This window comes from Pituophis catenifer, unplaced genomic scaffold (assembly GCF_029215685.1).
Source record: "Pituophis catenifer annectens isolate HBS135680 unplaced genomic scaffold, rPitCat1.0.hap2 SCAF_1, whole genome shotgun sequence".
In the NCBI taxonomy this organism is placed as follows: domain Eukaryota; kingdom Metazoa; phylum Chordata; class Lepidosauria; order Squamata; family Colubridae; genus Pituophis; species Pituophis catenifer.
This window is the reverse complement of record NW_027256881.1, coordinates 190,137,568-190,281,746: the sequence shown is the minus strand read 5'-3', so window position 1 is coordinate 190,281,746 and position 144,179 is coordinate 190,137,568.

The following is a 144,179-nucleotide window of genomic DNA, read 5'->3' as shown; positions in this document are numbered from 1 at the left end:
CCAGGAATGTCCCCCCTCCCATCTCATCTCCTAGGGGATATTATCTTCAGAGAAAATAAGTAGGTGAAGAGTCAAGCGTCCTCTTGCCAGCTGCCCCCTCTTCTCCTTCTTATGTCAGCACTAGAGTAAATGCAGGTTGAAGTGCTGACACCTTGATCATGAATTAATGATTATATTAGCCAACCAGAATATTTTTTACACTTTGATTCAGGAACACATCCAGGGAATATTTGTTAACAAGGAGCCATCAATTTGATTCCTAGTGGTTCTTTTATTATTGTCCTATAATGTCCTAGGAATATCCTTAAACACCATGAAACTGTCATTTCATTCTTCCTCAGGATTAATATCTTCTTTACTACTCTAGAAGATTTTCACTTTGAGCCAAACAAAACAAAATGATCTACCTACCTAATATTGTCACCATCATAAATTCACAAAACATACTGGTTGGCAGTACCCTTTGCTTTCTTTATATTTAACATTATACTAGATTTGTCACTTTCCATGTTTATTCTGATAATGACCCAAGTCATCTTTACTTTTGGCTAATAACGTACTGTTGTCTGCATATCTCACATTGTCACTGTTTGGGCTCCTGTTTTGATTCCAGCTGCCATCTCTTCCAGTCCAGCTATTCTGACAATATATTTGGTAATCATGCATGGAGCAAACTTCAACAATGCCAAAATGGTGCCATCAAATATTGTCATTATGTATTTGCCTCCTGCTGTAAGAAGACAAGTTTTGGCATCTGTGTGAGGAAGTCATCACTTGTCTTCGTCAGGCCCCTGTTGCTTCTCTCTGCAGGCAGCCATGATATTCAGAATGCTATTTGCGCTGATATGGTGACAAAATGCATCTTTGACTCTTTCTTGTATTCTAAATCTTTCAAATTCTCCAAACTCAGTTCTTATAACCACTTCTTGTTCATTGTAAGGTTCCTCAGAGGAATATTCAGGAATTAGCTATCTCACCTCCTGTTCCTCTACCTTTTCTGAAAACTGCCAATTCCCTCAGCATTTCTTTTTCCATCCATGACTATCCTTCCCAAGACCACCTTAAATAAAACATTGCTTACCTGAAGAATCAGTACAATAGTTTGGTAATTTGCACATTCTCTTCCATCTCTTTCTCTAGTATAGGTATATACACCTATTTTTCCCCCCAATCTGTGAGCCACACAGTCTTGTTTGATATTTGTTAAGTAGAGATGTTAGCACTTTAAGTGCCTCTTCTCCTGCAGCTTCAAACAATTTAGCCTGTATTTCATCTGCACCTGGTGCCTTCTTATTTGTCAGATGGTCTATTGCCTGCTGTGCCTCAATTTCTGCTGGAAAAGATTCATGAATGTATTCACTCTATGCAAATGTTCCTGTAATGCTATAATTCTGTTTATACAGGATTTCAGCAGGGTTTTTTTGCCATTTTCATTTGCCTCTATTAGATCTCTTGTATGATTATTCTTGAGTACTTCTACTTTAGCTATAAATTTCCCAATGACTTTTTTTGTTGTTCTTCTTAATCTTTCTTTCATGTTATTTTCCTTTATGTGTTGATTTTCTTGACTTGCAATATTTTTTTTCTTATCCTTTCTTGTTAGAGGCTGGAAGTCGGCATTCTGTCATTGTATTTCTTTTTTGTTACCTAAGAATTTAATTTTCAACTTTCTTTTGGCTACCGTGATAGCTTGTTCTGAAAACCACTTGTTTGAAATTTCAGGAATATGCATTTCTGCTGCTTGGTGTCCACAATATATCTTACCTATGCTCGTAGCTCTTCAAGTTGCTTAATGGCCATTAATATTCATGAACATTGAATATTCATGAATGAAAAATTGAAAAGTTGAGAGCTGCTCAGAATTCAGCATAAGACGGACAGCTATATGTTTTAAATGAATAAATAAAAGAAATATTTTGTGTACATTTTTATGTCTGATTGTATGTCCTCCATGTCAAATCTGACATATCTATGTTCAATTCACATTTTTGATACAAATAATTCATTGTCTGCTTTACAGGCAGCACATGAAATAACAACATGGGGTTTTTTGGACTGTATAACTTTATTTTTTTTTACAATACATCTGACTTGTCTCTGAAGTTGTACAACTGGTGATATTTAGATGGAGAGTCTCTACATTTATGTTGATCAAAGTAGGGAATGGCAACAAAATAATTCCCTTCAGAAAATTCACTTAAGCTATCCTCTGCACTGTTGCAAATCCAAATCTGTCTGTAATCCTAGATTCTTCCATTTCTCCAAGTGTTTTTTTTTTAATTCAAAAGGTCAATTAATATATTGTGTCTCTTCCTGTTGCATTTAGTGTTTGTGTGTGTGTATACACACAGAGTACATAATCAATTTCCCATAAAAAGTATGATGGCTATGCCCTCCTTTTCAAATGCTCTAAATCCCCAAAGACTGCTCTTTCATGAATTCCTCATGAGATGCACCTATCTGGAGCATTTATGGGCAATCTCAAGTCTTCTCCTTATCCAGAGAGTTATTACAAAGAGCTGGTCCATTCACCAGATCTCCATTCAGCTATAGTTGTTGGCTCTGCTTTTAGTAGAGCCATCGTCAATTTGCCATATTTTCCCCAAAGTCCATTGAATCTTTCTACATGTCTGTTAAAGTGAAGTGTTCACTTCCCTTTTCTCCTTCTGAGGGAATCACCTAACCCTGGGAGAGTTTAGTGGAAAAAGACATGCAAAGAAACCAATTGATATCTTTATAATTAAAAGGGATATAGTGATAACAAACCAAGTCAGTGACCTGGACAATTTTCCTATACTGTATTGACAAAAGAGGCTTGTTACAGATTTGAAGAATCTTGTGAAAATGTAGAAAGGAAAGTGAAAAGAAATCAAGTTCTATGACATTATTTGAAGGGATTAAAGATCAAAATTGTTAAAAATAAAAGGAAGGAATATTAAATTGGTTTATTTGTTCAAGGTTTTCTTTTTATCTTTTTTCTTTTCTGCAGCTATTACAGTAATTGTAGCCTTTAATAAAAGATACTATTAAAAAACATATATTCACATCCCAGTTTAAGGAAAAGAATAGCATTCAATTTTTTACAGCTGCCTTTGTAACTGAAAGAATATTTAGTATTAAACACACTATGCAATCCAGAAATGACACTGGAAATGATCAAGTTCTTGTATTTGGATGTTCACACCCAGCTTTTCAGGCAGATGAACAGACAGAATGGCAATCATTGTAATGAAAATATAAATTCATTCTCTTTCTGGACAGCAATATCTTTAATAATCCATTTCAGATCCCCCCCCTGCCTCTTTTATTAAAATGATGGTGCAAAATGGATTATCAATCTTTATCACTGCTTTTTTAATCTAGCATTATTCAGGAGAATATGGGATCAGTCATATATAATCTTAGAAGATGGTTAGGTACCTGGGAGACTGGAAGTTATATATTGAGTTTATTTATAATGTTTGCTGTGGGAAAAATCTATATTGCAGTATAACAGATATTCATTATATCTGCTTTTACATCTGGTAGGATCCATAATGCATACACAGCACATTGTATTCATGTTCTTCCTATTTATGTGGCAGCATTATAGCTTTTATATTAGAAAATCAGAGATCCAAATTTCATTATATTTCATCTTCCAACTATCTTATTAATGTATGTTAGCCTAGGTAATTTACTGCAGGGCTCAGATTAGCTGTATTGTGCCTGCATTATTGGAATGACCAAATGTGGGTGTTGCTCAGGGACTATAACCAAGTGTTTTTGGAGGAGTCTGTTACCTACTACAAATAGGAAAGTTACTAAACACATAATAGTTCTTCTGTTGTCATTTGTCTCTCAGTTCAGTTGTTGTAAAAAGCCTGGTTGTTAACTTGATCTGATGTTTCTTTATGTTCTAAGCAGCTCAGAGTTACACGATGGTGAGATCAGTGGCATATAAATTTAATGAAAGATATTAGATGACTATTGTAACAAATTATTCATTTCAAATGGCAAAGGAAGTAACCGGGAGATTTTCAGAGTCCAATTCCAAACCAAAATAAGATCATTGGATGACTGGGCCAATCATTCTCTCTTAACCTTACTTCACAGGATTGTTATTGTGGAGAAGAAAAAGCAGAAGGAGCGCTATCAGGGGTGACATTCAAATTTTTTCCCTACCGGTTCTGTGGACGTGGCTTGGTGGTGGTGGGGTCATGTGACTGATTGGGCATGGCCAACTTGACATCACTCATGGCAAGGTGGGGTGGCACCACCCCACCAAGCCACACCCATCAAGCCACACCCACAGAACCGACAGAAAAGTTCGGCCAAGTCTTCTAGCATTCAACCTGGCTGCTTCTCATTGCCTTCTCGTGTTTGCTCTGTGTGTATGAGCCCGAGAAGGAGGAGAGAAACAGCCATGTTGAATGCTGCTGCAGAGAGAAGCCGAACTTTTCTCCCTCTATTCACAGCAGAGCAGCTCAGAAGGCAGCCGCTGCAGTCTGTCCCTTTATGATCCCCCCTCCCTCCCTCCCAGGTGTCGAAGTATCTTAAAGGGACAGGTAGGCTGCCACAGGTCCCTTCCAAGCAGGCTCCCTTCCCTTCATTGTGAAGGGAGGAAGAAAAGTTCAGTCAGGTCTTCTCCTCCTTCTCGGGCATACACACAGAGCAGAAGGGGCAAGCGGTGAGCCACACCCACAGAACCGACAGAAAAGTTCGGCCAAGTCTTCTAGCATTCAACCTGGCTGCTTCTCATTGCCTTCTCGTGTTTGCTCTATGTGTATGAGGGAGTGGGAGGGGCCAACCAGGAGTGGTTTTTACTGATTCAGCAAACCGCTTCAAATTGGACGCCGTATGCACAATCGGGTCCAAACTGGTTGAATTCCACCCCTGAGCACCATATATTGCCTTGAAGATCTTGAAGGAAATGCGGAATATAAAATAGTTTATTTATTTAATTTTATTTAGTTGTTAAATAAACTCTTCCCTAGGATGGCCAGGTGGAGCTGTGAGTCACCTGACTGCTACTCTCCTTCCTCTTCTTCCCATCCTGTTATTTTATGAAGAAATAGAAATAATGTTTGCATTTTTTTGCAGACACATTACCTGCCTTTCTATACAGCACTCCAAAGTGCTGAATCACTTGGAAATTTTCTCTGCTTACTGGAGTCTCCATCATTTCATTCTGATAAACAGATCGTTTTCCCTCATATACTGGGGTCAACTGAATCTGGTGAAGAAGGGGAAGGCAATCAATGACATTTGCAACCCTACAATGCCCTGAGACTGCACTGCTGGAATTTGGCAGCAAAATCAGTAGAGATTGACAGTGCCATATTCCACTCAGCTTTTTGTTCTTCAAACTTAATGATGGGAATTGGACTGGGATGTCTCCCAATCCCATCTCTACTCAATAGCACCAGAAATAAAAATGGCATTTCATTGCTGCTTTTCTTGCCAAGTTTGATAACATTCTTCAGTAGTGGAGCTATTTAATGTAGTGGGTCAAAAATTAGGTGAAATTATTGCCCCCCAGTTTGTGGGGGCAATAAGCTGACTTTGTATAAATATACAAAAGGATGAAGGCTATTGCTTAACGCATTGTAAGCCGCCCTGAGTCTCCGGAGAAGGGCGGCATATAAATCAAATTAAAAAAAAAAATTGAATAAAAAATAGATTTCAGATTTATTTTTGCATGTGGGCAGTTTATTGTTGGGATACAATCAATTGACTTGCCATTGGCTTCATGCTCTTATTCCTGACCATAAAGTTACAAAAAAGTGAAGGGTAGAATTTCAATCCCACCCCTTACATCACAGTTAGATGCATTCTGCAGAATCCAAGAATGTCAGGAACTTGGCCTCTGACACTTAAATATCCTACCCTTCCCCTAAGACTAATTTACTTTAACTCTGAATCTTAACTGCCAAGAAGGCATTCAGTGAAATTACATGTGGTAACTTTGGTCTGATCAATTTGTCCAGCAGAAAAAAACTAATTTATGTATATTTGGGAATATCAGTACCAATGGCTATTTGCCCACTTCTGTATCATTGGCAGGCTATTCTGAATGCCAACAGCTTGAGTCTGACAATGAGAAAGGGTATTCTAGTTCAACTCTTGGCAACTTTGAGAAGCATGAAATTCTTAACAACCACCATGATGACTAAGGAATTCTGGGAGATAAAGTCCACTTATGTTAAAGTTGCCTAGGTTGAGAAACACTGCTCTAATCCATTCTTGGGGCTTCTCAATTGTACCTGATTGGCCAGTGGTAGCTGAAAATGCTCAATTTGAGGAGCCTATGGCTTCTTCTAAAAGAGATCTTTCTCTAATGAAGTGGTGGGTTTCTACTGGTTCGCCCTGGTTCCCGTGAACCAGTAGTGGTGGCGGTGGGAGGCTCTGCCCACCTGTTCAGACATCATCACGGACACTCTGCGCATGTGCAGAAGCGCTGCGCGTGAGTGCTCCTGGTTCTGAACCGGTAGTGAAGGTAAGAGGAACTCACTATTGCTCTAATGTTTAAGGGTACATGCATAGTGAAGCAGGGAAAAGCCAAGAAATATGTCAACAATGAATAGCAGTCAATAGCATAGGAAGAAGAACACCATTGTTAGAAGAGGATTTTGAGAGTGTGCAGTGTTTCCAGAAAAACACATCCTTGCACAATTAATTTCTACAATTTTCGCTTTAAAGAATGATCATGTAGCAAAATGAACCCCTCCATCTTTACAAAAATAAAAACTATGATTCTATGACTTGAATTTGAGGACAAATTCATATAAAAAGGATTATATTTACAAGAACAAAATTAATTAAATGTGAACAGTTATAGTTAGGAAAGCCTAGAGTTTGAAAAATTAAAGGGAATTTTACTGAAAAGCCAGTTACTAAAAAGGGAGAATTAGGTTAGGATTTTAAGGGTGGCCCTCAAAAAATTGTTAGCAGTGTGACACATTCATGTTCAAGAATGGTTGGGAGAGAAGGAGATTTTTCTTTAAAAAAAAAAATACTGTGGTGTTTGAGAAGTTAATTGTGCAAGTTTATACGTTCAAATTTATACAAAATATACAACTAAAGGGAATTTAAAAAAAAATCTGAAAATATGTATATAGCTGCTTTTTTCAGTGTTCGAATCCACCAAGTATGTCACCCACATATCTCTTTCCAACAGGTCAATGGGTAGAATCATCAACATTCTCAGAGGAGCAGAATTTTTAGAGATACATGAAAAACAAGTGGAAGGAGACACAAAATGGAGTATCCTGAAAAAGGATATGGCTTGGCCGAAACAGGAGTATTCTTCCTGACTGTGCTTTACAGGTAGTCCTTGACTTATGATCACAATTGGAACAGGAATCTTGATAGTTGATTGAAGCTGTCATTAGGCAAGACATCATGTGACCCGGCCCTCTCAATTGCAGTTGTGAAACCATCTCATGAGTTCTTAAGCAGAGTCCCAGGTAAGGAGCATAAGATGCCTCAAGGGGATGAAGAAACCTTGAGAGGCTTGGCATAGGCTGTGCATGAGATGGGGACTGCTGCAGTACAAAGCCATTGTGGCTTGGGAAGCCTTGGCCTGCTCCCTGGTCCACCAGTGCATGCAAAGCACTCTACTTACCTTTGCCGTTTTTCTCCAGCTACTGACAGACACACCCAGCCTATGCACGCTGCAGTCTTATAACTGAGACTGTCTCATGCCTTTCTCCAAACCTTTGGAAACCTCCTTCCCCAAATTGTGCAATTTGGCAGCCCGGAGAGCCTCCTGAGGTTTTCCAAGCCACAGCAACTTGGCATGTGCTGAGTGTGTAACTGATATGAAAAGAGAGATAAGTGGGTGAGGAGAGTTGTAGCATTCCTATGGTCTTAAGTGCGGGTGGATTGCAAAGCACCTGAATCTTCATCTTGTGACCACTGGGGCTCTGCAATTTGGGGTCTAGGTCATAAATCCCTTCGTTCAGCACCATCATAATTTCACATGGCTATTGAATGAATGGTTATGAATTGTAGATTATTTGCATATTAACAATTAAAATATTGACTTGGCCTGAATGTTTCTAAGTAGTGTATAGTTAAAGCAAAGATATGCAAAAATATTATTTAAAACAGTACATTAAATGCAATGGTTTTATATAAAAACCATCGCAATCATTGCTAACACCAGTCAAGTTCTATTTTGTGACTGTCTACTTGGCTTCTCCAGTCCAGGCACTCACCAGGCATGCATAGCTCCTCCTGATATGATCTGTTATTTCATATGGCAAATACAAAAGGTGCCTTAGGATCTTTGCCTCATTTCCGATATTTTTGTACTACAGTAGAGATGGCAAGGGTGATATTTAAGATATTTAGAGTTAAATCTATCTGTGCGAGGGGATTAGCTCTTATTAAAATGATGAATCCACACAGTGTGATTCCTTTGTTTCCCTTTGGGGAACCTTGCAAATTTCTGCTTAGCAATGGCTAATTGCATTTATCTTTTACCTACCTTGACAAATCCCGCAGTGAATATTTTATCACATTGTTTCTATAAGGCAAACTGGATTGACATGGGCTAGAGTGATAAATTGAGTCTCTCTCCCTCTCTCTCTCTCATACATACACACACACACACACACACACACACACACACACACACACACACTCTGGGAGAAACGGGTAGGGAGGGAGGGAGGGAGGGAGGGAGGGAGGGAGAGAGAGAGAGAACTCTGACTCTGAATGAATTCTCTCTGTGTGAAAATTCTATTTTGGATCTAGGCTTATTCTGATGTGTTCTTTTTTGATGCTCAGATGTTGGTGAATCTGCAACCCAGGTGGCTGGAAATGTTTCAACGCCCTGTATAGTGTGTATTTTCTTGAAACAATTCCTGTAAAGGAGGATGGTGTTGGGAGACAAAATATTTTATCAAAGTATTTCACATCTTGTCTCTTTTTCAATCTCGTATATGTGGAGTCACTTTTAACTTTCCATGGCAACTTTGTAACCTGCACCCATAAACACTATCAGATTCCCCATGTGCTCTAAAAACTCAATAGTTTATTTTGATATATCTTAATCCAGGATCAGTGCATCGAGATGTCACTAAACAATCTAGTTCAGCATCTTCTCCAATAGCAAAGGAAATAACTCCAACAGAGTTTATAATGTATAAAACACCGTAGCCACGGTAAATCTTGCTATCTTCCATACCCATTCGCGTTTACTGCAAATATTTGTACTGCCTGTTTTCCCAGACACTTTTCTGCAATTGCCCTTCAAAAGGTGTGAAACATTGTTCCTGGTGCTGTCTCTATATTTCAGATCTGTAGGAAGCCTTTGGCTGATGCTGTATATGAATGGAAGGTGAGGGAGATAGCAAATATCTTAGTAACACCTTTAAAAAAAAACAGTGCTGTTACTGCTACTAATTGCAGAGTGTTGTTCAGTCATTCCATCACTTCCAACTGCTTGCAACCTAATGGACATAATATCACCCAGTTGTCTGCCAGTAACTGCTTCTTTGAGTTGTTGCAAGCTCATTCCTCAGTGGAAACGTTTAACCATCTTGCATTTGATTGTCTTTGTAAGCATCAGAGTCTTCCCCAATGGTTCTTATCTTTTATTACATGTCCCAAATGTCTTGGCTTTAGCTTTGTTATTGGCATATCTAGTGAGTAATTTGGTTTTATTTCAGTAATAGTGAATGATTTGTTTTTCTTGTGTTCCACGCTATTCTCAACAATCTTCTTCAGTAACACAACTCAAAGTCATCCATTTTTCATTGTTCATCCTTTCTGATGGTCCAGCTTCCACAGCGATATGTTACAACTGGGAAAACCATAATGTTGAGAAATATAAATCTATTGTCAGTGTAGTGTCTCTGCAGTTCAATATTTTGTCTAAATTTGTCACAGCCTTTCCCCTCAAGTAGCAGATGTATCATTATTTCATGGATACAGTCATTTGAACATTTGAGCCCAGAAAGATAAAATCTGTTTTTACTTCATCTTCTCCATCTAGTTCAGTGATAGTGAACTTACGACATGTGGGTGACCCTCCACAACATTTTGGGCGATATGCCAATGTTCACCAACATGCTATGCTGGTCCTAAATGGGGGATGAGAAATTTTGTTGTTTCTCTTTTGTGTGTGTGTGTGAGAATGAGAGAGAGAAGGAGGGGAGAGTGGAAGGGTTAGGCATTTTCTGAATTTTTGACATGCTGAGCCCAGCCCATTTTTCATTGTTCATCCTTTCTGATGGTCCAGCTTCCATCAGTGAACTGATAGCTACACTATCACTAAACTAGTTGCATTGGGTTGGCATTGTCTGTTAACGTATCTTAGAGTTTTTAAAATATTCATCAGCAGGTTATATTTTGTACTCTCTTTCATTTTCAGCAAGATACTCCTTAAGTCTTTCAGACATCCAGGCAATGAAATAATACTGTCAGCATTTCTGAGTTTGTTTACATTATATGAGTCAATTTTAATTTTGATTTCTATTTCCTCTAGTCCAGCATTTTTCATGATATATTCTGCATATAACATAAATAAATAAAGTGGCAGTATTCAGCCTTGAAACACTGCCAGTTCTGGTCCATTTATTTGCTCTACATTTCATCTGAATTTGCATCTTGATCATTGCCTAACTTCTTCAAAAGGCAGGTATGGTAGTCTGGTATACTTTAAAAAGCTATCCATAATGTGTTGTAATCTACACAGCCAAGAGCCTTACATGATCAATAAAGCAAATTCTATTGTATTTTTGAATTTTTTTCCCTTTCCCAATTATCCATTGGAATAAACAAAATGAATGCCTCTGTCTCTTCTGGATTCTACTCATACACCTAGCAATCCTTGTTCCATCTATTGTTGAAATGTGGGTTGCAAAATCTTGAGTATTATTCTTCTAGCATGGGAGATAAGCATAACTGTTGTTTAGAATTGCCCTTTTTGATATTAGAATATACCTTGACTGTGTTTTTCACAAGTGCCAACAAGGTGCAAACACTACTTTAACTACAACCTTTTGCAAGCTTTTAACAATTTTTGTGACTGCATGACTGTAACTTTGTTGCTTGTATCCTTGCGATTTATATTGATATTGATTGTTTCCTAGTATGATTTGATTGCTTATTGTACCATATGACTGTCACTGGGTGTTGTGCCTTGTCATTCTTGACGAATGTATCTTTTATTTTTATGTACACTGAGAGCGTATGCACCAAAGACAAATTCCTTGTGTGTCCAATCACACTTGGCCAATAATGAATTCTATTCTATTATGCTGGTATTCCACATACTCTTGCAATTTTGCTAGACCACTATTTCCTAAGGCTTATTTAACTTCACTTTCTAAAATGTCTGGATCACCATCTATTTTGGGATCATTGTTGTCCATTTCCTCCATTTAAGCATGACTCAGTTTCTTTATATTGCCTTTCTCTAGTACAATTTGTCTTTTCTGATATTGATTGTGCACATATTTGCATTTTAAAAAAAATCCCTTGATTTTTGTAATGTTCTTAAAGAAAACTCATGCCTTTTCCATTCAATTGTTGTCCTCAGTTTCTTTGCACTGAAATTCAACTATTCAGGTTCAACTAGAATGGCTAATGCTGGATCCTCAATAGAAGTACACACTTCAGCACATGTTTTGAAAATCCCTAAAGTTTTGTCAGCCATTTCCCATCTTTTTTTTTCAGCTTGAGGTTTCAGAGAATATGATTCTGGGTTTGCAGTAAAAGTCGGTATAAAATGCGAATCTTACTTTCTCCAAAGCTTGCATGTTCTGCTGTGAAGGAAGACTGTTCTTCAATACAGGGCCCTTTAGCAACTGAGTCTGCTATCCCATAACTCTTCACTGACTCGAAACCTCAGTGAACCCAAACTACTGACTTCCGAAGGAAGTGGCTTGAATTATTCTTTAAGACTACAACAGAGGCTGCCTTCCTATATCACCGGGAAAGACCCGTCTGCTTCTATATTTTTAAGCCTTTTGATTCTAGCAGAGATCACCCACTTACCCAGGAAGAATTGCCTCGGGGAGGACTCAGAACACTGTTTCTATATATGTATAATAATCTCCAGCATCAGGATTGCTACGTAGGAGGAAAGTGTTAAAAAAAAATAAATACATTCAAGTTATTAATCTGCAGTCTTGAAAAGAAAAGCAACCCGCTTTGGTACCTTAAGGGAGGAGGCCAATAGCACAACAGTTAATTAAAACTCAGGCAAATGGAAGCTTTTTATAGCTACCTCCTTCCATAAATCACCTGCTTCCTGTATTTGGGAGGCTGCCAGTTTCAAATCCAAGAAATTGTTGGCATTGTGGAAATCAGAAAAGGCATATTTTATAACTACCTGGAACTTTACTGGCAATACCATTTTAATTACTATGCCAATGCAGTTGAATGGCTGGGGGTGGGAGTGGAGAAGCATTATTGTAGCATATAACAATTTCAAAACATTATAGTGGCAATTCTTGAATTTTGAGCCTATACAAGAACACTTCTATGACTCATTCTATTGTTTAGAAAAGAACAAAGCAATCTTTTTACTTGTCTATTTTGAGGGGAAAAATGGAAGATTGTATCTTTACGTATGGAAATTGCTGCTTGATTTGTTGATTGATTCATTTCTATATTTTTTTCTGAATTTGTACATCACCAATTCTTTCCAGATTCATTGTGGCTTACAGAAATAACTGTAAAGACAGCCATAGTACAACAAACAATACGAAACTATAAAATCTTAAGGTAAGATTTATAAACAATAAAACACAGTAAACAATGTAGCACTAACAAGTCCACAATAACCAACAATAATGAATCCATGGAAACAGCCTAATTGTATACATTAGATTAATAAATATCCCCCAACTATAAACAGCACCATGATAAAATTACACAACCACAACAGCAATCTTCCAATTATCTACAAGACAGCCCTGTCCTATCAAAGGATCCATTTTCACTGCTTTCCAGCAAGCCATTGCGGTGACCTGACATCCAAAGGGAGGCTGGGCCATTGGGTCAGGGTCATGATGGAGAACATCATTTTCTGGTTTTTCCATCTCTTTATGTCACAGAAATGGCTGATCTGAAACCTCTATAGATTATATTCACTAGTTATCTCCTATCCTGGGTAGACTCACCACTCATTAAGCTGGAGAAAGAGATGAAGAAAAAAAAATGGTTGAGGTGGGGAGGAAAGCAAATAGGGCTACCCAAAATAATGTAATGACCTGGACACTAATCATAGATTTAGTTTTGAATATTTACAGAGCAGTCCAGTTTTATTTTGTTGTTAAAGAAGTAGCAAGCAGATTAGTCATAGCTGTTTTTTCCTGCTCAAATACTGTTGGGAAGCACCCATCCTTACAATGAGGAAGGATTAAGCATGGAGACAGCCTGAAGTCATTGTGCAGCCTCAAAAGGGCTAGGACCAGCCTTCCCTCCCAAGTTCATTTTAGCCTTATCTAATTGTTCCCAAGAGCAAACTGTCAGACTGGGGACATTCCTGTATTATAAGCAGAACATAATGAAGTAGTTAGCTTGAATTCTGTATGTGTGGGTCTGGTTGTTTGTGCCTGACAAGTACTACCGGTACAGTCTCCAAGTCTCTACAGTTCCTGATACCACATGAAGTAAGAGACGACAGACTTAAAAACAACAACAAAATCCATAAAACCAGGCCTATTTTTTATTTTGTTTTAGATAGTGGTTAGGGAATGGTTGGGGTGTAATGTAAAATGGGGATCATCATTATTCAATTATCATGCAATGTGTGCCCAAAATACTCAACCCTGGAGAAGGACTTTGGCCAGCACTGAGGATTCAGCATCATAGTCCAAAGTGGTTTGTCTCTGAATCATATCTGTAGCTCTGATATCCTCACTGAAGTAATTGTAGGTCCATTTATACAGGCCAGCTGAGGAACCTGTTCAATTTTAGTAATGAAATATTGTCTTGGTTGCTAGGGATTGCATTGAAATAGGTTCTGTACAACAGAAATATTTTAGGTTTTCAGGTATTTTATGTTTCATGGTCAAATTCAAAACAATAATAGAATGGAAAACTTGTACACATGTATGCATGTAGCACATTATATGGAGGGATATAGGATTATAAAACAGGTAGAGGATGGATGGATGGATACATAGGTAGGTAGGTAGATAGATGATAGATAGATATACAGTATTAGTATTGTGTTTTCTAGTTGAAAAACCCTAATAAAATTTATGAACATCATAATGATGATTAATGGGAGGCATTTACTCCTTCATAATTTTTACCATTTCTATTCTCTATACAGGTGAATGCATGTCACAAATCTTTCCTTCCATTTTCCTCTCTATTGACACCAGAGCTTCAACTTCAGGGAAGTTTGGATTAGAATCCTTTAACAAAAGAGGAAGGGCGACAAAATTGACTTTCCTTGTGTTATAAAGTGCCAAGCTATGCATGACTTCATAGCTCTGGCACACTCTTAATATTTTTGCACAACCAGTACACGGGTAGTAAAGCCTAGTTATCCACTTCTTTAATAGACCAGAACAGATGAGATGCATGACAAAAAAGTGCAGTGTGGAATGCTCTTTTTCTCCCTCCTGATTGACTCTGTTTCTTGCTGACACAGCTGGTGCAGTTATTTAATTATCAGAAGAGCCAAATACTATATTTATATCTCTTCTGTGTTGTTGCTTTTTTAGTGCTGTTCAATGATATTCTCTAATTATCAAACTATGTGAACAGCTTTCCAAGGTCTCAAGGACCTTCTGATTAACAAGATGGCACTTTCCTCCTTGCCTCAGCAAAATTCATTTTGATTCTCTTTCAGCAAAATGTCATAATGTCACACTTACAGGAAGAATTCCCAGAAATCATCTGTTTTGGCCAACATCCTCAAAAAGGCTGCTTCATGCTCAGGTTAAAATGGGAGTGAAACTGAGTGAATAAAAGCATTGATTTATTCTGTTGAAGGGCAAAAAAAAACAAAAAAACAACCACCCACATGTCAATTACTTTTGTTCACATAGTTATCAATGTGAGCTTGATGACTATAATGACAAGCAATGACTTTGCATGTGTGAAGGTGGTAATTATTAACCATATTGAATTTATTGGTCACATTTTATCCCCAGGGAACTGATCAGTTTCCTGAAATCAGAGATACTGTAGTTTAGACATTTTTTCTCCCTTCTACAAAATATTATATGGATAAGAGAGATATGGCAGATGATTCTGCATTATTAGTGTCACTGGTAGGACATGGGTCAGTAATATCCTTGTTATATATTATATGGTTAGGGAATGACACTTACCTTCATTTTGATTATATTCACTGATTCACTACTATACAGAAAACCATAAATTAGTTCTTTGTTAAACTCTTTGACCTGTATAGGAAGAACTCAAAGCCATAAAATAGCCTTTAGGAACCAACTCCTATAGTTTCTGACACTTGACCATGGCCATGCCAGCTGGAGAAGATAAGGCCCAAAGGCTGGGAAAGGTTGGAATTTAGTCATGTTTGTGTGTTACTTTGGCTGCTTAATTTATCAAAGCCAGTTACTGCACATCTGAGAAAGTAAAGAAGGGCCTTCTCAATACAAAGCAAATTGCGTACATCATTCCATTAGATTTAACCATCACATCTTCTTTCCAGGAAACAGCTACTCGGACATATTTAAGATACAGACAGAATATCTCAAATTACAGATATCTCTCAGATTCTTTGAGAGCTGGTTGGACTTTCAAAACAATGTGCCAGGGTGGGTTCTACTTACCTTTACTACTGGTTCACAACGGAAGCACGCTTGCTTGCTTCTGCGCATGGGCAGATTGTCCATTATGACATCTGTGCGGATGGGCGGAGCCTCCTGCTGCTTTTACTACCGGTTCGCAAGAACCGGACAGAACCAGAAGCAACCCACCACTGCAGGGGTGGGTTCTACTTTCTTTATTACCGGTTCACAAGGGAGCGTGTGTGTGCACTTGCCTTGCTTATGCATGCGCATGCGCACTTATTTATTTATTTATTTATTTATTTATTTATTTATTTATTTATTTATTTATTAATCAAATTTCTATACCGCCCTACTCCCGAAGGACTCAGGGTGGTGAACAGCCAAGATAAAATACAGATAATACAAATATTAAAAAAAATCCCTTAAAATTATTAAATATTTCGGCCGAAACACAGATTAAAACACCCAATTTATAAAATCACGAATTAAAAAATTTAAAAATTTAAAAGATGGGAGTTAGGCCAGGCCAGCTTGCTGAAATAGAAAATGCATGTGCGCAGATCATCCATCATGACATCTGGGTGGGTGGGCGGAACCTCTCATCGCTTTTACTACTGGTTTGCAAGAACTGGGAGCAACCCACCACTACAATGTGCCCTTTATATTATAGGAAGGACTTACCGATTGTTCTGAGGCTTGGCATTTTCCATTTTAGAAATTAACCTTAATTGTCTTAGACAATACTTATTTTTCATTGTCAGCAGCAACATCACAAAGGGTTTCCATGAAGTTCCATGTAGTTTTTTTTCTTTTTCCTTTTTCCCCTAAGCTAAATGTTTACATTAGATAGCAAACTTCTTTCTTGGAAGAGAAAACCACTAAAATCAGATTTTAGATCAGTTACATGCTTAAAGACTACCATCTGAAATCAATTCATATTGATGAGCAGCGCGGGTAGTGATGGGAGCAACATGGCGCTCCCATGTAACACCACTCCTGCGCGAGCTGCACTGGCTCCCGGTGGTCTTCAGGGTGCGCTTCAAGGTGTTGGTTATCACCTTTAAAGCGCTCCATGGCATAGGGCCTAGTTATCTCCGAGACCGCCTGCTGCTACCGATGACCTCCCATCGACCCGTGCGCTCCCACAGAGAGGGCCTCCTCAGGGTGCCATCAGCCAAACAATGTAGGCTGGTGGCCCCCAGGGGGAGGGCCTTCTCTGTGGTGGCTCCCACCCTCTGGAATCAGTTGCCCCCGGAGATAAGAAGAATCCAGGACCTCAATGCCTTCCGTCGTTCCCTGAAAACCTATCTTTTTCAGCAAGCCGGGTTGGCTTAAGAAGAAATTTTTAAAATTTTTAAATTCTTTTAATTAGTCTGTGATTTTTAATTTTTTGGGCCAAATTTTATATATATTTTTAAATGTTTTAATATTTGTATTCTATGTTTTTTATCTTGGCTGTACACCGCCCTGAGTCCTCAGGGAGAAGGGCGGTATATAAATTCGAAATTAAATTAAATTAAATTAAATATGTTTCATGCTGGGAGCTTGGTGTTTGCTTGGTGTTACTAAGCAAGATACCATCGGCAGCACTTTGACAGAAGAGAGTGGGGTTTGTTGTGATAATGTTATTAAACAGTAGTAAGAAAACCAGGTATAACAAATTCCTAATATTCCAAGCTTGAATTCATGTATTCTCCACTACTGCTATCATCTCATTCAGTTCAGGCAATAGATAGGTCAGTTCATGTGGTTTATAGGGCTTGGTTTTTCATTTTTATTTATTTATTTACATCCCATGTTTATTATTTTTCTAAATAATAGCACTCAAAGCACTGAGAGTACCTAATATTCCTTCTTCCTCCTATTATCCCCACAACAACAACCCTGTGAGGTGGGCTGGGCTGGGTAAGAGTGATTGGCCCAAAGTTTTCATACCTAAGGCAGAACTAGAACTCACCAGTTCCTGGTTTCTAATCTGGTGCCTTAACCATTAGACCAAACTGACTCTTTCTTATATCTGGAAAACTAGTAAAATGAAAGATAATTTATTCTAATTCTGGATGCTTGTTTTCTTCATTATTAAACCAAGTGGTTTGTATTTTAAAAAAGGATTGCATTTTACTCCTTTGACAAGTGATAAAGTGAAAAAAATGACCCAACAATTTAAATTAGCAGTAAAGCCAATTTTAAAAAATGCTAATTTTTGCACTTCGTAACTATCCATTGATTCTTATTCAGGTCATTTTGGTTCTCTAAATATATTCTCTATTAGTTATTATTGTTTCTCTGCTGGCTTCTGAAACCATAATACTTTCAGTCCAATAGCAGCAGAGTTTCTATTTACACAGAGTTAAATCTTAATTATTTAGCATAGTATTAATATCCCCTCTCAGCCCACTAACCCCAGAAGCTGATATTATCACAGATGGAACTGAAATGATGAATCTGTATGAATAACTACAGGACAATTTTACAATTAAAAGTTTTGAAGAATGAGGAAAGGATACACTCTTTCCATAACATCTATTTTTCAAGGTGTCAATTTATTTTATTTTCAGTAAGAAAAGCAAATAGGAATTGTAGAAATGTAGAACTGAACATTCCCACAAACTCAGCAATAGGATGAAAGCATAAATCTGTTTTCTGAGCCAAAATACATCCCTCCATTCTTAGATACCCATTCTACTATTTTCTTTTAGGAAAATCAAATTTATGTAAAATGTAGAAAAGGCAAAATAAATAGTCAGCCAAAGAAATTAAGGACATGAATTGGGAAAGGGAAACGATGCTTACTTCCATTAATTTTACTATATACAGTTCTTTCATTCATTGCCTTTTAAAACTTCTCATGTTCCTCTTTTTGAGAATTCACATGAGCTTCATCCCACCTGTGTTTCCCCAAAAATAAGACTTGATCTTATATTAATATTAATACGCTCCAAAAGATGCATTAGGGCTTATTTTCTGGTTAGGTCTTATTTTTAGGGAAATACGACTGGCTGACGATCTCTTAACTGGGGCTTATTTTTGGGGTAGGTCTTACATTACGAGCTTCCTGAAAAATCATGCTAGGGTATGTTTTTCTGGTTGGGTCTTATTTTGGGGAAAACATGGTACTAAGAATCTCTTTCCCTTCCATTTAGCCCATTCACACTTATGTTTTGTGACTTGATCCACATTCCTTGACCAAACCACTTCAAAGTACTTTCATAATGATCATTCATTTTTGTATTCAAGCCACTTCATGAAACCTTATTCACCTTTGACTTGACCTTTTCTTGTTTTCTCACACATCTGTTTTAAGTATAGGTAGTCCTTGACTTACAGCAGTTCATTTAGTGACCACCACTGGAGATAGTGAACACATTTTCTCTCACAGCTTGGGTAAATATATTTTATTTGGAATTATTTGGGTCATATGATTTGGTGTGGCAGGTCACATCCGACCTGCAGGCCACAGGTGGCTGACTCCTGCTTTAATTGAACAAATATAAATGAACTTTCTTTCTCACATTTATACATGCTTAATGATCCTCAGTTTCTCTAGATGTCCCGAACTAAAAGATCGTGAAGCAAATAATTTCACCACTTTTATTTTTAATTATGTTCATTTTGCTGGAGGCTCCTTGCTTAGCCTTCTTTACTCACTTCCTAATCAATATTTTCTTTACCAATAAATTAATATTTTATTCTTTATCAAAATTGTTCTGCATTTTCACTGCATCTTTTGACCTTAACCCTTCTTTGTTCCCTTAGAAAAATATACATGCAAAGAACGTAGTCAGTTTATAAACACTGTACATTTTTCTCACCTTCATTTATTTTCTTAACACTTAATTATTTTCCTCTACCCATTTGTCTTTATTTACAACCTGCTCCACTTCATAACTCCAATTATCCTTTTTCATCCTTATAATAACTTTTTCCCACTCTGTTTCAAGCATATTCCACATCTTCTCTCCTTATATCCATTTTCCCTTCATTCCGGTGGGAGATTAATATCTTTTCTTAGACTTTCTCTTCCCTATTTTGATTCTATTTTTTCCCCCGGTTGTTTTCATTTTCTCTCCAAATACTACACTTGATATAACAAGAAAAAAAAATATCTTTCACATATAGCACCTTTCATCATCTTAGATTACTTCCCTCATTCTGCTAAACCAGAGGTCAGCAACCTGCGGCTCTGGAGCTGCATGCAGCCCTTTGGGCCCTCTGCTGTGGCTCCCTGTCAGGTGATCCTACCACTGCTGGCCCTGCCCCTTGTCCTCCTCTCTCCTCACCTTGCCTGAGAAAGTAAGGGCAACGGCGGGGGATGGACAAGCAGCCAGGGCAGAGACAGAGAGATACAGAGAGAGGGGGAGAGGGGGGGAGAGAGGAAGGGAGGGGAGAGAGAGATATGTCAAAAGGATTTTGTGGTTCCCAGTGTTTTTTAACAACTAGTTCCCTGCCCTAATGACTGGCTGGGTAGGCATGGCTAGGGGGCAGTGATGGGTTGCTCCTGGTTTGCACCGGTTCGCAAGAACAGGTAGTAGAAATTTGTAATAGTTTGGAGAACTGGTAATAACATTGGCTGGCCACGCCCCCGAAGTGGTCCCCAGCATGGTCGCTGCTCGCTTATCCCGCCCATCTCATCAGAGGCTCTTTTTTTTTTACTTTTGAAAGCATTTTTTCTACAACCTCTTCAGCTGAAAAAAAGCTTTTAAAAGTAAAAAAAAAAAAGCCTCTGATGATCGTGTGGTTCAGCTGGGATCGTCAGAGGCTTTTAAAAGCATTTTTTTTCTGCAACCTCTTAAGGTTGTAGAAAAAATGCTTTTAAAAGTAAAAAAAAAAGGTTGGCCACGCCCACCCAGTCATATTACCCCCCACCAAGCCATGCCCACAAAAAAGCCACGCCCACAGAACCGGTAGTAAAAAAATTTAGAACCCACCCCTACTAGGGGGTCATGTGACTGGTGGAAGTGAGTGACATTGAGTTGGCCACACCCACCCAGGTTTTGTGGCTCCCAGTGTTTTCTTTTTTGTGGGAAATGGGTCCAAATGGCTCTTTGAGTATTTAAGGTTGCAGACCCCTGTGCTAAACTTTCATCATAAGCACTCAAATCAGTTATGCTTTTAGGATTATATTAATTTGCCTGTCATGTATACATATGAACAGATTTATGCTTAAACCATGTCTTTGTAAACAGTAGTCCTTTTTCTAAGCAGATAAGATTTTCTCACCAAGGCTTTACCATTGTCATTCATTCTTGTATCTCTGAAAAACCCAAGTTTATTTGGTCAGGTTCATGAAAATTCCTCCCTCACTTTGGGTGTATTTACATATGACTATGGTTCAAAAGGACTTTGGGCACAAAACTATATTATACCAATCCAGTTCTAAGAAGATACATGGTCAATGAATTTAGGATTGTAACAGATGCCTTTTACCTAGGAATGCCGTTAAGACTATTTTGATTGTTTTAACATGGAACATATTGCCTTGAATTGTGAGATAGGCAGCATATAAATTTAATATAGTATATTTACATTGCTTCACACATTACAGCTAAGCTGCAAATTCATGTTTTTCTTACTCTGGAACAACTAGGCAGAGAAGGAAAGCAGGGGGATTTCTTCCAGGGATCAAACTTCCAATCGCCAAGCAAAGCCAGATCCCAAAGAAGCAGAACGAGGACAATGAGAGTTCTTGTTTTGGCTCAAGTTCTACTGAAGATTCTACTTAATGAAGATTCATTCTTAATGAAGAATTTAAATTCTATGGATTCCTTTTTAAATAAAACTTGACGTACATAAGATAAATAAACATTCATCCCACATTTTTTTGTGTGTAGCTATGACTATGGTTCAGAAGGACTTTGCGCACAAAACTGTATTATACCAATTCACTTCTAAGAAGATAAGTGGTCAATGAATTTAGGATTGTAATAGATGCCTTTTTACTGAAAATAGTTTAACATGGAACATATTGCCTTGAGTTGTGAGATGGGCAGCATATGAATTTAATAAATAATATACATGTATATCAGTCATATTAAATATGGAAAAAATACTCTCCATCTACACCCAAATGTAGTATCCAGCTATTTCTCTTTATCACTTCAGTTCTCTGAGTAAAGCAACAAGGACCCAATTTTCTAACCCTTCATTTTCAAGAAATGTTGTCCAGCTCAAAGTGAATTCTATATATAATATGTCAGTTTTACATTCCCAAATGACTGCATTTCTCAAGTTAATCTGAGAATTAATCTAAAGAAAAATTGCATTATAAAAACAGGTTTCTGAATTTGTGGTATCAAGAGAATGAGAACGGCCAAACCTATTGGAAATGTTAGTGGTTTATAGTGCCACAAATTTTAAACCCCATGTTTTATTGGCATTGTCGTGAGACTCTATCCCTTTTATTTTTCTTGAAACAGCTTTTTAAAAACAATGTGTTGGTATTTTCTAGTTTGACCATTCACATTTTGAAGGGCTAAAGTTATGAATTATTATTGGAACTGATTAGAAAGCAAAGTGCAATCACTTTTATTTCAGTCTCATCTTGTTTCCTTCCATCCATCCATCCATCCATCCATCCATCCATCCATCCATCCATACACACACACACATACACACACATATATACATACACATACACATACACATACACACACACACACCTATACATATACATATATAAACATACATACATACATAAAAAACACTTATGAAGTTCAATATATACAGTATGTGTGTACGCACACATACATTGTATATATTGAACTCCATAAATTCAAGCAACATTTATTTAAATCTCTTACAATCTTCCATGTTCTTAGTTTCACAGACACAGAACATTTTTCTTCCTTCCTTCCCTACCGTTCCCTTCCCCTCCCTTCTTAATTATACATAAATTGACATAATTATGCACAAGGTGGAGAATATACTGCTTCCTTCTTTTCCCCACAACAATCACCCTGTGAGGTGGGTTGGGTTGAGAGAAACTGACTGGCCCAAAGTCTTCCAGCTGCCTTTCATGTCTAAGACAGGACTAGAACTCACAGTCTCCTGGTTTTGTAGGCCAGCACTTTAATTTAATTTAATTTAATTTAATATTTAAATTTATATACTGCCCTTCTCCCGAAGGACTCAGGGTGGTGAACAGCCTGAAGTAAAAAACATCAAATACAAAATATAAAAACAATTTAAAAATGAATTAAACAATTTGGCCCAACAGTTAAAATCCCCCATTAAAAATCCAAATTAAAATACACAATTGGAGAGATTAGGCCAGCCCGACTTGATGAAATAAAAAAGTTTTGAGGGCCCGACAGAAAGTACGTAAGTACTTTCAACACTATACCCAACTGGCTTTTTACCATTTATTCTGCTTATATTCTAAATTGCAATTTTGCAAATTTCATGATTGTCTCCAGATTGACCCATAGATATTAAGCACCACTGCTCATCTTGGTTTTAGACAGTTAAGCCTTTTCTATCTAAACATTGTTTTAAAAATGTTTTTTTTTTTTTAAATAAGACACATAAGACATTATCCTAACCTCGGTATACAGCAGGATCCTGTTAGCCTTAGTCTCATCTGTGCCATATACTGTATTCTCTGGAATTGTAAGGACAATACCTGTCACAATTTGGCCATTTAGACCTAAGAGCAGCCAACATTTGCTTTTACACCAAACATACTCACACTCTGCTATGCAACTTGAAGCTCTCATCTAAAGACTTGCTTACTATTGCTTGTATCCCCATAACTCAGAGGTTTATGCTGTGTACTGACATTCTCAGGATACAGGAGTCAATGCCAACTTTAAATAGAATTTAAAATAAATCCAATATTATTATAGAAAGATGAATGAAATATTAGATAATGAAGGTAAAGGTTCCTGCCTATTTACTTCCAAAGTGAATAAATTTAACAACGACAACAAAAATTTAAATATTATCAAGAACTAACAAACATGGAAGGAATAGACATAAACGTAGAGTATAAGACAGCAAGCACTGGGTGAAGACAACAGCCAATCACAAAATAGTAATAGAGAATGTCAGCAACTCAGCACAATGCAATACCTATTTCTCTAGCATTATTAGAGAAGGAATAAAAATGGATAATTATCCATAACTTAAAAAGGAGGAAATCAGAGGTGGTATTCAGCCAGTTTGTACCAGTTCAGGTGAACCGGTAGCGGTGACTACGGGTGGGCCCGCCCACCCACCGCCCACCCAACCCAACCCGACGTAATGCCGCCTTATTTAGCCACATTTTTGAGGCTGGATGCATGCTTGGAAGGCGTGTGTGCAAGGAAAGAGCATGCACGGAAGGCCAGGCGCATGTGTGGAAGGCGCGCACAGACGTGAAGCAAGCATGGTGAACCAGTGGTAAGAATATGTGGAACCCACTGCTGGAGGAAAGATTATCAACTGACCTCCACTTGGAGGTTAGCCATTGCCTAGATATTCATCACCTTGAACACCATCTGATTATAAGTTGTGATATTTCTTGGCAAGTTGTGCTTGAGATCAGTTCTGGGAAAATAAGTAACATGGCTGGCACAACCTCAGCGCATATTCATTATCTCAAACTGTATTACCTGAAAGTCATTTCATCCATAAAGAGCAGCTGTGAAAGCCTACACTTTATGATTAGTTGATATTGTTCAGACCTTAGTTTACCATTGGCTTTAATAACCTCAGGTGATGGGTTTACAAAAATGATCATTTGATCAACTTGGGGGGAGTTGCAATATGTTTATGAGCTTTCCAGCTTTCTAGAGTAAGGGCTAGAAAAAGATGAACGGAAAAGGGAGGGAGGAAGCAGCCCATGAGATCAGCCAATCTAACTTGATGAATGGTGAGAACATACATGGGTGGGAAAAGAGCAAGAAATGAAAATACAAATAGAGAATACATACTGGTAGGTATTGCAAAGGGACAGTTTGATCATTAATGTGTGGTTATACCCAGGGGTGGGTTCTACTTACCTTTACTACCAGTTTGCAATGGGGCCATGTGTTCTTCTGCGCATGTGCAGAAGCGTTTTGATGACATCAGGGTCGGTGGGCAGAGCCTCCTCCTGGTTTTACTACCAGTTCTATAGAACAGGTGCGAACCGGGGGCAACCCACCACTGGTTATACCTCTGCAGTATTTTACATGTGATTGTGTATATGAAGGCCAATTGCTACTGAGAATATTTTTGAATCAAGGATGGAGAAAGGCAGTGTTAGTTAAATTAATGATCTAGGCATTATTATTATTTTCTATTCCTGATAAGTGAAAACATAGGTTCATTTTAAGTTTATTTAAGAACGTTGATTTTCAACATCCAGCCAAAACAATTCACACATGCCTGTTCATGCCATCACCCACATAACAGTTTACTAATGTGAAAAAGGTTGCATTAAAAATAAATAAAAACTGCTAAAAATGCATAGTTTTATGCAGAGCCAAACGGAATCTGATTTGCCATCCCAGTGAAAGGGAAATTGTTCTGCTTATAAAACAGATGCAACAACTGGATGAAAATGAAAATGTGAGCCAGCTTTCAGAACCAGAAACAGACAAAAGATATTTGGAATTCTACAAGTATAGAAAATTTAACAGCAATCTGCAAAGTTTTGCATAGTAGAATCATATTCATCTTTCTCTGTTTCGTTAAAGTAGTGTTCCATATATTTTAAAAAACAACAAGGTAAAGGTATCATGCCAAATTAAATATTGGAGTTTTGCAAAATGTTGAAGGAGTGTTTTGATTCAACAAAGCTAAAAATGAATTATAGCAATGAAGCAAATTTGTGAATCTTGAACCAACCAGCTGAATCGGGTGATCCCAAAGTATTTCATATCTCTGACGATCTGATGGCTTTTTTTGTTTCTTTTTGGCAATTTCTGGGGTGATGGCATCTGAAATGCAATGTTGCATTTTCTCTCCCATATATGAAGAATGCTGACTGCAGAGGTGAATGATGTGAATGTTACACTGACAGGAGTAATTGGCCAATGATTTTTATCCCCTCTTTAGACTGTCTGCCTGTCTGAACTTCTCAAGGGTGGTAAGGATGCCATTGATGTGGGCTTCATTTACCTTCTCTGCTTTCACTTCTTTCTCTAATAATAGTTTCTTAACTGTGGATAGCCATAAGCTTTAACTTTAAGAGTTGTGATGGGGAGGCTTTGACTCAACCTTGGCATGAACTTTTTGACTGTCCAGGACCAATGACCCTTTAACTTTGATTTTGGACAGGGTGACTATTCCCTGGATTGAGCTGGTGTGCAATTTGGGGGTTCTCCTGGACTCACAGCTTCTGCTCAAGAAGCAGGTGACAGCAGTAACTGGGGTGGGGTGGGGTGGAAACAACTTTGCACAGATTCACCAAGTCAGCCAGTTGTGCCCTTTGCTGAACTGGGAGGCCTTGCTCACTCATACCTTGGTCACCTCCTTTCTGGATTACTTCAATGTGGTCTACATGGGGCTGACCGTGAAGACCACCTGGAAACTTCAACTGGTTCAGAATGCAGCAGCATGCACAGTAATGGGGCTCCCTAAGGTTTGTCCCTGTAACACTTCTGCTGTCATGGAGGCTTTGGATTCTGAATCTTATGATGATGGGGAACCAACTCCTGAGATGTCTTTGGAAGATGAGCAGTTGGTGCCAGTTGAACAGCCAATTGAGCAGGCAAAGGAGGTAGGGATGGGAGGGTAAGGAGAGAAAAAGGTGGCCACAATTACACAATGAGGAAGATGACCTGCTACTCTCTCCCTGTGCAAGGGCACAGAGCAGAGCATAGGGAAGAGCAGTGTAGGTCAGCAAGGCTTCTCGTGAGGAGGCAGCCCCACCTTCCCAAATGAGACACACCAGGCTGTTCTTTCTTAAGAGGAGCTTGGAGTTAGGACTGATGTCAGAAATAGCCATCAGTTACTCTGACTCTTTGTGCCTTGCCTTGCCTCATTTCGCTTTGCCTTGTCTCACTTCATCTCACCTTGTCTGTTTGCCTCATGCTTTTGGAAACTGAACGGTCAACAATCTCATGCCTTGGACTCCAGAACTGTTTGGCCTCTCATGTGTCTGACTCTGTGGACTTGGAATTCTTTATGCAAAATGCTAGACTGTGGGAGTTTGTTACTTTACGTGCATTGCCATATGGCTTTTTGTTACCTGTTACGTAAAAGTTTGCAGCTGCCATTTGGATGTGCATAAGTGCTTGGCCTGAAACAGGACAGACACACTGGCTTCCAGTTTCTTCCATTGCCATTTTAAAGCCCTATATGCGGGACTACTTTCCCTAAGGACATCTACCTGTTCTACCAGGTCAGATAGGCTGGATATACTCCCTTTTTTAATTTTCAAAAAACCTTTATTAAAATTAAAAATATTAAAATACTAATACAAATACATCTGTAACAAAAATACGTCCATGATAGTTGTACAATTCAACGTCATTCCAACAGTACACAAATCTTAACTCTATTCATATATTCTCAGATATTCCTTCTTGATCAAATATATGTAAACACAATTTATGTCTTATTTTGATCTATATATTTCCTATTTTTATTTTCTATCCATTGATACCAGCCTGAACTGTTTCTTCTGGGGATCATTAAGGGAAAATATCCTAAAAAGATTAAATATTTGATCATTCATATTATTACAGCAGTGAGAATTATACTCGCACAAGCCTGGAAAATGTCCACTACACTGACAGATTGTGTAATAATCTGGAAAATTTTTGAGTGTGCAGAAATGGACAAACTTACTATAGAATTAAATAACAAGGAAGACTCGGAATATTACTCAACCTGGGAAAACTGGTATCAAAGGCTGGATACACTCCTAATCCCTTCCCCTAAATGTTGCCATTTGATGGGAGCTAGGAAATGTGCATTTTCTGTGGCAAGCCCTGCCCTATGAACACTCTTCCTTATGAAATTTGACAGGCCTCCATTGTTTCAGCCTTCTGTAAGGCTTTGAAGACCTGGTTCCCCCCCGCCCCCAATGCTGTTGGAAAGAGACTTGCCTAGGCAGGGGAAGGAGTCAGGTAGGGAATTAGTCTGGAATCATTACATTACAAGAGGGCAAGGTCTGATCCTTAAATGCTGATAAGCCTTATCTAGTGTGGCCCAGATAAAAACTGCAAGTCTGGGAAGATTCCTGTGAAATAGGCATGAGCAATAAAGTATCTAATTGAACTGTTCACATGTAGATCTGGTTCGTTGTGCCTGGTAAGTTCTGGGAGAACACTGGATAACTGCATTTTAAAAGTTTGATTTGGGGCCATATATATATAATTTTATAAGTCTTTTGGGAGCCATCCAGAGTTGATTAAAAGATGGGTGGCTATATAAATTTTATTTATTCATTTATTTTATTAAATTTCTATACCGCCCTTCTCCCGAAGGACTCAGGGCGGTGAACAGCCAGAAGATAAAACACAGAGATACAAAAATTTAAAATGTTTTAAATAAATGAATAAACAAACAAACAAGCTTGAATCTCTCTTTTGCTAATGGACAATTAAACTTCTGGACTGATCAGTTCCCAATTCAACAGAGTTCAGTTGAGGTCTCAGTGTTGGGAATATACTGTGACGATACAATATGTGAAGCACATTTATTCCTCCACTCACTGTGTACTGCATCCAGCTACTCTGCCGAAGGTTACTTATTTCCTCTCTCTATCTGCATTTTGTATAGGAGCTACTATTGAATCGTTTTTGAAGGGTTCCCTCCTCCCTCCAGAACACCTGGCCTCCCAAGATATAGAGTGCCCTTAACTTCTTGGCATTTAATATCTTATTTTGCCAGGCTTTGGGCACTGATGTTGAAAGAGCCTTAGTTAATTAGTATTTGGGAGGGGAGGTAGGTTGTTGGGTTTTTTCCTTGTTGTAGTTGTAAATCCAGGAAGCAGGCAGTATATAGAATAATGTATACATGTATAAATGTCCTGCCAGAAGAGATCAGAATTTGCCAATGTACTCTGTTTATCCTGGCATCCTATTGATACAGGGAGGGAGGGGTCCTTTGCAGGAGGGATAAAACTTGCCATACAACTTTCTCAACTCTCCTAGCATTTGGGAGGTCTTCTGATGTGAGACAGCAAAGCCCATCTTCCCACAAAAGTTATCTATTGTTATTGCCTTGCCAAGCTGGAACCCCTCAAATAGAAAAGTCTGATAGTTTTTGAATTATGTTTGAAAATTGTTATTTTAAAATATGGGATGGACAATTCCTTCATTAATTTTGAACAACACAACTCTTCTTGGGACAGTTTAAAGGCTGCCATGCTGTGTTTTGCATGCTATCTCTGCTTTAAAAGAGTTGCGGGGGGGGGGGGGCATTTAAAAATGCATTGCACTGAAGCTTTTGAGGGTATTTAACCGAAACTTGCCAGAATTAATGTCCTCTAAAGAACCTACTATTCTGCTGTTCTCATCAGGGCTGTCAAAAACTGAAACTGCTGCAGGCGTTTTGACATTTCCTCATTATAGCTGATGGACTTTTATTTAACTGACTCTTGAAGCTTGAAGCAGCTTGGATCAAACTGATTTGCCCTTAAATCTCAAATCATAAACTTGAATCAATGTATGTATTCTTTAAACTTCAGAATTTGAATTCAAGCTGAAGAAAAGGTCTTTAAGTCGTGAAAGATTTTCATTAGCTTTGGTCCAGCAACATGAAACGAATCCATTTTATAGTTGTATAATATGACTTTTCTTGCAAAGTTCTAGTTACATTAACACCCCCCTGCACCCTGCGGGAATAATGCTATGAAGAAGAAGAAGAAGAAGAGAAGACGAAGAGGAGGAGGAAGAGGAAGAAGAAGAAGAGAAGGAGGAGGAGGAAGAAGAAAAAGAAGAAGAAACAGAAAAAAAGAAAGAAAAGAAAAGAAAAGAAAAGAAAAGAAAAGAAAAGAAAAGAAAAGAAAAGAAAAGAAAAGAAAAGTCTTTTATTCTAGGCCTCTTCCTGGCTGCTTTTGCCCAAGTGGGAATGCTTGAACATCATCTGCCAAACTGTAAGTAGAATTTACAGCAAGTATATATATACAATACACTCACACACACACACACACATTCTTAAGGTCAAAGGAATTCTCAGACAGGTTATAATGCATAAACATATTCCATCAAATAATCAATTAAGAAATCATCATTATTTTTAGTGGGGCACTACCTTCATGTGGTTTGTGGGGCTCCAAGGAGGATGAGAGCTATGCCAGAGGTTCACATATATTGGGCAGATCTCATCAAATGAGCCAGAAAGAGTGTCTCTCCCATAAACAATATGGCAGGATATAACTTACAGAAATCCATACCAGTTTTTTTTTTATTTGATTTATATGCCGCCCTTCTCCGGAGACTCAGGGCGGCTTACAATGTGCTAAGCAATAGCCTTCATCCTTTTGTATATTTATACAAAGTCAGCTTATTGCCCCCACAACTGGGTCCTCAATTTACCTACCTTAGAAAGGATGGAAGGCTGAGTCAACCTTGAGCCTGGCGAGATTCGAACCTGCAGTAATTGCAGGCAGCTGGTCTTAATAACAGGGTGCTTTAAACCACTGTACTACCAAGGCTTCAGCCGAGGTTTGGTCTTCACCCGAGTCAACAAGGACCATGCTAGATGTTAGAATTTATGGACATCTGATGCAGTGGTGGGTTGCTCCCGGTTTAGTTTGGTTCTATAGAACCGGTAGTAAAACTGATGGGAGGCTCCGCCCACCCGCCACAATGTCATCATTGGTGATCTGCGCATGCTGATCAGGATTGCTAATTCAGCAACCATGGCCAGCAGCTGCAAGACTACGGTGATAAAAGTTGCTTATCTGCCACAAATGTACAAAGTTTGAAAACAAAGAAATAATGATCCCTTATTAAGCAAGGAAAGATAAAATCAATAGTTATAGATGCCTTGGGTTCAATCCCAAAACAACAGTTACACTTAAACACCATCCACATTGACAAAAACACCATCACTCAATTTCAAAAGGCAGCTTTACTTGGAACAGCTTACATCCTGCAATATACCTTTAGCACCATCAAACAACATTTGCCTGTCCCTTGAGAAGGTGGATACAAATGCCAAATCCAGTATAAACATCTGTCTCACCGTGTGACCAACCACAATAATAATCAGAAACAATAGTGAAAAGCCTGCCCAAACACTACTAAAATGTACATTAAAACCAAACTTATGTTTAAATTATGACAGGATGAGAATGTAGAGAAACACAACACCACTATGATCATCATCAATATGTTGCAATGGTCAACATATAATTCAATGGTGAGTTTCAAATTTTTTTACTACCAGTTCTGTGGGCATGGTTTGGTGGGTGTGGCATGGTTTGGTGGGTGTGGCTTGATGGGCATGGCAGGGGAAGGATACTGCAAAATCTCCATTCCCACCCCAATCCAGGGGAAGGTTACTGCAAAATTCCCATTTTCTTCTGATCAGCTGGGACTCGGGAGGCAGAGAATAGATGTGGGTGGGGCCAGTCAGAGGTGGTATTTACCATTCTCCAAACTACTCAAAATTTCTGCTACCAGTTCTCCAGAACTAGTCAAAACCTGCTGAATACCACCTCTGATATAATTGGAATTGCTATGTATGGATCCAAAATCTGAGTATTTTTCTTTCTTTCCTTACTATTTCCCTGTTCACTGGGCTGTAACTCGGCAGATACAAGAAGATAAAGAAATCAACACTGCTGCATGCCTTCGTCTGCCCAACTATAACAGTCCCAAATGTAGAAGCCTTGGAGGCAGCTATAGAAAGGTGTGCCATTTGTGTATTGAAGCATTTTCTTTAATCTCTCAGCAGGATACATACTAAATCAAATTCCCAGACTCTTACCAGTCAAAGGCTGAGAATCAGGAAGAAAATATCCTGACATCACATGACACGACCTGGAAGGATTTACAATACATAAAATATTTTGACTCAGAAACTTTTTATTCTAGAAAAGGCCTTTCTGGGCAATTGTGAAACAAAACTCTTGAATGGTACTGTTTTGAGTATTTTGGCTGTAGAGTTCTGCTGGGTGTTTCCATTCTTCTCTTCCTCCTCCTCCTCCTCCTCCTCCTCCTCCTCCTCCTCCTCCTCCTCCTCCTCCTCCTCCTCCTCCTCCTCCTCCTCCTCCTCATCCCAGAGAACATTTCATTAGGGGCTCCTAAACACAGTGCTTTGAGGGAGCAAACATTCATGGGCCGTCACTTCCCAGCAGCCCTGTGGCAGATCACCCCCTTTTTACTTTTCCTAACCATGTTTGACCTACAGTCACCCTGATATGTGTCTCTGTTTGCATCTTCCATTTCCTCATTCCCTCCTTTCTCCCCCAACCTGCTTCACTTCAGACAGTATGAAAGGCGATTTAAAAAAAAATCATTTTAAAGATGATTTATAGAAAAATAGCAGCTGCTATTACAGGAATTGCCCCCAAAGTCCTGCTGCTGCATTGCACGAAGCTCTGTTCTCTGCTCTAGTCAGCACTGCTGTCAGTCAACAAGAGAAAGTGCCATGTGTGGCAGAGGGCCAGGTCCGCACAGCCATTTAGCCAGAAAACTGACATCAGCAAGAGCTGCTTACTGAGGAATAGTCTGTTCTTTTCAGCCAGCTCTATCCAGGGAGTAGGAATAAAATTGATCTCTCAGTCAAGCTTCTGCTATTTTAAAGAACATGGAGAGAAAGACAGCATTAGCCCAGAGCTCCTACTGAGGACTGCAGCACATTTTCTGCAAGTTCTTCTTCACTTTCCAAACTGGTACATTTGGTCATTGTTGTTCAAGAATGTCTGTCCCACATGGGAAAAAGCTAGCCACCTGACTCAGTAAAATATTGCATTGTTCAGTGCTGTGACTGAGATGTGTGACTGAGATTTAAAGAACAATGTCCATCTCACTACCTTTAGGACAAGGAAGACACCATTCTTCAGCCAAAGAGAAGAAAAGGATGAACCCATTATGGGAATTAACTATGGGTGTAGGTAGAAGGTCTCATCTCAAATGCCTATTCAAGAAACTTTGGAGATTCACTGTCAACCAGTGAGTCAAAAGGTGGGCTAGATCAGAGGTCCTCAAACTCTGGTTTGTGGACCCACAGCATGGCATGGCATGGCAGAAACCTGGGCGTGCAAACAAGCAAATCCCCATCTGTGGGATGCAGGCAGCACATGAAACCCACACCCCCTCCGGTCTGCGGAAAAACCTCTTTCCATGGAACTGGTCTCCGGTGCCCAAAAGGGTGGGTGCCGCTGGCCTAGATGGATGCGCAGCTTTGGGCAAGAGACATTGTTGCCTGAAGCATGTACCAAATGATCTTCTTCCTGTACCATTCAAAATCTTGTTGAATTATTTCATCTCCCTCATGATGGTACCGTATTGACAAATTGCTCCCTCTTGCTGCATGACATGGATTGCTCTGAAGCTATACTAAAAATACCCAATGATCCACATAGAATAAAACAGAAACATGCATAATATTATCCATATAATTCAGCATGTGAAGCAATCCTAGAGATGGTAATGGGGAAGTACTCATTGGGGCATATTACTAAGGGAAATCTTGCTGGATCAAACTAAAGGGCAGTCTAGTCTTGCACAACAGACTAGAGATCAAGCATATCAAACATGTGGCCTTCACAGGCCACGCCCACCTGGCCCCGCAAGGGCAAAAACAGTCACGATACATCACGATACGGCCTGCTATGCAATTGGGTTTGACACCCCTGAACTAGATCATTAAAGGAAGCCAACAAGCAGACTATGGTTGCAAAATACTCAACATGTGAAATTGCAGGCCCCCAAAATGTCTCAGATATTCAAGGTAGGCCAGATTAAGAAACCAAAATCATGAATGTTAATACTAGATTTATGATAAGATTATAGCAACTCTCTCCATACTCAATGTGCTTTCCTTTATCTTTGTGACAATTTGGGAGCATCTTGTTTGACATGCTTACTTCGATTATAGTTGTACCTCAGATTCAAATTTCTTTTACTTCACCATTGTCTTGGTAACAATTCTTCCTCCTATTCCCAATTTCTCCCCATTGCAGAACACTACTACAGACTAGTTTAATGAAAAGAAGGACTAGGGGAGACATGATAGCAGTGTTCCAATATCTCAAGGGCTGCCACAAAGAAGAGGGGGGTCAACCTATTCTCCAAAGCACCTGGGGGTAGAACAAGAAGCAATGGGTAGAAACTAATCAAGGAGAGAAGCAACCTAGGACTAAGGAGAAATTTCCTGACAGTTAGAACAATTAATCAGTGGAACAACTTGCCTCCAGAAGTTGTGAATGCTCCAACACTGGGAGTTTTTAAGAAGAGATTGAACAACTATCTGTCTGAAATGATATAGGGTTTCCTGCCTGAACAGGGGGTTGGACTAGAAGACCTCCAAGGTCCATTCCAACTTTGTTATTCTATATATTTTGACTTCATTGCTGCTGATGCTGAGCAAATCAGGAGCCAGCTGAATTTATAGGTTTTGCTGTTGAGTCAGTATCTAGATTTCATGTTAATTGAGCCCTAAATTTTCGGGTATGCTTCTCTAAAGCTGCTGCCTTCCTGATAGGCCTGGGATTGAAATTTCCCTGAATCCTCAACCACAGATGAAGCAACCCCTTAGCAAAGACAATCCCACTCCACTTATGGACTGCCTTAGTTCAAATCTTTTCTTTGAAAAAACTCAATCTTTTCATATTTTAAGAAATGCTTGCCATTGAGCAGGGAATGAAAGCAATTGAACCTTTTACATCTCAAAGCATAGGTTTATTTGCCTTTCGCATGGAAAATGTGGTTTTTCTCCTGTGCACATGTGTATCGCTAATTGCTTTTTTCCTCTTTAATGAGAACTAGCCATATGTTTCTTGGTAGAGGTAGAAATGCCATCTGCTGCATCTTGGGACAGGTAGTTTTAATTAAATTCCATTTCTGATCATGGCTGAGGTAGAGAGATATTGTTCATAGTTAGTTTTCAAAGAGAAAACTTCCACATCCATTTCTATTTTCAAGCACGTATCTGTTGACAGTGCATATGTATACATTCAGTTATTTAAGTAGTTTATTAAATTGTAACAACAATTTTGCCTGGAAAAAGGTAATTCAATTTTATTTACAGCCAAAAGACTCAAAAACAAGTTAGAAACATAATCTAAACTTGGCATTAGATAAAACAGTTTAACAAGTAAAATAGTTAATAAATATTACACAATAGATTTAAAATCCCAATTCATTGATTTGTTACTAAAAGCCTTGCTTTTATAACCATAGTTAAAAATCTGGCTGTTACCACTTTAAACTTTTTTGGATTTTATCCTCAAGTAAAATTTATTTTCTCCCAGATCTCTTCCAAAAGAGGGTAGGGAGATTCTCTACCATAGGATTATTTAGTTTATCTATTATGTCATTTGGCAGTAATGGATCCATGTATATTTTTCTGGGCATTTATCCTCTCTGTCATATGTGACTTTTTTGCTTTCATATGTTTTTCTATTAGAACATCTAACAGTGACAGCTTTTCAAGTAAGTTTTAGTAGGCTTGCAAAATAAAACTGGCAGTACTTATAGTCCAATCCTTTATGAAGAAATTTACCTGCTCAGGAAAGAAAAAAGAAGAGGAAATCAAAGGAATGGAGGAAATAACCTCACTAGTTTGCCATCAGGTAAATACTTGATTGTCAGCTCAGAAACCTTTTTTTTTTTTTTTGAGTAGGCAAGATCCTTCTTGCCTACCAGTTTGCTAGATGGCCTGTCACCTATTCTAAAAATTCTCCTCAGAGTTACCTGTCTAAATGCAATCAAATAAAGGCTTTTCATTTGTACACAGAAATGCCTTTAGCTATTTATCCACAAACAAATGTTAGGGCCTACTCGTATGTTAGGAGTATCTGACAGAGTTTCTAAAATGTAATAAAATGAGTCTTAAAAGTGAAATGGGATTATATGAATACAAGCCTTTTTCTGGTATCCTGGGTTCTTTAGACTTTTACCACACTGTCCTTAGATTGTGAAATTCATTGAATGCTGATCAATTTTTTTGTTATTGTTGTTTTTATAGTAGTTTTTATCATAGTTTTTAAGATTTTCACTGTTTTAATGCTTGATAGTTGTAATTTTAGTTATACTGAGCTACATAACACATATCTAAAGTAAAAGAATAACTTTACTGGAAATCAGCTTGACAAGTTATAGCCTTGATCAATACATTTTTCTTAAGACATTTAATAATCATGATTTTTCTCTGCATTCTATATTTGAATCAATATGATTTGAAAGACTTTTCAATCTAATATTTTATCCAATTTAATAGTTGATGCATATCTAAAAGTCTATCAATGTCTGCTAAATTGTCCATTGAGGCTATATAAATTAATAAAAGATGTCTCTTTGTTTCTATTTTCCATTCAAGAGTGAGTACCCGTTACATCAAAAGTAGTATTGAAATAATAGCTAATGACAACTTTTTGTTCACAGGCATTTTACAGTTCTTTATCAAAAGGATAAGAACTTATGCAAGGCACACTGCATATTATTTAATCAATCACTGTGGTTTGAACTACAGTACAATTCCTATTAGAACCAGCCAAGAGTGATGACCTAAGGTCCTATGTAAGAAAAGTGACACTGAAGTCAACAGTATTCTTCCACGCTTGCAAAATTTTGCACAATCTCTTAGACATATGAAGCATCTCTATAAATTCTTGGACCAATTATTTCATGAGTATCTTCTGTCAGATGTTGGGTTCCTCAAGTCTTTAAATGATGCAATGGACCCAATGACCCTGGTATAATATTTCTATTCAGTTGGGTTTCATTTGCTCTTTGTTCCAATGTGGTGTTGGGTATTATAGTTCATGCTTTTGTTTTTATCTCAAGTTTGATCATCTAGAGATTACAACATTCAAAAAGTGATGTGCCTATATCCTTAACCCTAACCCTAACCATAAGTCTAACATTTCATATTCCTGAGAATGGCAGCATATCAATGTTTTCTTCATCAGAGCAAAATGTGAACCAATGGTAATACAACAGTTCTCAAACTACCGGTAAATCACCATAGGAAGCAACCTGAGGTCTCCTTTGAAAAAAAGACAATTGAATGTCATGCAGTGGGGTCAGCTCACAGAACAGAGCTTTCATGTGTTGTCCTCCCCTATCCAATTTTCTGTAGAGAAGTTCTTGACTCTCCAAAATATTCTGTGAGACCTCAAAGAGATCTAGGGAAAGGGGCGATCTTTTTCCTAACACTTCTATTGATAGTGAACATTTTGGGTACTGAAGAAAATTAATTAGCTTCTACCTTATGCTTCTTGGATCTGCATGATGACAACATACTGTTCTGCATCATTTATTCTTATGTAGTCATACTTACATGACTGGAGAAACATTGGCTTTGCATTTCTCTTTTTAATTTTTTGCATGAGAGATAGTGCCCTTTGGTGTTAGGTATTTTATCTTGCAAAAATGACAAGACGCACTGACACTTACTGTTAACTGAAGAAGTAGGAAAATTATAATAAAGCTGTTGCAGAATCAATAGTGATTTGTGTGTGTGTGTTTGTGTATATTGTTCATTTTTTCTACTTCATGTCTGAATAAGAAAGAGCTATTGTTATGCCTACAAAAGTCTGTTTTTAAAACTATGATAGGTGTAATATTTCAATATATAAAGAGCAATCCTTTTAGGAAACTTTTTCAAGGTTGAAAAATACTCTTTCAAGTACTTGTAAAATAACCACTCACAGCAAGCTTGATTTTGGTGATATTCATCTTGAGAGATGGTAAGGAGAAGAAAGGTTTATTAAGGTAGTTTAATGGGTAAAATGTTTTGTTAAAATGCTTACTTATGTATATCCAATATAAACACAAATAGACAACATAGAGCAGAATAATACATAACAGTACAAAATAATATTGACTATGCAGAAATAGACATCTATTAAAAGGGCCAAAGAAACACCATTGGAATATGAGAAATTACATTTATAATTCAAGTGCTTAAATTCTGTAGGCCAACATGGGCATCTAGAAACTGGAGATTATTAATAATATAATTAGTAGAACAAGTAAGGTCCTTTAATCTCTGTATTTAAACCCTAACAGAAAATAGAGAATTTAACAACAATATTACTCCAGAACCAAGTATCTAATCTTGGTTTTGTTAGAATCCAAACCAAGAAGCCGCGGTGGTGCAGTGGTTGAATGCAGTATTGCATTCCATCCCATAGCCAGGAGTTCAATCCTGACCAGCTCAAGGTTAACTCAAACTTCCATCCTTCCAAGGCTGGTAAAATGAAGATCCAGATTGTTAGGGGCAATATGCTGACTCTAAACCGCTTAGAGACTGCTGTAAAACATTATGGGGTGATACATAAGTAAGTGCTATTGCTATTGCTTGACATAAAAGAGAAAGATCTTTCACAGAACAGCTATAGGATACCATGTTGGGTCCTAATAATAATTTAATATGCCCTAAAGAAATGTTTTAGGGAGGTACACAACAAATTCAAGTAACATTTTTAAAGTTCAATAATCTATATACAGTCAGGTCCAGAAATATTGGGACATTGACACAATTCTAACATCTTTGGCTCTATACACCACCACAATGGAGTTGGAATGAAACAAACACAATGTGCGTTAACTGCAGACTGTCAGCTTTAATTTGAGGGTATGTACATCCAACTCAGGTGAACGGTGTAGGACTTACAGCAGTTTGTATATGTGCCCCCCACTTGTTAAGGGACCAAAAGTAATGGGACAATTGGCTTCTCAGCTGTTCCATGGCCAGGTGTGTGATATTCCCTCATTACCCCAATTACAATGTGCAGATAAAAGGCCCAGAGTTCATTTCAAGTGTGCTATTTGCATTTGGAATCTGTTGCTGTCAACTCTCAAGATGAGATCCAAAGAGCTGTCACTATCAGTGAAGCAAGCCATCATTAGGCTGAAGAAACAAAACAAACCCATCAGAGAGATAGCAAGAACATTAGGCGTGGCCAAAACAACTGTTTGAAACATTATCAAAAAGAAGGAATGCACCGGTGAGCTCAGCAACACCAAAAGACCTGGAAGACCACGGAAAACAAGTGTGGTGGATGACCGAAGAATTCTTTCCCTGGTGAAGAAAACACCCTTCACAACAGTTGGCCAGATCAAGAACACTCTCCAGGAGGTAGGTGTATGTGTGTCGAAGTCAACAATCAAGAGAAGACTTCACCAGAGTGAATACAGAGGGTTCACCACAAGATGTAAACCATTGGTGAGCCTCAAAAACAGGAAGGCCAGATTAGAGTTTGCCAAACAACATCTAACAAAGCCTTCACAGTTCTGGAACAAGATCCTATGGACAGATGAGACCAAGATCAAATTGTACCAGAGTGATGGGAAGAGAAGAGTATGGAGAAGGAAAGGAACTGCTCATGATCCTAAGCATACCACCTTATCAGTGAAGCATGGTGGTGGTAGTGTCATGGCGTGGGCATGTATGGCTGCCAATGGAACTGGTTCTCTTGTATTTATTGATGATGTGACTGCTGACAAAAGCAGCAGGATGAATTCTGAAGTGTTTTGGGCAATATTATCTGCTCACATTCAGCCAAATGCTGCAGAACTCATTGAATGGCGCTTCACAGTGCAGATGGACAATGACCCAAAGCATACTGCAAAAGCAACCAAAGAGATTTTGAAGGGACAGAAGTGGAATGTTATGCAATGGCCAAGTCAATCACCTGACCTGAATCCCATTGAGCATGCATTTCACTTGCTGAAGACAAAACTGAAGGGAAAATTCCCCAAGAACAAGCAGGAACTGAAGACTGTTGCAGTAGAGGCCTGGCAGAGCATCACCAGGGATGAAACCCAGTGTCTGGTGATGTCTATGCGTTCCAGACTTCAGGCTGTGATTGACTGCAAAGGATTTGCAACCAAGTATTAAGAAGGGAAAGTTTGATTTATGATTATTATTCTGTCCCATTACTTTTGGTCCCTTAACAAGTGGGAGGCACATATGCAAACTGCTGTAAGTCCTACACCGTTCACCTGAGTTGGATGTACATACCCTCAAATTAAAGCTGACAGTCTGAAGTTAACGCACATTGTGTTTGTTTCATTCCAACTCCATTGTGGTGGTGTATAGAGCCAAAAATGTTAGAATTGTGTCAATGTCCCAATATTTCTGGACCTGACTGTATGAAAAAAACCAATACCTAAGTAATAAAAGATAGCTATATTTCTCCTCTATTATACTCCATGCAGTGGTGGGATTCTGCCGGTTCTAGGCGGTTCGGCTGAACTGTTTGTTAAATTGCTGGCTCACCCCGCCCCTTGTCCCGCCCCTCTGCACCACTGGGCGAGGGGTGGGCGAGCCAGCAATTTAACAAACGGTTCAGTGTTTTTTTATAATTTTATTGGCCTCGCAGCTTCCGCGGGGCTTCAAAGAGCCGCCCTACAGCTGATCAGTGTTAAAAGAAAAGAAATGAGTAGACCGACACCTGCAAAAATAAATGGGTAGACCCAGTGGTGGGATTCTGCTTCGGTAGAACTGGTTGTTAAGTAGTTAAGTAGTTAAGCCAGTGGTTGCCAAAGTGGGCGGTACCGCCCCCTGGGGGGGTGGTGGAATGCCTTAGGGGTGGTAAGAGGCAAGGGGGGCGGCGGGGGGGCTAAGTGGCAAGGAGGGTGGCCCCCACCCTTTACCCTGTGCCTCGCAGCATTATCTCCTTGCAAGCAAACAGCAAGAAAAAACAGCCCCTTCAGCTTCAGCATCGGTTAATTAGCACAAGTTGATTAGATCGGCCTCCCGCCTCTCAGCTGATTTACTCTCAGCTGTTTTGCCAGGGCTCTATTGCTCTCTGCAAAGAGTGGTCGAGCAGATTTTTCCCCCCTAGCCTAGCTATGCTGAGAAAGCGAAACCGAAAATAAAGCAGGGTCTTTGCTGCAACGTGACAAAATGAGGCAGAGAGAGATTTCTTTTTCTTTTTCCTCACCAAAAAAGGTAGGTGCAAACAATGGGAAATTTAGGGCAAAAGAAGAAAGTTCAAGATTTTAAAACACAAAAGAAAAAAAGCTCTATTTAACTAGGGAATTATAATAATTGAGATACTATTAATTGTATATTGTGTTGAAAGCAGAAATAGTTAAGTTGTGGTTTGGAGGAATATATGGGGGAAATTATTTGGTTTATTATTATTGGTAAATATAATTAATTCATTTGTAAGAAATTGGATTGCATGAAAATAATTGGAATATTCATGTTCATATTGATTAATATACAAAAAAGATAGTTATATAATTAATTGATTTATATTAAAATGTTGAATTTGTATTAAACAACTGTAATATTAAATAATTAACCAATGTGAGGATGGATATAAAAATAGATGACAATGGGAAGGGGTATAATATAGAATAGAAGGGAAAAATTGAATTTGATTAAGATTAGAGATGAGGATGAAGGGTAATATTGGTTTTTTTAAAAAAATAGATGAGGAATAAATATGGCAAAAAGGAAATATAGAAATTGTAAATTTAATTGAAATGACTGAACACTGTTTAAATTTGTGAACCAGCCAAATACTCTGTTCAAAGAAAATACATTGTATGTTTGTATGTGTGTTTCTAATTATTGCTATTTATTCATTTTGTTCTCTTTTATTCTTTAAAGTTCAACAATTCATTCTTTATCTTAATATCTTTATATTTATTTTGGGTTGGCTTTCTTCCCTTTCATCTTTTTTATTGTACAGCAATCTTTCTCCTCAAACCTACCACCCCTCTCTTTTCTTTCCTTCTTACTTTCTCTTCCCCCCTTCTTCTCCTCCTCTCTTCCTCCCTCTCTTACCCTCACTCCTACTCTAATTTCCCTTCCCTTCCTTCATCCCTCTCTATTGCTGTATCCTTTTATGCATATGGACTATTCAGAGGGCTGAAAAAGTTATTTTTGACTTGTCCTCGCACTTTTGACCAGTCCTCGAACTTATGACTGCCTAACATTTTATGTTTTTGCCCTATCTTGTCACCATGGTGAAGAGAAGCAGTTGTGAAATGAGTGACACGGTTGTTAAGAATGCTACAATGGGCATAAATGATGACCAGTATAAGTGCGAAGACCGATCAAAAGTGCGAGGACCTGTCAGAAATCACTTTTTTCAGCCCTCTGGGTAGTCCTTTTGTGCAGATGGACTACTCAGACGGCTGAAAAAGTTATTTTTGATTGGTCCTCACACTTTTGACCAGTCCTCGAACTTACGACTGTCCTCACATTTTACGTTTTTGCTCTATCTTGTCACCATGATGAAGAGAAGCAGTTGTGAAATGAGTGACACAGTTGTTAAGAATGCCACAATGGGCATAAATGTGAGGATGGTCATTAGTGCAAGGACCGGTCAAAAGTGCGAGGACCAGTCAGAAATGACTTTTTTCAGCCCTCTGAGTAGTCCCTATGCAGATAACCACGCCCACCCGGTCACATGACCAGCTAGCCATGCCCACCTGGTCACATGACCAGCTAGCCACACCCATCCAGTCACATGACCACCAAGCCACACCCCCAACTAAGCCACGCCCACAGAACCGGTTGTTAAAAAAATTGAATCCCACCACTGACTCCATGTCATTGGAAGACTGTTTAAAAATGATAGATTTTAGAAGATTTCTAAAGGCCAGGAAGAAAGAGGAAGCATTTTAGGGGTTTTTTTTCCTGATTTATCCACTTCCTCCTCTCTCCCCTGCCTCATGTGAGGGCACAAACCTGAGCAGCAGCTCTTTTGATGGCCTGTGTTAGGCTTGAAAGACCAGGCCCACACATGAATATATATAAATATATTACATGTCCGTAAATTTAGTTCTGTACCCATTTATTAGAAAGGCAATCCTGACTTGTCAAAGAGATCCAAAAATTATAGGCTGGTTAGTCTCATATATGTTCTGATCAGTGATGAAATCCTGCTGGTTCTGTCCAGCTCGGGTGAGCCGTTAGTACCGGCGGCGTGTGGTTCGGCGAACTGGTAGTGGCGGTAGTCCGGACGTTGTTACTTCCTGGTTGTAACTCTCTGCGCATATGCAGAGCCTTCTGCGTATGTGCAGAGGGTCAAAAATAGGACATGACGATGGCACACGCACTTCTGAACAGGTAGAGAAGATAAGTAGATTTCACCCCTGGTTCTGATTAATTTATTAGAACACATTTCTAAAGCATACAGCATTAAATATATTGAAATGCAAGATTGGCTGAAGAAGAGACAGGGTGGCTTCTGTAAAAACAACTTCTGTCTTTTTTTTTTAATTAAACAAATTTTTATTTGTATAAAAGTACAAACAAAACGTCTGTCTTATTAACCTTTTATTGTTTTTGCAAGGATCAACCAGCATTAGCATTTAGAGGGCAGAGGAAGCCAACAGACCCAATAGTTGCCATCCTACAATTCAGAAAGCAGAGCATGAGCAAAATTAGCCAGAAATGCCTAAAGTAGAAAAAAATCACAGCAACATATTTAGAAGCAAAGGATTGTCAAGGGAATAGTGGTGGAAATAGATGGTACAAGGAAAGGAAAGGTGAAAGAGTCCCCCCCCCACAGTCAGGGGATGCCAAACAAAAAGCCAATGCAGGCCACAAGCACATCATATATGAGTTATTTTCTCCTTTCAATAACTACTAACCCCAGATGCTTTTCCAGCATATGTGTGCATGCATGCATCTCAGAACCTTTTATTAACCTGCTGGAAGAGAAAGCTGTTCCATAATATCTTTGTTAATCCTCTTGTAATTGAGGTACAGGTTTTCTAACTGTTTCCATGGATAAGAATGATATAATTTGTTCTTTTCAACTCTCCTCTTCCATCCCATTTTCCCCATCTATTTCTGTCTGATCCACTGTTTCACATTTGTGATCTTCTGGTGTGAATACATTTCAAGTGTTTATATCAGAGAAACTGGATATAATTGGAACAACGTCTTGATGGCAAAAAAATAAGTTCATATACATTTGTAAAAAATGTATATGATACTATATAGTACTCCCCCTTGTAACTTGATAACATACCAATAATTTTTCTTAGTTCATCCATGTAAAAGTGTTTCCGGTTTCCAGGAACTTAGTGGTGAAAGTCATTGGAGAATCACCAAAGGTAGATACAGTGGTACCTTTATGCCAAGTCATGGGAATATATAGCTTATCATCTCCTGAAACATAATCTAAACACTAAAGATGCATATTTGATTTAGATGAACACCAGATAATGAACTGATCAGTATGATTCATACATCTGAAGCAAAGAAGGACTTCTCACCACCATTTGGTGAAAATGTTGTAAAGCTCAACGATTTGGGGAAATGATTTATAACAGAGTGAAACAAATCCTAAAAGTTGAATTCTCACTATAACCAGCAAAATTATCTTACTAAACTTTACTGAACTATATATTCCCTCAAGGTGTACCAAATTAGCTATTTACATGCTAACTGCTGCAAGGATCATGTAGATCTTTTATTGAGAAGGATGTTTTGGCCCAAGTTAATCAAGTTAGGAGAACATGCTTCAATGTCTAGGACAGGGGTCCCCAACCCCTGATCCCTACCCTACTACCAGGCTGTGGCCTATTCGGAATTGGGCCGCGTGAGTGGCAGGCCGGCGGGCACTCTCACGCTTGCATGCCAGCCACCCACTCATGGAAGATGAACTGCACGCATGCACACTGGCCTGCCACTTGTGCAAGAGCTGCGTGTGCATGACTGCGCATGCCAGCCTGCCTCTTGTGCAGCCCAGTTTTCCTCTCCGCAAAGGTTGGGGACTGCTGGTCTAGAATAACTTTGTATTTCAAAAGTAAATCTGTCTCAGAATTGAATTCAGACTGAAAACCATACATAGATCTGTACCACATGCAATATTTGGGTCTCTTTCTACCTAAAGTCTATATTTTAATTTTATAAGACTTCTAAATTAGAATGGACTTTTAGTACAGACAGAATTGATTGCAGTTCACAATCTCATGTTGTGATTTATATTGTGCTGACCCTGGTTCCTGTTATTTATGTTTGGTTAGAGCTTAGTGGTTTTAAAGCTTTTAAACAATGTAATATATTCAGTTATTCACAATCAATTAATTATATACTGGAAAACTATGATCTCTAAGGCATCTGTAAACCTATTGTTTGCTTATTTCTATCATACTGTTTATCTATTTCCTTATTTTGGTCATTAACAGAGAACCTAGAAGGATAGGGATTTGAAAAAGAGCCTTGATATACAGTGGTATACGCACCCTGTTATTAACACAGCTGCCTGCAATTTCTGCTGGTTCGAATCTCTCCAAGGCTCAAGGTTGACTCAGCCTTCCATCCTTTCTAAGGTAGGTGAAATGAGGACCCAGTTTGTGGGGGCAATAAGCTGACTTTGTATAAAATATACAAAAGGATGAAGGCTATTGCTTAACGCATTGTAAGCCGCCCTGAGTCTCCGGAGAAGGGCGGCATATAAATCAAATTAAAAAAAAAAAAGATTTATGGGGGGGGGGGGTTTCTTCCTAAACTCTACACATAAGAAAACTTTTTTCCAGACATGGAAAAGAAAGAGATGAAAATGAATTCTTTTGTTTGACTTTTTTAGACTCTAATCAGAGTGAATGGTTTTCCAATGCTCTGCAATTCTCCTATGGAGGAATGTTGATGTAATTAATCAAAGTACTATTTTGGTATCCAATGAGCTTTGCTAATTCATTTTTCTAGGAGCAGGAAACATCCTTAGGATTGGGGAAGCTAGTGAACTTTGGAGGATGTAAATTTACATAATTGCTTGGACAGGCTGGATGATCATATCCTTCTGCTTCTGTCATTATTTGCTCTGTATCTATCATATTCAATCCTACTGCTGTCCTGTCGCATTTTGCTGGCATTAATTAAACATAGCAGGTCTTAAACTGACTCTGCTTCATTATAAATTACTGACTTCTGTAGCTCTCTTTCTGTCATTTGGCAGGAGCTTTGCCTATGAACTATAACAAAAGATAGCCAAGAAAATGCACTTTTATGAATTAGTATTTAATGATTAGAGATGTGGGGATCACGTCTAAATGGGCAACTTCAGCTTGCAGAGGTACACCATTTTGATGTAATAAAGCTATAGCCTGACAAAGAAGTGAAGTGGGGATTTGGTATTTTGCTCAGCAAGTCCAGCTTGTATAGTTGTTGAGCGAAGTGAAGCGAAGCAAAAGCAAAGCAAAGCAAAGCAAAGCAAAGCAAAGCAAAGCAAAGCAAAGCAAAGCAAAGCAAAGCAAAGGTTTAAATTTAGAAGCTGGTGCAATGGGGTTGTGCAAGGAGCCAGAACACACAGTTATAGCTGATTGGTTGAATAATGCTAGCTCCTGCATGAAGCAATCTGTGCTCTAATTAGTTGCTGTGGGTGTGGAGGGGGAGTTTCCCTCCCCCCCGCCTTTTTCTTTTGTGTGTCTTCCGTGTGTTCTATGATTTACCTGATGATGCTTCTGTTTGCCTGACTATTTAGTTTGCTATATATATATTATTTATTTTATTTTATTTCTATACCGCCCTTCTCCTGCGGGACTCAGGGCGGTGTACAGCCGAGATAAAACATTGCATATAAAATTTAAAAACAGTTTAAAAAACAATTAAATAATTTCGGCCCAAGATTTAAAACAACCCAATTAAAACTGAATTCAATTAAAACTGAGAGGATGGGATCAAGCCAGCCCGGCTAGATGGAATAAGTGTGTTTTCAGGGCCTGACGAAAAGTCCGGAGGTCTGATATCGTGCGTATCTCAGGGGGTAGGTCATTCCAGAGGGCAGGTGCTGCCACAGAGAAGGCTATCCCCCTGGGGGGTCGCCAGCTGGCACTGTCTGGTCAATGGCACCCTGAGGAGGCCTTCTCTGTGCGAGCGAACCGGTCGGTGGGAGGCTATTGGCGGCAGAAGGCGGTCTTGCAGATACCCCGGCCCTAAGCCATGGAGCGCTTTAAAGGTGGTCACTAACACCTTGAAGCGCACCCGGAAGACCACAGGAAGCCAGTGCAGCTCGCGCAGGAGAGGTGTCATATGTGAGCACCCCGTTGCTCCCATAATCCCTTGCGCGGCCGCATACTGAACTAACTGCAGCCTCCGGGTGCACCCCAAGGGGAGCCCCATGTAGAGAGCATTGCAGTAGTCCAGGCGGGAAGTGACAAGTGCTTGAGTGACCGTGCGTAGGGAGTCCCAATCCAGAAAGGGGTGCAACTGGCATATCAGGCGAACCTGATAAAAAGCCCCCCTGGCCACAGTCGTCATGTGCTCTTCTAAAGACAGCCGTGCATACAGGAGGACGCCTAAGTTGCGAGCCCTCTCCGTGGGGTATATATATATAGTTGTAAAATATATTTATTTATATAAAACTACAAGTTCATGTCATTGTTTCTGACTTCATTTGGACACCAACTACACAATTCCCTGACAAAAGCAAATCAAAGCAAAGCAAAAGCAAAACCACAAGCACTTGCATACTGAATAGAAACTGCTTTGCTGTGTGGAATCAATCTGAAGGGACACTTTACTCAGATATCCAGTGAATATCTGCAATAGCTCTCCTGGCCATACCTACACTTGCAACCAATTTGTGAATAGTTCAGGCCCATTTTGTGAAAATAAACACATAACCTTAAAATTCCCTATATGCCCATTGGTTTCTAAAATGCCCTGCTTTTGCTTCAATTTACTAAGAGCTGGAGCGATTTATAGAAATCTTGTAAGTTATACCTTATGATAGCCATTTATGACTTTGAAAACTGTATATTAAAAATGCTGCATATTTGTATTTTATAATATCTTTAAGATGTGTTTGCTAATGAACAGGAAGCAAAAGAAATGTTGAACAGTTGCCATAAAAATAGATTTTTCTTGGTTTTAGTCATTGTTGTGGGCTGCAAGAGGCATTAAAGTTGGCAGTATATACGTTTAATAAATTGTTGTTGGTATGGTGGAATTGTATTCCATATTATCTACAATAAGAGAATTGAAAGGAACACAGAAGGCATATAGACCAATTCACATCTCATTGAGCCTTTCAGAGTTCCAATTTGTAGAGTTCATTTTATGTGGTTTTATCCCTAAATGTTAGATATCCTGTTTAACCAAGTATGGCATTTTAGCTGACAGACACGGGAAATGGTTCACAAATTAATATTTTGTAGATAAAAAGTCAGTCTGTATATTCTTCTAGATTATCACAGTCATTAAAATTATATTCACTATTCTATCAGGGAATATGTGCTCTGTTGAAAAAGTGCTTGGTGTTCTTTTTTTTCCTCTCGGTATCAATTATAATTAAAAATGTACTTGTTATATTTTATATAACTACTCATTATTGTTATAATGTGTGTTGTTCTTACATTTTTAAACCGTGTAGGTTGCCAGCAATTTATAAAAGCTGAATTACATGAATGGAACAATTATTACTATTTCTCCATAGTAATAATCAATTATGGAGAGGAAATGGGGTAAATTAGTGCACGATGGGTAAATAGCACTGTATTATCCAAATATTGCACATATATTAAAAGCAGCTGTTTTATTTCATCTCTTCATTTTCATGAAATTTAGCCGCTGTTGAGATCTGTGCTGTTATTCACATGCTTTCTTACCCTGTTTAGACAGATGCATTATATAATTGGGATCACATGCTGTATTTATTAAAGTTGACTAATGTGTTTTAAAATCTTATATTTCTTTCTCTTTTTTTGGAACACACTGCATTTTATATATTGTTGCAGACGGTCAAATTTAGGAAGCAAGTATCAACAATAGAATCAATTAAAAAGGGATGGGGTTGGCAGTCCTTCAATGGATGTGCTGAAGAAGAAACTAACAACATCTGTTGAGACTTAATTTGAGATTTAATTTGCATAATTTGTGCATTCACTGAGCATGGGCTGGACTGAATGGCTTAAGTGTCCTGTTCCAATTTAGATTTTACAATCTTATTATTTCCTTCCTTCCTTCCTTCCTTCCTTCCTTCCTTCCTTCCTTCCTCCCTCCCTCCCTCCCTCCCTCCCTCCCTCCCTCCCTCCCTCCCTCCCTCTTGCATATGATATTCTACAAGGTTGATATTCCTAGTGGTGATCTCTGCTGCTACACCTTATCAGTAATTCTCCAGCAAGCATAGGATTATTCAACTTGCTGCTACTTTCCCTTTGCTATACTTGCCCTTAAGAATGAAGGTAAATATACATGTCCCAGGATAATATTGCAGAATCCAATCTGGGACCAGAGGTTTAGTCTTCCGAGCTTCTGGATTCATGCTGGAATCCCTCCTCAGAGAACTTCTCTCTCATCAGAATATACCTCTTCCCTGAGGATGTGCTCCAGCATGAGTCCAAAAGCTCAGAAGACTACACCTCTGATTCCGGTGACCCACCCAGGTTGGAGCCTGAATACTTGCCCTTACTTCTCAACTTTTCATGAGAACTGCTGCCTTTGGCATTGACAGAAGAAATCGCTAGCTCCACCTTCTTTGGGTCAAGGAAACAACTGCTTCTTCTTGTTCAGAGGCAAAGAACCAGAGGTGGTATTCATACCAGTTTGGGTGAACTGGTAGCGGAGATCACAAGCGGGCTGACTCACCTGCCCCTAAATGCTGTCCTATTTAGTCACGGGTGCATGCTGGGTGCATGCCCGGAAGGTGTGTGAGTGAGCAAAGCATATGTGTGGAAGGCTGGGCAAATGTGCGGAAGGCCCGCACGCGAAGCGAGTGTGCGTGTGTGTAGTGAACCAGTGGTAAGAAGATTGGAAACCCACCGCTGCAAAGAACCATACTGTGGGGGCAGTGGTTATATATATATATGTAGGTCTTTGGTTATTCGGGTCTTCTCCCACGTAAAATTGGAAGTGTCTTGGCGACGTTTTGACATTCGTCATCTTCAGGCTGGTGTTCTCTGCTTTGTGCTTCCAGGAGCAAGCCGAGAACACCAGCCTGAAGATGACGAATGAGACTTCATCGAAACGTCGCCAAGACACTTCCAATTTTACGTGGGAGAAGACCCGAATAACCAAAGACCTACATACAAACACCCGCAAAAACCTGAGAAAACATATATATATACATACATACACATACATACATTCATTCATACATACATACATACATACATACATACATACATACATACATACATTTATGGACTGGGATTCTGCCTTACACAGAGTGTAATACTTTGCATGAATTAATTTCCCCCTTTTCTCATATGAAAAATTCCAACTGTGACCACGTAGGGAAATCTCTGGGGTTTGCAGGAAGACTTTCAGGGCTGCATGCAACCTTGGGGTTTCAGGCCTGTGTCTTTCTGTGCTTGACAAACAACCTGACTGGATAGGATATAGCACAGATCTTTGCATCTTGCAATATTGATTCCACAAAGCCTGAAGAATTGCAATACAAATCCTAGCTTCTTCTGAAGACAAGGATGTGTGGTCCATGTGATCATGTACATTTTTGTTCCAATAACAGGTAGTATCAAGTATGTGAAAAACGTGGTATTCTAAATTCTTGGACAAGCCCCTGCAGTTTGGTACATGAAGCCATTGTATTATTCGAATGACATCTGCTACTCAGCAAGTCATCACAAAATTGTCATGCTGTAGCCTGCATGACAGAGACAAGGGATGCTGAATGAGAACTAGTGTTGTTATCAATGGCATCTGCCTCTCTTATTTATCATGGTGACTCACTCTTTTCACACCTTCTGTTTTTCACAATGTTAGATAGTGCTGCAGCTTCAACTCTTCTTCTTTCTTTGCCGACCTTGAAGCTGCTATCTTCAAACATCTGACCCAGGTTCTGCCTTCCACGTTTTATTTTCCCCTATTAAAAGCAGAAGTAAATAGTAGAAGGGAATCTTTTTGGCCCACTAAAAGCTGCTTCTTCCCATTATTTCTCAATCTATTGGCGGAGGGAAAGAATCATGTGAAGTGTTAATACTTTATAATGCTTTGGTAAGACCACACTTGGAATATTGCTTCCAGTTTGGTTGCCACAATATAAAAAAGATATTGAGACTCTAGAAAGAATGCAGAGAAGAACAACAAAGATGATTAGGGGACTGGAGGCTAAAACATATGAAGAACAGTTGCAGGAATTGAGTATAATGAAGTTTAATTAAAAGAAGGACTAGAGGTGACATGATAGTAGTGTTCCAATATCTAAGGGACTGCCATAGAGAAGAGGGAGTCAAGCTATTCTCCAAAGCACCAGAAGGCAGGATATGAAACAATGGATGGAAACTAATCAAGGAGAGAAGCAACCTAGAACCAAGAAGAAATTTCCTGACAGTTAGAACAATTAATCAGTGGAACAACTTACCTCCAGAAGTTGTGGGTGCTCCAAAACTGGAGGTTTTTAAGAAGAGATTGGATAACTATTTCTCTGAAATAGTATAGGACCGTGATGGCAAACCTATGGCACACGTGTCACAGGTGGCACGCGGAGCCATATCTGTGGGCACACGAGCGTTGCCCTAGCTCCGCTCCAGCATGCATGTGTGTGCCGGCCAGCTGATTTTTGAGCCTTTTGGGCCCACCGGAAGTTGGGAAATGGGTCATTTCCAGCCTCCAGAGGGCCACCGGTGGGGGGAGGCTGTTTTCACTCTTCCCAGGCTCCTAGAAAGCCTCTGGAGCCAGGGAAGGGCAAAAAACAGGCTACCGGGCCCACCGGGCCATCACGTGCCAAGAGCAGGGGGAACGTGGGGTGGTCATGCATGCATGCACGGGGGTTTGGGGCACATTGAATTATGCATGTAGACACTCACTTGACCCTCCCACAGTCTCCCCCACTTTTGGCATGCGACGGCAAAAAGGTTAGCCATCACTGGTATAGGATTTCCTGTCTGAGCAGGAGGTTGCACTAGAAGACCTCCAAACTCCCTTCCAACTGTTATTCTGTTCTGTTATTCTGTTATATTGACCAAGGCTTCTGGGAAATGTAGTTCAACAGTATCTATTTCCCGCTCGTGTCTCAACCTTGATTTAGCATTTAAATTATTTTAGGTGATTGGATAGGTAGGAATTTATATCTTATCCCTTACAAAAATTGGCTACTCCTCAGAAGTGGTATTCAGCCGGTTTGTACCAGTTCGGGCGAATCGATAGTGGAGATTGCAGGTGGGCCTGCCCATCCATCCCGGCTCTATGCCGTCCTATTTAGGCACATTTTTGAGGCCGGGTTCATGCGCGGAAGGCCAGGTGTATGCGCAGAAGGCACGCACGCGTGGCGAACCGGTGGTAAGAATATTGGAAACCCACCGCTGCTACTCTTGCCTTTATCAAAATATGACAAAACATATTTGAGACAAATGTTTCAAAAGTAATATCCCTGTTTTAGTGAGAAAGGGCCAAATAAGATCAGAACAAGTGTAATGACTGAAATATAGTAATTCTGAAGTTTCATGAGAATTTCTACCAGAAAAAAAAGAAAAATCTACACAGCCCATTGAATGATTCTTAATGTAATGTTGTTATTTCTAAAATGCACTCTGGGGGATACAAATGAGTGTGGTGAAGCTGTGAGATGGTGAACTACTTCAAGGAACTCCGCCTGCTCTCTTCACACCTCGCAGTTGTTTCGAGTACATTTTGAAATCAGTGCTCTAAGAAAATAAAGAAACACAGCATACTTCCTACTCCCCTGGACTGAGCTACTGTTAAAATGTCCTGAACGTTGCCAGATTTCAGAAATGTCATTGCTATTTTATGGCACTTTCTTGGCTGAGGGCTGTGATGTAGCAATCATATAAATGCTATTAATCTGCCAATTGTCAGAAAGATGCATGCTGCAAACAAATCCTCTCCCACCCAGCTTTTAATGTTGCCTTGTTCTCTTTTTTTTTTGCTAATAGTACAATGATATTCCTAAAATTGAAGGGACGCAATGGCTCAGTGGCTAAGATGCTGAGCTTGTTGATTCGAAAGGTTGGCAGTTTAGCGGTTCGAATCTCTAACACTGCATAAGGGAGTGAGCTCCCGTTACTTGTCCCAGCTTCTGCCAACCTAGCAGTTCAAAAGCACGTAAAAAATGCAAGTAGAAAAATAAGGACCACTTTGGTGAGATGTTAACAACGCTCCATGCACCTTCAGCATTTTGTCATGCTGGCCACATGACCACTGAGACATCTTTGGACAGCGCTGTCTCTTTGGCTTTGAAACCGCCCCCTAGAGTTGGGAACGACTAGCACGTATGTGTGAGGGGAACCTTTACCTTTACTTTATTCCTAAAATTGTATTCTTCTTCTATTAGTCAGTTCAAATAATTCTTCCTTTAGCCATGTTCTTCCATCTTCATGGATGAACTAAATTGCCTTTGGGGATGATTGACTCTGACAATGTAATGATGTGTTAATTGCTTAATCCTGGCAGTATAGCTATCTCACAGCCCAGAATACAACCAACCCCCAAATAACTACCCATGGCATCTGTATTAGTAGTATCATCCAGTGACACTTCTACATCTATTAAGGGTCAAAATTGTTTTCTTCTTCTTTCAAAATGTGTAATAATTGGAAGAGAGCAGCTGAGCTAAATAGGAGATCCCATTTAGTGTAGTGGTTAAGGCAGGGCTGTCAAACTCCCGGGCCGTGGGCCAGATGTGTCACGCGCTGACCATGCCCATACAGGTTTAGCAAAGGGGAAAAAAATCCCAATATGTCATCTGATGCCGCTGTGATGACCCCTGGGTTAAGGCATCAGACTAGAAACTAGGAGACTATGAGTTCTAATCTCATTTTGGGCATGAAACCAGCTCAGTCAAGTCTTTCTCAGTCCTAGGAAAAAGGCAATAGCAAACCACTTCCAAAAAGCCTTGTCATGAAACTGCAAGGATTTGTCATTAGGAGTCGATACTGACTTGAAGGCACAATCAGACAAAGCCATGTTAAATAGTATAGACTTTTTCACTTCCTATCTTCTTTCTTATCTTAAATAGATGCATGTAAGGGCAATAGAAAAGAAGGATTTTCTGTTGTCATACTACATATTGAGTTTAAATATAATGTATTATTAAGTGAAGTTAAACATTTAATAACGTGCATAGTGCATTTCAGTTTACGGCAAGCTCTACTGTACCCTGGTTTCATGAAAGTGAGGGTTCCAGCCTTACTATGATAGCACAGAAGCAGATTATCTGTTTTTCTGCTCCCATAGTCTTTGGTAATGCATACAAATATTTTTTTTCTTTTAATTTGATTTATATGCCGCCCTTCTCCGGAGATTCAGGGCGGCTTACAATGCGTTAAGCAATAGCCTTCATACTTTTGTATATTTATACAAAGTCATCTTATTGCCCCCACAATCTGGGTCCTCATTTTATCTACCTTAGAAAGGATGGAAGGCTGAGTCAACCTTGAGCCTGGTGAGATTTGAACTTGCAGTAATTGCAGGCAGCTGATGTTAATAACAGGGTGCGTAGATATGGGAGAGTTATATATGAAACCAGAGTCTTTCCCATGAAAATTTCAGTTACAAGGAATACAAGAAAAGATGTAGGTTCTTGTCACAAGTGAATTGATCTCAAAAGAGTCAAAGCCAAGATTTGCGGCAGCATGTGTGAAGCCCTACCACCTTTCTACATGCGTCTGCTTCATTTCTATAGTAGCACAGCTGGGTGAAATGCTACCAGTTCGCTCCGGTTTGGGCAAACCAGTAGTGATAAAAATTACTGGTTCGGTGGAACTGGTAGTTAAAAAAAGTTACCAGTTCATTCGAACCAGTATTTCCGATGATCAGCTGTGCCGCGCGGTTTAGCTTCGCTAGAAAGCAGAAAATCCTGCTTTCTAGCATGCATGCTTATGGCGTGTGTTGTGCATGCGTGTGTGTGGCATGCTTTTGGTGCGCACAGCACATGCATACATGCAGCACATGTTTGGCGAGCACTGTGCATGTGCGGGCAGCAAATTGGTGGCGATCCGAGGAAGATTTCACCACTGAGCACAGCCTTATGACAGGAGACTCCTAAATATGCTGTAAGTGGAACGCATAGAATTCCTAGCTATGCTGGAAATCTCAGAACTATCAATTCCTGAGCATCTAAAAGATGTCAATTTTTGTCTGAGTAGCTAGACTGAGAAGATATCAGAAGGTGTTCCACTATCCACAATCTATTTGATATTCCTTCCACATCCTCTGCTAAGTTATTCTTACAAGATTATATAACACATACTTCCAGATAAGGTCAAGACACATAGCAGCAGCTGCCAATGTTCATTAGCTGCTTTTTCATGTTTAATCTGCTTTATATAATACTTATAATCAATGTACAAGAGATCTCTGGAAGCAAAAGATTTTTCAAACCTGGGTCCCTTGTGATTTGTCTGAAGTAGACCTGACTGATTTCTTTGAAGCTGAACCCAAACAATATGCTAGGTTGGCAAAACACTGACAGATTGTGTTGGAACTAAAAATTGAATATATTTAAATGTTTAAATATATTTTTATTTCATATTCAGTAACAATGATAAATAGTGGCTTTTAATAGCTTGCTGACTTCTTAATAAATTTAATCAATGTAACATGTCTGGGCTGCAAAAACTGCAATATAGGTAGTCCATGAGTCAATGACCCCAAAAATTATGTTGCTAAGTGAAACATTTAAGTGAGTTTGCCCCATTTTACGACTTTTCTTGCCACAGTTGTTAAGTGAACCGTTGCATTTGTTAAGTTAGTAACATGGTTGTTAATTGAATCTGGATTCTCCATTGACTTTGCTTGTCAGAAGGTCGCAAAAGCTGATCACATGACCTTGGGACACAGCAATGGTCATAAGTATGGACCACTTGTCAAGTGTCTGAATCTTGATCATGTGGCCAGGGCAATGCTCTAACGGTTGTAAGTGTGAGAAATGACCATTTTTTTCCACTGGTATTATAACTAAATGAACTGTTGTAAATTGAGGACTACCTATACAGAAAACCCTAACTCTTCACATCCATCTAGTGGCCATCTGGATTCTTGCATTCAATTTTGTGCTTTCTATCAAATAAGCATTCCTCTGGCAAGTTTACAAGGGCAGCCAACATCACAATGTCAATCACCAATAAGGCATTTCCTATGTTCTTTTATAGATCCTATTATTTCTCTAATATTTATCAAAAACAAAAATAAAAATGATTAAAACGATTAAAATTGAGATTACAACTGAATCAAAAACTAAATTTTAAAGTAATTGTGAAACTAAGCCAAAAATTAAACCTGATCATATTCACAAGACTGAACTAAGTTGCCATTTAGTCTTGCAATTTACGCAAGTTATAGTAGATCGCTTTTACTTTAAGAGCCAAATACAACAGCTAAGGAAATGGCAGGAAACCATTCTGGACTAAATGTAGAGGTGAGATCCTTTTGTTTGTTTGATGCCCACCCTCCCTCTCGCTGCCCATGTTTTTTAGGTTTTGGTATGATAAAAGTGCATTTTGTATTAGTAGTAGTAAGTAGTAGTACCAGTGGAATATGTGGGATGGCATTTACTGGAAGCTTTTATTTTTCAATTCTTATTTATTACAATGCTATTATGGCAGCCTTTTTTCAAAAGCATTTACAGAGCATATTTATGATTGTTAAGATTTGTATTTTCTTCTAATTATGTCAGTTGCTCTGGGAATACTTAATAAGGATGGTATAGAAATGTCTGCTATAAATAATTGCGGTATTTGCATATATACGAATAAATACATCAGAATATTTGTGTTGTTGAGATTAACAGGATCTAATCCATTGTATGTTAATACTTATAGCAGCAGCCCTCAATCTTTGGGGCACCAGGGACAGGTATGTGGAGAGAGGTTTTTCCATAGGCCAGAGTGGGCGTGGTTTCATGTGCTGCCTGTATCCCTCATGTGGGGATTTGCTTGTTTGCGTCACCTGGTTGCTGGCCTGCCATGGCCCAGTGCTGATTCACAGCCCCGGGGTTGGGGACCCCTCTCCTGGATAGGATTCCAGTCTCAGACTAAAAACCTATACTTCATGGCTGGGGAACCAACACAATTGTTCAGTTTAGGAACTCTTCTGAATCTCGTTTCTTCCACAGCAATTAGGGGGTTTTCCTTTCAAGACTGCTAATGGCTAACAGAAGAAACTTTTTGTATAAAAATGAAACACAAAATTTGAAAAAATGGATGCTTTCCCAAATAGAGTTAAATGGAAACAGATCTTTGAAAAAAATTCTTATTTGATCAAGAGGGGAGATAAACAAAGGATAGACTGGTTAATATAAGGGCTTTGTATTTTGAAGGTCAGCTTGTCCTTCCTGCCTAAAGAGCTGTGAGGCTGGAAGAACAGATCAGGACCTGTTCTTCCTCACAGAACACAACCTCACAGAAAACTGGCAGGACCAATTTTAATCTCAAATCTTCAGAACCTGTCATGTCAGGCCACTTCACCCATGCACATTAATGTTCCTGCACTGGTAGTATACAATGTCTGGAGGTAGGATAAGAAAGAAAACAGCACTTTCAGAGTAGAGCAACTACAACTATCTTCAGGCTGCCCAGGTGAGGATGGATAATGAGATGTCAATAGAAGTACGCAGCCATACCTTGTAGAAATTGTTACTGAGAGATCTTCAACAGTGGTGGGATTCATTTTTTTTTTTGCTACCGGTTCTGTGGGCATGGCTTGGTGGGTGTGGCTTGGTGGGCATGGCAGGGGAAGGATACTGCCAAATCTCCATTTCTACCCCACTGCAGGGGGGGTACTGCCAAATCTTCAATCCCACCCCACTCCAGGGAAAGGTTACTGCAAAATCCCCATTTCCTCCTGATCAACTGGGACTTGGGAGGCAGAGAATAGATGGGAGCGGGGCCAGTCAGAGGTGGTATTTACCGATTCTCCGAACTATTCAAAATTTCTGCTACTGGTTCACCAGAACTGGTCAGAACCTGCTGAAACTCACCTCTGATCTTCAAGTAGGGCAATTATCCTTGGTTTGTCTCCTTTCTGTGTGTGGATGCACTTTATTTCTTTTATTGTTAGCAGACTAATTGTCAAATGTTGGGCCTGTTGCAACTACAGAACAAGGGTAATTTTATGTACAGTGCGATGCAGTGGTCAAGACGAGATATAACCAAGGAACAAACATAGCCACTGACTCTTTGCTATCTGATTCGCCAGATGGAATTGTGGAAACACACTTCTTGCCATAGCAACTGAGAACCTGAAGTTCAAACCATTCCCTGCTGCTCATAGCAGGAGTAGCTGTGTTTTGTGAAAGCTTGATTGGTTTACTTTGTCAGCAATTCTATAAAGATGTCTGTTATGTATATGCACATTCATGCTTGGAAGACTGGAAAAGAACCTCCAAGGTTTTGAAAGAGACTTCAATCATGATACTCTATGCCAGGGGTCTGCAACCTTAAATGCTCAAAGAGCCATTTGGACCCGTTTCCCACAGAAAAGAAAACACCGGGAGCCACAAAACCCTTCCCGTGCCTGACTATTTCTTGAATGGCCACAAAACTAGCATATGTAGTTGAATGAAATGTTCTGTTTTCTTCTGAAACTTTTATTTTCTTGGATTTATTCATGGTTGGATTGAAAAGCTCAATAAATCACGTGCTGGGGGGTGTTGCACATTGGCTGTTGTGACACATATTTTGAGTGACAGGGAGCCGCAGCAGAGGAGTGAAAGAGCCACATGTGGCTCCAGAGCCATGGGTTGCTGACTCCTGCTCTATACAGATCAGGGGTGGGTTCTAAATGTTTTTATTACCGGTTCTGTGGGCGTGGCTTATTTTGTGGGTGTGGCTTTATGGTCATGTGACAATTCTTTAGGATTTAGCAGAGGTACTGGTCTACCAGGCTTTTAACTGCTTGCAGAGCTGTATCGATCTACCATTTATTTTTGCAGACACTGATCTACTCATGTATTTTTGCAGGCACTGATCTACCCATTTATTTTTGCAGGCACCAGTCTACTCATTTGTTTTCTTTTAACATGATCAGCTGTAGGGCGGCCCTTTGAACCCGTGGAAAGAGTTTAAACAGTTTTTTTCCCTCTAGCCATCAGCTGGGACTCAGGAGGCAGCAATAGATTGGGGCTGGGGCCAAATAAAAGATAAGAATAACATGGGGGGTGGGTGGGTGGGGCAGGGGGGCGGGGGCAGAACCAGTTCGGTGACATCATATCATCACCGCTACCGGCTCAGCAGAACCGGGCCGAACCGGGAGGAACCCACCACTGATGCAGATAGTTCAGAGAGATGCTTCATGAAGCACTCCTCCTAATGGTTTCCAGACCAGCCCTTCCTAACTATCCACAGCATAATTACAACGGTTACAAAGGAAGGCCATCAACCTCCCCCAGGAGACATTCCTACCAATAGAACACTTTTTTTAAAAAATGCTTTGTCTGCATTCTCAATGACAAAATAGGCTCCTTTGGGGTAATCTAGGCAAAGTCTGTGCTAGCCTTAAAAAGTAATCTGGTCCTCACTTCCCATGGGGGCAGGCTTATTTAATCTTTATTCAGGTGAGTGGCTGAACAGAACTTATATTTTCACTTCCTCCTGCTGCCCACAGAAGTCCTGACTCCTACTTATTAACTGCCAGAACAACACAGCTATAATAAAACCATATATTGAGTGACAGTTGGGAAATTTGTATGACCCTCTTAACCCATACAACTGGGTGAATTAAATGCTGCTCTAGAGAAAATCCTGTCCAAACATTCAGAATTGTTATTGAATTCCTAGATTTTTGGAGAGATACAAAACTTGGATTGAAATGTTTGACTTCTTCACCAGCTGTCTTGGTAATAAGCGTTCTTCCTGTTTAAGCTATTGCTGACATTTCTCTCAAGTGCTAAACTACTCTTGTTAAGATATTTTCTACCTGAGATGATAGTAATAGCTATATTATATTTGACCTTGTTTGGCAGGAAACTTCCAGTCTCACACCATGTACTTGATTGCTATTTTACGGGAAAGTGCCAGAAAAGACTAATCTTTTTTAAAAGTTATTTTAGAAAAAGAAACATTCTCTGCTTTAAACAATAATAGTAGATTGATAATGTTGATGAGGTTTATAATATTAATAATACCATGGGATAATAAAATATGAGACAATATTTTTTGGGGGGGGGAAACTACAAAGAATCAACATCTGAAAATCAAAATTGAAAGATTACAGCATAAATAGGCCTTGGTGGTCATACTAGATGTCATATATATATATATATATATATATATATATATATATATATATATATATATATATATATATATATATATATTTTCTCAGGTTTTCGCGGGTGTTTGTATGTAGGTCTTTGGTTATTCGGGTCTTGTCCCACGTAAAATTGAAGGTTTCTTGGCGACGTTTCGACGAAGTCTCATTCGTCATCTTCAGGCTGGTGTTCTCGGCTTCGTGCTTCCAGGAGCTCCTGGAAGCACGAAGCCGAGAACACCAGCCTGAAGATGACGAATGAGACTTCGTCGAAACGTCGCCAAGAAACCTTCAATTTTACGTGGGACAAGACCCGAATAACCAAAGACCTACATATATATATATATATATTTGTTTATGTAAGTTTTCATGGGTATGTATGTGTGTATAGTTAATATACGGTTTCTTCCCGTGTAATTGTGGATATATCCCTAAAAGGGTAGAAGCGACGTTTCGGCAGAATCCCTTCTGCCATCATCAGGCTTATGTCAGCAGTCATTTTGCACTAACATTCATAACATAACATAACATAACATAACATAACATAACATAACATAACATAACATAACATAACATAACATAACATAACATAACATAACATAACATAACGAAACGTTGCTTCTACCCTTTTAGGGATATATCCACAATTACATGGGAAGAAACCCGAAATATTAACTACACACACACACACACACACACACACACACACATATATATCCTTGATAAACCTTGATAAAATTTCCATCTTTCCAATTACAAGAGGCTATATTGCTGGGATCTGCATATATACTAGGAGCCATGGTGGCGCAGTGGTTAGACTGCAATATTACAGGCTGACTTTATCCACAGCTGATCCTGACTCAAGGTTGATTCAGTCTTCATCCTTCCAAGGTCGATAAAGTGAGGACACAGATTGTTGAAGGCAATATGCTAACATTGTAAACCACCCAGAGAGTGCTGTAAAGCGCTCTTGCTATTATGCTGACATAGTATGACAATCTAGGTTCTTGATGCATACAAAATTTAATACTAATACTAGTAATAAAAGTTTCAGTGACTGATATTTATTTCAATGGTTGGCTTATTGTTTCTGGGATACCCCAGTTCATAATAAACCATCACCTCATTACTTATAATGCCTTATTAACACTTCCTAATGTCTGCCCCAGTTTCAACAGTAATCATTGTGTATGTTCATTATGTTTTGCTCTTGTCTGCATTTTCCCTGTAATTGCCTTGGATTTAACATTGCTGTTTCATTTCCCAGCTGATTTGTTCCAGGACATCTTACATAAAACGTCTTTTCAATGGCAAGGCTCTCCTTAAATGACCACATGGACCTTCCCAGACCTGAATATTGTTGGGAGATGCCCAGTGCTAATCCAATTGTACATTGGAAGGACTGAAAGGCAGGGTCTTTTGGGTAGTTGTGTCAAGGGAAGACACACTTGGCTAGGTCAACAACTATTGTCATTCCTGCCCATAGAAAATATGCCCTTAATTAGATAGGTTTTTCATTCTGAGCAGTTTTTGGTAAAAAAAATAAAGTAAAAAAATAAACCAGGCTTAATTATCATGGTTTATTGGAGTGGAGGTGTTTTAATCTGCTCTGTTTTGTTTTGTTTTGTTTTAGTTCTGCACTGACTGCATTTGTTATACAGATAAAGTGGGTTTCTATTGAATTGTCTTCTTTACTGAATCTAAAAAAAAACCCTGATTTTTAAAATTAAAAATCAGCAGGAAATTTTATCAGATAGGATCAAATGAGTATATAGGAATTTATATGGTAGTTCTTTTCTTCCTAATGTTTTAAACCCCAACATGCTTTCAGCTGCTGCTTGGCCTCTTTGGAGAACAGAAGTTTCTTTCTTAATACTTCCTGGAATGGCCTTGTCACCATGTAATGTTGGATCTTCTTTTTGTTCTCAGAACAGTTTGTTCCCAATGATGGATGAGCATTAGCAACATTTTGTTTCAGCTAGTGTTGTTCCACCATGAGTCAGTTTGGACCACAACGGTAGAATTCTTTTTAATCCCTTCCATTAAGGGATTATTTTTAATGATGTAATGGGATATGAGCTTTACAAATAAATACAACTATAAATAAACTCTGGAGTTATGATTAGCAATTCGGTGGAGGAAAGAAAGAAGAGCAAAACTTTTAAAAAGTGGTATGAATTTCATGCTCGGTCAATTTTTAAAAAATCTGGTAAGTGTTAAAAGTTATTTAAGTTTTGACATGGGCAGGCATATCCCATACACTTTCAACAATAAAAATTATTTGTCTATATGAATTTGCAGATAATCAACTGGCAATTTGAGGATGGCATTCAGTGGCTTGATCATGGTTTCATTAGATTATGCAAGGACTTTTACCTGCAGTTTTATTTTGGAAACGGAAATAATTTTCCAAAGATGCCTGCATGAGGTATACCAAAACAAACATGATTTCTATGTTTCTTTGTTTAATCTCTCAATTCCTCATCTAAGCAAAATCTAGGCAAATGAGTCAGGAACATGATAAGATATGGAAGAGAGGCAGAAGAAAGTGAATATGCAGTGGGTGGCGCAGTACAGGGCCATGGTGGCACAGGGGTGAGAATGCAGGATTGCAGGCTAATTCTGCCAACTGCTAGAAATTTGATCTTGACTGGCTCAAGGTTGACTCAGCCTTCCATCCTTCTAAGATCAGTAAAATGAGGACCCAGATTGTTGGGGACAACATGCTGACTCTGTAAACCACTTAGAGACGGCTGTAAAGCACTGTAAAGTGGTATATAAGTCTAAGTACTATTGCTATAGGGATGCGGTGGCTCATGGCTAAGACACTGAGCTTGTTGATAGAAAGGTCGGCAGTTCAGCGGTTCGAATCCCTAATGTCACATAACAGGATGAGTTCCTGTTACTTGTCCCAGCTTCTGCCAACCTAGCAGTTTGAAAGCACGTAAAAAATTCAAGTAGAAAAATAGGGACCACCTTTGGTGGGAAGGTAACAGCGTTCTGTGCATCTTTGGCATTTAGTCATGCTGGCCACATGACCATGGAGACGTCTTTGGACAGCACTAGCTCTTCGGCTTTGAAATGGAGATGAGCACCGCCCCCAAGAGTCAGGAACGACTAGCACATAAAGGGGACACTTTACCTTTATCTTTTACTATTGCTATACCCCTTGCTGAAGTGAATCCTTTCAATTTTGTGACACATCAGTTTATGCCTTCACTGATCCATCTTTCATGGTGCTTCTTGAATCTCAGTTATTTCATTATATGAATGTCAAATTCATATAAAGGCAATAAATGCTCCATTACTTTCACATAACCATATTTTCCCTGATTTTAGGTAATCAGAGCATCAGTACATGACTAAATATCATGCAACAGTATGTATATAAGGAGGAGGAAAGCATGTCTTCTAGCATTGTCCATTTAAAAAAAAACACTGAAGTTGACTAGACTAGGTTTTCTAAGAGGTATGAAATTGATAAAGTGCCAGGAAGAAAAGAATACACACTGCTGGTCTTGCTTCCCCAAGAAGCAAAACTTTGAGTTCTTTTCTGTGTTTTTTTAGTTTAATTTTTTTTTTGTAACAAAACAATCTTTAATCTTAGGAAAGAAAACTGAAAAAAATTAGAAATACAAAAAGATTTTTTTTTATTTATCAGTCTCTTGGTTTACCAATCAATCCACCACTATAATATAAACAATGCAAGATATTATTATAAGATACCATAAAATCTCTACCATAATAATGTATGTTGCTGCACCCTTTGATTGGTAGAAAATACTACCGTTTCCAAAATATTGATCACATATTTTCAAAAACCATTCCTTGACATCTGGAATAATGCCACTTCTACAGTTTTTTCAATTAATAATTAATTATTATAATTCCTTTTCCACTTTCATGCTCAATATAGCCACAATTTCTGATAAATAGTCAAATTCCAAAACTTTGATATATAATTGTACACTGTTCAGAATCACTCTGTGAATGAGATGGATGATCTCTAAATTTGATCAATATAAACAAATAAACAAATAAATAAATACATCAGGATTACATTTAAGATCTTTAACATTTATTTTTTCCCCATAAGTTGACTATTATATGTTTACACAACCCCCAAAACATGCTAAAAGATCATATGCCCATGTCATATGTGACAATGAGCCCTCATTTTTTTTACATTTCTAGGTACTGTCCATATGTCTGTATGTATGTCTATGTTTACATTTATTTCTGAATTGTAGCAGAATAACAGTATAGCAGAGTTGGAAGGGACTTTGGAGGTCTTCTAGTCCAACCCCCTGTTCAAGCAAGAGACCCTGTATTATTTCAGATATGCTGCAAATATACCAGCAAAGATATACCAGTAAACGGACATGTATAAACAAATAAGTTATCATTTTTCTGTAAATTCATATGAATGATCCTGGACAGAAATATGGCATCAGAAATTTAAAGCTGTACATGTTTAAAACTACTTTCCTTAAAAAAAACCCCACACACCAATGTAATTATGGAGTACTTCATGATAAAACCCCAAAACAGAGCCTTGATAGTACAGTGGTTTAGTGCACCCTGTTATTAAGACCAGCTGCCTGCAATTTCTGCTGGTTCGAATCTCTCCAAGGCTCAAGGTTGACTCAGCCTTCCATCCTTTCTAAGGTAGGTGAAATGAGGACCCAGTTTGTGGGGGCAATAAGCTGACTTTGTATAAAATATACAAAAGAATGAAGGCTATTGCTTAACGCATTGTAAGCCGCCCTGAGTCTCCGGAGAAGGGCGGCATATAAATCAAATTAAAAAAAAAAAAAAAAAAAATTAACCTCTGCCACTTTGTACAATTGAATATTTTGCTAGTTACAAACATCATCAAACTCATTTTCTTTTAACCAAGTAGGTAACAAAATAATAATAAAAAAAAAACCTATCCAGGTACCCAAGACTTTAAAAGGAATAAATGTTCCTCCACCTCCTTCCTAACCTTTAAAGGACCACAAATTTTAAGCTATTAAACAATGAACGTTGTAGAGCACTGCTAAAGGCATCTGGTACTTACTCAAAACACAGCCATTGCTGTCGAAACCTTGTAGGTTTCCTCCATTCCATGCTCCACAGAAGAAAGGTTAAATGTAACTTTTATACGAAACATACATCAAACTGTGACAAATAGGAGAGTTTATTAAATGCAGATGTACAGAGAAAAGTGTGTGAAAGGTTTAAGACATTTACTCAGATGGCTTGGGAAAAAGGGATGGGGGGATTTCACTGTGCGATTCCTCCACGGATCACATAGCTGCAACTCCATTGTCAAAAACAGAGCCATCTTCAGCATAGAGGAATGAGATTGCAAACTGCTTTTTCTTGTCATTTTTTTTTATGTCCCCAAAGCAATTTGAGTGGAACCACATTTATTATGTCACTTGACATCTCCATGATTCCAGTATCTGCCATCTGTTTTCAGGTGCTTTTCTATACAACTGAAGTAAAATAGAAAGTGTACGAAAAGCAGGAATTATTTTGGACTCATTGATTTCACTGGGAGAGATATGTTTTCCCCATTGTGAAATCAATGAACTTTGAAACCACTTATCTTTGACTAAATTGCAGTCAGAGATTGCAACCTTCTAGATTTTGTTATAATTCATGCTTCTAAAGGTTTCCTCTCGGAATATAGCTAAACAAAATAGCATTATTCCCATCAATTTCAGTGGGAGGGAATGAAATGGGTGAATATAATGAGACTTTATTTTCCTTACATAGTTAGGAACCAGATGTTCTCTGTGAACGCTAACTTTTCTTAGTTATACTGCCTCACTACCAAAGGCGTTTTGTCCTCTTGCGTATAAGCTTAAAATCTGCTCTGATCCTGGATAAATTTTTAGGACAAGGGTTTACTTTATTAAAATCTTAACAGTGTTCTGGGGGTGAGATTACTCCATTGCTGCTAATAATCAGAATGGCTGCAAAGGATTAGTATTAGTCTTCAGGTTGGAAACCTATTAAATTGTACAAAATTGGAGACAGAAAATCACTAAGCCTATTTCTCAGCTTTAGGCTGAAACAGGAAGGTGGCATGTCATCGCCAAAGGTTGTACAGATTTACATGTTAGACCTCATATGGGAATCTTTCAGTGCCCCGTGTCTCCAGTGTCCCCCCCCACACCCCAGATGAACAAGACAGAAAATCTGACTGGATGAGTTAATTTTAATGTAAGGCTACATTAACAAACTCTTGCGAGTTTGAAGGTACAAACTCCCTGCTGCTACTTTTAATTATCTGAACAATCCTGTGTGTGTGAGAGAGAGAGAGAGAGAGAGAAAGGAATCCCTCTTAATTTTTTTTCCTTTGACTATTAATCCATTGGGGGTTTTCCCCTCTTTTGTCTGATTGTTTCCTAGGCAACAACTCATCCCTGGTCCCTCAAGGTCATCCATTCCATTCCATTTTACTTCTACTCATATGCAAACATAATACAAACTTTTATCAAATAATAATAGTTTTTGTTATGATTTTGGGAATTATTCTCTGACCTTTACTGAAGCTTCTCTGCCATTTGAGTAACCATGGATGACCAGCATTAACCAGCCTTCTTCAGGATTATGCAGACAGAAGAGCACAATAAACATTTTTGCCTCAGTATATTTTGGTCAATATGATTCAAGCTATCCTGTCCCTGATTTGTTTCTCCTTTTGCTATTGTTTAAATGAGTCTGTGGAACTGTATTTTTAATATATTATTTTCATTTTTTTTCCTATTAATATTATGTTACAAACTTGTGCCATTGGACTGCTACCAAGAAATAGGCAACATTAACCTGGAAACTATGAATAATATTTATTTTTTTCATAAGCATCTGAAATTTGGATGTAAGATTATTTTTTTTTCCAGAAAGAATGTTTACACCAGTGGTGGGTTGCTACCAGTTCGCCCCAGATTGGGTGACCCGGTAGCGGCGGCAGCGGGAGGCTCTGGCTGCTACCGTTTGCTCCACATGCACTCATGAGTGAACTGGTAGCAACGGGTTTTGAAACCCGCCCCTGGTTTACACCCTCTGTGGAATGACTGTTGTAATGTTTTGCTTCGTGCCCTGATTATTTTAAGATAATCATGTGTTCCATCAAGTCAACAAAATAAATACCTTTTTTTAAAATAGTGCACTTTAGTAAAAGTCAAAGCTCCCATTTGAGAAAATTGTGAATGAAAACCAAAGCAGATTTCCTAGCACTTTTTTTTTTAATTTTCTATTTTCTTTTTCAGAACAAAAGTAGCGATTTGCAAAAGATTTGATGGAATGGAATAAAACATCAAATTGCACAGCTGATGCAGACTGGATTTACACTGATCTGAACACCCCTGTGCTGAGATCTCACACAGCGCATAGAATAACTTCCCATTTCACACGTTTACTTCAGCCATCAAAACAGCAGAGGTATATTTTGAACTGTTGAGAGCATGTTGTGGAACAATTTGTGTTTTTCTAGGATATCTTTACCTGAGATATGTCAGGGACATAGACAGGCAATTGCAGGATAAACACCTACAGAATACCAAAGACAGTCTAGGGCTTCCAACAAGGGATAACACTAGGCAAAATAGGAGATTGAGGAAGGGGGTGGGTCTTGATATCAGTGCTTCCAGGTTATCAATGATGGAGCATGTTCTTATTTTCATCTCTAAAATGTTAGGTGGGATGATATCGTACTGTGATAAGTGCAGCACCTTGCTGAGAAGACTGGTGATACCCTCTTGTACACTTCAGTTGTTTCCGATCTGCTCCTTTTTGTGTTTATTCACTGCTTAAACCATCTAACATCTGTTTTAGCCAGGCAGCACATTTTATTAATGCTTAAGAAAATTTCATGGAGGAAATTTGTATCATTCTAGGGGCGAAGCAGATTTGAGCCATTCACATCTGACCCAATGAAACTGTGTCATTCATCTGGGATTTCGTATGTTTTTGAAGTTTACGCGGCTTCATACATAATTGAATATGTGTGCAATGCATTACTAAAAAGAAAGAAAGAAAGAAAGAAAGAAAGAAAGAAAGAAAGAAAGAAAGAAAGAAAGAAAAGGAAAAGAAACCCTTAAAATTATAGATCCCTATGGACAAAAAAAGCAACCCTCTTCTGTTAATATGTCTTGCCAGAATTCATTCAAAGAAAATATGGCCGTGCAAAGTGCAAATATGGCTAGTGTTAATTCTTTAATTTAAAGAATATCTTTATTCGTTCCTGAACTTCTAGCATGCAATTGGTGTATCTTTGTCAGCCCCTCCATCCTGCTGTCCTCTGCCCCTTAAGCTTTGCAGATTGAACTCATAGTGCTTGATGAGCAAACACAGTTGATTTACAGTTTAATTTCCAACCATTTGTGTAGGGAATTTTCTGCTGAGATTGTCTGTGCTGAAAATGGGCTTTCAGCTACATGCTTCACAGTGGTCATTTTGCTCCACATGAACACTGCACCATTTCAGCCTCATTCTACCCAAACTCTCCAAGGTTACAAGGACTCAGCAAGCTGTACAAGCCACAAAGCAATATGTTCACAGAGCTCGGGGGGAAAAAAAAACCTTATGACCTCAGCATCTGTAGTGATGTTGGCCACCTTATTTCGAGACTATTTTAATTATTGGGATATGATGTGCTTTAAATGAGAAACAGTTGAGCTGGATCATACGTGCTGTATGAGAGCCAAGTTTTCAATTATCTCTGCTTTCAATTATCTCCATTTTAAATGATCTTGATCTGAAGATTTGCTGGGCCAACACTGAAGCATTTAGCATGGAATCTGATTGCTAATTCACAAAAAAAGTTTTGAACGTTTCATGAAACCGCAGTCAGAAGGTGTTTTCTTGTGTTCTGTTATCTTGCATTTACAATCATTTATAATAAAATCAGCCGTGTTCTCTTTATTGGCGATGCAACAAAAGCAGCCAATTAAAAAGAAACGCAAAATTCGTCTTCATTAGGTACAGTTGGAAATGAGAGAAATCAGAGAAACTGGGAAGCAAAGAATAGCATAGAACATAGAATAGTGGGAGGCTGGCTGAAATCATTCCACAAAGGGGCACTCTATACTGCTCATGGCAGAAATAAAACACACATTCCCTCCCAAATTACGGAATAAAGATGCCCAAGGTCTCACATGTCCCACTGCACATCTCTTCCTCCTTTGCCTACCAATACATTCAGGGTCTCACTGAATCTGAGGGATGGGGCTGTGGAATTTCCCTTTGGCGAAACAAAGAGCCGATTTCCCCTTTGACTTTCTTCCAGACTCTTCAGAAGGGAATAGAGGGGGCCAGTAAAGAGTCCTTTGGGGTTCTTATGATAAGGACAAGATGTTGCCATGTGTACCTTCTGGCATCAGATATGCCAAAGACAAAGACTTTTAGCAAAGCCCACACTACATTGCTGCCAACATTTTTTTTTTAGTCCCTTTGTCAGCAATCCGATGCATGGGTATCCCAGGGAGCTTAGTAGAATCTTCTTGTTGGAAAATTGTTGTAGGTCAGGGGTGTCAAACTTGCGTCGTCACATCATCATCACATGACATATAGTGACTTTTTCTCCCTTTGCTAAACTGGGGGTGACAGGGGTGAAATTCAATTTTTTTCCCTACCGGTTCTGTGGGCGTGGCTTGGTGGGTGTGGCAGGGAAGGATACTGCAAAATCTCCATTCCCATCCCACTCTGGGGCCAGCCAGAAGTGGCATTTGCCGTTTCTCCAAACTACTCAAAATTTCCGCTACCGGTTCTCCAGAACTTGTCAGAACCTGCTGAATTTCACCCGTAGGGGAATGGGCGTGGCCAGCGCATGATACGCCCGGCCTGCAGGCCATGAGTTTGACACCCCTGCTGTAGGTAATTTTCAGTTTAGCTTGCACCCTCCCACTCAGTCATTACATCCAGGAGACAGTAAGCACATGGGTAACTCAGTTTGGCTAGGAAAAATATAATTTGATGTTTATTTATTAAAACACCAGCAAATGTTAAAAATAATATACTGGCAAATAGGATAAAAGACAGGCAAACAGCAGGGAGAAAGAGAGAAACGATCAACAGGCATGAGGTAAACATTATCTACACCTATATATCAGAAGGCATAGAACTTTCTAGAGTGACTAGAAACAACACTGGACTGTTAGCACAGACGGTCCCAAAGGGAATGAGTGGCCTTTGGTTATTTCAGCCTGAACCCTTTTATGTGCCTAAAAGCAGTAGATAAGAGATAGAAAGTAGCATACCCTCCTCTATTCTGTACCACAGAAGAAACAATTTGGTGAACAGAGATAATGTAGTTTTGGCTGATAATTGAACGATAGTTTTCACAACTGAATGCTTACTAAATTAACTCACTCTCTGGTTTGCTCTATATAACAAACCATAACTAATCTTATTTATTTCTTTGGTGTATTTATATGGGCATAAGGCACTATGGGCAGCAAAATGGACTAAAACTAACATTAAAAATCAGACTTCATCAAAATCAAGGGGGAAATGAAATTTTGACTTTGGTGTTTGAGGACTACATCTGATTTGACTAGAGAAATATTGCGGATTTTTTACCATTTATTATGGGTTTGATTAAAAATAAAAGAATAAAATATAATGAATATTGAATACTGAAGAAACTTCTTGGATGAGAAGCAAAACATCTTCAAGTAAGAATCCCAAAGGAATTACAAAACAGAGAGGAATATGACTACTATCTAGTATGGGAAAAGTGGTACACATGGTTGGAAGATAGAAAAGGGAAAAAAGATTAGGAAATAATGGAATGACCTAATATAAAAATAGGAACATACACTACTAATGTAGGTTAACAGTGAATTATAAAGATAGATATAAGAGAAAGACCAACAAGGAGGAGTCAAAAGCTCAAATAAGAACAGACAGTACAGTTGCGACAAATTGGATAAGATATATATTTGAATTCTTGTTTACATGTTTACACGTTTTGTATGTTTTGCTGTTATTTGTTTTGTTTTGTCTGTATTTTTAAATAAATAAAAATTTAATAATAATAAAAAAGTAAGAATGAAGATATTTAAATGATGATGTTATCCATTCAGTCATGAGAGGAGGCATGGCCAGCACCACAGCGATACAACAAACTTCAGAGCTCCAAAGAAGAGTCGACATTCCAGCCAATTTGGGGGACCAAAGAGGATCGTAACCATCTTGTAGAGACGGTGAAGAATGGGGGCACAGGCTGGTGTGAACAGGGAAGTCGCAAATTCCCTGTAGTGCCAGTGAAGAGCCTCCAACTCAGCGACTGGAAAGAGTGGCCGCGCACAAAGAGAGAAGAAAGAAGAAAGCGAGGTAGATCATCTGGGTGAGATTGAATCTATTGTCTTGAAAACAAAATTCCTATTTTTACTATACTCTCCTGCCCAAGTAGGAGACCCTACACCATTCCTGACAGATGGCAGTCCAGTCTCTTCTTGAAAGCTTCCAGTGTGGAAGCTCCCACAACTTCTGAAGGCAAGCTGTTCCATTGGTTGATTGTTCTCACGGTCAGAAAACTTCTCCTTATTTCCAGGTTGAATCTCTCCTTGTTCAGTTTCCATTCATTATTCCTTGTCTGGTCTTCAGGTGCTTTGCAAAATAGTTTGACCACCTCCTCTCTGTGGCGGCCCCTCAAATATTGGAACACTGCTATCATGTCTCTCCTGGTCCTTCTCTTCATTAGACTAGCCTTGCCTCCTGCAACCTTCTGCAACCGTTCATCATATATTTTAGCCTCCAGTCCCCTAATCACCTCGATTGCTCTTCTCTGCACTCTTTCTAGAGTCTCAACATCTTTTTTATAGTGTGGTACCCAAAACTGGATGCAGTATTCTAGATCGATGCCCTTTGACCCACATTTTTAAGTATTTTCCCATTTCAAGTACATTCTGTTCATTATGTCTATTGTAATCCAGAATGGGGGCTGGTGAAGTCCAGATGGAAGATGTTGTGAATCCAGAGACTCTGTAGCTACATTTGGCTCATGGTCCAACTTGTGATGTGATTGATCATCTTAAAATAACTGACTGTCAATATTTTGGAAGTGACTGCCCTGCATGAAAAATGAATAATGATAAGGAAGACCTCCAATAAACTTCAGTGCTCACAATCCTCTCATCTTGCCAGATTTATTTTGCTACTTTATTATGCATGCATTACTATTATTTATAACTTGCCCTTTGGACTGCAAATCTTGTCAATGCAGCTAGCATGTAACATTCACAACAGTGAATATAATAGTAATAAATATTAAAAAAAACAAACAAAAAAAAACAGCTGGAGCCCTCTTGCTTCAAGGATTGTTCCAGTAATTGGTTATAATGGCCCAGTGCAAATAGATGGAGAAGAGTCATTGCCTTATACCTCCCCCCTCTCTTTTTATCCTTCACAAATACAAGGAAAATATTAAAATCAGAATTGCCATGAAATGCATTGTTCAAGCATTTAATATTGCTGGCAGTTTGTGAGAATGCAAGGTTCCCATTGTTTCCTTACCATAATATTACAACCATAGCCTCACTCAGTGGATGAACTATGGAACCATATATAGACATTCTCAATCCAATCCTATGAGTTTGCCCAACAGTTCATTTGCAAAGATCCCAGCTTGATCTACCATCTGCTTCATGAATTTATTTCATGACATTATAAGTCTGCAGTACTTTAACCCAACTTTTATCCACCTTCTACAAGTTTGAGGAGAAGGTTTCTGCTAGGCCTGTGTGAGGTGACTAGGTTTGCTTCAGTGAAGTATTTTATGGCAAGGAGGCAAAGTGAATTTCTTCATGGAGATGAGACAGCAACCTAATTCCTCCCAGGTGCTTTGCATTGCCTTAGAAACTGACTCCTTACTAGAAGAAACTTTTCTCACAATCAACACAATATGCAGAAGCCTCTTTCAGCTTCCAAAAATGTTGACGAGGGACTTAAGCAAGGTAAAATTAAGAAACATGACTGCTTCACTTCTTAAAAGTGTGTGTGTGTGTGTGTGTGTGTGTGTAGCTTCACACAGCTTCAAAGGGATGCTTTGCATGAACTTTCATCAAAGCAAAGCAGCCTTTGAAGTTTTATGCAGTCTTAGTATCTGCTCCTTCTTCTACAATGTATCACACGGTGAGAGTGAACATGAGGTTGGGCACTCACAATTTGATTTACGCAACCTTGTTGTCAGCAAAGACTTAAATGGATTGAGGATGTAGTCAGAGTTTGCAGCCATCTAAGGCAACAAAAATAAAACAAGATTCTCTATCATTTAGCACAGGACATGTGGAAGAACAAATGAATGCCCTCAAGTGGTTAAAAAAAAAAGTCCATTACAGTATAACATCATGTCAGAATAAGGAGACATGGTTCAAGTCATTGTCATGCAAATGATGGGTTTATGTGCTTACATCATGACATCTCATACAAGTATATAAGTTGCATCATTTGCATAAATCATGAATTATTACTCCTTATTTGGCCCCTCCCTCCAACACCCAAGGCCTAAAATGCACAATATGTGTAATCTTGCCAGGAGAATGACATATCTGATTACTATGATGCCAACATCCATGTTTGAAGAATGAAAAAGGGGTTTCCTTGTTTACTGCATTCTCTCTTTGTGTAAACAGAGGATCTTGATTGACACAAAGCCCTCTTATTTTATGAGCTCTATTTTTTAAAAAATAGAAAAAATGTGTGGCACCTGGTAACCCCTTTTCCTTTTCAATTATGCTCGTCAATAACTCTATAGATGGTTGGTTCACGATTACAAGGAGAGTAAGCAGATTACTTTTTTGACTGATGACTTTCCAAACATTCCATCAACTACTTCTATTTGAATTACTTCTCACTTTCATATAAGAATAATGTCTATGAACTGTCTGCATTCTGATCTGATCTTTTTAATGTCACTATCAGAGTCTTTGAACATAAATAGTATTAATGCATAAATACTTCAGGTGGCACACATTTTTAAAAACAATTATGTTGAACAGTAATAAACCCTTGTTTTAAAGTTTTGGTAATGGAAAGTTTAGATGGGAAGCTCTTGAAGCGAGTTGCTTATCTAGATTTATTTATGAGGTGTTTTTTTTTTTTAATAGCCCTACCATCGCTATTCAGATAATATTTAAAGATGAAACTGGCAAAGCAAGTCCAAGGACTGAACTTTTCCATTCTAATTTATGATTTGTTCTTGAATTAAGAGCTAATTTTGTTCCAGGTCTTTGGGCAAAGATCTCACATTTGTTTTGGGCTTGCTATGATTAATTTGTCTTATGTCTGCTTGTTTTTGTTACTTTAAAGACATTCCAACAACAAAATGGAATACTTTTAACTATTGAGCTCACAACACACATTTCTGTTAAGGATGATCAATCTCTATATAATTTATTGTTCCTGGGTTATATTTCCCACAAAGGTGGACCTCTATACACCTCTTTATATAATGGAAAAGGGTACAAGGCCAGCATGACTGGTCTTACCATCATCTATAGGTGGTGAGTTTTTGCAGTATGCTGTTGCGTAGTTGCTAAAGAAAGCAGCAGAACTAAATAATGACTGTGATCTCCAATATCATTAGTGGCTGTCTCATGCTGCCATTATTAGTGGCTTCATCTTAAAATGATGCATCCATTGGGCAAAGGGATATCATTATTAAGATGGTAACATGGGCTAGACCAACTGCAGAGAGGTAGTTTTCCAAATAACTCCAGCACTGAGGTTACCAGTCAGTCAGCTCTCTTGTAACTAATAATACTGTAATATTAAATGGCCATCATAAGATTTTTCCGTTGTTGATGTTTAATCATTGTTATTCTATAATTTTAAATTTCTTAACCCTAATTTAATTTTTAATGTTAAGTTTTATACATTTTTGTTTATCTGTTATATTATATTGTACACCGTCCAGATATCTTCTTTGAGGCAGATGGACGGTTTAGAAATATGAAATATGAACAAATATATAACTGTGTCCAGAATATTAGGCCACCATTCCAGAATGAATAGACTCTACCAGACCTCTTCTGTAACATGCTGAAAGATTTGAGAATGTGACCCTGTCAGAGGACTCAATCTTCTGGGCCATCTTGATAATAATTTCAATGATATTTCACCTGCCCTAGGCTATGCCTGTGGCAGTGACTAGCTTGAGGTTTCAATGTATTGATGTATCTAACTATCTTTAGAACATTGCCTTTCTTTATGCATAGGGCTATTTAACATGTCATGATAAAAATATTGATTTCTGAACCCAGAATGAGAAGTGCATGGCTCTTCTTTACACTGGGGTGGGTAGTTTAGAATAGAGAGCTTGGTTATGTTAGTTTGTGATTGAACCTCATTGATTTCAGGGGGTTTCCTCTGAGTCTGATTAAAATCGTTACAACACATTGCATGCACACCTGGTTTGTTTTAGGGTGCGCATCTCAAAAATATCAAATGAATAAAACACATACTTGCAAATGTATGTATCCTATAGGCATACTTAGAAGAGATCAGGAGAAAGATTTGGGGTTTCTCTCTGCCTCCTAATCAACCTGCCTGTCAGCAGCAGTTTCCAGCTGCATGCAGAATGGAAGAGGGAGTATAGATCCAAGCAGTAATTTTGCATTTCCTGGTGCTGAATAAAAGACCCCATGCTTCTATACTATGTCTGCTTTTTGTTCCTATTGATGGGGGGGGGGGAATCTGTCTTCTTTTGATCAGTCTGTACATGTGGCCAGCAGTTCCTATCAGCAAACCAATTTGCCTCTTGTTGCTGCTTCTGTGTGACATGCTCCATTCTTTCTAGCCAAAGATAAGGATTTTGGACAATTTCATTTAAGGTGTCCTGTTAATGCACATTTTCTAAGTATACCCCCCCCCCCAAAAAAAAAACCCACACCAAAATGTATTTGGAGAGGAAAGGCATACACAATTGCATGCCATGGGAGAAAATGAATGGAAAACATAGGTATTTGGGGGAAAATAGGAGACAATTTAAATGCAAAATATCTTGCATTTTTACAAAATTCACATAAAATGAGAGAGAAAAATTCAATACTCGCCAATCGGGAGCACATCCAGCAATAGACTGATGTGATCATTACACTATAATGGAATAGCAGTCCATAAATAATTATTTATCTATCTGCAGTGCCAGCTTCTTTAAACTCATTATCTGTTCTGTTTTGTCAGTCAAGCATTTTGGCGTTTTACTCACAGTTCAGGATATGGTGAATAAGATGCCTTCTTCCATGCTAAGCCTGGAACTTGGGCCATTTCAGAACACATTCCTCAGTCTGCAATTGACAGCTTACCAGACCATGCTCAAGTATAGCAAGTTGCATTATGGGTATGCTGGCAAAGGACTCCCAGGGTGGTTGCACCATGTGCTGTCCAGACAGAATAAATAAACGACAACCTAGTCACCTCTCCAAATATCTAGGATTTCTTAGAGTATGTGTGAAGAGCTGCTTTACTTATTGATTTACAATCAAACTGGAGCTATTTTGCTCTTCAAAAATGGAAAGAAAGAAAAATACAGTAGGTACAGAAGTAATTAATGAAAAACACAATAGTATTTCACCTACTGCAGCCTTTCCACTTTCTTTTAGGACAGCAGCCCTCAACCTTTTGGGCACCAGGGACCAGTTCTGTGGAGAAAGGTTTTTCTGCGGACCAGATGGGGTGTGGTTTTGTGTGTTGCCTGCATTCTTTGAATAGGGCTTCCCTTGTTTGCGCAGCCTGGTTGCTGGCATGCCATGGACTGGTGTCGGTCCACAGATCAGGGGTTAGGGATCCCTGTTGTAGGATAAAACATTTACGCTGAACAATTCAAGTGAAAGCTAAGAAGCTACTTAATATTTTAATCACAATCAGTGGGAAGATTTTAAAAAGGACAACTTACTGTTTTGCACATGTTTCCTTTCCTGCATAGGACCCTTAGGTGAGCAGTACCAAAAGATTTTAGCCACAGGAAAAGACATTATTGGATATTATGAAACACTGTCTGGTATCTTAGTTTTGATACCACTTCTTGCTAATTACAGAAAACCAATGCCTCCAGAGTGCTAAAAGGCTCTAGTGTGGAAGCAAACAATGACTGATGACTTAATAAATGCATGTAGTAATATAGTAGAATGTAATATAGTTAATGAAACAACTAGATCATTTGCTTTATCTATAAATTAATATTGGCTATTGTAGTGAAACCTGCTTCAGACAGCAATATATGTTGTTTCATTAGAGCCAAACCAATGATAAACTTACAAATCTGCAGGATCTAATTGCCTTAAATATAGCAAAGCCAAGCCTGTTAGCATTTTAATTGCTATTTGCCACTTTAAAAGCTGTTATTATTCAACCACATTATCTGAGAATGTGCACAATACTATGTGCAGTTGCATGAGTTTTACTATAGAAGCGGCAGAAAAGCTGCAGTGTCTTGAGCATGATCCGTTTCAGAAAAGTCAACAATAGGGTGCTTTGTTATAGGTGAAGTTTGATTTCATGGAACCAGGTAGGAGAAAGAGCTCCCATGGCTCAACTAGAACAAACATACCATGATTGCATTGATTCATGATCTCTTCCTCCTCAACAGAAGGGGATTCTTAGGTTAAGAAGATATGGATGAAAGCAAGGGAATGATATGGGTTGAGACAAGGGAATGTGGAGCGGAGAAGACAATATTCTTGCTTTCCTGCAATTTCTTGGATGAGATGTGTTATTGAGTTTGGATTGTAGAATTTGAAATGACCATCTGATTGGTACTTATCAGCAAGTTTAGGATGTGTGGACTTTAACTTCCAGAATTTGCTTGCTGGAGAATCCCAGGAGTTGAAGTCCATGTATCTTAAATTTGCCAAGGTTGAGAAACACTGATCAAGATAATGCTTGTGGAATATTTAGGCTGAGACAAAGGATCTCCTAATATCTATTCTTTCTTAAATGCAAAAAAAATCTACTTGAGGCCAGGATACAGTTGAAAGACTGAATCATAAATTGATCTTATCCTAGGGCTCATATGTAACACATCTATTGCAATTATTAATAGACAAAGCAAAAAATCATCATGTATTTTGTGATATATGTATACATGTACATGTATTTTGTGATACAGGTGAATATCTGTAGCTCAGTGTAGGATAAGGGTGAGGGTTTGTTCTCTGAGCTTGTGGGTTGGTTTCTGGATGTTTTGTTACCAGGCTAGGTAACATCTTTAGCAGAATTTAAGAGATGTCACTATTGGTGTTCTGCTTCATGTGGTCAGTAGGTCTTATGATGGGGAGGTCACATCAGGTGAGGATCCCCCCTAATACCTGGTGGAGTTATTGCAAAGAAAGATGTCAAGTAGCAGAAGAGAAATAGCTGTTTGATGTCTTTCTCGGCTATCCAAAAAACTTTGTATTCCAACACACAGCACCCAAAACCACAACAAACACCACAGCCAACCACCATGCAAAACCTAACCCTTCCATAGTACCATATACAAAAGAGGATCAGAAATGACAGCCAGAATTCTCTGACCTCTAGTAATAGCAATAGCTCACAAACCCACAGCTATGTAATTTACAAAATCAACTGTAACAATTGCAACCAATTCTACATGGGACAAACATCGCATCAATTGAAAACCAGAATCCATGAACACCAGCTGGCAGTCAAATGCCACAATCCCAAATCCCTAATTTCTACCCACATTGACACAGAACAGCACTAATTTGATTGGAGCAATACAAGAATTATCGGCCATGCTACCACCCACCATGCTCGCGAGTTTATCAAAGCCTGGCATTCCACAAGCAATTCCATTAACAGACACATCGACCTACAACCAACCTACAAACCCCTCAGAATTCAAATCAACCGCACAGCAAACCAGTGATGGCATTGACCCTCAACCAACCCACACAACCCACCCAATTAGCACTTCACCTCCCAATGTCCTCACCTGACATGACCTCTCCAACACAAGATCTATCACAAGACCTTCACCTGACATGACCCACACCTGACCCCTCACAAGACCCTGACCATGACATGACCTTCACCTGACATGAAGTTCTCATCACAAGACCTACTGACTACACGAAGCCCTTATAAGCAGAAGAACACTGACACTGACATTCCCTAAATTCTGCTAAAGATGTTACCTAGCCTGGTAACGAAACATTTGGAAACCAACCCACAAAACTTGGAGAACAAATCTCCACCGTCATTGTGTATTTTTAAGCACAGTTTATTCCGGATTATACTCATGGGAGTGAACAACAAAATTTGAGATGATTTTCATTGGGAAAAATAATTAACTGTCACCAGATAATGTTTGTGAAACAGAAGGATGGCTGTAAGTGAAGACATCAGGGTTATGCATATTATTACATGCATTTTGTCTCTTACTATAATGAATTATGGAATCAACAGGGCATGGTTGCTGTGCTATAATGATAGTATGAGCCCAATTATTATAATTTCATATTTAGATTTTGGGAGAGAGAAGAGAATCAATGTAATCTTCCTGAAATATTGGAAATTAAATGCAACTATCACTCACTCAGTGGATCAGTTTTGTTATGTGAAATGAAATATTATAGAATTATTCTTCATAACCTATGTATTGTCTTACAAGCTGTGCATAAATGCCAGGCAATTTTCTTTATGTTAGGTTCATAGTTTTCATGGAGGTTTTATTTATTATTATATGCATTCCAAGTATGTGTAGGTAAATAAATAGCTAAAACTGTAATATGGTTTAATTATCATACTAAAAGCCTTATGTGAAAGTCTTCATTGATTAAAGTCACCATGTTAAAGGTTAATATTTATGGATACCCTGGTGATTACCATGGTGTATGGAATTTTGTGACTTAGAATGTAAGAAAAATAAATTGTTAGTTAGCATCAGTAAGCAAGTGAAATGAATAAAAAATAGATATGTGTTGTGATGTGATGTGAAAATAACAAAAATGGCAAATATGTAATAGAATTGAATGAAAGTAGTCTCATTTTGTGGGGTGGAATTGATAAATTCACGGAGGTGAAGCTTTCAATTTAATTCTAAATGAAAGCATACATGTCAAAAGGTGTAAATTGATATTCACTGAGAAATGAATGGGTGTGATAAAAATTATCGTATCTTTGTATCGATTTTGAGAAAGCATATGATAAAGTAATTCAAGCTGAATTATCAAATGTACTATGTAAGTGCGGAGTTGAAATTTGGTTTCAGCTCCACCCTTTCAAGATAAGAGGAGGTCTAAGAAGGAAGAAGAGAATACACGAAAATAAATGTAATGCTTAGTGAGTGATTAGACTTTCAGAAGACAGTAATAAGGGATGCATGATACCCACAAAACTACTATGTTTGATAGGAATAGACAAAAAGTAGAGTAGATACTATGAGTTCACAAACCTTCTTAGAATATCCACCAGAAATGAAAAAAATGGCTAGAGAAATTTTAAAATGTGCATTTGTTGATAGAAAGATACTAAGAAGTATGTGGTCTGTTATAGGGAATAAGCATTTGTGAAATGCATAACAAAGGGTTGCATAAGAGCATACTTTTCCTTCTTTGCAACAGAGAAGGAAGAATTTACAAGACCGCCTTCTGCCACCAGTAGCCTCTCACCGACCAGTACGCTTCCATAGAGAGGGGCTTTTTAGGGTGCCGTCGGTCAAACAGTGTCGACTGGCGGCCCACAGGGGGAGACCCTTCTCTGTGGGGGCACCCGCCATCTGGAACGAGCTCCCCCCAGAGATACGGAGGATCCCGGATCTGCGTGCTTTCCGCCGTGCCCTCAAAACATTCCTATTCCAGCCGGCCGGCCTGGCCTAACCTCTCTTTTAAACTGTTTTTACATTTTTTAAATTTTAAATTTGTCTTATAAATTTGGGGTATTTTAAATTTTGCTCTCTGGGCCAATTTATTTAATTGTATTTTAATGGTTTTTTAACATTTGTATTATATGTATTTTATCTTTTGGCTGTTCACCACCCTGAGTTCTTCGGGAGTAGGGTGGTATAGAAATTCAATTAATAATAATAATAATAATAATAATAATAATAATAATAATAATAATAATAATAATAACACATGGTGGAAAAAATATAAAAGTTACTTGGATCTATTGAGAAGTGTGAGTGACAGAATAAAACCCTGTTGGCTACTGATAAAGCTTTAAAAACTTAGCTATGTACCCAAACCTGGGTTCAGAATGTGTTAAGTGTCCCATTTCTTGGCTTTAGTATTAGTTGTTTAATCATCATGGCTGCTATTTGTACTTATTTGTTTTGTGGATGTCTTTATTGTTTTAATGTTTTTTTATTGCTTTATAATTTTGGAATTGTAAGCTACCCACAGTCACTTAGTTGAGTTGGGCAACTATAAAAAGTGAATTAAGTAAGTAAATAAATATCTGAATGCCAAATAATTGTGATTTGAATACAAATCTGGGCGATCTGTACAAAAGAGAGAGTTGCTTAAATTGTACAGGTGACACCAAATACAACTTTGATAGGAAGTTACAAAATACACTGAATTATTTTGTAATTTGAAAAATGTTTTGATTTTTCAAATTACTACTAAAATCTCCACTGTATTGATTATTAAAATATTTATGAATACTAAAAGAAAATAAGGGAAAAGAGAACTTCTTGGGAAATGTAGACAAATATTTAGTCTTCTTCAACTGATTTGCCATGTTTCTAAACATTTAAAAACGACACTGTAAATGTTTGTATTTGCCTTGCTGTGTGACATGTTATATGTATGGAAGCCATTTTTTTCTTGAATTTGGTTAAGCTTTTCCTGTGGATGCTTTGCTGTTAGTTTAGCTATTCTCTAATATGGGATATGCTCTCCATATTTCAAGTTCCTAATCAGATATTGTTGGTATTGTATCTCTCTATCAAGGATGGGCAAAGTTTGTTGCAGTCATGAGCATGTGAGACAATGACTCTGGTTGAGCTGGTGTAGGTCAGAAGGAGAGAGAAAAATGGAGAGGGGGAATTCATTTTTTTACCTTGAACTGCAAGTATACTGTCATGAAGGCTGATGAGCTAATTGGGCTGTTTTGTTTCATATTTCTTCCCATTGATGTGTTGGGTTGTTTCTGTAGAGATTTGCATCCATTTTATTATGCAATGTTTTATTTGTTCTGTCTGCATCTCTTATCTAAATAGACATGTCCCTAAATAAGGTATCTATCTATCTATCTATCTATCTATCTATCTATCTATCTATCTATCTATCTATCTATCTATCATCTATCTATCTATACACACACACACACACACACACACCTTGACAGATAGTGTTGGTTTTGCATAAGTGGTTACAATTCTGTCTTTTTTTTAAAAAAAAATCTCTGTTGTTCTTAAGATCAGATTTTATCATTCACATTCTGAGACTTAGCAAAAAATATTCTTTGCTCTCACCCCAAAAAAGCACAATAAAGGGAAAGCTCTGGCTATAAAACATGTTTAATGACTCACCCTCATGGTTGAGAGGGAGATCTCTTTCCTCAGGCGATGCAAACCTCTGAAGGAGTATTTGGCCTCAATCAAGCTTCAAATGAAGCGGTGTCTTGAAATCCCTTTGCAAAGCAAAAAAGGTCCCTTCTCTTCATACTGAAGTGAAGTAGCTTGGTCTTGAACTAAAAAGACAATGTTATCACCATCATAACTGCTTTCCAGCCTGCCCTAGATTGCAGACCATTAGCTGCACCAGAGAAGAAGTATGACCACCTTGTTATACTGAAGTAGAGTAAAGCAGAGACACACCATGTCAATGTGGAGCAAAAGCAGAATGTCATTATGGGACTTCACAACCAACACCTGACCCATTTTCTAGCCACATTTTTAGCTAGAAAATATGCTCGTTCCAGGTGTAATTTATTCAGGTTCCTTCCTGCTTCATGAGAGGAAATCCAGAGCACTAGGAGGAAAAAATGAATAAATGGCACACCTCTTCATGAAGAACCAGGGGTGATTGTTAGAGGCAAAGGGTGTAAAGAAATATACAGGTAGTCCTTGACCTAGGACTGTTCATTAACAAAGTTATGATGGCAAAAATGTCCATCAGGGATGCTGGATTCATTTAATGACCATGTGATTCACTTAATGACTGCCATAAAGTTGGGTATATGACTCAATTTGCAACCAAAACAATGTATGATGGAAATTCCAGGCCCAAATGAGGTTGTAAGTTGAGGACTACTTATACACATATTTTCTATAAGACGGGTAGGCAACTATGGCCCCTTTATGACATGTGGACTTCAATTCCCAGAATTCCTGAGCCAGTTGAAGTCCACAGGTCGTAAAGGGGCCATAGTTGCCCATTCCTGCTATAAGACAACATATAGTCCATAAGCCAATCAAGTGGATATGACAGTTGTGTATTTCTTCTTGCACTCTAAGGATAAGTGGCAATATTAAAGAGATGAATGAATAGTTAAAATAAGGATACTAAGCTCTCTTCACATTCAACCCAAAAGCTCTTGTGTTTGGAACAATTAATACTATTCTGTGTAAAATTCTGATTTGAAGACAGACAAACCAGTCACTGAATCTGGAATTATCCCTTTTTTCCCATTCTCACTGAAGTTCTGACAAGTTTCAAAAGAAGCATTTTAAAAAGTTGGGCCCTGTTGCTAACATTCTCATCCAGCATGCTGAACTCTAAAAGGAGAAACTCCATGGAGCATCTGAATTGGGAACAGGGTGACTTACTGTATTTCTATTCTGCCTTGAACAAGTTAAAAATGACCCTGTCATTCTGTTTTTACCATAAGCACGGCCAGATAAGCATTCTTTGATGCAAACTGGAGACACTATTCCCATAACATCTTTGTCATTATGACTAATCCAATTCTGATACTACCCTGAAATATATGTGATAATGCAAGAGATCCATATTTTCTTTTTGCCGGTAGAGGTAAAAATACCCTGGGGGCAGGAGGAATTGATCCCAACCATTTCCAATTCTTTCAGAATAGAGGAGAAATATACATCCTTTTTCAATCATTATCTGATCAAATTCCACTACATACCCATACCCATACCCATACCTGATCATCAGACTCATTTTTCTGTATTCTTGAAATATATAACAGATGGGTCTAGTCAAAATCAATGAGCGTAAAACATGAAATCCAAGCAGAATGGCAAGGAGAAATGCTTCCACAGTAAGATTATCTTGATTATTTGTGCTATTTTATATCAGTCAAAAACAATCTAAAATGACAAGCTTCGCGCTGGGTTTTAAGATATAATTATTACCAAAATTTAAAGTTGATAAAATCTGGTATAAAATGGGTTTTGCTTTTTGCTAATGCAAGTAATTCAAAAATATAATACAGAAATCAGGCACAACATATGGCTTGCTTGGTGGAATAAATATAAGAATAGAATTCTGCCATTTTTACCTAATGAAGAAGTAATCTGTAAAGCCATTGCCCACATTTATTTTAAAGCGACATGGATGTGCCCTTGCTGTTCTCTGGATACGCTCCATTACCTTGCCAGAAATGTCATTTAGAAAGTATAATTCTCAGTAATGAAAAATAATGCACAAAATGACATTTCTGGAGATACATGTCAATAAGTACGCTAAATTTTAATACTTTTGAATCATTTCTCTGGATTTTGGAAAGCCTAAAGACATGAGTCTCAACCACGGGGTTGTGGCACCCTTAGGATAATCACACACACACACACACACACACACACACACACACACACACACATCAGTGGTGGGTTGCCCCTGGTTCAGACCAGTTCTATAGAACCGGTATTAAAACTGGCAGGAAGCTCCGCCCACTGACCCTGACATCATCAGAAGTGATCTGTGCATGCGCAGAAGCTTCTGTGCATGTGCGAGCGAAGTAAGTGCGCGTACACGATCCCGTTGCGAACCGGTAGTAAAGGTAAGTAGAACCCATCCGATACAGACACACACACACACACACACACACACACACAATTACCATTGCAGTAGGAATGTGGCTTTGTTTGTGGATAACAATTCATTTTGTGTAAATGATGTAAGGATAATGGACTTTAAAGGCTTAATGTGATTTTAAGAGTTCTGAGGTGAATTAACTGAGAAGTTAAAATGTGAGAATGTTTGAAAACGTATACCTCATTCATGAGGTCAAGTTGTCTAGGGCAGGGATGTTATCACTTAGGAAAATGAGAGTATGTTTTTTGGCCAATGAGGAATAGCAATGTTTGCTATTGAATACTAGAGAAGACATCTAGAACTGTGACCTACCTTAAAAATTATGATGGAGAATTTGTCAGTAAGGAAAGAAAACATGAAGAAAACAATGCTAAAGATGAAGATGAAAAATATTATTTTTTAAAAAGTTTCATAATAATCAAGGCTGATATAATAATCATAAAATAAGGCTGAGGTGGCTTGAAAAATGAAGAAAAGAATGTTTCTATTAGAACAACAATTTAGCATTGGGATTCGCTTGGTGTGGTGATGAACTTCATCCTACTCCAGAACGTGGCCTTTGTGGTGATAAATTAGCCAGTGAAGCAATGGCATCCAGCAAGCTGAAGAGCTTGAAAAAACTCCCTGACAAATCTTGGTCATGCTTTGAGAGTTTTTTTAAATTCTAGAAAAGAACAGCGCTTGAATTCTGCTAAAGCAGAGTGTCAGATAAAACTCAAGAAGCCAGTTATTTTGTAGCAAAACTGATAGCTAAAACTATGAAATCTCATACAGTTGCAGAAGCACTGATTTTTCTTGCCCGTGGTGCTATAATAAAGACAATATTTGGGAGTGAAGCAGAACAAGACGTAAATAAAGTTACTCTCTTACACAATGCTATAGCAGACAGATTCATGATATGCCCACTGACATGAAGAAAATATTTGTACTTTAGTAAAGAAGAAAAAGTGAAATGTAAGCAATTCAAGCAGAAAAGAGAAGTGATACTAGAGCAAAAGAATAGCTGCTGATATTAATTTATGAGGCTGATTGTTATAAAATAGAATTGTTTTTATGCAGTAAAGGACAAGGGAGTATAACAATAGACCAAGATTATCTTGGAAAATTCCTTGGAATCTGTGGTCTCCTCTTTGAAATACAGTATAGAAATTTGCACTGATGCCACAAAAAATTATGAAAATTGTGAATTATACTGTGGTAAGTCACTTAGCTGTGCCTTTCTTGCCTACATTTTTTAAGAAAGAGGAATAGTTCATGTGAATCTCCTCTTCCATACCCAATACCAGTAGTTATCAAGTGGAAGAGACTTTTTCAACACATGTATTAACCAAAGAATGGGTTACATATTTCTCTAATCCGTGAATGGAAAGAAGAATGTTTGAACTATTGGCAGATGTATTTGAACTTAACTTTCTTCAAATATTATCACCAAATAATTAAACAAGGTAAACTCCAGCATGTAAAACAACACTGAAAATATATCTTTTAGGTAGAAATACTTTTCTAAAAGAAAAATGTTGACTTTGGACTTATTTTGCCATGGTCATTAACTGACTGTAATGGTTGTACAGCAACTGTTGCAGTTGGTAAGTGAATATTGCAGTTGTTAAGCGAACAAATGGTTCACTATAGATCAGTTTTGTCAAAAACTGGAAATAGCAATAGCAAGTAGCACTTAGACTTATATACCACTTCACAGTGCTTTACAGCCCTCTCTAAGCAGTTTACAGAGTTAGCATATTGTCCCCAACAATCTGGGTTCCCATTTTACCGACCTTAGAAGGATGGAAGGCTGAGTCAACCTTGAGCTGATGAGATTTGAACTGCCAAACCTATTTTATTTTTTATTTTATTTGCCAAGCATATATAAGAAAACAGGTAAAAGTATAAACATAATTTGAATACATGAAAAGAGTAAGAGTAAAAAGGAATATTAGGAGATGGTAGGCATGCTGGTGCACTTATGCACGCCCCTTACAGACCTCTTAGGAATGGGGTAAGGTCCACAGTAGGTAGTTTAAGGTTAAAGTTTTGAGGGTTTGGGGAAGAAACCACAGAGTCAGGTAGTACATTCCAGGCATTGACCACTCTGTTACTGAAGTCATATTTTCTACAATCGAGTTTGGAGCAGTTTACCTTGAGTTTGTATCTATTATTTGCTTGTGTATTGTTGTGGTTGAAGCTGAAGTAGTCATTGACAGGTAGAACATTGTGGCAGATAATTTTATGTACTACACTTAGGTCAGACTGAAGTCAGTGTAGTTCTAAGTTGTCTAAGCCCAAAATTTGAAGTCTGGTGGCATAAGGTATTTTATTGCGGGTAGAGGAATGGAGGACTCTTCTTGTAAAATATCTCTGGAATCTCTCAATTGTATTTATGTCCGATATGCAGTGCGGGTTTCAGACAGATGAGCTGTATTCAAGAATTGGTCTAGCAAATGTTTTGTATGCTCTAGTTAGTAGTACAATATTACCAGAGAAGAAGCTACACAAGATTAGGTTAACAACTCTTAATGCCTTTTTGGCAATGTTGTTACAGTGGGCTTTGGCACTTAGATCTTTAGAAATGAGTACTCCAAGGTCCTTGACAGAGTGAGGGTCATTTACAAGGTCATGTCCATCTAATTTGTATTTTATGTTTTGAATTTTTTTTGCCAATGTGAAAGAATTTCTGCAGTTCAAATAAATGCCAGTTTTCATCAAAAACCATGGGAAAAATATGATCATAAGACCGCAAATAGTTTGCAAGTGGTTGATTGCCAAATGCCCAACATACAGTCATGTGACTGGGGGAGACATGGTCAGAACTTTGGAATCAGGTAGCAAGTACCCCTGGGGAGGTCCAACATAACTTTGAACAATTGCTAAGCAATTGGTCGCAAGTTGATAACTACCTATAATCTGTGTATAATCAGACGGTGTTAATTGATCAGTTAATGCTCAAGCATCTGTTTTTTGGTTGCTTTTATTGTTTACATCATCCACATCTACCAACTTGTTTTCTTCATGATGAAGAACAGAGATGACTAGCTGTCCCACTTTCCATTTCTAATATGCTGCTGCTATATTCATAAAATGGTTAAAAGCTGGAATAACTGAAGGTGCTCACTCCCTGTCTATGCTAATGGACCACTGTGTTGTTTCTGATGGCACTCTAAAGTTCTGTGCCTTTTTATCTTTCATCTCTATATATATTCTATATCTATCTATCTGCCTGCCTGCCTATATCTATCATCTGTCTGTCTGCCTATCATCTATCTATTAAATTCTCTAGACTTTTATTATTCCTATCCCTGATTTTTGTGCCCTTTATTCCATTTTTTGTTTATTTATTTTGTTTATATTTAATAAATAAACATCAAGATATATTTTTGCTGGTTGAATTGAGAGTTGGGTGCGCTTGCTCTAATTTAGATATAGGGATTGATTGGGAGGGTGCTAAGTGCAAGCTAAAGTGGAAATTTTCTTTAGTAATTTTCCAAAATGTTTATCGCAATTTAAAAATTGAAATGTATCAGAAATGCGAACATATATAATAATCAAGCAACATTGATTTATTTGTTATGAGTTTCATTCAAATTGTAAATCTAACTTATGGTCATTACTGGTTTCATTTTATCCTTTAATTCAATACAAGGCAGCAGTCTGCACTCTGGAGATAATTCTAATGGAAAATGCAAAGAGTGCTACAGAATATTATAGGTGTTTACTAATTTATCAGTGAAACAAGTTGGAGACACATTGTTACAATAATTTCAACTAGTTTTGTATTGTGAATTGGTCACTGATAGTAATTCCAGATATTGTTCAATAGAGAAATAGTGCATAGCAGAGAGATCAGAATAGATTGGAAAGGCCTATTTAGATATCAGATGTAATGATGTATTAAAAGGAGGGTTTTTCCCTATTTATTAAAAAAATGAAATCTTTGTTAAATTATGATTTAACTCAGTTCATGGACTTGGAAGCAGACTCTGATACTATTCTAGTCGAGTAATCCTGAATGATTCATAGTAGCTTTTTTTTTTTTTTGTAAATCATTCCCTGAAATGTCAAAAATGCTGCTAAAAAGAAATACATATTCTACTTTAGAAAAAGACTTTGGAAGAAAAGGATTAAGAGGATAATTTTTATTATATTCTGTTGCTGCCACATGAGTTCATTAAATTCCATTTTTGTTTCATTTGCCTTCTGGTTTGTCTGAGAGACTTTCCTAAAATTAATTTTACTATTTACTACTAAGTTCTACTATCTTCCCAGCTGTAATGCATTTCGCTGTCTTTCTGCACACATTAAATTACAGTGCAAAAAGGAATTGTGATCACATTAGATATTATTTATTTATCAAATTTAGGTACTATCCTTCTTACTCTCAAAATGATTCTCTTAATACATTGATCACAATCTGATGGAGAGTTAAATAGATAAAAATCCATTTATTTAGATTCACTCCAAATGAACTTATTTGTATAGTGCGTGGTAGCCACTCAGTTCAGATTTACTGCAGTGACTTACTGACACAATATTCAGCAAATATAGACAGTTTTTTTCATAATGTGAGGCAGATACAATAAAGATTACAATGAAATAATCATTTACTATATACAGTTAGTGCTTGAACATGTCTATTTCATATTTGAATTTTTTTCATGTCTGTGTCTGAGAATTCTATAAATTGAAGGATACAGGACTGAGAAAATTTGTCCTTTCTTAAAATTACCATATTGCCTATTTGGAAAATTGCTTGCTTTCAAATTCTTTTGTTTCTTAGAGTTGTGGCCTCCTTTCCATCTGAGGAATGTTCATGGCAACTTAAAACAATGGAAAAGTCAATATAAAAACACAATTTATAGTGACATAGTTGTTTTGTTGTTCTACATTGGTGTAGGTCCACTTGCTAAGTTCTTTAGACTGAAGGCATCAATTTTTGTGATCATTTGTTGTTCAGTCACTAAGTCGTGTCTGACTCTTCATGACCCCATGGACCACAGCACGCCATAAGCCTGTTATACACTGTCTCCCAGAGTTCACTTAAATCCATGTTCATTGCATCTATGATGCTAACTAGCCATCTGATCCTCTGCCATCCCCTTCTTCTTTTGCCTTCAGTCTTCCCCAATATCAGGGTCTTTTCTAAGGCACTATTTATCAGCCAGTTTATTGCAGAACCTGACACTCATTAAACCGAAAGGGAGTGACTGGCCCAAGGTCACCCAGCTGGCTTTCATGTCTTAGGACATGGGTGTCAAACTTGCGGGCCAGATGTGTCACATGCTGGCTCTGCCCCTGCCCAGTTTAGTGAAGGGGGGAAAAGTTCCGATACATCACGTGATGCTGCCGTGATGCTAGTTTGACACCGCTGTCTTAGGACCAGAACCTCAGATTTCCTATTCCTAGTCCAGCAATTTAGCATAATATGCTAGCTCTCTCTACACAATGTAATATAGTTAATTACATTAACATGTTAAACTTTAATAATGGTAAATTTTGGTAATGGTAAATTTTAATAATAATAATAATAAAACATTCTACAATGTATTTTTATTATACTCCTTAATAAAGACATATATTATCCATCATCCATCCATCTATCATCTATCTATCTATCTATCTATCTATCTATCTATCTATCTATCTATCTATCTATCTATCTATCTATCTTCTTTATTTATTAAATTTATATGGTACCCATCTTGTGGTTCAAAGTGACCCTGAGCAGGATATTCAGTTTGCATGTAAAATTTTGAAATGAAATCCTGAGAAATCCCAAGGAAGAATTTTCTTCCCATCTGAGCCATTTTCTCTCTTTTTACTCATTCGATAAAGTAGGGTAAATTCAGTGGTGGGATTCAGCCAGTTCGCACCACTTCGGAAGAACCGGTTGTTAACTTTCTGAGCAGTTTGGTGAATTGGTTGTTGGAAAAAATCATTAGGGCAGAGAACCAGTTGTTAAATTATTTGAATCCCACCACTGGGTAAATTTATCCATCTATACTACCGTGAAGTCTCTAGATAAATAGTAAGATACAAATCTTACAGGGCTATGCTCTGGATTTGGATTAAAGTTGACAATCTAAGATGTTTTGAGATTATGTAGACTAAACTGTCAGTCTTTAGGACAGAATAAATGGTTCTAGGTTTCCCATCACAATTTTTTTGTGTGTGTATGTGTGTGAACAAAAACACTTCCTAAAGCTTTAGCAATGCTACTGTAGCAGCTGTACCTAAAAGCTGAGGGTTGCTTGTGCCTAATACTCTATTGGGGAAATGAATGAGGAGGATTGAATTTAATTGTTGATAGGCCCATCTGCAAATCAGAGTCCTTACCTGCAATCAGGTCACTGTTAGTCTAGCCAATCAGAAACTGCAGCATGACATGTCCCATTAGATTTAGATAAATGATTGTGTTCTAGCTTGGAAAAAACCAAGTCTGCTATTACCTGAAAATATGTCTAGTAGGTCAAGCTAATATTTTGAGAGATGAAATTGAACTCTCCCTCTCAGCTTATCCACTAGCATTGTTCAATTGTTCTATACTGTCTGCAGAATGCAAGCTATCTTGCGTGCAAAGCATTTGTCATTCTGTATACGTAGCTCTTATGGAGGAGCTGTGTTCAGAGGATTGAGAAAGAGAGAAAGTATTAAAAATGGCCCTAGCTACATTGCTTCAGCTAGACACCAAGTATTTGCTCATCTAAAAGAAACAAAGAAAAAAGGAAATAAAAAAAGAAGAAACTTTTGAAGGGGATAGGGTTTTTAAAACTTCATAAGAAGAACCTTTGAAATGAGAATAGAGTTCTATTTTCCTGAATTACATTGAATGGACTATCCCAAATTCCAAAATTGACCTGGAGGGAGTAAGCTATTTCTACTCTTTATGTCTGTCCCTTGAAGTAGATTGGATTGTCTTTCTGTAATAATTCCTGAACTGCATACGTATGAGTCATAAATCAGAATGAACAATTAACAAAAGTTTCTAATTTAAAAATTCTACATGCATTTAGCAATTGAAACAAAAGCAACTATTAAATGCTTACATCATTGGAGAAACCTAAACCATCTATGATACAAGGAATTCTAATCCATAAATGGTTTCCAAGTCGAATTTAATTTTGAATCAGACTTGTTATTGAAAGATGAAATTGTTTTTTTGACATTGATGTATAGTCCCACATTTTAATTTGCCATTCTTCTAAAGAGGGAATTATATATGATTTCCAATGAAGGACATAAAATGCCTTGGCAGTTATTACCATATACAAAGTCAACTTTGTATACTTTGTACCGTGTTTCCCCAAAAATACGACCTACCCCAAAAATAAGCTGCAGAACAGAGGGGCCCTCGGCTGCAAGGTTGCCTGGCGCTGTGGGCAAGGCTGGGGCTAGCAAAAGTATGCTGGAAACATCTCCAGGCTCCCAGAGAGACAGAATTCCTGGCCCTTGTTGGATCAGCTGATCCACGGTCCACGGTTAAGGGGCCCAGCAGCCTCCTGCACCTAAAAAAACCAAACCAAACCAAAACAAAAAAAACAAGTCCTCCCCGAAAATAAGCCTAAATGCTTGTTTTCAAGCCTAAAAAATAATAAGACCCTATCTTATTTTCGGGAAGACACGGTAGAAATAAAGGGGTTGTTAGTATTTAACAGAAAAAAACAGGTGGCAGGAATGAATTTTTCCTTTAAATTTATTTAATTCTATAATAAATCATCTTCTAGAAGTGCTGAATTTTACAATGTCACCACCAGATCTGAAGGAATGATCTGGCCTTATTGCATTTCCAATTTTTTAAAGAAAATGTCTTATCTATTTGGGCAATCAACACTGAAGTAATTTACCAAGTATAATATATTTCTCTAAATAAAATATATTTTATTTCTCTAAATAAATTTTCACAATAAATGTACTATATATCTTGCACTGATATTTCCAACATTGTAATTGTTTGTCCTATTTAAATTATGCATCCATTTAAGTATATTTAATTTCTGAGTTGTATTTCATAATACCTTGTAAATAATCCCCATGTTCTGAATTCTGTATTATAAAATTTTCAAATTTGGTCAAGTTTCTAAGGATTCGGTCTCATTTTTAAAAAATCTTTTTCAACTATACAATCTATTTGGAGCTATTAATATCAATAAAGTGATTTTGACCATTCTGAAAAAAAGGACCAAGTATTTCATTTTTGTTTTGTTCAGAATTAGCTTTTTGTTGTGTATACATCTTATCTCTCTACTGCTCAACTTTTTGTACATTCAATTTCATATAAATAAATACTTAATATTGAAGGAAAGGTTGATGTCTGTGCTGATTCTTTTTTATGTGTTTACTTTTAATGCACAACTTATGATTGAATAATTTCTTACTGGTTGTGTATTTCTGTTTCTATAATACCAAAGATATTTATGCAAACTATCTGAGAGTCCTTCACTTTTATTGGAAGTAACTCAGTGGTAATGTGACAATCTAGTCTATAATCCAAGTTAGATAGCTGGTTTTCAAATTGCAGTTTGAAATTTAATAATGCCTATCCACATCATTTTTTAGGTCGTATAAAATGTTAAGCTGACTTTTATTTATCCATATAAAGTTAGTTAGTTGTCTCTGCCACTTGTTTAATATTTCATTTTCTATTTTTATTGGAATAATTTAAAATGGGAAATTGAGCCTTGATAAAATATTCATTTTTACTGCTGTTATCTTTCCTAATCGTGACAGCTTTAACTTTCTTCATTGTAAAATATCCACCAATGTGTATTTCCAAATCTTTGAATAATTATTCTTAAATAAGTCTTTATTCCTTTTTTATTAAGTATATTCCCTAATGAGCAGTAGTAAATCCTTTTAATTGCTGGAGAGATTGATCTTCTTCTTCAGGTAACCATCTGGCTCTTATTCTTATTGGTCTGATATTCTGATACTGAAAGACTTAAATCTTTAGCCAGGTCATACAATTCTTGGGGATGGATGAATTGTATTCAATTAATCATAGCTATTGGGCAGAACAATTTAATGGAGAAGAGTTTTAAGAGTTGGAGAAGAGTTTTAAGAGTTTAAGAAGAGTTTTATTCATGTCAGAAGCATCACAATTAAAATAAGGCATACCATATAATATAAATTTAAAAATAAAATACAAGATTAAAATATGTGCCAATTAAAGAGATCTTGGCCAGAAACTAGCAACATTAATTGCATTCCCTTGCGCTGCCATGAAGTCCTCAAATGTACACTGATTGGGACAGAAAGGGCAGGTATACATATGTGTTGTCTGCATGTCACCACAATTGCAAAGAGCAGAAACCATCAAATAGCCCAATTTGTTCAGAGTGTCTCTGGAACTTGTTGTATCTGTGTGAAGTCTATTCAATGATTTCCATACTTCCCAGCTTTCATCTAGATAGTGATGCTTTGAGCCTCTCTCTGTACTCTGCTGCTTCTCTGCGAATGGCAGGCAGGGCAATGCTGGCTAGGTGGTAGATCTTATCTAGAGGCATCCTGTATTTAAGGCATCCTGTATTAATTCAGAGCAACATCTACTTTCCCAGCATGTGCTGATTTATACAGACTTAGCAGGCATATTCACCTGCCGAGTAGCAAAGAGCTGGAGCTGTTGCCTTAAAGGGCTTTTGGTTTGGCACCCCAGGTAGAACTCATTAATTTCCTGAGGATATTATTTTGTCCACTGACCTTCAGTTTAGAGTTGGTACAATTCTGCCTATATGTTAGGGTCCTATCTAGAGTGACTCTTAAATATTTAGGCCTGTGGCAGTGTTCCAATAAGGTCCCTTTCCATATAATATGCAGCTTCCTAAAAGCCTGCTTATTGCAAAGATGGAAGAAATATACCTGAGTTTTTGCTGGATTTGGTCTTAAATGGTTATCATGATAGCATCAATCCAGCTCTACCAGGCTTCAGTTAAATATTGTTCAACCTCCTCAGATGTTTTTCCCTGTACAGCCATTGTTCAATTGTCAGCATACATATAGTTGTTAGAACCTTCAGGGAGCAGTTGCTCATTGGTGTAAATATTAAAAAGAGTTGGATTCAATACATTACCTTGTGGTAAGCTGTTCCTTTGGTTCTTCCATCTACTTTGCCTTCCCTAAAATTCCACAAAAAACGTATGGTTTTGAAGCAGATTCCTGATGATATTTTTAAGTTTAAAATCTTTAGTGATATCATAAACTTTCTGCTTTAGTCTTCTAAGGTTGATGGTATAATATGCAGCCATTAGATCTATTAATACAGTTCCTGTGACATTGTTCAATGTACATCTTCTGTCTGTACATCTAAGACAGATTCCTTTTAGATTCTGTCTTCGATGGATATAGGCTGTTTATGTCCCAAAGATGCTTTTTCAAGAGCCAACTGAACTTTCTGGTTTTTCTTTAAAGACGTTTTGCTTCTCACCTAAGAAGGTTCTTCAGATCTGACTGGATGGTGGGGAAATGGAAGGATTTAAAGCTGAAGAAGCTTCTTGGGTGAGAAGCAAAATATCATCAAAGAAAAATCCGAAAGTTTTCTTTGTGGTTGCCTCTTGAAAAAACATCCTTAGGAAACCATGACCTCCATGACTGAGAATCTCCATAGACACATAGCCCGTTTATGTAATCTGGTTTGAGGTATAAGTAGAAAAAGCTTTTAAAAAGGCAAATTTAGGTGAAAGGAACAAAGAAAGAAATATATAGGGTCATGACAAAGATTTGAATGCTGATAGTTGCTGTCACCATTAAGAAGCAGACATAAATGTTGTAACAGGGCATCCTTTTGGAGTGAGGGATAGTTTATTTTACAACATTTCTTAGAAGTCTTACTCTCTCAAGGTCTCTGTTTTTTCATTCATCCTGCTTAGTTACTTCATTGAGTGAAGAGGCAGAATCCATCAAAAAGTCCCTCTCTTCAGGAGCATTTCTGACCCAGTCTCAGCTTGTTTTAGAAATAGTGCCCTTCTAGAGGTTTCTTGCTTCAGCTCCTATAGTTGTTTAACTTCTCCTCATCCAGCGATTCATCAGTACTCAGTGTGCCATGAACAAAATGTTGTATTTTTGGAAAGTATTAAATATTAATATTAATAAAAATAATAAGCTGAACCCATTCCAATGTTACTCCCTTACAAAGACAAATTCTGAATTCCACCTCTCTGGTGTTGTAAGGCATAGCAACATAACAGCTGCAGCAAAAACAACATCCATACTCTTCATTGTTAAAGAAACAATGGGGTGGTGGCAGGGAGTATTAGTTTTATTAATCAGGAGGTCTACCCTCAACTCAGAATGACCATTGTAATGAAAGTGCTGTTGACCATGGAAATCAAACCCTTATTTTATAATTTGCTGTACAAAATGTGACCCAGCTTATCATCCTGACCATTTACGTAATTATCTTAATCAGCTAGTAAGAGTTCATTCTTCATGCTCATCAAATTTCCACCTCATTCTTTATTATTGTAATATCCTACAATATTACAGTTATATTGTAACAGCAACTCCCAAAATTCCTGGCCAGACAATCTGCTTTTAACATTCTACTCATTGAAGAGAAAACCTACTCATTGCTTTGAACTGAAGATAAATTTGCTCTCTAGTCTCACACTGTACTTTACCACATCAAAGACTTTATATTTGCTTACAAAAACTAGTTTTCTGTGATAAACGAATGGGTGTGATTCTAATTAAGTATTTATTGCCTATTTCTCTTTTGTCATTTCTGTGTTCCCAAATCAAGCAAAACTACATTTTAAAAACGAAGTAGTAAGTTATATTATGATTATATATCAGGGAAATGAATGTTTGATGGATTGTACTAATGGGAGCTAAAAATAAAACCCCATCTGTTCACCTTTCAAACTGCATCAAAGCACTGCATATTGGTTGCAGCATAACTTAATGAAAGGCAAACAGAAATATGTTTATTTTCATCCTGCTGCAACAACTGAAAGGGGAACTTGTTAATAATAATGTTTCAATAATAGAAGAACTGTGAGCTTATGGCAGCTTTAGAAAACAGACATACTGCATTCATTGAAACAATAACAAAATGTAAATGGAAGCTGATCTACCCAACTGAGGTGGAATAAGAAATGCTGTTATGTCAGGGATGTAAATTAGTCTTTAAAAATGGTATTAAAGGTACACATGTTCCATGGAATTGCATTCTCAAGAGATAAGTTCAAAGCATTAATAAGAATCCTCTTGTTCCTGTTTGATATCCATTTGGATGAATCATTTATTTATGGTATTACTATTGGCCACCCAATGTATTAGTTCTCTCAGAGGCTTAGAAGGATTATATAATTTCAATGCAGTATAAAAATGCCCAAATTAAGCCGTGTTTTGTTCAAATTATTCATAATACAGTACTGAACCTAGCTGACATCTGTATAGCTGAAGGACATGAACTGTTCTAAAAAGAGGCCTAATTTTTGTATGCTCATGTTCTGATAGATTGATGATATGTTTTAATAAATGTTGTCCTTTTTTCGGGGCACCTTGAAATATATTAAAATCACATTTTAAATATTCTGAATAATAATTAAGTAATAAAATAAATGCAAAACAAATAGTAAAAGCACTGATTGATCGATATCTATCTATCTAACATCTATCTATCATCTCTGTGCTTTATTTTATTTACATTTGTTATAGGCATCCACTCCAGTAGTCTCTGGATATGTACATTTAAAGTTTATTTATTAATTACATTTATACACCATGCATCTTGCCATAAAAAGTGACTCTAAAGTTAGAATGAATATATTAAAAGCCATTAGTGAATAAAAAATATATTTACCTGACACTGAAAAGGCAATGAAATAACATTACATACTCCTTACTGGGAAATGTATTATAAAATTAAAGGACCGCACGGCCACAGGCCGTGCGGTCTTTTAATTTTTTAAAGGACCGCACTTTTAGCATCATACCCAAGTTTGAGAAGGCGAGTGGAGAAGAAGCTATGAAGTTAAGGTAGATACATACAGGGAAAGGCACTCTTTCAGTTTCTATAATCATAGTCATGAGAGGTTTTATAGGTTAATTAAAATGATTAAAAATGAACTAGGAGCCACTGGCATAACATTTTCATAATGTCCAGTTCTAGGTCGATATTCTTGACATTTTGCAGTAACCAATCTTTCTGAACCATCTTCAAGGCTACCTCTGTCTAGCAGAGGTGTAGCTAGTAGAACTATGTTAAGCCATTAATAATTCTTCTTCTCCTCTTCCTCTTCCTCCTCCTCCTTTTCCTCCTTCTCTTTCTCCTTCTACCATCTCCTCCTCCTCCTTTGCTACAGAAGACCTTTATGCCTCTAATGACAGAGGAAGATCAACTAGCACCTCCAACCTATGATTTCTTCTTTTTGGAGATGTGAAAACTCTTACTGAACAGTAAAGTAAACCATTCACTCATGGCATCTCTGTTCTGTCATGACTGAACTTTTCTCACTTTGCTCTCCTTCAATCCACAAATGCAGCAAAGCAGTGATTCATCATTTTAACTGCCTTACCTAGATCTGATGATAAGAAGATATAATGCTATGTGTTATTGGTACTTTATCTAATTTGCCAGATCCCATTCAGTGATTTCACATAACGGTTCAACACTATAGCAACAAGATACAACACTGTGGCACTTTGCAGTATATATCTCACAAGATTGAAAAGAAATCCTCTAGAATCACTTTTTGAAGATTCTAGTTTAAGCAGAACCACCACGAAAGGATTTCATCAATCCTTAACACAGCCAATCTCTCCTTACCAAGGTTGATGGATTTGAAAACCACTTTAATGCAACAAGTCTGCCACAAAATCACATTCCCGTCAAACTCAAAATGTATTCAAGTAAAAATTGGACTTAATTCCTATATCAGAACTGATCCAAAAAGTATATTATCCAAGAAGGTTTGGATTTAGTCAGCCAAATCCAGTTATTTGAGTACCTCATTCAGAAAGATAAACTTAGCATTGGCCTATAATTGGTCTGGGTAAAATTTCTGGCTTTTGCAATCTCTCTTCCCAACAACTGAGAAACTAGCTAAAATTTCCCCTATAGTATTAAATCCTTATATTAAATACCAGTGTTTAGCTAGCAGTAAGAACTGGAAAGAATAGTATTGAGTCATCCATAGTTAATGCCATAGTCTATTTCATTGTGGGGTCAGGTTTCAATAAATCAGGCTTTCAGGAAGCGATCATGCAGATGGCAATTATTGGGTCGGGAAGGCTATAGTTCATATCTGGATGAAAGATAACTCTGTTGTCATCAATTACTAATTCAGCACTGCAATACCTGATCTAACAGCTATCTAATATCTAAGCTTATTATATTTGCCCACAAATTAATGTTAATCATGACAATTTGCAGCTACTCCTCTCCAATCTCCCTCATCCTAATCTTTAACTGATGCTTTAGGAATTCACCTCCTAGAATTTTCTGCTGCTCCAGCCAATGGGAATTACTTTCTTATAAACTTACAGCGTTTTACTTTGTTGTACCTGTTGTGAATAATTGTCTTTGGGAAGAAAATAAGTAATATAGCTGATTTTTTCAGCCTGATTTGTTTTGCTTTGCTTCCATTTTTAAAAACCCATGGCATGCTAAGGAGATAAAGGGAGAAGGGATGTGAATTCAACAACTTACCACAGCCGACTTGCCAACGCCATCCCACCAGGGCCAACTAGTCACGGGACAACTCGCCGTGGGACAATTCTACATGGGATAACTCAACATGATAAATGTTATCTGCCACTATTTCTTCAACATTATTTCTATTGACAAAAATGGAAATAATGTAGAAGAAACAGTGGAGGATAACATTTATCGCACTGAGTTATCCCACATAGAATTGGTCAAAGCGAGTTGTCCCATGATGAGTTCGCTGTGGTGAGATGACTATGACAGGTTGTTCGAGGTGAGATAACCATGGTAAGATGGCTGCAGAGAGGTGGCCATGGTGAATTGTCCCAGATCGTATGAGAATGGGATCCTCATCTCCCACCTCACTCTAAATTTGTCCTTGAGGAAACAAGGACCTCAACAGGTAAATGATCAGCAATATTTCCCTACCACTGTCACCATCACCATCACCATCTCAAGTCTTCTAAGGAACGTCATGCCATATATTCTGAACAGAATCCATGGTATACCTAAGCTCAGGAAAACATTAGTCTTCTTTCTGTCTCCACACTCTCTTTGTGCACAAAAGACTGATACATATTGATTTGAGAACCTGAAAAGACCATCTGTTTCAGCTTTGCAGCTACAATTTGGTCTCTGATGAATCTTTGTCTCTGCTGCCTTCCTACTTCACATACCCCAAGTGACTATGTCTCAGGCTGTGAAAGTTATAACTATCTTTTTAAAGCCCCATCTTTGAGTTCTTTAATGACTTTTGATACTAAAGGTTTGACATACTGTCAAAGAACATCAGAGGTTCAAATTTGGACATTTTCATGCTGCCATAGGTATCAAGGGAGAAAAGTTTCAATTTTTGAAAATCAGCCCATGTGGGGCATACCAAATGTGCTTGTTTCACATTTGTGTTGTGTTGTTTCAGCTTGTTAAACTTCTTGCAGTCCTTCTCCACAAGCTAGTCTCTTCTCTATAATGTTTCCCAGTCATCAGAAGAAAAATAATGCTTCAAATCTGACCTGGAAAAATGCATATAATCACTAGATGTTAGCAGGAAGATGCAGAAAACTAAATCTCTGCTGCGCCCCTAGCGTTTTATGGATTTTTGCAGTCCATGTTTGATAGCTTCAGTTTCTACCCAATGTTGGAAGTATGAGAATTAACCTATTGGACATATTTCTTCTACAAGGGATTTTATTTTTAAGTAAGTTGAAATTACAAACAGAAAGAAAGATATAATTGTCTGATATCATGTAGAGCTGGGGGGTGGGCTCTCAGAAATACTAGAGTGTACCTGGATTAGGGAGGTTCAGGCTCATCCCAATTCAAATATAGAGCTCTCACATTGTCTCTAAGCCAGTCATTCTCTCTTACTCTAACCTATTTGCCTGGATCATTGTAGGGATAGTTTTAGGAAAAGTCCTTTATATGCTGCTTTGTGTTTTAGAGAATGGACTTGATTAATAAACAAGAGTTGGATTAAATCAGGAGTAAAAAAACTTGGTGCTTTCCCTATTTTAGCCTATAATTTTTGCCATCCCTTGTCATTAACAATAAAGGGTTATGGGACGTGAAACTGAGAACTGCCTTTCTCACAGCTAAATGGATAGTTGGTTTGCTTCAGCAAGGTTTTTGATTTGTTTTAAATAAGATAATTGAAGAAGAAGCACATCGATTATAACTTTGATGATGCTTACTTGGTTACTTAGACTGGAATTTACAAAAGCTAAAGCTCAGAATAAAATGAGAGCATGCTAGGTTTTTATTGTGTGCTTGTAAGTAACTTTATCCTCCTAGAAACACTGTGTTTAAAAAGCAATGGTTAAAATCAGTGGCTGATGATACATTCTCATTCCATGGCTTATTTCTTCTAAGCCAATTGTATTTTTAATTGGAAATGAAATGCTTCGTGTTCACTATATATGAATCAGGTTTCTGATAGATTATTACTCTAGTACATATTTTGTTAAGGACAATATTTTTCCATTATTCTTATCCTTAGAAATTCATCTTAAATTTACATGTTACTATGACCCATTATGGCATATGTCAGGGTGTCCCTTTAGAACAGAGAACTCATCCTTCCACGCTTTTCATACTTTCAGCATCCATGTCCTTAGCTGAAGTCAAGGAAGTTGTTGGTGTTAAATATCACTCAGGATTAGTCTTTAATGCTAAAATAACTTAGCTTCTGCTCTGGCTGTGCTTCCCAGAAAACTCTAATCTCATTTGTGCAGCATATTATAATTTTAGTCCTTGATGCCTCAGCAAGAGCTTTAGGCTGATAAGCATTTCTTCAGAGTATAGAAGAAAAACATATAAATGGTAGTTGTGATCTGAAATGTTTTGTATGAGGCAGTTCTTCTTGCTGATTGCTTAAGGGGCCATAACTACTGGTTTAACTATGCATTGATGATTCACACAAACCACATTTGGCTAGATTCACATTTTATGTCAAACCATAAACATTGGTTTACAAACTACAAGAGTTGCCCTAAATCAAAATATAGAAAAGTCATGTTAGCTTGATGTGATGAATCAATCCAGCCATCTCATTTCACCTGAGTTGGCAAAGGGGACAGGAGAAGCACAATGGTGAAAAGTAAGTAAGTAAGTAAGTAAGTAAGTAAATAAATGTTTAAATAACTATAATAAAATTGGCAAATATATCTCTGGTGGATTGTCCCAAAGGTGCTGTCCAAAAGGCAACTGGACTTGCTTGATTTTTTTTTCCCTTGAAAACATTTTGCTTCTCATTCAAGAAGCTGAAGAAGTTGTCTTTTGGACCTTTGGAACAACCATGATCTGGATGATTAAGAATCTACATACACTCAGGTGGTTTGACATATGTGAAATGGAAAAAACAACTACCAACTCCAAAAATCAATCACCACTGATTCAGACCAAATGTCCCTCTTGTTTTTCATAAAGGCCAGCTAGAATTTTCAGGGCCTCCAAGAAGCTCATACTACTGTAATACCTTTGAGCCTGAAAAGTCTACCTAGCCTTAATACTTAGTAGACTACTAAAATATACATTCCAGATTTTAACTTGTCTCTCATAGTTTTCCATGCTTACTATTGTGAAGAATAGGCTTGGGCAATCTATTACACTTCAGGTGATGCTGACATCACACCATCTCCTACAATGATCTTCAGCAGTATGGTTGGTGGCCAGGTGTGATAAGACTTATAGACTGTTGTGCATTTGGAAGTTGCCTGGTTTTGCTTTAGAGATTAGCTGTTTTTGGATAAAAGGACACTGAATATTATAGCACCATGACAAAACAGGGCATCCTGTCATATAATCTCCTAAACAGACAAAGCTGTGCCTGGAAATGATTATTTGAGCCTGAAAAAATCTGGGGATGAACTTGATTAACAACAACAGAAAGTGTTTACCACAAGGAGAAAACAGACTATAGACTAATGAATTGGTGCAAAGAGATGGATGGGGTTGGAATTTTGAAGAGAAAGAAGTTGGCTACTGAACAAAAATGGTTTTAGATAATATTAGCTGTTGAGGTTTTAATAGTTCCAGGAGTGATCGAGATCACCTACTAGTTCAGGAATGAAGGGAAAATCATGGGAGAAGACTGAACTTTGTAGGATTCTCCTTACCTAATCAGAGAGAGAAGAGGATGGGAAGAAAGCAGAATAAATATTGGAAGCAAGCAATGACAGGCTGCCAGCTAAACACAAATGAATCTGTTGATTAATGTTAAGGTGGGGAAGACTTAGAGATAGCTACATATATACCCAGAGGCTTAAATTAAACACTGCATTATTCGAATAATAATTAGAACATTAAAGGGAAAAAGTTAACCTGAGAGTGTTAAAACAAGCAATAAACCAATTGACTGTTTTTCTCCTGCATAACAATCTCAAAAAGCTATAAAAGGGAGTAAGGAAAGAAATATCTGTTTATGTATTAACTCAAGTTAAAACATTGCTAACATGATTACCCTTGCAGGGCTGAAAGAGAAACCAATGTTTTCTATCTTATAAAGCAGAGGGGGGAAAGGCTCACAAAATTTTTATCTGCTGACATTTCTCTGGTTAATCCCAAAAACATAGAATGATTATAGATATCTCTTTATTACGGGAGCACGATAGCTCATGTGATTAAGATGCTGGGTTGGAGGCGAGCAAAGCCACATTCAAGACCCGAGTACTGCTGTGGGATGGGGTGAGTTCCATCCTTTGCTCCAACTCCTGCAGGGGACAAGAAAGGAGCCCCCAGCGGGGCATCTCCTGGGCAATGGTGAAGTCACCAGCTAATCCTTTCAACCCGGAAGCGCCATGGTGCTTCTGACATGGGTGTGATGTGATCTCTTTATTTTCAGCTTTGCAGTTTGAATAAGCATTATTTGTAATTTCTGACGGCGTTATTTAAAAATACATTTAATTACATAGTTAAATAATATAACTAATGAGTCAGTGGTTTGGCAGTGTTGCTAAAAACACTGAAATTTCAGAAGGTAAAAAACTGGTACTTCAGTAAATGTTAATTCTCTCACTGCAATCATTGACATATGAACATGATCCAGACAATGTTTAGCATTTCTAAATAGCATTTTCAACGAGAGTTTTATACTGGTTCTGTCCATGTCCATACATCTATGCAGTCACCTTAAGAAAACAATGTGTACTCCCTTTTCTGATAAGAAACTAGAACTAGGAGTCATTTTAGATTTTCATTAGACAGTTCTCCAAAGAAAGCTGGGCTACAGATGGAAAGTTAAAAATATCAGCTGGCATATTGATAGATGCCACATCACAGAGAATTCAGGGAAGAACTTCAGGGACAGAAGCAATGACTGCAACTAAGATGGATTAATCATTAGCTGTGGTTGCTAATGATAGTTGCTGGCTTCAATAAATAATTAAGTGGGCTGGCAAACTAGAATTGGGTTGGGTAGAGTTTGCACTGCTGAAGACAATTAGTTGAAACTATTCAAAGAAGTCTGCTAAAGAATAGAAAATTAAGATTGCTAATAGACAATAAGTAACCAACACAGAAAGCACAGTTTGGGTGCCAGAAGATAATGGAAGCTGAAAAGATCAAAGGTTTATTTGCCAGAGCAAAACCAGCAGACAATGAGTTCTACCCAGAATTGAGAAGACGGAAAACTGCCAAAAATCTCTGGAAGTCCTCCCTTAACTCTAGAATTAGGACTAAGAAAAGGTTAAGAAAACTGTAATACATGACCATGTTCAACTTGTATCACAATCAATAAACACATACACATATATACAGTATACTATACACATACATAGAGGTACACATATACATTGTCAATTGTCCGACTGCATTAAACAGCAAAAGAAACTCCTGGGACATTTTTTCTCCACGAGTATAACTTTATTGAAAAGCCATATGGGTACAGAAATAGAAAAGCCAATTGTGACGTTTTCATGTGCAAACATTATAGGATTTTTTTTCTTTCCCTGCCCTGGACCACCTATTGTCCATTGTCCACCAATCAGTCGCACTTGCTTTATTTTGAAAATGGCCTATCTGCCTCAGACGTTCCCAGTCAATGACCTTGGGGTTTGCACAGTGGTGGGTTCCTCCCAGTTTTACTACCAGTTCACTGATCGCGTGCTTCATATGTGTGCTTCTTGCTTCGCGGGCATGTGGTTTGCAAAAACCTTCCACTTCTGCATTTCTACTGGGGAGAGCACAGCTGTTTCGTGTGGTAATCCACTCTGCTGCGCTAATCATCTGAGAAGATAAAGGTAAAAAGGGAGCCCAGGCGGCAGGGGGGCCAATCTGAACATTGGGGGCAACCGGTTCGCTACCAGGTGATCGTCGCTGCTACCGGTTCACCCGATCCAGGGAGAACCGGTAGCAACCCACCACTGGGTTTGGGTCTGTCTTGTGCTTCCAGGTGACACACTTGCATTCCAGAATTCCCCCCAGACATTCCAATGCCTTCCCTCTCGCCTCGCATTACTGTTATCTGGTTGTGAGCAGGACTACGTAGCGAGTCAACCACACATACACTGCAGCTGAAAGTTGGCTAGGAAAAATGGTTAAAGTGGTAGACGCAGCAGGGACTCTTATTAATAAAGCAGAAGAAGGGGAATGGAGAGGGCAAAATGCTTGACAATGAAATGTAGCTGGCTGTAAACTACTCGTGCCAAGCATAGCTGGGAACAAAACTACTTCTGCTGTCTTGAAACACTGTAAAATGAAATGAAACAAAACAAAGTGAATCTTGAAATGTTTCTTGTAGTGTCTCTTTCAATCCAGGTGCTTGAGCAAGGACACATGTATGGTGAGACCTATGTCATCCTTTACATCTACATTCAGAAGTGTCACTGGATTCAAGTCTTATAAAAGAATATGCTAACATTGCACCCCAGTTTTTAAACCTTGAGTTAGTGTTTCCCTGTTGATGTTTACAATTCTGTGATTGGGAATTATATTTAAAAATGAAACAAAGTTGGACGCCTCAGAATATATTAAACAAACATTTAATGCTTTTCATATCTAACAATGAAAAAATGCTCTTTCTGTTGATAATCTTCTTTTTAATTGCTCTTATTAAAGCTTGTGAGGAAAATCCTTTATCAATGCTGCTCTGATTTTATAGGATTGTGGGAGCTCTTTTCAGTTTTCTTCTATATTGTCAACATTAGTTAGTGCTGCAGCAATCAAATCTTTACAAACAGCTTACATGCAGAGCATGGAAAGTCTTGAAGATAAAATTAAGCCTTGAAAAAGCTGCAGGAACCATCCGAACCAAACATTTTTAAATGGCATTCTGAAATCTCCATTGGGGATTCTTATCCCATGGTTGGCATATTGAGCACAGAAAGCTATTTTAATGCAGGGTCAAATGTGGTAAGTTAGCAGAAATTACTTTGCTTCCTTTTGATTTTTCTTTTTACTTCTTGGCAGCTTTGCCTCAAAAGATGGCTGCCATTTGTTGCTTTTTCCAAGTATCTCACCTGGTTAAAGAATTGAATCCTGTGCATCATATGCTACTGGAAATGATTCAGCATGGCAGTATTTCATTCATAGTAAACATTATGAAATATTATAGCACACCATATGTTCTTGTGTGATAATAGAAATGTGCACTGTTGATGTGTTTATCTTGTAATATTACTTTATTACATTACTAAGATTCATGAGTCACTTTTAAAAACTGCACTGAACTGATTTTCCACATTTGTTTCCTCCCTTCTTTTCAGAGACTCAAATTGATTATCCCGAAATATAGATTATACTGACATGCAATCTTTTTCAAGGCCATTTGGTGAATGCTGTGGTGTTATTGTTCCTGTCCATAACAAGCCTTTCAGCTGTTTTGCCATATTGGCTTCCCTTGGGCAGCTTTTTCCTATAATATTTCTGACTGTTTTTCAAAATGAAAGTCCAATTCTTTTCTACAGTCTGTACAGACAAGATTAAGACAGGTGAGACAAGTTGTAAGATAAGGGAGCTTGACGTTATCAAATTTATTCATATTGTCCAAAATATATTCAATATAATCCCACAGCCTTTTGATTAGTAGGGAAGAAATTATCAGCACTGTCACAGTGATATTATGACATCAAGTAAGTACAAATATTCTTTCTAATACATATCTGATATGGTCTGATTTTGCCCTTGATCTGAATAGCTGATGCTCATATTTAGTAAAAAGAAAAAGCAGGATAAAAGAAATAATTTTAACTCCAATCAAACAATTTATGAAACATTTTCACATTTTTTAAGTTCTCAGATTCATCAACTTTATAAATTTGATTATAATAAAAATGTAAAATGTACTATTTTACTAACTTGTGTTGAATTTTCCCTAGCTTTTGTGCAGATAGGTGTGACTTTATGAAAATTCTAAAATTATTTGCCCTTCAGTTCCTCTAATCTGAAAGATCCTGTAGGGCAAGAACATGGAAATTTATAATTTAAAATAGCATAAAAAGATAAGCAAATAAATAATATCCCTGCCTCAAAGGAACTAAAGGAATAGTTACAATAATGAAAACATGTGATTGGTAAATTAAAATCCAAGCAATAAAATCATTGATCCCTAAAGACCATACTAAAAATAAGTGGGTTTTTAATATATTTTATAAAGACAGAATGGTAGCCAAATGCAGCTGCTTAACGAGTGTCTTTCAAACTCTGGGAATGATGCAGGAAAAGGCCATGTTCCATCTGCCTAGTACATCAGCCTCAAAAATCAACACAGCTTCTGGGTTTCTCCTGCAGATTTCAACATCTGTTGAAAAATATTCCTTTAGATCAGGGATGAGGAACCATGGCCCTTTTATGAATGGATGGCTCAGGAATTCTGGGAGTTGAAGTCCACAAGTCATATAAGGGCCATAGTTCCCCACCTGTCTTAGATAGTCAGGGCTTAAAAAGATAAATTTGCGTCCTCTAATAACCAAGGGAGACACAGTCCAAGCTTTCTGGAAAGCACCAGACTTCTTGCCCCTATCAAGGAGTTTTTAACTTTCTTTTTTCTTTTTATGAAATATTTGGTATTTGTTTCCTAGTTGATAGGATCCTAGGAGTCCTAAATTTTTTAATATCCTATAAGTGATGGGAAATTTTTATTATGAAAGCAGTTGGGTGAGCCAAATTTACCACCTAAGAGATATTCTTGTTCCCTATGAGATTTCCACCAATTAAATAGTCTTTATAACCTATATTTTCCATTGTGACAAAAGTGCATCTGAACCTGAATTCTACTTCACTATTTTTGTTTGTTTGTTTAACTTACATGCCACCTATCTCACCTAGAGGCTTACAATCAATAAAAAAATAAAACATTAACATATTAAGCAATAAATATTAACCCGAATTTTTTTTAAAAAAATGTAAATCCAACTAAGTAGGGGATATACAACAATAGATCTCTTGAACTCTGTATAATAACCTATATAAACATTCCCTGTGAAAAAAATCTTTCAATCTATAGAACTTTTCCCTTTCATATCACAATAGACACAAATAATTCAAAGAAATTTCTAGAGGTAAAGTTTTGGATGCAGTGTGTGGGAAACATTCTCACTTTGTTCTCAAATGCCAAACTGCAATAGTAGACCAACCAGTTGCTTTCTCACAGTTGAGGCAGTACCTTGTTTGTGAAGTCGTATGAGATCACAACTGTATTAATAAAATTTGCAAACATGATGAGTGGCTTCAATATCAAACTCAAGTATTGATAGACGCATTGTAAGCCGCCCTGAGTCTCTGGAGAAGGGCGGCATATAAATCAAATTAAAAAAATATATAAATAGACCCAGATTTTCTCCCAAAGTTTTATCAGAACAAAGGTCTTCTTAATATTCTACATTTATCCTACAATTCATCTGTTTTAAGATAGCGATTTGACAACCAAAGTTTTACAGACATCCACCAAGATTTGGATACCAAAAATAAGTACTGAAAACAAAAATGTAATATAAACCTGGTGAGCTGCAAAGCTAGAATGCCAGTCTCTTGTCCCCTTTGTTTCCATGAATGCTTCCATGGCCTACAAGAGTAGAATACAGGGTGGGTGATGACATCTCAGTGCTTTATCTAGAAGTAAGATTCCTGCTGCCCTCCCTCTTTCCTACAAAGAAGGAAAAGAACCAATAGTATAGAAGAAGACATTCTGAGCAAATAAAGATAGACTTGGATCTTTGCTATTGTTAATCTTAATTTTAAATGTCTAGGAGACAATTTGTGGCCCGCTGGGTCATCTTTTCAAAGTTATTCCCTTACCAGGATCTTCAGCACCTTCAAGAAGGACGAGGTCCCTGATGTGATGCCTTCACTTGAAAAGCTGGGCCTACACTCAGAGATAGCCCCTGGTGAGTATATACCATATACAGTCAAATGACAACACAGGAAATGATTTATGACATTTTGTATTATGTCATAATCTATTATCTATCTGTGGATAGATGCTAGGTGTGTATCCCTGTATACCCTAGAGAAATTGTGTAGCTTTGAATTTGAAGGGTTGTGAGACAAAAAAAAGAGACTCTGAGATGTCTCAGGTATTGTTCTGTCACCATACCACACCCACACCCCACAGACGGCCCGGAGTTAATAAACCACACTACAAAACTCTTTGATGATAAAGCTGGCAGCAACCCAGTGGCTAGCTGCCAATTCAGACTTTACTCACTCAAAACAAAGATTAATCCAAATGCAGTCCAATAAAGCAGGCAAAGTCCAGTAACGCAGAAATTATGGATTAGTTCTAGTTTTTGCTCGTCACAAACTGAACCGGCCACCACACCCACATTTATACCCTGTGGGGTGTGGTCCAGTGACTCAGCTAATCTCTGCCACGCCTTCCCCTCTGCTGTGCACGCTTCTCCCTGCGCCTCTGGCGAGGGTCCAGCCAGCACTTATCTTCCTTGTCGCTGTCCACCTGTGGCTGCGGGGACGTGCTTGGCTCTGAGCCTCTCGTTTGGTCTTCGGTGTCCTCCGGTGGTATTGCCAGAGAGGAGAGTCCTGGAGAGGGAGGCCTTGCCAACTCTTCCCCCTCACTCTCAGAGTCTGCATCTGTCGATAGCCCAGGCTCAGGCAATGGAGCCGCAACACGTATTTCAGACAAAGTCTGTTGAATAAAGAAGAAAAAAATGGGAGGTGAAAGATTCAGGGAAAGCTTCAAATCTTCCAGTGAATACTGAGAATACAGAATGCCCAGAAGAGCCCTGGTGGCACTGTGGTTAGAATGCAGTATTGCAGGCAAACTCTGCCCATAGCCAGGAGTTCGATCCTAATTGATTCAAGGTTGACTCAGCCTTCCATCCTTCTGAGGTCAGTAAAATGAAGATCCAGATTGTTGGGGGCAATGTGCTGACTCTGTAAACTGCTTAGAGAGGGATGTAAAACACTATGAAATAATATATGTCCTTAAACTGCTAATTGACTTGGGGAGGAAGATGGGGGGAGGTTGAGAGAAGAGAATGGAAGGGATGCTTAACTGACTTCCTATCCCTTTAATGAGGAACCAGGATAGAGAATAGAGGGAGGAAAGATAGTGAATTGAGAGGCAGTTCAGTGATCTACTTTTTCTTTGAATTTTTTTTGAATTTATTTTAAACATAAAACATAAAACTTATCTTTTTAGAGCAAAAGTTTGATATAAAATAAGTATAGATTCCAAATTTCATCCATTACCATCTTAAAGAAGAAAAAAAAGAAGAAAAAAGAAAAAAAGAAAAAAAGTTCTAAATCCATTTTTTTCATTCAATCTAACATCTTGTTCTAACATTTAACATTCTATTAAGTATCACCCTAAATCTTAAATTCCAAATCTAAACAGCTTTTTATAATATTCATTTATCATTATAACAATCAGTATTTCATATATTTCCCTTACTTCAAAGACCCAAATTCAATCAGTATTTCTTCAAAATTGCATCTAAAAACCAACACAAAGTATTTTATTCCTCTCTTATAAACATTTCAAAATCAATTCACTTTAAAATTTACTTCTAAGATATCTCCTTCACTCCTCCTAGGTTTATTTTTAACTGGATTACAGCTTGGTTAGCTGATTTCCAGGGATGCTTCTCTCCACTCCTTACCTTATTTAATAGCTGGATCACAGTTTGGTTTTAACTGCTCTCCAACATTTTCTCCTCCACTTCTCCTAGTTTTAGCTGGATAATGGCTTAGTCAGCTGTTTTCCAGGGATGCTTACCTCCACTCCTTACCTTATATTTAACTGGTTCACAGTTTGGCTCTAACTGCTTCCCAGCATTGTCTCCCCCACTCCTCCTAAGTTTATTTTTGGCTGGTTCACAGCTTAATCAGCTGTTTTCCAGGGATGCTCACCTCCACTCCTTACCTTATACTTAACTGGTTCACAGTTTGGCTCTAACTGCTCTCCAGTATTATCTCCTCCACTCCTCCTAAGTTTATTTTTTGCTGGTTCACAGCTTAATTAGCTGTTTTCCAGGAATGCTTACCTCCACTCCTTACCTTATATTTAACTAGTTCACAGTTTAGCTCTAACTGCTCTCCAGTATTATCTCCTCTACTCCTCCTAGATTTATTTTTAGCTGGTTCACAGCTTAATCAGCTGTTCTCCAGAAATGCTTTCCTCCATTCCTTATCTTATACTTGATTAATTCACAATTTAGTTTTAATCATCTAATCACCCAAATTATACTTGTTTTCACTCCTAATTTTCATTTAACTAACTGATTCATAGCATTTTATTTTAACTTACCAATTAAAAATAATGATACATTTTAATTTCTATCTTCTCTCCTATTCTCTCCTAAACTATTAATTTTCTTTAAATTTATTCAAAAATTCATTCCCATTCTCTTATTTACTATAAAAAAAACAGTATTTTAATCCATTTTAAAATCAATTTTCTGTAACCATTAAGACTCTTGTTAATATTTTTTTTAAAAAAAAATTCATAGTCTTCACATTTCTTATGGTTTTTCTATGGCAACATTTCTCACTTTAAAAAATAATCATAAACTCTATAAACAATTCTTGTTAATATTCAAAGCTTCATTCACAAACCCTTTAAAAAACAATTTTCTGTTGTTATTAAATCTATCAGCAATTCTTATTAACAATCGAAAATTTGTTCATCGTCTTCATATTTATTATAATTCTTCTATAATCACATTTTTCCCACTTTAAAAATCACTTCTCTCAATGATAATAATGAAAAGTAAAAAAGGAAAGAAAAAGGGAAAAGAAAGGGATAAAAGTATGGCAAGAAAAAATTAAGAAGAAAGATTATAAAAAAGAAAAGAAAAAAGAGAGGAATAAGATAAAAGAATAATAGGGAAAAAGAAAGAAAAAAATAGAAAAGAGAGAGAAAGAAGAAAGAGGATATCTCCTGCTTATATTATTTAAACATCAATTACATAGAAAGCATTTACATCCATCTTAATCAGACTGTAGCGCTTTTCTCATCTTGCTACCCAATATATTCCAGTTTTTCCCTTTCTCTAATCTGAAGCTCTTTTTTTCCTTTTCAGTTCCAATATCAGTAAGCTTGTAAAGACTAAAAGATTTAGTTCTTTTGTGTTCCATGTATGGTATCATCTTGTCTTCTTCCTCTGCTACATCCTTTCCTTTTATTGGCACGTCATTAATCAGCAGTTTTAATTGTTCCAGATAATTCCTTCTTTCCAACCATCCATAAGTAGTCCAGGGTCAGATTAGGTGCATCTAAAGTCAAACCTCTTTAGTTTTTCTTCAAAGTAATCCAATTTAGGAAGCAAAAGTCAAAGTTTCTCCTTTAAGTAGCAAGCAGTCCACAATTTACACTTTCATTTCTTCTTAGTAGGCAACCATTTTAGCTTCCTCCGCTTACATCTGCTTAATCAGTTTAAATTGTTCCTTCTCATTTCTTCTTTCTTTCCTTAATACCACCAAAGAACAAATTAAAAATCCCCAAAGTTGAACCTCCTTAGTTGTTTTCATAATAAACCAGCTTAGGTACAAGATACATTGTGTCTGAATCAAACCGAAAGTAATCCACAAGTTTAAACTTTCACTTCTCCATGACACGACTCCATTTTAGCCAATATTATTGGCTGGTTATGCATACATATTATTGCATGCTTTAATTCTTGTGATGTAACTGAACAGATGACTATTTTTAAACCAGTCAGTTTTTATATTGAAGTTCTTTGTTCTACTAAGTATAAAAGTAAATATAAGCCATTTTTCCAGGTTCTGCCTTTTCACAGGGATCCATTTTATCAGAATACTCTAATAAATTACTTTTAAATGATCTGTCTCAATTGTTTATTGGAAAAAGTAAGTCAAGGCAGACCCTAGAGCCAGATTTGGCCATCAGGACGGCCAGGGCAGGCAGGCCAGTATTAGGCCTCCAATGGCCACTTCCACCCAGAATGCACCCCGTGCTCCACTTAATGACTCACACAATAGTTTTACATTTCATTGGGGACAGCAGGGATGGGAGGGTTGTTAAGTGACATGTTTCACCTAGTGACTGTCACAACATGTGACTGTATTGGGCCAGCTCCATTAAAGTCATATCTCAAGGAGTACCTCTATAGAGAGCTGCTATTGTGGTTTTGATGCAATCCCTCTTGGCCATTAGAAAATTTCACTGTTTTGGGGAAAACAAGCTTTCCCCTAAAAATTAAGCTTTCTGAGCCTCTGGGGAACTTTCCTTGTGCAAAGTTTAATTTAATACTGAGAGAAACCCTGGTGCCATAAGATATATTGGCATTTCAATTTTCATGTTGGCTTATGCTCATATATCTGGGTGGCACATAGTTGAGGATTCATTTCTTCAAACGTATTCTTCACTTCTTATAGAATACATAATTCAATCAAAATTCCCAAGAAATATCAGGACAATCAAAACTATATATATATATATATATATATATATATTTTGCAAAGAAGGCTGATGGAGGTTTTTTTTTTTTTTTTTTTTTTTTTTTTTTTTTTTTTTTTTTTTAGAGGCAGACCAGTCATCTGCATACAAGTATTGGAAAGCATTTGGGGTGTGAAAGTTATATTTCACATGAAATATGTGTGTCACTGTTTGGGACTTTCCAGCCTTCTGTTCAGACAATCTGCTGAATGCTGTAACTTTTCTTTCTTCTTTTTACTTCAGGATGGGGAGGAAAAGACAAAAGCCGATTGTCACTTCTGTTTCCACTCTGTTTTTCCCAAAACTTGAATATATTGATGCTTATTTTCAAACTTTCTCTTATGTCTCTTCTGTCATGACTATTTTTTATAGAATTCTTGTTTGTTCTTGCTCTGTGTAGCTTTTACTGAAAAATGATAACGGAAAACTATTTGGCACGCCACACATGCAGTTATGAAAGTAAATGATTTTATAATAGAGAGAAAATGAGTTATTTTGCTCAAATCTCTTTTGTTCATTCTGGACAAACACTGCATTAGCACTGGACAACCATAGGATAAATCCTACCAAAAAGATAGGGAAGAAAATTAATTTCAAATTTATTGTATAAACCTATTTTAATGGTTAAGCTTTAGTTTCTGCCTAGACTGAGAGTTCAGAATGTGAGAGCAAGATAAAAATCCATGCATATTAGAAATGTTGAATTATTATTATGTTAGAGAAATAATTATCATTCTGCTTGGTTGTATCATGAACCTGATCTAATCGAGTTAGGTGAATTGATGGAGTCCAGGCAGCTGAACATTTTTTAATCAAATCTAATTAACATGAAGTGAAGTACACAATTAAAAAAAATATATATTTTGATCCTTTCTTAGGAGCCTGGAGATGACTGACAAAAATAATCCAATATGAGCAACCATATTTGGAAAGAAATACCCATTCCCTTACTGAGGAAGCCTTCCCTTGTTTAAATCTTTACCATCACAGATAAAAAGATCCTATTTCAACAAGAAGAATTGGCTACCAGAAGATCACAAGTTTGTGTGCAAATATTTTCCATAGATACAAGTCAGTATGTGAAGAATATCCTGGGAAAACAGGCAGAAGGAAACAAGAAGACATGCTTTATACAAAATAATTTAGATGTGCCTTTTTAATATTCAGCTTCTATACTAAGACTATTTCATAAAACAACTACTGAGTACCACAATCCTACAAGTTCATTGGAGCATTTTATGTTGGACCATTACAATGTTTTCATATAATCCTTTGGCAGAGAAGAAAAAAGGAGGGGCAATATTGCCTTTCCTTTTTATCTTTCCAAATGTAAAATACAAATAAAGTGAAATAAAAATCCATCTAAGACCTGCAATGAGAAGTAATACATTTAGGTCAATTCTATGTTTAATGTACAACTTTGACTGTGACAATCAAAAGGGATCATGTAGCCAAGGGAATGATATCCTGAAAACCACAGAATTGTCTCTTAAGTTTCTGTGGGTTTTGAAGATATTTGTTAAAAAGTCACAAACAATCCTGCTGAGCATTGTAACTGCAGTCTGTCAAAGTTATGCCTACCTACAGATATTTCTTGTCAACATGAAGAAGGTGATGCTTAAAGGGATAGGATTAAAACAGATGTATCCCGTTACTATCCATCACCTCTCTGTTTTAAAAGGTCTTGTGTATCTGCAGTTGTTTTGTGTATGCATTTTTAATAACATAATTATTGCCATTCCCATGTCCTGCATTTCACCTCTCTCTGACTTTAAGATTTATTGTTCTCCTGGTCGTGTGGTTTGTGTGCTTCAGAAAAACCAGATAGAGAGATGTAATTTAGGACTTAATTTGTTATCTGCTGCCTGAGTGGTGCAGCAGACTAATGCTACTGTTAAAGGTAGTATTTAGCTTCCAGCTGCCTGCAATTACTGCGAGTTCAATTCTCACCAGGCTCAAGGTTGTCTCAGCCTTCCATCCTTTCTAAGGTAGGTAAAATGAGGACCCGGTTTGTGGGGGCAATAAGCTGACTTTGTATAAAATATACAAAAGTATGAAGGCTACTGCTTAATGCTTTGTAAGCCTCCCTGAGTCTCTGGAGAAGGGCAGCATATAAATCAAAATTAAAAATAATAATAAAAAAATTGTCTGCTAACAGTTCAAAATAGCTTGTGGTTTAAAAATGTGTGAATCTTTAAGGTGTCCCAAGGCACTTCATACTTCCTACAACATATTTCTAGAGCTGCCATCTGGAGTTTAATAATGTATAAGCTTTCCTTGAATAAACATTTTCCTTAATTAATGTTCCCATACTTTTGTTTGTAGGATTAATTCTACATTAAGCTGTAGTTTTAACTAATAACTAGGAGCACAGTGGCTCGCATGGTTAGGATGCTGGCTTGATAAGCAGCAAGCTCATGTTCGGGATCTGAATGCTGCCATGGGGTGGGGTGAGCTCCCGTCCTTCGCTCCAACTCCTGTCGGGTACATGAAAGAAGCCCAACTGGGCATCACTGGGGCAATGATGATGTCACCAACTAATCCTTTCAACCTGGGAGTGCCTCGGTGCCTCTTGTTCTGTCCCCGTCTCACACACGCATACAAACAGTCAGCCAGGAGTTAATAAAACCAGCAGTCAGGAATTTCGTTGAGAAATTGGCAACCCAGTAGCTGCTTGCCAAAAACTTTACTCACAAAGGGAGGTTTTCCTCCTCCACCGGATAAACCAAAATAAGTTCACAAAGCCAAAGAATTGTTAAGTCCAGTCCATAATAAATCCAAGGAAGGCATATAACGAAGTTCCAGAAACACAGTATGACTTGCTAGCTTTTCAGTTTTGTCTGTCACAAGGCCTGAATGGCCACCACACCCCCTTTTATCCCCTGTGGGGTGTGGTCCAGTGACTCAGCTTAATCTCTGGCATGCCTTCTTCTCTGCTACACGCGCTTGTCTTTCCGATGCTGTCGGGGATCCAGCCAAGTCTTATCTCCGTCGCTGTCTAACTGCGGCTGCTCGGAAGTGCCTGGCTCCTGGCCTATCTCTTGTCCTTTGGAAGACACCTGAGGCATTGCCAGAGAGGAGGGTCCTAGAGAGAGAGGCCTTGCCAACTCCTCTCCTTCACTTTCGGAGTCTTCTCCCGCTGATAAGATGGGCTCGGGGGTCGGAGTCACAATACCTCTGATATGAGTACGATGAGAACTAATAATTTAGACAGTAATTATCTTGATTATATCTATATCGATATATCGATATATCTATATCTATATCATCTATATCTATATCTATGTATAGTTAATATTTCGGGTTTCTTCCCGTGTAATTGTGAACATATCCCTAAAAGGGTAGAAGCGACATTTCGACAGAATCTCATCTGCCATCATCAGGCTTATGTGAAGGGTCTTTTGCTGTAACTGCCGTTACTATTTCAAATCTGGTGCTGATAGTCTGGGATGGCTCCACCTTTTCATTCTGATTGGTTGGGAGTCCCAGTTTGTGTTTATTGGCTTGGCTTCGGGTGTATGGTCGGTTTTTCTCCGCTAGGTGGCAGGGCTTCATCTTTGTGGCTGGTTTGGATATGATTTGGCTGGAACTTGTAGCAATACATGTCTTTTGATTAACACTTGATCTATGTTTTATATTTGGTGTTAAGATTCGTCTATCTATGAGAGCAGGTTTCCAAATAGTAGGCAGACGTGAAGTGTCATCCCGTTTATTCATGCAATATGGTCTTTTCTCTATTTCTATAGCCTCTCTGATTATTCTGCCATTGAGATGTTCTATTTTTGCAACTATTTTTGTGTTATTAAAATTAATATTATGTCCTGTTGTGTTTATGTGTTGAACTAATGATTATGTGTGTTCTTGCTTTTGTATTGAGTTTTTGTGTTCCTCGATGTGCACACTCATTCTTCTGTTGGTCTGTCCAATGTATGTTGATCGGCAGGAAGCACATGGGATTTCGTATATGCCTTGATCTTCTAATTCTATTTTGTCCTTAGGGTTTCTCAGAATGAACGATATCTTTCTATCTGTGCAAAATATGGTTTTGATGTTGTGTCTATGCAGTACTTTGCTAATTTTATCTGTTGTTCCTCTTATATAGGGCAAGATGGCTTTCCCATTGTTTTGTTCCTCTTGTTGTTTTTTCTTTTGTCTAGGTGTTGCATGTTGGATCTATATCTATCTATCTATCTATCTATCTATCTATCTATCTATCTATCTATCTCTGTCCTTATTTATGTGAACTAATCTGTACTATCACTCTTGCGTGAACTCATCTATATTATCATTTTTGTGTACTAAAAATGATGAATCCTAATTTTTATACCGCTGAGCAGTACACAAATCAAACTACAGTTACCTTTTGGCATTTCCAGTTTTCCATACTTAAATATGTTGGACATTTAGAAGAAGTGTATACCGAAATGTAAACATTTGAAAGGGATGCAGAAATAGGATTCTGTTAAAAAGAAAATGAGAACAAAATGGGGAGAGAGTTTGAAATTAACTGGTCCAGCCATCGCTATCTTCAAATTTGCCATAAATATATAACTGCTTTATATGCAGCACAGAATGATCCATTCATGCCAGAATTGTATGCTTTGAGTGGTTTTCTTATTCTAAGCTGATGGCTTTCTCACCGCATCATGCTCTACTTACTAAGCAAGACCAATTAGTGTTCTTAGGAGATTACTTTAATAAAGATATATACCTAATTTAGGAATAAGCACTTTGGATTTTTTTAAAAAAGTACTCTAAATATTGCCTCCTCTTACCCGTGCTGTTTGCTATGAGATTCTGATCCTACATTCAGTCCTAGCAAAGAGCATTGCTAGGATTGTTGGGGTTAGAACCAGGGCTCAGTGGGATTTGGTTGGCATTTGGAAAGAGTTCCAAGCAATCCCAGGGCTGTAAAGTACATGCAAATATTGAAAGGATATCTCAGAACTTGAAACCTTACTTGCAGCCCATCATAGATATATCCCTGACTTTTGCATGCAAACCACACATCTCTTTTTCTTCAGAAGGAACTGCCTGGCATTCTGGCAACTGTAATTCTAACTATTGATACAAATCCCTACCCCATAGACACCCATTTCATTACTGTAGAAAGTTAGCACCCACCCCTCTCCTAGAAGAATGAAATATTTTAGGAAATATTAAAAAGGCAGAATATTTCCCCTAAAAGAGGAAAAGAAATCTTAAGACAGGAACTCTGCCACAGCTCCCTGCTCCCAGCAGATATTTTGGTTATCTACAAGACAAAAGACTGGGCCACCTTATCTACAAAACAATAGACTTTCACCCTCAGGCCATAATAGGATTAACCCTCTACCCATCTAGCAACAGAACTCACCACATGGCACCTGGGGAGATTGCATCACCCCAGGTAACAAAGTTACCCCTGCATGGCCCTATGGGAGTCTGACAACCAATCAAAATACATTTCTTTCACAGGAACAGGAAGCAAGTTCAAAGCCCAAGAGAGAGTATAAATCTTTCTCTCTCTCTCTCTCTCTCCCTCCTCCCCTCCCTCCCTCCCCCCTATGTACTTGATTGCCCAGGACCTCAAACCATGTAGTTCTACCCACCATTAAACCATCTTTCCAAGTAGCTTCCATGTTTCCACTGTCTTTCTTCCCACTTGGAACTGAACCCAGATGGACATTTCTTCCAACATTACCATATTGTGTTTTTATTTCTTTTTTCTGATTTCTAAACCTTCACAATTTTCCTCTAGAAACAGCCCGGGTGTTATCTCTCCTACCTCATACTACAGATTGCATTTGGTCTGTTCACAATGAAATGCTAATAATAGGTTCCATGTAGCACCCCTTATTTCTCAGAGATGTTACACCAAGACTTTTTTTTTAAATCCAATTTGCAAATAATTTTGGCTGCCATTTTTTGAAATATTCCTTTAAGATATCTGGAATACAAACTGATATAGCTCTTGGGTTTTATTATAAGTATTAAAAGATTGTATTGCCCACAGGCATCTTATGTGAACCCAATTATAAAGTCTAAGAATATTCTGCATGGGGATCTGTAAATGATGAAAAACTGGCCATGCAGAATTGTTTCTGAAAGTGCATATGCAGACATACAAGAAAACAGTGCCAGAAAAGTGTGACACTCTTAGAATATGCAATGCATTACTTGAAGGGAAAAGTGGATGTGTGGGGGGGAATCAATGGAATACGCAAGTCAAAGAAATGTATAAAATATTGGATACCCACCAGTGTGTGTGGGAAAAGATTAATGAGATTACAACAGCAATTCTGATAATTCAATTTGGTTTTATGAATTGGGCCTAACCCATTTCCATAGCATATTATCCCTACCCCCACCATTATATTTAAGTGATAACCTTATGATGTGAGTTTACAGCATCTAACACATATCTAGGAAACAAAACAAAGGTATTGGATTATATAAATGATAAAATAGCAGCAATAATATTGTGGTGTATGAGGTGTCTAAGCCAGTTTTAGTTGCAGGCTGTCAAATATACACACCAGTTTGTCTACATGTTCACTTGGGAATGATTAGAATGACATTTTAGGTTGTAGGATTTTATTTCTAGTGATACCATTTACATCTTCATTTTAGAAATTTGGAAATAAAATGTGGCAGAATCCAAGGAGCATTGATCATTAAATAGTATTTTGTGCCTATGTCAGCAGGTCTTCGGGACTGCATTTAGTCATCTGACTAAGCAGTATGTTAATATTAAAGCCAATCTATTGAAATGTTAAACAAAGGAACCACAGTGAAAATCAGAATGAGCTGGCAAATAAAGGATATATTTGCATATTGTTTTTTTTTTTTTAAAAAAAACACTTTTATCTTTGCTGCAATTTCTTTCTCCAAGCAATACATTTTCTATTGCGTGGTTTGTAAGGGAAATTCATAAACCACTTATTCTTGGAAAGTTGTGCCAAAGACTCCCACCCTCCCACAGGGACTTAATTTTTTCTCTGGAGTAGCTCATCTGGTTTGTTTGTCTTTAAGAAAAGTCCAAACATTAGACCAGAATAAAGAAATGGATAAAGATTAACTCTGACATATCTCTATCTATCTATCTATCTATCTATCTATCTATCTATCTATCTATCTATCTATCATCTATCTATCCAGTGGTGGGATTCATTTTTTTAAACAACCAGTTCTGTGGGCGTGGCTTAGTTGGGGGTGTGGCTAGCTGGTCATGTGACTGGGTGGGTGTGGCTAGCTGTCATGTGACCGTGGGCGTGGCTATGTGCATAGGGATTACTAAGAGGGCTGAAAAAAGTCATTTCTGGCTGGTCCTTACATTTATGACCATCCTCACATTTATGCCCGTTGCGGCATTCTTAACAACTGTGTCAGTCATTTCACCACTCCTTGTCTTTAGCACGGTGACAAGATAGGGCGCAAAACATAAAATGTGAGGACAGTTGTAAGTTTGAGGATTGGTCAAAAGTGCGAGGACCAGTCAAAAATAACTTTTTCAGTACTCTGAGGAGTCCATATGCACAAAAGGACTACCCACAGGGCTGAAAAAAGTGATTTCTGACAGGTTTTCGCACTTTTGACTGGTCCTCACCCATATGACTGGTCATCATTTATGCCCATTGTAGCATTCTTAACAACCGTGTCACTCATTTCACAACTGCTTCTCTTCACCATGGTGACAAGATAGGGTGAAAAATGTAAAATGTGAGGATAGTCATAAGTTCGAGGAGTGGTCAAAAGTGCGAGGACCTGTCAAAAATAACTATTTCAGCCCTCTGAGTAATCCATATGCACAAAAGGATAAAGCAATAGAGAGGGATGAAGGAAGGAGAAGAGAGATAAAAGAAAGAAGGAGAGAGAGAGGGAAGGAAGAGAAGGGAAGAAGGAAGGGAAGGGAAATTAGAGTAGGAGTGAGGGTAAGCGAGGGAGGAAGAGAGGAGGAGAAGGAGAAAGGAAGAGGAAGTAGGGAGGAGAAGAAGCGCGGGGGGGAAGAAAGTAAGAAGGAAAGAAAAGAGAGAGATGGTAGGTTTGAGGAGAAAGATTGCTGTACAATAAAAAAAGATGAAAGGGAAGAAAGCCAACCCCAAACAAATATAAAGATATTAAGATAAAGAATGAATTGTTAAATTTTAAAGAATAAAAGAGAACAAAATGAATAAATAGCAATAATTAGAAACACACATACAAACATACAATGTATTTTCTTTGAACAGAGTATTTGGCTGGTTCACAAATTTAAACAGTGTTTAGTCATTTCAATTAAATTTACAATTTCTATATTTCCGTTTTGCCATATTTATTCCTTATCTATTTTTTTAAAAAACCAATATTACCCTTCATCATCATCTCTAATCTTAATCAAATTCAATTTTTCCCTTCTATTCTATATTATACCCCTTCCCATTGTCATCTATTTTTATATCCATCCTCACATTGGTTAATTATGTAATATTACAGTTGTTTAATATAAATTCAACATTTTAATATAAATCAATTAGTTATATAATTATTGTTTTTGTATAATAATCAATATGAACATGAATATTCCAATTATTTCCATGTAATCCAATTTCTTACAAATCAATTAATTATATTTACCAATAATAATAAACCAAATAATTTCCCCCATATATTCCTCCAAACCACAACTTAACCATTTCTGCTTTCAACACAATATACAATTAATAGTATCTCAATTATTACAATTCCCTAGTTAAATAGAGCTTTTTTTCTTTTGTGTTTTAAAATCTTGAACTCTCCTCTTTTGCCCTAAATTTCCCATTGTTTGCACCTACCTTTTTTGGTGAGGAAAAAGAAAAGAAATCTGCCTGCCTAATTTTCCAACGTTGCAGCAAACAGCAAAGCCAACAGCCTGCTTTACTTTCAGTTTCATTTTTCAGCATAGCTAGGGGGAAAAAAATCTGCTCAAGCACTCTTTGCAAGAAGCAGCAGAGCCCTGAGCAAAACAGCTGAGAGCAAATCAGCTGAGAGTCAGGAGGCCGATCTAATCAACGGGCTAATTAGCCTATGCTGAAGCTCTGTGGGCCAATAAAATTACAAAAAAACATCAAACCATTTGTTAAATTGCTGGCTCACCCGCCCCTCGCCCACCACTATTTATTGCCAATAAATAGTGGTGCGGAGGGGCGGGGCAAGGGGCGGGGTGAGCCAGCAATTTAACAAATGGTTCAGCAGAATCGCCTAGAACCGGCAGAATCCCACCACTCTATCTATCTATCTATCTATCTATCTATCTATCTATCTATCTATCTATCACTGCTTCTGAGGTCATTGGTTAAGATGATGTTATCTCATGGAATCAGGGGTGAAATCCAGCAGGTTAGGGTTAAAAGATGCTAATATTTCTAAGGAGAGTTTTGAGGTGTATATGTTATCTTCCATCAGCATTTAAGGATTTTTGAGTGAGCAGAAGACAATCTAAGTATTGTGTTTCTTTTTTAAAAAAAGAGAAAAATCTTCTGAGCAGATATGACCAGGGGTGAAATACAGCAGGTTCTGACAGGTTCTGGAGAACCGGTAGTGAAAATTTTGAGTAGTTTATTTATTTGTTCAACTTGTATGCCGCTTTTCTCTGAAGACTTACAAGGCGGCTTACAATGCATTTAAAAACCATATATAAAACGTTAAAAGTTAAACCATTAAAAACAATTAAAACCCATTCACACCATTCATGGCTGGATCTCTCCAGATCGCAACAGCAAGAACAACGGCCCCAGGCCTGCTGGAAGAGCCAGGTCTTCACTGCTTTTCGGAAGGCCAATTGGGTGGGGATGGTCCGAACCTCAGGAGATAACTGGTTCCAGAGAGCTGGGGCAGCCACAGAAAAGGCCCTCCCCCGCGGGCCCGCCAGCCGGCATTGTTTAGCTGACGGGACCCTGAGGAGACCAACTCTGTGGGATCTTACCGGTCGCTGGGAGCTATGCGTTAGAAGGCGGTCTCAAAGATACCCTGGCCCTGAGCCATGTAGGGCTTTAAAGGTAATAACCAATACCTTGAATTGTGACCGGAGACCAATAGGGAGCCAGTGCAGCTCGCGGAGAATTGGTGTAATGTAACACGGTGCCTCCCACTCCCAACTCCCTTAGTCGTCCCAGAAGGATATCGTAGTCAATGGTATTGAAAGCCACTGCGAGGTCAAGTAGCACCAAGATGGAGGAATGACCCCCATCTCGGGCTCGCCAGAGATCATCCATCAGCATGACCAAGGCAGTTTCCGTGCTGTAGCCAGGCCTGAAGCCATACTGAAAAGGGTCTAGATAATCCGTTTCCTCCAATGACCACAGGAGCTGAAGTGCCACCACTTTCTCTACAACCTTTCCCACAAAGAGCAGGTTGGAGACTGGACAAAAGTTCTTTAATTCTGCTGGATCCAGGGAAGGCTTCTTGAGGAGGGGCCTTACAACCACTTCCTTTAATGGTTGCAGAAAGGCCCCTTTCCTCAAGGACACATTAACTAAAGCCTGGAGCCAGCCTCGTGTCACCTCTCTGCTGGCCAAAACCAGCCAGGAGGGGCACGGGTCCAACAAACAAGTGGAGGAACTCATTGCTCCTACAGTCTTGTCCACTTCCTCAGGAGTCACAGGCTCAAATTCATCCCACACAATAGGACTAAGACCTGCCCCTGTCATTTTCGACATAATTGCCCAATAATTGCCCAGAGTCCAGGTCCATCTGAATCTGAGCGACTTTATCCGACAGAAACTGCACAAACTCCTCAGCTCTACCCTGTAAGGGCTCCTCCACTCCCCCACATTAAGGAGGGAGTGAGTCACCCTAAATAGGGTGGCTGGGCGCGAATCAGTGGATGCAATAAGTGCAGAAAAATGTGAACATTTTGCTGCCCATATCGCCACTAAATAAGTCCTAATAAAGGCTCTTAAGAGTATTCAGTCAGATTCAGAGTTACTGGTCCTCCAGCGTCGCTCTAGACATCTCTTCTGGTGCTTCACTCCCAGAGCTCTTCGGTAAACCAGGGAGCTTTTCTGGATCCACCACCATGGAGAGGTCGCAAAGGCGCAATCCGATCCAGTGCCCAGATGCCACCCTATTCCAGGCAGCCACCAGGGACTCAGCCGGACTGTGAACAAGGGAGTCAGGTATCTCCCCAAGCTCCTTCTGGAACCCTTCAGGGTTCATTAGGCAACTGGGGTGGAACCACTTAATCAGCTCCGCCTCCCTGCAATGGAGGAGTAGCATCCTGAAGTCTAACCTCAGCAGGAAATGATCTGACCACAACAAGGGAGAAGCATCTATACCTCCACTGCCCCGAGAGAAACACCAGGTCAAGTGCGTGTCCCCCCCTATGAGTCGGACCCTGAACTACTCGAGTCAGGTCCATGGTTGTCATGGAAGCCATGAACTCCTGAGCCGCATCTGAGGATTTGCCAAGTGATGGCAAATTGAAGTCCCCCAGTACCATAAGCCTGGGGAACTCCACCGCCAGCCCAGCTACAGCCTCTAGCAGCACAGGCAAGGTTGTTGTAATGCAGCTGGGAGGCAGGTACGTCAGCAACAATCCCAACTGAACCCCTGACCCCAACCTCAAGAGGAGAGACTCACACCCAACAATCTCAGGGGAAGGGATCCTGCGAGGGCAAAGACTCTTCCAGACAATAGCTGCCACTCCTCCACCCCTTCCCTGGAGTCACAGCTGATGCAATATCTGGAACCCGTCTGGGCACATCTCTGAGAGGGGCACACTCCCCTCCTGGCCCAGCCAGGTCTCAGTTATGCATGCCAGGTCAGCCCCCTCCTCCAGGATTAAGTCCCGAACGAGGGGGGCCCTTGTTGACAACAGACCTGGCATTAAACAGAAGCAGCCTGAGGCCAGGGCCCTGACATCCCGAGTCACCAAGTAGACGAGGTGAGCCCGGTGAACCAGAACCAGAGGGGCCGGAACAAGTAATCACTTTGAGACAGCGAGTCCTAGTTCCCCGAGAGCGGCCTACCCCTCGGCTCCTGACATATCTACCTTTCCCAGTCATAACCACAATACTCCAGCTCTCTAATACCCCAGAGATCCCTTCCCCCATCTCAACAGTCCCCCTCCTCTCTGGCAGGCAAGGCACCCCACCCACACTGAGCCGGGGGTTGTATCTGAGCCCCCATCTGCTTCTGTTTGCACACTCAGCAGAGGGGACTCCATTTCTTGCTCCCGGCTCCCTCATTCTCCCCAAATTCAGCCACTCCAAACCCACTCCTTCCATCCAATCCATCCCAACACTCATACACACACACACACACACACACACGCCCCCTCACCAAGGTAAAATTGATAAAATTAATATTTCGAGCAGAAAGATGTCAAGTAAGTTAAAACAAAAAATTAAAACAACTCTAAAACTGCTCTGATGGCTTGTGAGAAGTCACGTATTGAGGTATCCCAGGTATTTGTCTTTCAAATGCTCCTCCTGGTTGAAATCCTACTTTCCTCTCCACCAGTACAGTCTAAGGAGCCATGACTTGGCTCTATTTAAGAACATTGCACAGGGAGTAAAACCTGGTTCTCTCTGAGAACTGTAGTGGAAATTTTGAGTAGTTTGGAGAATAGGCAAATGCCACCTCTGGCTGGCCCCAGAGTGAGGTGGGAATGGAGATTTTGCAATATCTTTCTCCTGCCATGCTCACCAAGCCACCCCCACCAAGCCACCCCCACAGAACTGGTGGTAAAAAAAAATGGATTTCATCACTGCATGGAACGTTAGTAACAAGTATAATGTATGGAATAGAATCATGAACACCAAAAGCCCGATCTATAAATGCAACTGAATTAATACAGAGATGAAGTCAATTGTGAGAATACATTTTGTAAAAAATATACACCTAGGTAAAAAAAAAGAGGTTTGAATGAAAAAAGTTCACTGAAAATTCTGTCCCCTATTTGTGAGAATATTTTAGTTTTCACTTCACTAAGCAAAATACGGTATCCTATTCATATTTGTAAGCAGTCACAGAAGACTGGAGATGTTCCTTCCTGGTTTTCATTATATGCAGAAGGCTCTTGCATGCTGACTCAGGAGTTGTCATTGGCACATGCTCTTTGAAGCCTGTCTATATAAGAAGAAATATATATATATATATATATCCAACAGCTATTTGTGCTGTAAACTCTGCAACACTGCATCAGATCAACTTACTACCTCACTTACTTACCAGGCCATTCTGGAGCCCTCTGAGGGCTTCTTTCTCAGCAAAATGTATCTTATGGGGCAAGCTGTTGGGAAATCAAACTGGATAAGTGAGAATTACTGTATATAACTACCTTTATCAAACAAAGAAACAATACTAACTAAAACAGTGGGAAGAGAGATATGATTGAAGGTAGAGTAGCTGCACAGAAATACTGAATATGCAGAGAAAAAAACAGAAGCCAGACAGGGAAAAAGTCAATGAGATAGGACAGGGGTCTGTAGCCTTAAGCATTCAAAGAGCCATTTGGACCCGTTTCCCACAGAAAAAAAAACACCGGGAGCCACAAAACCCTTCCTGTGCCTGACTATTTCTTGAGCGGCCACAAAACTAGCATATGTAGTTGAATTAAACGTTCTGTTTTCTTCTGAAACTTTTCTTTTTTTGGATTTATCCATGGTTGGCCTACCGGGGGTTGAAAAGCTCAATAAATCACGTGCTGGCGGATGTTGCACATTGGTAGTTGTGACACATATTTTGAGTGACAGGGAGCCGCAGCAGAGGGGTGAAAGAGCCACATGCGGCTCCAGAGCCGTGGGTTGCTGACCCCTGAGATAGGAAAATGAATGAGAATATTGTACAGGGCAACCATCTTACAAAACATACAGAAAAGAGACAGTGTCTTCACATTAATGTATATCTTCTGTTTTCCTGCCAATGGTGGTTGAAAAACTGGGCATAAAAAAGATCAAGCAGAGTTTTTAAAAAGAGGAAAGTGGTCCAAAGTCACCGGGAACAGGTTGGAACAGCCAAATAGAGAATTAAAGAGGGAATAAAAGAAACTACAAAGCATTTAGAAATGAAGCATAGGTGAGGGCAATATATATTTGTGCTTTTGGGTTGTTGCCTCCTGTTGCTTCCCTGGAGCAGTCCTTCAGTTTCCTTGGCAAGGTTTTTTGGAAGTAGGTTGCCCTTGCCTTTTTCTTCTTAAGTCTACAAGAGAGGAACTGGTCCAAGCTCATCCAGTTGACTTTACCTAAGGCAAGGCTAGAATCACCTGGTTCCTAGCCTGATCCCTTAATCATTGCACCAAGCTACATAAGTAAATAAGATAAAATAAAATAATGGGAATACTCTGACACAGTTTAGAAATATGAGGAGGGATTACTTTCTAGGCTGTCATCAATGAAGCACATTTTGGGAAACCACGAGATGAAAGAAATTCAAAGCTTAGCTGCACTAGTCCCCGCATACCTATTTAGCGTAGGTACAAGCTGCAGGTCTCAGATAAGCAGAGGTCTTTGAACTGATGAAACGACTCCACAGAAGAATCTGCAGATGGGCAGCCAGAAGAAGAGTTTCAATGCTTTGCACTTTAGAAGAGCTAGTATATGGAGGACTGGGCATCTCTTCCCTTACTCTCAGGAGCTGTGCGGTATTCCAGTAACAGATGTGGCCTGTTTTTGGCAGCAATGGAAAGATTCTGTCACTGCTGGTTCATATTTTATTAAATGGTTGCTGATGATTTCCTGGGAACTTTACCAATACCAGTTAAAGTCCCTTAGTCATTTCTCTCACTCCCTACCCGGATACATGTAGCTGCAAAGCAGAGTGTTTCTAAGTTCACTGAGGAAACAAATAAACCACAATGCCAAAATGTTCTGTGCGGGTTTCCCACACCGTCATTCAGTTACTCTCGAAGGGGACATGAAATGACATTAAGAGTTAGCGTTACGACAAGGCTCATCAATCCAGTTTTCTGGTTAACGTATGCAACTGTGTATCAATCTCAGCCTTACATAAGCTGAACAGGGATGGGAGGACAGGGAATAAAATCTGTGCGGTGATGTTTGTCCAATTGATAGTGCTTTCTTCAGGGAAAGTAAAAAGAAGTGAAGGGGAAGGATGAGAAAGGAAGTACTGTTGAAAAGGAAGTACTGTTGAAGAGAAAGGAGAATACATGAATATGAAATAGTTCTTCAAGGGGATTGGACAGACATTTTACTAAATGCTTTTTGCAGATATGGCCCAATTTTTCAATATTTGAAGAACTTCTCCACCCCCAATTTTTTTTTTTTTTACATTTTGTAAAGCTCTTCCTTGAATTACTCTTAGACATAATTGTTCAGATTAAAAAAGTATTGGTCCAAAACCAGATGCATCGTCCTAGTGGTCCAGTGTAGTGATTACTGTGTTGGATGAGGATTGGAGAGGGGTCAATTAGTTTCTTCATTCAGTCATGAATTTACTGGATGATCTGAGCCAATTACTAACTTTCTGTGTTACTTCAAAGGGTGGGATGGGAACAAGTGCTATGTTATGGCTTAAGCTTGGAAGGAAAAAGGTGGCATACACTATGAATACGATAACCAGTGATATTTTGATTGCAAAATGGAGAAAGTTATTTCATGTATATGCTTTGTGGGTACTTGGTTATCCAATTTCTCTCATTGTCTAGAGATAGTCACTATTTTAGTAAAATTATCTGCATACTTCAGCAGCATCTGAGCAAGAGGAAACACATTCAGTAACAATGATTCCCATGGTAAGTATGTGCATTATTTCAGCCTGAAGTTGCAATTTGATGTGCACATAGACTGGATTTCATCCCAGTTTGATGGGATCCAGAGTGAATTTAGAACTTATAATGAATTAATGGGTCAAATTAACTGTCATTTAAGTCCTATGGATTTAAGTGAACATACTTTCAGTTATGAACCCAACTTACTAAAATCAATTGTTTATGAATCCTTAGGTATGGAATTTGGCAATCAAAAGGTTTAAATACAAAATTAGGCCCTTGAAAGTTAAGGAAAAGTAGCACTAAAATACATTTGTTAAAGCATATCAATATGATGAAATCATTCTGATAAATGTCCTTCTTTTTCATTATGATGCGAGAATGTAAGATAATGTTTTTTTTCCTTCTGTTTATTTGGTGGAAGAAGTTAATAAAATATATTTGTGAAACCATTAACTTATTTCATATCTCATGTCATAAGACACAGATGAGTCTATCTATCTATCATCTATCTATCTATCTATCTATCTATCTATCTATCTATCTATCTATCTATCTATCATCTATCTATCTATCTATCTATCTATCTATCTATCATCTATCTATCCTATATCTATAATTTTAACAGCTCATTCAAGCCCCATTTAGCTACCAGATCTATCTCTATGACTATCTAGATTTAGATAGCTTAATTCTGCTCCTTGTGCTTCTTCCTATATACCAGCCTTCTGCAACATGGTACTTTACAAAAGTTTTGGAACTGCAATTCAAAGAATTCCTACCCAATATAGTCTTTTAGAAGTAAGCACATATTAGGTATGGTGGGTTTGGGCCATCATAAATGATGCCTTGGAGGGTCTAAAATAGCGAGCCATTGAGGAAGAGCTTACCTGGCCCATGCAAGAAGAACAAATTTGTTTGCATCTGCAATAAGGGGGTAAATAGAAAGAGAGTGCTAGGTTTAGAAGAACATAACTTTAAGAATGAAAAATAATGCCAATCCTTTCCCAAGAAATGTATTTTCTGTACCTGAAGTTTTAAATTCCTGAACTAAATTGTTGAAGTGCAGACTGTCATGGACAAAGTGGGTGATAATAAAATGGGAATTGGGGGTGGACAGGCTACAACAACTCTATCAGTGGTGAAATCCAAAATTTTTTACTACCGGTTCTGTGGGTGTGGCTTGGTGGGTGTGGCAGGGGAAGGATACTGCAAAATCTCCATTTCCACCCCACTCTGGGACCAGCCAGAGGTGGTATTTGCCAGTTCTTCGAACTGCTCAAAATTTCTGCTACTGGTTTTCCAGAACCTGTCAGAACCTGCTGGATTTCACCCCTGAACTCTGTTCATTATTCCCAGATCTTTGGAACAGGACTGTGGCATTTCTGAACTATGGCATCAATGACCAAAGGATAACTAGATGCCTCAGTTTTGCTGACTAAACACATACTCCCTATGAGGAAAATGCTCTGGTTTCCAGAAACCGTATTGTAGGTTCTGAGCATTTAAAAATGATGCAGGGCCCTAAGAAACTTTTGTTATAATATCATTTTCAATTAACACTGTCTGATTTCTTGGCGAGTATTGTTTTTGTTTCAGCACAGGTCTGAGTTTTGTCATATTTCAGTTCCAATTCCAGTTTTCAGTTTTCTTGGCCAGGCCATCAAATTTCCACTTGTTTGTTGGTTTCTTCAAATTCTTAGACTGGAGTCTAGAACCCACTTTAAAGTGCTATTGTTCATTGGTGGCAACACCATCAAACTCCTTTTCTCATCAGAATTTATTACCCTGACTTACATACAGTAGCTTTTGCAAAACTGGATATAAATATCTTTTTTACATTTTTTCCAACATGTAAACCTTAGGAATCATTGGGTAAACATTTTTCGCTATATCTCAGAGGCAATGCTTATGTTTCTGTAGTAGCAACATCCCTGCACATTAAATTAAGCCACTACAATGCATTGCTCAACTGTAAGCATATAGCCTTATCTATGGCAGTTTTAGAAGAAAAAGGACTCTCTTTCATTTCTATAGGTAAGTGAAGTAACAACCCAATTACATATGTAACATTACTCAACTCGTGCTCTTGGGGATAAAGAGGAATTTTTCTGAAATCAATATGGGTAAAGGAAGAGTATCCAGTCAGCATATTCAGCAGGTTTTTTGTTTTTTAGATCATAGCAAACTCCCCTTCGTGAACAGAGCTGTAGACTTTGCTTCAATGCGTTTCAGGCTCATTTCCTTCGTAAATAACTCTCAGAGTAGAACCTGATAGCCTTTTATAGTATTCCAATTTATCTAGTGCACATTTGAAGAGTTTCATGACATTTGATAATGGGAACTTGGCTTCACCGGAGGTTCAGTTGTATCAACTAAAGAAATCTGGTGGGGTAGGGAAAAATGTCACAAGCATGGAAAGTCAGTGGCTGGCCTTTTTTTAAAAAGCCCCCAAATTTGGCAGGGGATGATGGTGTAAATGTCAAGGTACCCCGTTCTCCAATAACACAGAAGAATGAACTGGCAAAACAACATCAATGAATTGCAGCTAAAGTGTGGAAGAAGGAGCTTATTTTTATTTTCCACTCCCTTCTCCCTCTCCCTCTCTCCCTCTCCCTCTCCCTCTCCCTCTCCCTCTCCCTCTCCCTCTCCCTCTCCCTCTCCCTCCCTCTCTCTCTCTCTCTCTCTCTCTTAAAATATTTCTTAAACTGCTAGCAGGGTCCAAGGTCTCAGTGGCACAGTAACTAAGCAAGAATGACTCTGAAACCTTCCTACAGTCATTCATGGTTGGGTCATCTTGTGTGTGGACTGTTGTAATGAACTTTACATGGGACTGATTTGGAACTTTATGCCCATGTAACATCTCTGCTTAATGAGCTTCATTAGTTGGCTTCCAAGTGCAATTTAGGGTGCTGGTTAACTGTATAGGACCTGGTTATTTCAGGGACTCTGCTTCTTCTACTATCTGGTGCCCTACACAATGACACAAATTAGCATGCTTCAGGTCCCAACAATTAAACAGTAGTACCCGATGAGACCCAAGAAGCAGGTCTTCTCTGTCACAGTGCTGACCTTCTAGAACAGTATCCCACTAGTGATTCAAATGGTTCCTATTCTAATCTGGTCTAAGTGAGTGTTGAAGATCTGACTCTTTCTCCAGCCCCTGGGTTTGGAAGTGAAACTTGGGGAATATTTGCAGTTGGAAGGTAGAGAAATATTGCTCTCTTTCTCTGAACATTTATTTTTTTGTTGGTTATGATATTTTAATATTATATGCTTCTCATAATTATGGAGTTGGGTGGCTTTAGAAATTTGACAAACACATAACAGGAGTGATTTAAGTTGTGGTCAGTCAAATTAGGGCTGAAACTGCAGCCCTGTAAAGCAGAATTGAAACAATTATCCAATCTGCCACTGGCCAATACTATAGTAAACTCTTCTCCAAGAATTCCCAGTTTTCACCAATCTTGCTTAGGAAAATTAGATAAGGCACAATTATCTGATTCTGATTATCTGATTCTAAATTAGGAAAAGCTAGCCAGTTTGGTGTATGGTCCCAGGTTGAAAACTGGGGACCATGAGTTCTATAGCAATAGCAATAGCAATAGCAATAGCACATAGACTTATATACCGCTTCACAGTGCTTTTACAACCCTCTCTAAGCAGTTTACAGAGTCAACATATTGCCCCCCAACAATCTGGATCCTCATTTTACTCACCTCCAAAGAATGGAAGGCTGAGTCAACCTTGAGCTGGTGAGATTCGATCTGCTGAACTGCAGCTAGCAGTCAGCTGGAGTAGCCTGTAATACTGCACTCTGACCACTGCGCCACCTCAGCTCGAGTCCTGCTTTAGGCACAAAGTCAGCTGGGTGATTTTGGGTCAGTTCCTCTCTCTCAGCTGTAAGAAGGAAGCAATGGCAAATCACTTCTGAGGAAAAAAATCCTTGTCAAGAAAACTCAGGCCCTAGACCAAGCAGTTCCTAGGAGTCAAGAACCCTCATTCCCCCCCCCCCCCCCCAAAATGGGGAAGCCCAGTTACAAGGATAAAATTGGTACTTGGATGAGAAATCAATAGGAAATCCCAGGATGGGATCATGTTGATTTTCAGTATGAACCAAAAATCCAGCTGGAAGAAGACATTGGCAAACTATTTCCATATTGTCAGAAAACCACATTGATATGTCCATGAGAGGTCAACAGGCGTTGGTTTAAAATTGAGAAAAGTTGGGTTAGCAACAAATGCTAACCATTTGTTTGTTTGTGTAACACCTTTGAATTGTTCATTTTTGTCAGATGTCAATGTTTACCTCATGTAACCCTGGGGTTAGATTTCAAAACCACCCTTGTCTACTACTTGCAGCTAATCTACAGCACAGATATTGATGAAGAAGTTTTAAAAAGATTACATTGTCTTTTCAGGAGAGGCAGAACTCCCTTAACAACTACCCTCTATGGTAGGTGTGGCAAGAAATAATAATTGATCCCAAGTCACACACTTTAGGCAAACCACTCTATCAGTCTCTGTTGTTATGTGAGGTAATCAAGGATCAATAGTCAGGGGCTCAGCATTTTTCTGTTGAAATATGTAGAAATGCTGCCTCCTCCTCCTCCTCCTCCTCCTCTTCCTCCTCCTCCTCCTCCTCCTCCTCCCTCCTCCTCCTCCTCCTCCTCCTCCTCCTCCTCCTCCTCCTCCTCCTGCCTGGCATCACCTTATTTTGTGTGTTTCTGTTCATCAGAAGTAGAATTAGCCTCACTCAAGACTAAGCCTCAGTGGAAAGAAGCATTGGCACATTGGTGCAGTGATGGGAATTGCTGGGATAGAGGAGTTTGGGGGAGGAAGGGGGAGAGAGAAAAATTGAAGAAAGAGACACCTGTGAGAGATTAGAACAAGAATGCAGAATCCTTTGAAAGTATCTAGTGACACCAAGAACCCCTTTGAAACTTACTGAACTTTAATTTTTAATGCAAGAGTAGGGTCAAATTATTCAGTACATGGGCTGTAAACATATTAATCTAATAATTTAACCTGAATTTCATTTTTTCCCCTGGTTCCAGTCATTTCTTCATCCTAGTCCTGTTACTACCTTGTTTGAGCATAATAAGCCTGTGATCCCAACGCACTGTTCATAAACCAGTCAAGTACAGCATGGGCTTGAAAAGGGCAGCTGCATATCCCCAATCTATGAGAGGTAATTTTGCAATATTTAACCCTGCAGGGATCCTGTTCTTTTAACATGTAAGGTAATTTTCATTTTCATTTGGAATACAGTAGTTCAAGCACAGGTTTGCCAAGGGCCAAAGCGTATATGATGAAAAAGATTTGATAATATGTTTTGCCAGGGTTTTAATGTGCAATAATGGAGGCTTTCTTTTTTCCTTTAAATTTTTTCTCCTATGCAGGCAGTCGTGGCCATACAAAGACAATTGGGACTGGAATTACTGTCACTAAGTAATGTGGTTGTAAAGTGGGATGGCATGTGACTGCATCACTAAGTGAGGGCAATCCTGGCTGTCCCACTTGCTGTTATAACTCCAGATGTGTGTGTCATTAAGCAGGAAGTGGAAGTTGAATCAGGTTGGGGATGCTGCACAGGGATGAGGGAGGCTGTGTATGAATGTGGGGGGGGAGGGTACTGCAATGTGGTGTGAGTTCAGGGAGCCTAGGGAAGGAGAGAGTAGGGTGTGTACATGAATGTGTGCAAGCACAGGGAGATCGGGGCTTCTTGGTCTGATGTGGCTCTGAGGCTGCATGAAGCCTTTGAGTTGTAGTCCAGTGTGAAGCCCAGTCCAGCAGCTTGGCACAAAGCAGTTTATTGCTGCCATGGGTAGCTGCAACTGCCCCAGCCTAGACCCTGGCCACAACTCATCCTTGTCAACCTGCATTCTGAGACTCCTGTTGCCTTATGCTCTGCCCCCCCCCCCCCCAGCTACCTTCTGCAGAAAGCTTCTGCAGCACTGTGCAAACCTTGTTAAGGCAGCAAAACAAAGTAATTTATTCGCAGGCTGCATGGTAGTGACCCAAATATATACAGTATGTTAAACCAAGAACAAAAATTACCATAACAATTCTATTCTTGAATTTACAGAATATTCAAGATGTTTGGCGTTCTTCAGATGATAGGAGATCACATATCCAAAAGCAGGGTGGAACAACAACTGATGACCTCCTTTTACCGGTCCACAATAGAAAGCATCATGACTTATTACATCACGGTATGGCATGCTGGTCTGACAGCTGTGGATAGAAAAACATTACAGAGGGTGGTGAGCACAGGGCAAAACATCGTGGGCTGTCCCCTGATACCACTAAATGAGATCGCTAGGGCTCGCTGCCTTAGAAGAGTGAGGAATATTCTCAGGGATGACTCTAACCCTGGTCATCACTTCTTTACTCTCCTACCAATGGGAAGGAGATATAGAAGTATAGCCAGCCGCACTAATAGGCTGAAGAACAGTTTTTATCTAGGGGCTGTCAGACTCCTGAATGAGAAATGACATCATAACTACATAGTATGATGGACTGCAGGGCTGGCACAATGTGTAACATTTCACACTAGTGCAATAGGACTGTGTGTTTTGTTAATATGATTTATTGGGTTAAGGATATTTTGTCTTCATGGTGAGTTGTATTGTGTTTGGGGTGTGTGTGCACTGAGGGAGTTCAATCAATCTCATTGTACATACGTTGTGCACTGACAATAAAGATTTGATTTAAATTGAATTGAATTGAAATCATTGCCTTCATTCAGCCAGTCTGATTTAGAAAGTGCCTCATCAATTGAGTTTGCGCAAGAAGCTAAGCTAGGCTAAGATGGAGCTGGGTAGTTGCTAGAAGCCCAGCCATTTTGTTAGTATTTGGGGTAAACCAGCTCAATGTATTAAGCCATCCTGTGGTTTGTCTGGACACAGAATAGTTATATGAGTCCACTAGGAGAAGGGCGGTATATAAATTGAATAAATAATAATAATAATATGAACACAACTACTGTTCATTTATTTTTTAAATCCAGATTGAAGATTTTGGCATATTGTGTGGAGCCAAGCAACTACTGAGCAGAGATTGTTCCACATAAAAGGTTTCACCCTGTTTAGCTCTGTGCACCAGATCTGGGGTTGATTTTGTAGTGGCAGAACAGCAATAGGTCAACCCCCCAATAGCAGCATTTTCAATCAGGAAGATTGGTGCAACTTAGTCCAGTGAATTCTGTTAAGAAACTGGGTAAGATTGGGGGAGGCCAGCAAAAGAGCTCTCAAGTGTCTGAGGTAAAATTTTTGGTGCTTTCAGTTACCTCCCACCCACTCTGCAATTTCTGAGGCTCCATTTAATGCCTAGAATGCTTTGCTGGCTGCAGCAACTCTAGCTGTGGATGAAATGGCACACTTTCTTCAAAAGCCAAAGAGCGTGAGCACCAACCAGGAGAGAAAATAGGGGCACATGGATAAAGAAAAGAGAAGGGAAGAAAGAAGATGCAGGTGAATGAATTCTTCTGTTTTTATACACCAATTAGGAAAGGAGAGGACACAGTAATGCTTGGGGCTTCCTGCTGCCAGCAAGAAAGGCATTTAGCTGGCAAGCTTAGGAGTCCCACCGTTTGCTTGAACACGGAGTGCATTAGTACATTGTGTCAAGAAGCCATGATTTCTTGCGCTCCAGGATTAAAAACTAAAGGTAATGTTTTCACTTCATAAGTCTTTATTTAGATTTTTATAGAGCTCCCTAGGCTTAAAATTTAGCTTCCATTGGAAAGCGCTTCTTAATTTCCAGGTCTCTCCATTTTTTAAAAAAAAACCCTTCTCACTTGGTCTACCATTTAGTGGGGCAGGTTCACCTATGGAACAAAATGGGAAAGTATAATTGTAGCCATCTTTTAAAAGTCAAAATTAATGCAGCTTCCTAGTTCCATTAAAAATGTCAGTGTGGGTGTGTACGTGTCTTTGTGCAGGGGTTGTAATCTAAAATATGTGTACACACCCACACATCCTTTTAAGTCAGAAACCTGGTATGTTCTAAATTAAACAATACAACACAAAATCTGTCCAAAGAAACAGGCATTTTGACTATGGGGATTTATGACTATGAAATAAGGAGCACCAAATCACCAGTTATAAAAAAAAAAACAATAATGAAGGAAAAGCTTAGCGGGCATTTTCTGTATGACTACTAATTAAAATGACATAAGTAAATATGCTTAGGATTGCACGTCATGGTTACAATTTTGTGCAAATTGTTCCTGTATTCGGTCGGACACCCCAAAGAGGGATAGGTGGACCATTTTCTGACTGTGACATTTTTGCACATTTTCATTCATAAGCCTGTCCTTTCCTGTTTCTGCACTAAAGTGGCTTAATTTATTTATCTTTATAATTTGCATTAAAATATACATGCATATTTATAAACATATTTTACTGGAAATTATTCATGATAGAGCATATTTCATGCTTTCTTATTAACTACATGGAAATTCGGAGTAATATAGAACTGATTTCATTTAAAAAATATGGAACAGTAAATGCAAAACTGAAGAAGATCCTCAAATCAGTAATCTTTGCACTGAAGTAAATGAAGATAGAATTAGATTGTGCTGCTAGTATACATGTTATTCTATAACATTAACAGAGGAAGTTTGGTGCAGTGGTTAAACACAGTAGCCTAGAAGCTGGGAGCCTGACAGTTGTAGTCTCCCTTAGTCGTGAAACTCAGCTGTATGATATTGGGCTAGTCATGCTCTCTCAGCCCAGCTCATGTCAAATAGTAGTTGTTTGGGGAAAAACAGGGAAAAGCATTAAGTATATATGCTACTAATGAGCCAGAGTTTAGTCATTTGTACTTTTCAGCCTTTTTAATACTTTTGTATGTCCTTCCTCACCACTTTTAAGAAAAACATGCACAATAACCAGTGGAGGGATTCAAAATTTTTTACTACTGGTTTTGTGGGCATGGCTTGGTGGGCATGGCTTGGTGGGCATGGTGTGGCTTGATGGGTGTGGTATGGCTTGGTGGGTGTGGCATGGCTTGGTGGGCATGGCAGGGGAAGGATACTGTAAGATCTCCATTCCCACCCCACTCCAGGGGAAGGTTACTACAAAATTCCCATTTCTTCCCGATCAGCTGGGACTCGGGAAGCAGAGAATAGATGGGGGCAGGGCCATTAAGAGGTGGTATTTACCAGTTCTCCGAACTACTCAAAATTTCCACTACTGGTTCTCCAGAATTGGTCAGAACCTGCTGAATACCACCTCTGACAATAATAGACTTGGATTTATAAACCATCTACTCCGTTAAACTCATAACTCTACTCTGTCTTGATTGGTTGTACAATCAAGTGGTGAAAAATAACAGACTTGGCTAATTTAAGCTTGCTTTGGATGGTTTGGTACACAATGCTAATGAGACAAAAGTGGAAACAAGATAAATTCATCAAAACAATTAAAGACAAGTTGCTAATATTTCTTAAAATGCACTTGATATTCTGACAACATATTTCAAATCTCTTGAGTGTTGGGGAACAAATACTCCTGTTTCCTGCGAATTTTCTCATATGCGTTGATTTAGGAAGAAGCTCATGGAATCCCAAAGAAGATATTTATACACCTACCTGCTCAAAAAATGGGATGAGGGACAGGATGTGCTTTTAATCAAGCAAGTTTACTGATTGGCATAGGTAATGTTGCCCATCATTTGGACATGCCTGATTTGAATCTTGCAGGATCCTAAGTCTAACTGTAATTAGAATTATTACAGATTTACAAGAAATCAAGCTATTTTGCATTTTTGTTCTCCAGGGGAAGATTTTTTTTTAAAAGCACTTCTCAAGAACCTAGCAGTTTAGAAATATAGAAACACAATAGCATTAATGTCTATATTTAGATGTTTTTCCAGTTTAATGATTTTATAAGTAGAGAAAGAGACACTATTATAAAAACATGGGAGACAGAGGGGAAGCTCTGACGCTAATGATTATATGGATGGTAAAGGCATTTCTATGGATGCAATGGTGTATTTATATGAATGTAATCACTCCAGAAATAGGGACTTGGCTGCTGCCAATAACATATAGTAAACCAGTAAGATTTATTACATTGTAAACCTTTTTTTTGTACAGTGAGGGATGTGGTGGCTCAGTGGCTAAGACACTGAGCTTGTTAATTGAAAGGTCAGCAGTTCAGCGGTTCAAATCCCTAGTGCCGCGTAACGGGGTGAGTTCCCATTACTTGTCCCAGCTTCTGCCAACCTAGCAGTTTGAAAGCACATAAAAATGCAAGAAGAAAAATAGGGACCATCTTTGGTGGGAAGGTAACAGTGCTCCATGCACCTTTGGTATTTAGTCATGCCAGCCACATGACCACGGAGACGTCTTTGGTTAGTACTGGCTCTTCGGCTTTAAAACGGAGATGAGCACCGCCCCCTAGAGTCGGGAATGACTAGCGCATACGTGCGAGGGGAACTTTTACCTTTATCTTTAAACCAGTAATTCTCTGTTTCCTTACCATCTCACTCCTGGAAATCACAGCCTGAGAGATATGATGGGCTAGCCATGGATAAATGGAAATGAAATCTTAACAGATCAATCTTTGTGAATGATAACTAACCCAGGGACAAAGGGTCATCAGTCTGTTATCAATGGATTTTAAGATCAGGTTTGCAGTTCTTATTCATGAGCTGCTCAGACAGCAGCAACAAGGCTGCTTTTTAAGTCGATGAAATAGTGCTGATTAATACCACGTGAAGATATAAATTATAATTCCTTTATAAGGTCAGCTGCATTGGCTCCTACTTGGTTTCTAAGCAGAAGTCAAACTATTGGGGTCAAATTAGTAAAGGCCTGTTTCTTCTCTTTTGAACCAGCCATCTTCCTTGGTAGGAAAAGCCATCCAGTGTCTTAACCCACTTCTCTGATCAGCTGGAAATTAGTGGCAGGTTGTTTCTAAAGAGATTAGTACACGGAAGGTTGCCTTACTATTTCCGTCCTCCTGGAGATCTTGCTCAAGATCAACTGGGAAAAGAGAGAAGGAAGGAGATCAATATGTATGTGATTCCTGAGTAGGTGTGAATGCATGCACATGAGGTTTGTTGCCCCTAGGAGCTCAAGGTAGTTTACATGGATAGCAAACATACAGATGAATATTTGAATTACACAGCACCTTTTGTGACTGCAAGAACAGCCAGCCTTCAAAGACAAACTCAAGTTGCCTTCTTTGAATACTTGCATAATATTCTTCAAACATCGAGGCCTACTTGGAGGCTCTAAGTTTACTTTCTCTTGCCATGTCCTCAGTAAAGCTGTGACTTTATTTTCTTACCTCTTTCAAATTCTTAACTCCGTGCCTGGCATTTTCACTTTAAAAATGGGGTAGGTGTGTGTGCGCGCGCATAAAATGCACTTAATTTTTGCAGGGTCGTCAGTTTTCCCAAGAATAATTCCACAGTTAACTATCTCTGGGACCAAGCAGATGACCATACTGGTGAAGACAGATTTATGCTACTGTGTACCCATTGTGCAGTAAAATCTAGTGTTCTATCTGTAATTACTCTAAGAAAATCATGTCCCATTGATTCTTTCCCCATAATAATAACCTTAATCCTCAAGCTTTTAAAAATGCAACTTTTAAAAAGTCTTTACCTTTTCTTTTCAATTTGCTTCCCAAGCCACAATAATAACATATCTGCAGCAAAATAAGAAAGACAAAGGAGCAGTAGGGTTTCTTTTATGGAATGCTTTTAATGCCACTTTTGCTACAGATGTCACAACATGATGCTCTCTTGCTCACAGCTGGGTGAAGTGAGATGGTGATTTTGATGGAAACTACATAAAGAAAGCATTGCTCCCAAAAATGACGAATGGTTAATTAACAACAGATGAACTGGCAATATTCTTCTCTTCTCTTCTCTTCTCTTCTCTTCTCTTCTCTTCTCTTCTCTTCTCTTCTCTTCTCTTCTCTTCTCTTCTCTTCTCTTCTCTTCTCTTCTCTTCTCTTCTCTTCTCTTCTCTCTTCTCTTCTCTTCTCTTCTCTTCTCTTCTCTTCTCTTCTCCTCCTCTCCTCTCCTCTCCTCTCCTCTCCTCTCCTCTCCTCTCCTCTCCTCTCCTCTCCTCTCCTCTCCTCTCCTCTCCTCTCCTCTCCTCCTCTCTCCTCTCCTCTCCTCTCCTCCTCTCCTCTCCTCTCCTCTCCTCTCCTCTCCTCTCCTCTCCTCTCCTCTCCTCCCCTCCCCTCCCCTCCCCTCCCTTCCTCTCCTCTCCCTCTTGATTTAAAGGCAGGGGCATTGCACAAAATTATCTAGAACATAAAGCAATTGTAGATACGCTTAATAGTTTTGATTACTAGAAATTCCTCTTCATCGAACACCAGTGAATTGATGGACAAGTTCACACACAAGTCATTTTGTTTCTCCAAATGAAAAGTAACTTGTGTGTGAATTTGCTCATCAACTCATGCTGTTTCAAGAAGAGGAACTTCTAGCAATCAAAACTATTAAACATATCTACAATTGTTGTACTTTCTAGACAATGACATGCAATGCCCCTATCCTTAAAAGACAAAATTGTCTTCTGGAACTTTCCTAGCCAATCCGGCACTCATTCAGTGTTTCAGACAGCAATTCCCATTCACTCCAACCAGCATGTCCATAAACACACGAATTGCAATCCTAAACATTTGGAGGGAATCATGAAGGAAAAGGAATCATGTGCCTTCACACGAGGTTAGCTTCCTCACAGAAGGATGTGAAAATATAATTGCAAAGATTTCATAGTTATTATTAAAGCCCTTATATGTGGCATCTCAGAGAAAGGGAAGCAAATTGCATTTGTGTTCAAAATTATTATGGCCCCACTATGGTTCTAATACACAGTATGAGGCCCTTTTAATTAAAGTAGAATTTTATTTCTGAAATCTTGATCCAGTCTCTCATTTGCTGCTGGAGCTTTCTTTAAAAATTGCAATGCAAACTCACAAAGAAAAGATTTTATAAATGTTTTCAACAGTACTAATCTATATGGTTACCTAGAAGGAAGTCACATTGCTTTTAGTACACTTAACATCTAAGTTATCATAAATAGTATGGGAATATCACGTAAATCTTGAAAGTACAGCGATTAAAAATTTGCCCTGATGGCAAATAAGATTTGTTTGATATTATGGTTCCATGTTCTCTATTTATTTCTAGATGGGACCCCTGACATTTATTCCTCTCTCAGTTAAATTTCTTTTTGAGAAATTTTACAAGAAAATGAGAATAAATGTTAGCTTCTGGAACCAGTAACATAAATGGGAGTGTTGGGGGGAGGGGGATATCAGGTTTTTTTTTTTTGCCAGTTTTCTGATATCTGCAAAGTTGAAGAGTCATTATACAATGCATAGGCTACCTATAGAATAAAGGTGTCTTCTTGAAATCAGATAATTGTTAGTGCAGAGGCTATAGTACTTGGTGGTATAGCAAGTGAAATGAATACAATAGAATTCAAATGGCAATTCTGCTCACAGAAGAAGCTCAGAATACGATTTAAAAAATTGCAGTAGCTTAGAGCCTGGAAATATATTTTCAATCCATCTGTTAGCTTCCTTTCAATCAATATTAAAATAATAATAATAATAATAATAATAATAATAATAATAATAATAATAATAATAATTTTATTTCTATACCGCCCTTCTCCCGAAGGACTCAGGGCGGTGTACAGCCTGTTTAAAAACACAAACAAAACAACAATATAAAATTTAAAATAATTAAATAAAGTGGCTCAGATTTAAAACCCCAATAAATTTAAATGGGGCTCCCACAGAGAAGGCCCTCCCCCTGGGCGCCGCCAGTCGACATAACTTGGTTGACGGCACCCTGAGGAGACCCTCCCTGTGGGAACGGACTGGTCGGTGGGAGGCTATTGGTGGCAGGAGACGGTCTCGGAGGTACCCGGGTCCTATGCCATGGAGTGCTTTAAAGGTGGTAACTAACACCTTGAATCGCACCCGGAAGACCACTGGGAGCCAGTGCAGCTCGCGCAGGAGGGGTGTCACATGGGCACAACGAGTTGTGCCCATAACCACCCGCGCGGCAGCATTCTGGACCAGTTGGAGCCTCCGAGTGCTCTTCAAGGGGAGCCCCATATAGCACATGAGCTAGATTTTAAAATATTGCAAGGTTTTATTTACAAATGGTGTCATTTTCGAGACAGAAAAAGAAAGAAAGAAAAGGTGAACAATATAAATTGGAATTTGAAAAATGTCTTAATATTTGCAGCTTATGATTGATAAAATTATCATTAAGGACAGTTATATAAATAATAATTTTAATAATTATTTATTAAATGTATATGCTGCCCAACTCCCTGTCATCTTTTTTGTTGGGCCTTCAGGACTGCCACATTTACTACTGTGGGAAACAGGGAAGGGAGTTTGTATGGAGCCAGAGTGATATATAGTCATAATAACATTCCTTTCTCAGAAAGTCAAGGTCATCTTGCCCTGCACCTGGACGGCTAGAACTGGGAGCATTTCCAGTTGGGACGGTACTTGGATTGGACTATGTGATGGACATGTGGGTGTTGGGCAGGGACTTGAATTTTCTTTTGGGTTTGCACGTATCAGAACAGGATAGTCAATTTTATTTTATTTTATTTTATTTATTGAAAAACAGCAATATGTCCATGTTTTCTAGTAAGTAAATTGACAGATCTCTCTTTCTCTCT